General features: G+C 44.9%; 8 protein-coding genes and 1 pseudogene across 9 annotated transcripts; 4 read left to right on the forward strand and 5 right to left on the reverse strand.

Moving 5' to 3' along the window:
* Positions 1-3,920: 3,920 nt before the first annotated feature.
* On the forward strand, positions 3,921-11,643 carry LOC137895820 (macrosialin-like; the record flags this gene model as incomplete). Its single annotated transcript, XM_068741335.1, is given in 7 exon segments — positions 3,921-3,947; positions 3,950-4,326; positions 4,414-4,498; positions 4,832-4,942; positions 5,638-5,695; positions 6,007-6,177; positions 9,971-11,643. Coding segments are annotated over 7 exon segments (969 nt in total), but the record flags the coding sequence as incomplete, so codon positions are not given.
* A 678-nt stretch (positions 11,644-12,321) lies between these two features.
* LOC137895953 (membrane-spanning 4-domains subfamily A member 4A-like) lies at positions 12,322-22,577 on the forward strand. 2 transcript variants are annotated; one of them, XM_068741482.1, is made up of 7 exons: positions 12,322-12,395; positions 14,057-14,178; positions 14,256-14,366; positions 16,860-16,913; positions 17,831-17,989; positions 18,680-18,802; positions 21,582-22,577. In XM_068741482.1, the coding sequence occupies exons 1-7, from the start codon at positions 12,389-12,391 to the stop codon at positions 21,618-21,620; spliced, it is 615 nt and encodes a 204-aa protein (XP_068597583.1). In that variant the 5' UTR covers positions 12,322-12,388; the 3' UTR covers positions 21,621-22,577. The 2 variants fall into 2 exon arrangements, with proteins under 2 accessions (XP_068597583.1, XP_068597584.1); XM_068741483.1 differs by lacking the exon at positions 16,860-16,913.
* A 67-nt stretch (positions 22,578-22,644) lies between these two features.
* Positions 22,645-29,883, reverse strand: slx1b (SLX1 homolog B, structure-specific endonuclease subunit). Its single transcript, XM_068741468.1, has 5 exons — positions 29,461-29,883; positions 28,976-29,027; positions 26,883-27,203; positions 25,299-25,514; positions 22,645-22,810 (listed from the first exon to the last, which is right to left on the reverse strand). Exons 1-5 carry the CDS (start codon positions 29,631-29,633, stop codon positions 22,781-22,783), a joined length of 792 nt encoding a protein of 263 aa, XP_068597569.1. The 5' UTR covers positions 29,634-29,883; the 3' UTR covers positions 22,645-22,780.
* Positions 29,884-30,532: 649 nt separating this feature from the next.
* Positions 30,533-33,670, forward strand: zgc:112271 (uncharacterized protein LOC553698 homolog). The gene is made up of 3 exons (XM_068741445.1): positions 30,533-30,760; positions 31,303-31,400; positions 33,446-33,670. Exons 1-3 carry the CDS (start codon positions 30,698-30,700, stop codon positions 33,543-33,545), a joined length of 261 nt encoding a protein of 86 aa, XP_068597546.1. The 5' UTR covers positions 30,533-30,697; the 3' UTR covers positions 33,546-33,670.
* A 6,275-nt stretch (positions 33,671-39,945) lies between these two features.
* Positions 39,946-41,344, reverse strand: LOC137895999 (zinc finger protein ZFP2-like). The gene is made up of 2 exons (XM_068741527.1): positions 40,897-41,344; positions 39,946-40,812 (listed from the first exon to the last, which is right to left on the reverse strand). The coding sequence occupies exons 1-2, from the start codon at positions 41,342-41,344 to the stop codon at positions 40,247-40,249; spliced, it is 1,014 nt and encodes a 337-aa protein (XP_068597628.1). The 3' UTR covers positions 39,946-40,246.
* A 5,396-nt stretch (positions 41,345-46,740) lies between these two features.
* LOC137896000 (fidgetin-like protein 1) lies at positions 46,741-62,601 on the forward strand. Its single transcript, XM_068741528.1, has 4 exons — positions 46,741-48,562; positions 60,790-60,996; positions 61,723-61,970; positions 62,212-62,601. Exons 1-4 carry the CDS (start codon positions 46,741-46,743, stop codon positions 62,599-62,601), a joined length of 2,667 nt encoding a protein of 888 aa, XP_068597629.1.
* Positions 62,602-64,199: 1,598 nt separating this feature from the next.
* On the reverse strand, positions 64,200-87,615 carry LOC137896001 (zinc finger protein 135-like). Its single transcript, XM_068741529.1, has 5 exons — positions 87,593-87,615; positions 87,415-87,517; positions 86,978-87,042; positions 79,859-80,383; positions 64,200-65,171 (listed from the first exon to the last, which is right to left on the reverse strand). The coding sequence occupies exons 1-5, from the start codon at positions 87,613-87,615 to the stop codon at positions 64,325-64,327; spliced, it is 1,563 nt and encodes a 520-aa protein (XP_068597630.1). The 3' UTR covers positions 64,200-64,324.
* On the reverse strand, positions 74,289-78,016 carry LOC137895607 (tubulin--tyrosine ligase-like; annotated as a pseudogene).
* A 1,383-nt stretch (positions 87,616-88,998) lies between the features above and the next one.
* On the reverse strand, positions 88,999-93,393 carry LOC137895914 (tubulin--tyrosine ligase-like). The gene is made up of 5 exons (XM_068741440.1): positions 93,225-93,393; positions 90,019-90,097; positions 89,662-89,894; positions 89,306-89,441; positions 88,999-89,185 (listed from the first exon to the last, which is right to left on the reverse strand). The coding sequence occupies exons 1-5, from the start codon at positions 93,391-93,393 to the stop codon at positions 88,999-89,001; spliced, it is 804 nt and encodes a 267-aa protein (XP_068597541.1).
* Positions 93,394-117,243: the final 23,850 nt, after the last annotated feature.

Below are 117,243 nucleotides of genomic sequence, written 5' to 3' on the forward strand. Positions count from 1 at the left end.
TTTGAGTTTGAGTTTGAGTTTATTTAAAACAGGGACAATCCATATTGCTGAACGTTTACACGTAAATATGTAAGATTATAGCCAATGGCTAATTTCCATCTTTAGTCCCTTTGACATCAACAACATAAAAATCACTAAAACAACAGTCATAACAAGTAGAACAATTCTACTAAAATAGTACAAAATAATAATGAGGATGATGACATTATCAGAAAGTCTGCGGATGGTACCCCAACAATTAGCCAACGGTAAACCAATATATTAGTTTAGGCATGGGTGTGGCTACAGAGTTGCTCTTCCAATAGCCATGCTTTAATCTGTTCGGTAAAAGAGGTCAGAGTCGGGAGTTTACGTATCGTGGTAGGTGTGGAATTCCAAGTGTGAGAAGCACAAACAGAAAAAGTGGCTTGACCAAAGGCACTTTTGCCCATGTTTGGCAAGAGATTTACAGATTGTTGTTTTTTGAACACAGGGTTTCTTGAGCATAACCCACACCTGGACTCACCCACCGCCATACCCGGTGGTACCCGGACAAGCCGGTGGTGGAGATCCCGCCAGCAGTGTAGTCAGCCCAGCCAGCGGTGGTTGTGTTCCATATAGGTCGATTGCGCTGCCTGATTACGCTAGTTTTACTGCTGCTAGTATACATCTGTGTATCAAGATTCAGGATTCAAGATTCAAGATACTTTATTGTCATTATGCGAACATAATAGAATTGTGAGAAGGCCCACAGCTTAAGGCACACATCATAACATACTCAAATCAATAACTAAATTCTCTCTATTTAAAGGAACAATATATATACACAGAGAGAGTGATAATCACAGGCAATGGTGCAAAATAGCAACAGCAGCAACAGGGCCGGCATAAAGTGTCCCAGATCGCTACGAGGGAACGACTGCTTTCACAGCTCGGGGGAAGAAGCTGTTCCTGAGCCTCGTAGTGCTGCTTCTTATTGTCCTGAACCGCTTCCCTGAAGGAAGCGGGACAAACAGTCTGTGGCCCGGGTGGGTGGGGTCTGTGGCGATGCGTCTGGCCCTCCTCTGGACTCTGGAGGTGTAAACAGAGTCCAAATCAGGCAGACGGTGACCCACAATCCCCTGAGCTGTCCTCACCACCCGGGATAGGTCCTTCCTGTCCTGCGCCGTGCAGCTGCCGTACCACACGGTCGCACTGAGACACAGGATGCTCTCTATCGTGGCCCGGTAAAAGTTTGCAAGCAACGCAGAGGAGAGTCCAGCCCGCTTCAGCTTCCTGAGGAAGAAGAGCCGTTGCTGGGCCTTCTTCACCAGGTGTCTGGTGTTGAGTGTCCAGGAGAGGTCAGAGGAGATGTGGATGCCCAGGAATTTAATGTTCTCTACACGCTCCACTGCTTCCCCTCGTATGCACAGGGGGGCGTGTTCAGTCTTCCTGGACCTCCTGTAGTCCACTATGACCTCCTTGGTCTTGCTGGTGTTCAGAACAAGGCTGTTCCTCGAGCACCACAGCATCAGGTTCTGGACCTCCTCTCTGTAGTGGGTCTCATCGTTGTTGGAGATGTGACCCACCACAGTGGTGTCGTCTGCAAACGTCACAACCATGTTTGTGGAGTGCATGACAGAGCAGTCGTAAATACAAAAACAAGCACGAAAAGCCGGGAGCCTCGGACCGCAACGTGTGTACGCGCCGCCATTCCGGAAACGGAATCCACTCCTGCTGCTGCTGTTTTGTGATGTGTCTGTACTTGTATGTTTTTTGTATTTAGTCATTACTGTTACATGTAGCACGACTTCACCGAGAAACATTCCTAGTCTGTGAACTTTCATTGACAATGGCAATAAACAACTTCTGATTCTGATTAAATAGGAAGCTGTCAATTTTTCTTAGAAAACTCTACACTCAGTATCCACATTTTGGCTAATGAGGGTGTGAAAGCGAGTACAAACGTAAGTAGATGTATCGTAGTAATCACTGAACATTAGCCGTGTCCGCATTGTTTTGTCTTTCTTTCTTGCTCCATGTATAAAACAGCGCACCCCAGCGCACGAGTTAGGAATTGAAGTTTATGTATTTTTAAATTTCTAGTTTATGTCTTATTGCATTTTTTCTCTTTCAGATTTAATCTGCGGGCCAGATTGAACCCCTTGGCGGGCTTGAACCGGCCCGCGGGCCGTACGTTTGACACCCCTGATCTAGAGAACGCCTATGACGGGGTGCCCAGAGAGGAACTGTGGGACTGCATGAGGACGTATGTCAGAGTAGTTCAGGACAGCAGTGCAGTGACTGGGGAGTTTAATGTACAGGTGACCCGGGTGACGTGACGTGACGTCATTCCATGTACTGTACAATCAAATGCATGGACGGGCTTGTGACTCCTGCCACTGTTCGGTGCTTTTATTTTGTAGACCATCCGTTCCGCTCCGCCATGCGCTTCCGGCAGCTTGATGACGGCGTTTCATTAAAAGCAGAAAGCGGCACCTCGCGCCGTCACACCGAGCTGGAATCATGAAGACGCTCGCGCTCACCTTCGCAGCTTTGTGCGCGTTCTCAGGTGAGCCGCTGCGTGATTTCCCGTAAAACCGCGTTACTTTACGCCGTTTCGCTGAAGTCTGCACCAATTCTTTCAGTGACTTTAGTCTGTACAAATGACGGGTTTTTTTTTTATACACAGCTGTTTGACTTCCTGGATTATTTAGGGAACATACATTTCCGCAATCTTTATCTTGTCTGGTGAAAGACAGCGTTGCGATCTGGAACCCGGACGTTGAAGAAAACGTGCTAAATATCACCGTATCAATAATACTACGTCGAGTATTCAGTGTATGTAGTAATATTAACAAGTGGATTTCTCTCAGATGGCAGCAATGAAAATGATTCATTATCTGCACGGATGTAAACGCATGTAGTTTTTTTTTTATGTTAATATTTATATTATTAATATGGTTGTTCAAAAACTGACACGTCAAGAAATGTTAGAATAAAGAATTTCCTGGTCCACACCTTCACCCAGATCAGCCTCCCGTATCCAGCTGCTCCACATTCCAGCAGTCAGCTGACCGAAACGTCCTGCATGCCATCATCCTGTACCGGCCGTAACATTTACATTTTAAAATAAGGACCTTAAACACGACGTCATTTCATTTCTCATTTGCGTTTTCTGGGGGGAATGTCCTAAACGGAGGATTCTCATTTTGGGTTCACTTAACGGTGCAACGATTGCAACGGTGACGAGAGGCCAGAGTTTTTATTTACTGATCACCTCCTGTAATCCATGACAACACCCTGGACAAGCCGCCAGTTCATCGCAGGGCCACGCGAACACCTATGGGCAATTCAGTGTAACCGATTTGCCCGAAATGCGTGGTTCTCTCCGGCTTCCTCCCACCACAAAACTATAAAATGGTAATCCAACAAATTGCAAGCTAAATTTAAAATTGGTCACCTCTGGCTGAAACCTAAAGTTCAATAAACCGACAGCTGGCCCGGCGGCCGTGATGTCAGCCGACCTCGCCCGGAACGGTCCTGCTGTCGGTCTGAACATTCCATTTCACAGTTCGGTCAAATGGTTTAACGCACATTTAACGGTGCACTAATCATGAACTCAATGAAAGCAAATAAGAACAATACATTCCACTAACTCACTTTCACGGAGAAGAACATGAAGTGGTTTGAAACAAAGACATTTGTTTTCATTGTCTACTCTTTCTGATTCTTTTGGGTTGAAGCGCTGTCATTGGCTGAAGATCAAAAGGAATCCAATGTATTCATGAGAATGGCACCTGGTAACTCCAACACCAACTCCAACACCACCACCACCAACTCCACCACCACCAACTCCACCAGCCCCACCACCCCCACCACCCCCACCACCAACACCACCAACACCACCACCAGCTCCGCCAGCCCCACCCCCACCCCCACCAGCTCCACCAGCCCCACCACCAACTCCACCACCCCCACCCCCACCACCAACTCCACCACCACCACCAACTCCACCACCACCAACTCCACCACCACCAACTCCAACACCACCAACACCACCACCAGCTCCACCAGCCCCACCACCAACTCCACCAACACCACCAACACCACCACCAGCTCCGCCAGCCCCACCCCCACCCCCACCAGCTCCACCAGCCCCACCACCAACTCCACCACCCCCACCCCCACCACCAACTCCACCACCACCACCAACTCCACCACCACCACCACCCCCACCACCCCCACCCCCACCCCCACCACCCCCACCACCACCACCCCCACCACCACCACCCCCACCACCCCCACCACCACCACCACCACCCCCACCCCCACCACCACCACCCCCACCCCCACCCCCACCACCACCACCCCCACCCCCACCACCATCACCACCACCAGCACAACTAATGGAACCACTGCTCTTCCCACAACAACTCCTCCAACTCCTTTAGTTGTGGGAAGCTACAACGTCACGAATGGCAAAGTGGTTTGTGTGGTGGCTCGCATGGGGCTGCAAATCCAACTGGGTCCCACTGAGGTACTTGTCTTTTGTCGGAATCAACGCGAGAGCAGATGGGCCAAAGGGCCGCGACATCTTTACGTCGTGTTACGCTAGCAGGTCTGGATTTGTTCCGCTATGCTTGTCTTCACCAAGACTTGTAGAGCGTTTTGGATTTCGGACTCAGCCTTCGGCAATGCCGTGTTCGGCGCCGTACTCTCAGGAATTGAGACGATATTTTTCTGCATAATTAGATTTCGGCAATGTGATGTGTTTAATAATCAGGGGAGGTTTGACATTGGCCTGTCCTTTGACGATTGTAGCATCACTTGTGAGACGGGTCACTCTCAACTTAGTCTCTTCTTCTTCCAGGTCTTCACTGTTAATCCACAAATGACCGAAGTAACTGGTTCTTGTCAAGACAACATCGCGTCCTTCAACCTCACCTTCAGTGAGGGCTGCATCGCCTTCTCATTCAACAAGGTAGGATACAAAGGTGACGAGAGCCATGGAGGTCTACCTTCCTCTCAACGGTATCGGATTTCTGACTTCCTCGACACTTGGTATTTTATTAAAGGAAATGAAATGCTGTGATCTTGATAAAGGCTTTAGTTTTTACACGAGTAACTAGCTGTTTACCGGTCATGGTAACCTAACAGAGAACCCTGAGTCAGAGGAGAACTTTTGAAAAGGGAAATTTTGTTGACAAACCAGTTCTTCGAGCATGTGACCGGGAGGAAGGCTTACCCGTCCCCTTTCATACGTCTGTTGAAGAAGCTGCCCAAATGATTTAGAACCTATTGTTCATTAGTTCAGACGTACCATCCAGGCACTGTAATCCCTGCAGAGTCGTATTTAGTTACCATGACCTTGGTGTCAAATCTGCAACAGCCACAGATTGTGGTTTCCTGTCTGATGTGGAACCGGTGAAATGTCGGTGCAGGTTCTCAGTCATCGAGGTAAATCACCAAGAGCAAAAAACAACGAATCAAGCGAAGACGTTTCAGCGCTTTTATTAAAGCGAGACTGAAATACTGAGTTTTCTTTGACTACGAGAATAAAATGAACATAAGACTAGAACTGCATTAACTTGTTGAAAGGGTAGAATATGGGACCTTTAATGTCACTGTTTTTTTATTCCCACAATAAAATGAGTACCTCTTATGTTCTGTCACCAGAGCACTGCAGATAACGAAGTCTTCGTTGATACCCTGGCCTTCAATCTCAATTACCCTAGTAAGTCAGGAACACTCATTTGATTTGCTGTCGTTTTAGTAAATTATATTTGAAGTCCTCTGATTGGGGTCTGCATTTGCGAGTGGCTCGTTATTGTGGAACGTTGAAAGACTTGAAATGCAAAGTACGGGAAGTGAGAGACCAACTTCCTTCTCGAGTGGGTCACCACCTGACAAGAATCTGGAACCGCAGCATGCGATGCCAACCGGCTTTTCCACCGGTGCAACCTGAACTGTCTGGCTCTTGTTCGGTTTCCCTCATGGGAGTGGCTGTTCCTTCCTGAAAGCGCACCATCTGTTTAACTCTTGCAGGTAACAACCGCAATGCTGCCAACACGTCGGTGCATCTCTTCAAGGCGAGGGTGGGCCACTCCTACTCCTGCAGCAATGAGTCCATCTACATGGGGAACGGGCTGTACCTCAATGCCACTGCAGTCAGGCTGCAGGCCTTCGACCTGACTGAAGCAATGGAGTTTGGCTCACGTAAGTGTCATCAAGAAGTCCAAGTATTTACTTTGATTCAGAACAAAATAAATCATTTTGGCTTGAGAGCCTTTTATAATGGAGTATCTATACGAAGTATATATAGTCAATAAAAGCATATGCAAATGTTCACCTCCTGATCAATGGCTAAATAGAATTAGTCAAAAGTAAAGAACTAAGCGGTTCCCAGATGTTTTTAAAATGACAAATCATTGAAGCCCAAACCACAAAAGACCTGATCTATAAATGCAAGAAAATCAATGAACTTCGAGCCATTTTTGCTGAGTCAACATCGTTTGACTCTCTAAGGCGTAAAGTAGACATTTCAAGGCGAGACTCTGAGACATCTGCAGGTGCAACTGTTCTAAACCGGGTCTGCCTGAATCGCCCCTGAGGTCATCACTTTTTCACGCACTTGCCCTAGTAATTATTATTCTTTGTACTGCATCCCTCCTCAGATATAGTGATATACCGGTACTGTATATGAGGATATATGAATTGATTATTAAACGGTAATCATGGCATCGTGATGTTTATAAATCAGAATGCTGCCAGACCTGATCATCGGATTAAAGCAGCTAGAGGCGTAGTCAGCAGAACAAGGAGACTAAACATGCGCTGCATTGATCTATTTAAACTGATCTCAGTAGATCAATAGTATGTTACCAATAAACCTGATATGATGGGGATGAATCATTTTGCTTTCAGTCAAAAGTTTCAGTGGAATAGGCCAGTGTCACATATCACATGCTACCTGTAGAACCACAGATCACACGCTACCTGTAGAACCACAGATCACACGCTACCTGTAGAACCACAGATCACACGCTACCTGTAGAACCGCAGATCACACGCTACCTGTAGAACCACAGATCACACGCTACATGTAGAACTGCAGATCACACGCTACATGTAGAACCACAGATCACATGTAGAACCACAGATCACACGCTACCTGTAGAACAACAGATCACACGCTACCTGTAGAACTGCAGATCACACGCTACATGTAGAACCACAGATCACATGTAGAACCACAGATCACATGTAGAACCGCAGATCACACGCTACATGTAGAACCACAGATCACACGCTACATGTAGAACCACAGATCACACGCTACCTGTAGAACCGCAGATCACACGCTACATGTAGAACCACAGATCACATGTAGAACCACATATCACACGCTACCTGTAGAACCGCAGATCACACGCTACCTGTAGAACCGCAGATCACATGTAGAACCAGAGATCACATGTAGAACCAGAGATCACACGCTACATGTAGAACCACAGATCGCATGTAGAACCGCAGATCACGTGCTACCTGTAGAACCACAGGTCACATGTAGAACCACAGATCACATGTAGAACCAGAGATCACACGCTACATGTAGAACCACAGATCACATGTAGAACCGCAGATCACATGCTACATTTAGAACCACAGATCACATGTAGAACCGCAGATCACACGCTACATGTAGAACCACAGATCACATGTAGAACCGCAGATCACACGCTACATGTAGAACCAGAGATTACACGCTACATGTAGAACCACAGATCACATGTAGAACCACAGATCACACGCTACATGTAGAACCAGAGATCACACGCTACATGTAGAACCACAGATCACATGTAGAACCAGAGATCACACGCTACACGTAGAACCACAGATCACATGTAGAACCGCAGATCACATGCTACATGTAGAACCAGAGATCACACGCTACACGGAGAACCACAGATCACATGTAGAACCGCAGATCACACGCTACATGTAGAACCAGAGATCACACGCTACATGTAGAACCACAGATCACACGTAGAACCAGAGATCACACGCTACATGTAGAACCACAGATCACATGTATAACCGCAGATCACACGCTACATGTAGAACCACAGATCACATGTAGAACCGCAGATCACACGCTACATGTAGAACCAGAGATCACACGCTACATGTAGAACCACAGATCACATGTAGAACCGCAGATCACACGCTACATGTAGAACCAGAGATCACACGCTACATGTAGAACCACAGATCACACGTAGAACCAGAGATCACACGCTACATGTAGAACCACAGATCACATGTAGAGCCGCAGATCACGCGCTACCTGTCGAACCACAGATCACACGCTACATTTAGAACCACAGATCACATGTAGAACCGCAGATCACACGCTACATGTAGAACCGCAGATCACACGCTACATGTAGAACCAGAGATCACACGCTACATGTAGAACCACAGATCACATGTAGAACCGCAGATCACACGCTACATGTAGAACCACAGATCACATGTAGAACCAGAGATCACACGCTACACGTAGAACCACAGATCACATGTAGAACCGCAGATCACACGCTACATGTAGAACCAGAGATCACACGCTACACGTAGAACCACAGATCACATGTAGAACCAGAGATCACACGCTACACGTAGAACCACAGATCACATGTAGAACCGCAGATCACACGCTACATGTAGAACCAGAGATCACACGCTACATGTAGAACCACAGATCACATGTAGAACCGCAGATCACACGCTACATGTAGAACCACAGATCACATGTATAACCGCAGATCACACGCTACACGTAGAACCACAGATCACATGTAGAACCGCAGATCACACGCTACATGTAGAACCAGAGATCACACGCTACATGTAGAACCACAGATCACACGTAGAACCAGAGATCACACGCTACATGTAGAACCACAGATCACACGTAGAACCAGAGATCACACGCTACATGTAGAACCACAGATCACATGTATAACCGCAGATCACACGCTACATGTAGAACCAGAGATCACACGCTACACGTAGAACCATAGATCACATGTAGAACCGCAGATCACACGCTACATGTAGAACCAGAGATCACACGCTACATGTAGAACCACAGATCACACGTAGAACCAGAGATCACACGCTACATGTAGAACCACAGATCACATGTATAACCGCAGATCACACGCTACATGTAGAACCACAGATCACATGTAGAACCGCAGATCACACGCTACATGTAGAACCAGAGATCACACGCTACATGTAGAACCACAGATCACACGTAGAACCAGAGATCACACGCTACATGTAGAACCACAGATCACATGTAGAACCGCAGATCACACGCTACATGTAGAACCAGAGATCACACGCTACATTTAGAACCACAGATCACATGTGGAACCAGAGATCACACGCTACATGTAGAACCGCAGATCACATGTCGAACCACAGATCACATGTAGAACCGCAGATCGCGCGCTACCTGTAGAACCACAGATCACATGTCGAACCACATATCACATGTAGAGCCGCAGATCACGCGCTACCTGTCGAACCACAGATCACACGCTACATTTAGAACCACAGATCACATGTAGAACCGCAGATCACACGCTACATGTAGAACCACAGATCACATGTCGAACCGCAGATCACATGTCGAACCACAGATCACGCGCTACCTGTAAGATCACGCGCTACCTGTCGAACGGGCCAGACAGGTTTAACTACAGTCGGTGAAACACAACATTTGGAGGTCTGTTGCTGCCTTTATTAAAATTAGTCAATATCTAAACATATAAAAAATTGTCAGATCTCATTTTACAGTTGTGTTTTTCAACATGTAATCCCAAATAGTTTTTTCAAAGTTCTGTATAGTGATGAAAGTGAAATGGAATTTTTATTTGGTGGTCCATGGCTTCTTTGGTGTTTGTTGTGTGACGTAACTTTGATGTTTTCCCAGCTGATTTCTGTGCAGCAGACCAGCATGACTACCGTGCTGCCATCGCGGTAGGAATAACGTTGCTGGTGCTCATCATCATCGTGGTGGTGGCCTACCTGCTGAGTCGCAGAAAGAGGGCCGCTGGCTACCAGCCTCTGTGAGGAACGCTGGCACCGGCCCACCTGGGGAGAAGGGACACTTCTATCAAAGCTAAACCTGCCATTTTCCCATCTTTGGTTTATTATTGTACGCTCTAATGAAGATTTGAACCAGGCATCCCCTCTCAGGTTGCACTGATTAATATTGATCAATACTGCACGTTATATCAAGTCAAAGTAGCCTCAAACCTAAATAAAAACCTCTTCATATTTTTTATAAACCCCTTTTTAAAATAAATGCACAATTTGGTCTGGTTAGTAATATTAACTTAAATGTTTAGATTAAAAATTAAACCTGCAAGTTTAAGTGCCATTATTTTTTTTATTTGTTTATGTATCTATTTTTGTTTTAATATTCCACATACATAATATAGACTTTATTCATGTGTGTTTTTAAAATCAAGGTGTAAACAATATTTTTCTAAATTTCACAATTTATTTGCAAATACTTTTTGAAAAATCATACGATAATTTTACCCAAAATTACAGGTGACTCCAGAACTATATTCTCATGTAAAGCGCTGTTATGGAGGACATTAATATTACTACGCAAATATAGAATTAACATCTTCATAGACAAACCTGACCACAAATTCTCATTAGAATTTATTTTTGTTTTGCTGAACCCTACATTCTACTTACTAACCAGTGAAAATATTGATTGGTTGTCGCTCATATGTAGACAGATTTTGATCATAGGTTGCCGACCCCTGATTTAGATTAAACCTAAGACACGCGTGTCATGCCTGGCGCGGGAGGGTATTTATGGTGACACGTGGCGATACAAAGAATATTGTATTTTATTGAATTTGTAAGGCAGTAACCAGAACACACCGCTAGGTGGTGCTGTAGGTCCTTCGTAGGACACCGTAGGTTACTGCTGTTCCCCGGAGGGCGGTGTCTAGCGCAGTTTTCTCATAGTGAAACAAGGAAAGCCATTCGCTGACGGAGAACACAGGAAGGAGGCTTTCCTGTCGACTGCAGTAAGTTGTGTGTCTCCTACACAACACTGATTTATAGATATGCACTATTACCTATAACGATCAACTAAGTACTTAGTTAAGTGAAACATGTTTAAATACGGCAAAAAAAGTATTTTGTGTGTTGGCACTCTGGGCTTGAGTATATTGTAAAGTGGGAAAGGTTGCCGACCCCTGAGCTAAATGATATACTTCACACAAGTTGTTGAAAAAGTGTGTTCTCTTGTTTTGGCATTATTGTTTTAATATGTGTGTGTTATTTGTGTGTTGCTTTAATTGATCAAATCTGATCTCTCATCCAGGGATAAAAAAAAAAAAGAAGTGATGTACTTTCCTACTTTGTCAAAAACAAACTTTCTTTGCACTTAATCATCAGAAAGGGAAAACTATAAGGGCATTTTTCAGGGATTATTCATATTGCCTTGCAATAATTGCACTGATTGCTGTCCCAACAGTACTTTTGTATTTTTCATTCTATGTATATATTTGTATGGTTATTTTCCACAATACTGCTGATATTGACCTGGAGATAAAGGGAACTTCCACCAAAGCTCAAGCTGCCATTTTCCCATCTTTGGTTAAACTGTTTTATTGTCGTCTCTGATCCGGAACGCATTTGTGTTGCGTCACACGTTTACCCGCCGTTTGCTTTTAGCTAGTTCCGACAGGCAGTAGAAAGATCTTCTCACCCAAGTCTTGACACAAAAACATGTCTGTTCTAAAATGATGAATTGATCCTTTAAAATTTAAAGGATCAATTCATCATAATGAATTGCTGAAAGCTTCTCAGATGAATAATAGAAGGCTGCACTGATATTGTTGGGTTAGGGTTAGGGTTTCTCATTTGCCTCCACCCCGTGCTTCATTGCTCCCATTCCCAGATACAGTAATATCTTGGCATACGAGTTTAATTTGTTCCTGGAACTCAAAATACTCGTATGTCAAATTAATTTTTTCAATATAGAATAACAAAATAAAAATGTGTGTCCGTTCCGTCCGTCTAAGAACACCAACGACCGGGTCGGAGCCTCAAAGGGTGGGAGGCAACAGGCAGATTGCTCGTCCGCTTGTTCGAGGACACAACGTGTCGTTCATTTCTTTCTGTGCCAAATCACAGCAGCCAATCGCGGCCCGAGTTTGAAGCAGCTGCTGTGTCGTCACGCCGGAGTCACGTTACAGGGCGGGGCGGGGCGCATCGCAGCGCCGCGTTCGTTCCGTCCCGGAGGTTCGGGGTTCGGACCTGCAGCCCGACCGGCGCATTCACGCGCAGGAGAGGAGCCGTTCGAGCGGCGACGCTGAACATGGCAGGTAAACGACGCGACGCACCGGAAGCTCCTCACGGAGGATCCGCGTGACGACATCCAGATGTTGAAACTGACTTCCGGTGTGACCGTTAGCTCGAGCAGATTGGTTTTTACGCGAGCACACACACACGCACGCGCACAGTGACGTGCGGTGAGGTCTGTGGCTGGTCAGATTCTACCAGCTTTCTTCACACAAACACACACAGATAGGAGCTGAGAGAGAGAGAGAGAGAGAGTTTAATCGCGTTAATCTAATGTTTAATCTCTACATTTACTGCTTCTGTATTTCCGTTTTATAACGTGCTTTTATTCGTTGGGCTCTTTGGTGGAGTAAATGGTCAGCGAGCCCCTGAAGTGGACGCTGATTGGCTGTCATCGCGTTTAGGCTCGTTCAGCCCGAGCTGATAGGCTCCCATTGTAGGTGGGCCATTTGCGTCACTGAGTCAGTTACCCAGAAGGTGCATAGAAATATACTTTTGAATACAAGTTTCACCTGCTACGGATTGATGCTGCTAAAATGGCTGATTGAAACAGGGAAATAATAAATGTTATTGAGGGAAAAGAGTGAAAGATCAGGAGTTCTGAAAGGGAAAACATTTATTTGTTTGTTCTCTGCATAAATAAATATAAATACAACAGAGAAAAATGTGTGTTCAGACAGTGCAGCATTAGAATAAAAATACATATATACAATACACTTGTGCAAAAGTAATAAATAAAAAAGTTGTATATCTTTGTTTATTAATTCTGTTTCTAATTTATATTTTCTAATTTAAATTATATAATAAAAAGGCAGACTTAAATAGTTTCTGTTAAGATTCACCTTTTCATTACAGTAACTGCAGCAGCAAAAGGCAGTCGGCCACTAAAGTGTATCTTCAGAATAAACAATGGCCTAACTGACTGACTGAATATATATTCTACTTTAGTCTCTTAATGATCTTTGCGAGACCAACAGAGCGTGCGGAGCAGCAGCCCCTCGGCTCCTTCCTCCTTCCGTCCCGACGTTTGAAGCGAACCTTTGAACTCCGGCATACGTCTTCCATCATTTATGAATTCTTGCTTTGACTGAAAGTCCAGTTTTAATACTTTTTTAGCTTTGATATAGCGTCTGCATCTTCCATTGTTGCGGTGCGACTTCCTAGTTTTGAACTCGCGTATTTCGTCGCTAGGACGAACATCGAGACGGGCTCACGCGCGCCTGTGTCCTGAGTCAGAGGTACCGGCAGCCTCACCTTGTGATGTTTCACTGCGGTTTCATGTCAAACCATTGAGACTAAATACGTTACAAACACGTTAAATACATGACTAAGACTGTTAAAAATAAGAGCATTTAATTAACGTGTCTACAAACATCATGTCTACAAAGCATCGCCGCACCTCGCATCTTCCGCTTGTATTTGAACAGGAAATATGCAGATTTAGTGATTTTAATTACTAAAAAGTGATTTGATTTTAGTAAATAAATTTACAGATCAGACAAATTGTTCAACAAATAATATTTAGTTGATCATCATTTGATTGTTTTACTTCTCATGATGGCAGGTGAGGCGCTGCCTCTCCTGACCGCACACACGCACGCACACACACACACACACACAATGTATTCATGTTACAGTGCTACACATGGAGCATATCGTCCCTCATGTGGTCTCCTTATTCCAGATGAAGCAGCCGAGGTGCAGGACACCATGAGCCCGGCTCAGAGCCCTCTGGTCGCGGTTACCTTCCAGAGAAACGTGCACAGGAAGGAGAAGTACCTGGAAGCGGAGCCCAAAGCTCTGGGGGTACTGTATGTTTCCACGTGGCTTTGAACGTGAACCGGTTTGTGACCTAGTGTGAATGATTCTCCCTGCTGTTCCAGATCACACAGATTGGTCTAAGCATGTTTCAGATCATTTGTGTCGCTGTGTTTCTGGCCAAAGACCTGACTCGTGTGCACACGGACATTCCGTTCTTCATCGCTTCTCTACTGGTAAGCAACATGCCTGACATTAATGACGCAAGGAGGACGTGAATGTGTTCCAACCATCCATCATCAAGTTTAGTTTCTGGAGCAAAAACCAGTCAGATGTATCTCACTGAACTCTGAGTGCAGATCCTCCAGCACAGAGATGTTTATACTGATGTGTTTTTATTTAAGTTGTAAACATTTTATTTTTTTACATTTTGAATATGGACATTGTTTTGAAGTTGTGACCCAACCAGGGCGTCTCCTGACTTTCACCTCCAGCCGCCCTGAGACACAGGATGCGTGGTTACAGAGAATAAATGAATGGAATCTTTCCTCAAATGCAGAATCAACACAATTTCACGTCTTTTCTATCTTACCAAATGCTGCAGTGTTGTGCCTGATAGGGATGATCGGAAATCGAGAGGGATTTCTCCCAGACGAGTTTCAGGAGGTGATTACAGACCGACCCAAACTACGGAGGGTTGACTGGATGGTTTGTTTCGCTGTTTTTGGGTTGATGAGAACCCAAAACCACCAGAATAGTGTAGAAACGTGGGAAAGTGAGTTTTTATAATATGGGACCTGTAAAGAAGGATCGGATTGGGTCTCTGTATCGGTTCAAAATCAATCAAATCAAATGACTCGGGCTCGAGGGCAAGAAAAACTTGATCGGGACGTCCCTAGTGACTGACTTCCATTGTTAATGAGCCTTTTGATAGGCGTCAGTAGTTTTTATTGATTGAGGCTGAGCAGAGTTTGTAGTCCTGAGCAAAGCAACGAGGGTTGGCCCAGAAGACAGACAGCAGGAATGCACGCATCTGGACTCTCTACCAGAGCTAGAACTGCAGAAGCCTGTTGGATGAGAGGAGAAACGATTGATTTACCGTGACCTGGATGACTGAGCACCGACACAGACAACGCGGTGATCCGTTGCCCGTGCCGGTCAGGTGACCTGAAAGGAGGGGCGAGTGTGTAGAAAGGTGATGAGTGTGGTTTGAGGAAGTGAAAGCTGCTTCGAGCTCTTTGGACGGCTTCCTCTTTGAAGCAACACTTGCTGTTTCGACATTGAAATGACAAAATGGCTGCTATAGAAGAAGTACGTCACTAAAGCGCAATAAGAACCCTTCAAATGCCAACGGTGCCGAACCCTAGAGGGCAGGAGGGTAGGCAATGGGGGCTGTCTTTGATGCGTACGCAGAGCAGGGCCATTACCGTGCTGTGATATTATGACAGGTTCAATGCATTCATATCATTGATCATCGCTTGATTTTGCCCCCTGCACCTTTTAGAGACGTCACTGGTGTGAGCGTGCGCCTGCAGAGCTGGGCGGAGGTCATGTGGTCTCTCAAAAGCCTCCCAGAATGCATTTTAATGTGTTGGTGTTTGCCCAGTCGAACCGCTGTCTGCTCGACTTTGATCCCGATTGCACAAGCAAATAAACGACTGTTCAGTCAAAAATAAATCATGTCTATTGATCAATACTTAGTGTAGTTTGGTTCCGCTTTTGCTCCGCCCTCCCCCCTCCGTTAGGGAGAACAGAGACTCCTGGCATCAAGAATGAATGTTATTCCGGTTCACTCGTCAATGAGACGGAGACAAAGGACAATATTTCAAAGGCTTTGTAACCCTGACCAACCGAAAGGGGGTTTGATTGAAGCAAATGTCTATTTGGAACCTGCTAATAACATCCAATAAACTCCCCCCCCCCCCTCTGGACTATGTCAGTCAGTCGACATCAATTTGTGTGTTTTGCTTTCTTAAGACACTCTTCACCTTGAACAGATTTTGGATTCTTCGTGGTAACTGGCCTTTTTGTTTTGCATTGTACATTATTTGTGTCGTTAAACTTGAGAATGTTTAATTGGATGAAAAGTTTATTTTTCCCATTGTTTATGCACATTGAAGAAAAAATACAGAAAACAAAAGTTTAGCTACATAATATATTATTTAAAACAAATCAGAAATCACATGCATCTAAATTGACCTACATTTTAAAGAAAGGACCTTCCTTGCATCCTCATATTAATGTAGTCCAGTCATCTCTTCCACAAAAGTCCGTTTGAAGCCAACACGGAAATATCACAGTCTAGATCAGGGGTCTAGACCAGGGGTGGGCAAACTTTTTGACTCGCGGGCCACAATGGGTTCTAAAATTAGCCAGAGGGGCGGGGCCAGGAACAGATGGACATGCAAAAGCCATTACATGAAAGGATTTGGCCTTTTACAGGTAGTATCACAGAGAAAAGGTCAAAGATTGGGGTTTAATTATAATAAAACTTAATTTAATGATACAATTTGGACAAGTTCGGCGGGCCGGATTAAATAGCCCAACGGGCCGCATATGGCCCCCGGGCCTTAGTTTGCCCATGCCTGGTCTAGACTCTCACACATATAATGATGGTGGCTGTGCATATTGAAACGGAGGCCCGTTCTTTCATTGTTCTTGGACAGTGGCGGTGGAAGAGCGTGCTCGGTTGGTGACTTCCTGTTTGATTGTGTGACTCGTGCTCTTAGGTGGTAATCGCCGGCAGCGTGGCGGTGGCAGCACAGAACCTGCATTTGCCGACGGTGAGTTGCTAACAGGATCGGCCATAATACCTTGTGATACAAGCCTGTTTCCAAAAGAGTTGGCACGTTGAAGGGTCACCCGAAACAGTGTGTGATGATTTGTAACCCGAACCCTCGAACCTCCGTGGGGGCAACGCTCCCGATGAAAGGTCTGCGTTGAATCGACTAGTTAACTAACTAGCATCTGACTTCGAGCTTATCGGTGGGATGTTTGTATTACTCTGATGGTTATTGACCGCTAGACCATAGCGTAAGTTCTATTAACATTTTCTTCCGTAGACTATTGTCATATAGTTCCAGATTATTGCTCTTATTTTGAAATGAAGTCACAGCCACAACGTGATACTACTGTACATTTCATCTGGAACAAACTGAGTAATTTCCACATAAGGCCACCAAAAACGTAATCAATGAAAGAGGGAGTGCAGCAACTCGTACTTCTTGACTCCCGTAGCACCTTGCTACATCTTTAACAAAAAAAAAGCCGTAAGAAAAGCCTTCACTGAAATACTTGTTATCCTTGAAAAATGGGACAGAAGCATCGCCCGCCAGCTTTTCCATTATTATCCATTTTGATGAAATGTTTTCTCAGTGACGCTCTGCCTGCATTAGGGGGGGGGGGGCGTGTCACAGAAAGGTCAATGTGGAGTGACCGGTTTACCTACATTGTGTTATTTGGTGAGTGGGGAGAACACGCAGACCGTCCCCGGCTGGGATGGAACCATGGCCCTTCTTACCGCTAGACAAACGGGTACATGGTTCCAGGTGAGCGGCCCTCGTGTTCACCTTTACCTTTACTGTACTTCAGGGTGACATTTTTTCATCTCGATCAGCCAGATAGATTTGGGGGTCAAACAAGTCACGCGTCAATTTAAAGATGAGCGCTGCGCTAAGGTTGTGTCTCCTGCGTCTCTCAGCTCAGAGCCTGCTTGGGGATGCAGATTGTGGCCAGCGGCGCCACCATCTTCAACTTTATCCTCGCAGTGGTTAAAATGGAGGACACCCCATCTGAATGCTGGCGTTATTACCATGACAACTTCACCGTAAACTATGGTGAAACCTGCCGGGACATTGAGGTGAGCTATGGTTTCACTGGAATGAACTACTATTGTACTTTATGCAGGCAAGGTCGGGTTACGTTCCTGTATTCAGAGCTGGGTTTGTTTTGCACCTCAGTGAGGCCAAAGTGATTTACGCTTCCCGCGTCTGGGTTGTGTTAGGAAAATTAGGTTTTGATTATCCCGTCACTAACTCACCTCCTCCTTCCCTTCTTCTAGTATTTTATTCAGGAAAAAGAAATACCCACCTGATTTCCACAACATGCTTTAAATGGTATAATCTATAGAAATTCAGGCACAAAACAATAAAGTAAAAAAAAGTATGAATGAAATGAAAATGAAAAACATTTTACTGGAGGAAACAACAGACGAAAAGAAAGAATTAGAGGTTTGTCCTACATAGAATGTTTCCAGTGGGTAAGCAACAAAACACAGCCAGTATAAAGGGGGGGGTTAGCCTATCAAAGCTAAACCTGAACGATGACTGGGGGGGCGGGGCACGGCCCAAGTGAGACCACACCCCAACCCCTGTAGGGTTGGTCGGTCTTGGTGGAGGTGCTTTTCTCGTGTCTATGCTACACTGCATGGATGCAAACACGAAACATTTTCAGTTGAGTGAGATGTGAGCAGCAGAGACGAAAGTGGAACAACGGTCGGAGCTTTTCTTTCATGCATCTTCTCCGCGCTTCACGCCCGTGGTCCTTGCAGAACACCCACGCCCACTTTCACGCGGAGAGCATGGTCACTCAGGTTGTCCTGCTGGCGATCTCTGCAACGCTGGCGATCTACTGCTGCAAGGTGGTCAACTGCTGCACGCCAGCTCCCAAAATGGTGAGTAAGCCCTCATCCTGGCCGGGGCACGTTCGTTGTAGACCGGGGTACCGACCCGCTCTGGGCTTCTTCTATTTGATTATGTAGATTGTTTATCCAAAAAGTGAAGTGGAACACTATGGCATGCTACAAATTTGCAAGTTCATAAAAAAAAAAACAGGCCGCACGGTGGCGTAGTGGCTAGCGCTGTCGCCTACCAGCAAGAAACGGAGCTTATACGTTCTCCGTGTTCTCTCGTTCTCCAAAACATGCGATGGAGGTGAAGTATTGACTAAACGACCTTCTTCAAGATGTTTGAGATGAAAGGCAGCTTCAAAATTTGGCCTTTAATGTGTCACCTGAGTCTGATTGAGAGGAGACAGGCGAGAACCTCGTTAAACAAGAAGAGGAACCGCATCTCGAGGGGATCCCGATGCCTCGACTCGCCGATGTGAAGTGGAACCGCATCTCGAGGGGATCCCGATGCCTCGACTCGCCGATGTGAAGAGGAACCGCATCACGAGGGGATCCCGATGCCTCGACTCGCCGATGTGAAGAGGAACCGCATCTCGAGGGGATCCCGATGCCTCGACTCGCCGATGTGAAGAGGAACCGCATCTCGAGGGGATCCCGATGCCTCGACTCGCCGATGTGAAGAGGAACCGCATCACGAGGGGATCCCGATGCCTCGACTCGCCGATGTGAAGAGGAACCGCATCTCGAGGGGATCCCGATGCCTCGACTCGCCGATGTGAAGAGGAACCGCATCACGAGGGGATCCCGATGCCTCGACTCGCCGATGTGAAGAGGAACCGCATCTCGAGGGGATCCCGATGCCTCGACTCGCCGATGTGAAGAGGAACCGCATCTCGAGGGGATCCCGATGCCTCGACTCGCCGATGTGAAGAGGAACCGCATCTCGAGGGGATCCCGATGCCTCGACTCGCCGATGTGAAGAGGAACCGCATCTCGAGGGGATCCCGATGCCTCGACTCGCCGATGTGAAGAGGAACCGCATCTCGAGGGGATCCCAATGCCTCGACTCGCCGATGTGAAGAGGAACCGCATCTCGAGGGGATCCCAATGCCTCGACTCGCCGATGTGAAGAGGAACCGCATCTCGAGGGGATCCCGATGCCTCGACTCGCCGATGTGAAGAGGAACCGCATCACGAGGGGATCCCGATGCCTCGACTCGCCGATGTGAAGAGGAACCGCATCTCGAGGGGATCCCAATGCCTGAGTTTCTCACGTCACGATTAACATTTTCACGGCAGTTCCTGCGTTTCTCAGAACAATCAGAAACTGAAAAACGTAGTGAAGAACCTGCAAAAACAAAACAACTGCTCAAACTCGTTAGTCCATTCCTCAAAGGCAAGTCTTCATGTCAGTGTCGTCAAAAGGAGACGCCTCGACACCATCGGTGATGAAGAAGAGTCAAACGGCTTCATCACGTTTTCATTATGACACTTTATTCTGTGTTCTCCAATAAAGGAGCGTAAGAACTTCTCCTTCTCCTCTAACTCACCTCCTACCTGTGGAGCGTAAGAACTTCTCCTTCTCCTCTAACTCACCTCCTACCTGTGGAGCGTAAGAACTTCTCCTTCTCCTCTAACTCACCTCCTACCTGTGGAGCGTAAGAACTTCTCCTTCTCCTCTAACTCACCTCCTACCTGTGGAGCGTAAGAACTTCTCCTTCTCCTCTAACTCACCTCCTACCTGTGGAGCGTAAGAACTTCTCCTCCTCCTCTAACTCACCTCCTACCTGTGGAGCGTAAGAACTTCTCCTCCTCCTCGAACTCACCTCCTACCTGTGGAGCGTAAGAACTTCTCCTTCTCCTCTAACTCACCTCCTACCTGTGGAGCGTAAGAACTTCTCCTCCTCCTCTAACTCACCTCCTACCTGTGGAGCGTAAGAACTTCTCCTCCTCCTCGAACTCACCTCCTACCTGTGGAGCGTAAGAACTTCTCCTCCTCTAACTCACCTCCTACCTGTGGAGCGTAAGAACTTCTCCTTCTCCTCTAACTCACCTCCTACCTGTGGAGCGTAAGAACTTCTCCTCCTCCTCTAACTCACCTCCTACCTGTGGAGCGTAAGAACTCCTCCTCCTCCTCTAACTCACCTCCTACCTGTGGAGCGTAAGAACTTCTCCTTCTCCTAACTCACCTCCTACCTGTGGAGCGTAAGAACTTCTCCTCCTCCTCTAACTCACCTCCTACCTGTGGAGCGTAAGAACTTCTCCTTCTCCTCTAACTCACCTCCTACCTGCGGAGCGTAAGAACTTCTCCTTCTCCTCTAACTCACCTCCTACCTGTGGAGCGTAAGAACTTCTCCTTCTCCTCTAACTCACCTCCTACCTGTGGAGCGTAAGAACTTCTCCTTCTCCTCTAACTCACCTCCTACCTGTGGAGCGTAAGAACTTCTCCTTCTCCTCTAACTCACCTCCTACCTGTGGAGCGTAAGAACTTCTCCTTCTCCTCTAACTCAATCTCCAGCTTCAAACTCATCAGTCTCTCCGACACTCGATTCTCCTCTAGAACATTCTGCACCAACTCCTTCAAGATAACTCCTCCTCCATTCCTCTTTCCTCTCCTCCGTTATAAACAACTTGAATCCTGCTCCTCTGCTTCTAGCCTTGCTTCCTTTCCTCCTGGTCTCCTGGACACACATCAACCTTCCTCCTCTTCATCAACTCTGGTACAAACTGTGATTTCAGTGCGACAGACCGCCTTGAAGACTGCACTAGAAAGTAGAACAACATCCATGGCTTCAGTTCCTTCTCTTTCTTGTCTCTATTTCAGCCGGTGATAACAGTACAAGTTCCACCCGTCCAGCAGTAAGGAGACACGGCGGCGGGGACGGCGGGGGGGGACGGCGGCGGGGGGGGGCAGGGGCAAAGGACAGCGCCATGCACACGCTGCACAAAGTTACAGCGGCGGGCGCTCATCAAAATGTTCAAACTGCTTCAGTGAAATCACCTTGAGTGGAGACGAGCCAATAAGAGAAGAGTATCGTCTCGTGTTCTGATCGCCTTCTCATCGTCAAGGAGAGTGTGTGTTCCAAACCAATACACACAGCTTCAAGCGCAGTACTTCAGTATTATACGCTCTTATATTCTCCTGTATAAATATATACATTTAAATTAGATACAGCATATTATGTATCCCGTACTTCTCAAACATTAACTGCTCTGTATTATGCCGATTAAAATACTGCAGTGAACACAACGTATAACGGAGCGATGTCAGCTCTCCAGTGTTTGTTAGCACTGATGCCACGTTGTCATAGCAACAACGCGGTCAGCAGCAGAAAGTAACGAGGCATCGAATCGCTTGTAAATTCATCTTTTATTTTTTGAAAGTAAGATTGTGTTGTGTGTGCGGTGTTTGCGTGTCTGTTTTAAGGGTACAGTCACTTTCAAATACAGTATATCACATTAATTACACACCTTTAATAATGGTGATGAATACAAATATCATCTGTACACGTTAAGATATACGTAAGTGTCTAATATGCACCTGATAGTTTGGAGGAAAGGAAAAAAGATTCTATAAGTAAAGTGTTCTCTTCAGTGTCCTGCTCTGCCTGAAGAGTGTTTTATTGTCCAATAAAACATGTCAAATAATGAGAAGGGGGACATTCTCTGACTGCAGGGGGCGCTCACTTTACAGCACGTCCTGACTCATTACTTCACTTTGATTAATACAGAAACAATACTTTTAACTAGTACTTTTATCACCACAAATGACCTGCATGGAATTAAAAAAGTTAATACAATAAAGGTTTTATTATTTGTATTTGTGCAGTTTGTGATATGTGGTGCCCCCCCCCCCCCCCCCCCACGCGCACACTATGCATTTAACACATTTGATAACAGACATGGCTAAAATGATACATATGATTAGTAAATAAAACCACAACACCTTTGAGACAGGATATTTAAACAGCTGCTGGACAGTCTTTTGCCTTTACTTCTGAAAGTCTTTCAGGTAGTACTCCTTCAGATCTGCAGTTCATCTGTCCACTGGCTCTGTGTAGGACAAGAGGACAACAGTGAAGCAAACGCTGAATTCATTTCTAAAGCACAATTCATCCAATATGAAAGACACGATTGCATTTGCAAAAGGCCTTTTTATGTCCATCGGTGTGTGTGTTATTTTTGTCCATCTCTTTGCACATTACACAAAAACTACTTGAAGTACTATGATAATGCTGGGAGGGAGGGTTGAGCATGCAGCAAGAAGGCGGGGTTACATTTTTAAATGGATCTGGAAAAAGGAGCATTAATTGACCTTTCCGTGAAGAAAGAGATAGACGTGGGAGATGAATGAGACAGATGAAACTGAGATGAAAGAGTTCAAAGGCCAATCCAGCATCTCCCTGACCATGTCAACGGCTGCAGGTAAGATGGGGTCCTCTGCAATGGTGTGGGGCTTCTTTAACTTCGCTATACGATGTGCCACCTGCACAAAGAACCGAGACACTTTTGTGATGTTCTCAGGGTTTGAAGTCGTCTTTTGAAGTATTCGACAGGTTTATCTTTTGAGGGCTTCACGCTTTCACATGCCAACACCTCGCTGTTTCTGAACTTACATTCATATTTTCTGGAACTGTTATTCAATAAATATTATTTATAAAGGATTTTTAAATTGCGCATGTGCAAAATCGTGTATCGATACAAATCTGGCTTTTTCCCTATCCCTAGCATGTACAAATAAACGTGAGTCTTCTTCTATGTGGTGTGAAATATGTCGTTGTCTGCCATCTACTGTTAAGGAGTGTGAATCGCTGACACTATGATGATTAACTTCTTGATAAATTCTTTGCCCAGGCAAAGGCCCGCAACCCACTGAAAGCAGGTCTGCAACCCACTTTTGGGTCGTGACCCACCAGTTAAGAATCACTGATCGAGAAAAATCCTAGGACAGGGTGTCCAGAGAGGAACTGTGGTACTGCATGAGAAAGTCTGGAAGGACAGAGAAGTACAGCCAAGTAGTTCAGGACATGTATGACAGGGGAGTTTAGTGTAGAGGTGGGATGCACCAGGGATCAGCTCTGAGCCCTTTTTTGGTTGCCATGGTGATGGATAGACCAACAGATGAGGTGAGACAGGAAGCTCCTCTGAATATGATGTTTGCAGATGACATTGTGATCTGCAGGTAGAGGAGAATCTAGAGAAGTGGAGGTCTGCTCTAGAAAAGAGAGGAATGAAGGTGAGCAGGAGTAAAACAGAGTACATGTGTGTACATGAGAAGGTCCCAGGGGGGACAGTGAAGCTACAAGGAATAGACGTAAAGAAGGGAGAGGACTTCAGGTACCTCGGGTCAACAGAGCAGAGTGATGGAGAGAATGTGGAAAGGAGGTGAAGAATCGTGTGCAGGAAGGCTGGAACGGGGGGAGGAAAGTATCAGGTGTGCTCTGTGATAGGACGAAGGGACAGGTCTACAAGACAGTGGTGAGGACAGCCATGATGGACGGCTCAGAGACAGTGGTGAGGACAGACATGATGGACGGCTCAGAGACAGTGGTGAGGACAGCCGTGATGGACGGCTTAGAGACAGTGTCTCTGAGGAAAAGACAGGAGGCGGAGCTAGAAGTGGAGGAGATTCAATTCAATTCTATTCAGTTTTATTTCTATAGCTCCAGATCACAGCATAAAGTCATCTCAAGGTACTTTACAGGATTAGCAGGGAAAGACCTGCAGGGAAACACAGAACCCAACTTGACCCACAAGAGCAACGGAGGCAAGGAAAAACTTCCCTTTAACGGGCAGAAGCCTTGGACAGAGCCTAGGCTCATGGTGGACGGCCATCTGTCTGGCCGGCTGGGTTGAGAGAGAGAGAGAGAGAGAGAGAGAGGTTCTCCTTGGGAGTGACCAGGTTGGACAGGATTAGAAATGAGACAATAAGAGGGACAGTGAAGGTTAGACGTTTTGGAGACAAGGTCAGAGAGACCAGACTTTGATGGTTTGGACATGTCCAGAGGAGAGACAGGGACTATATCGGTAGAAGGATGCTGAGGATGGAACTGCCAGGGAACAGGACTAGAGGACGACCCAGGAGAAGAGACATGGACGTAGTGAGGGAGGACATGAGAGTGGCTGGTGTTGGGGAGGACGATGCAAAGGACAGGACTAGAGGACGACCCAGGAGAAGAGACATGGACGTAGTGAGGGAGGACATGAGAGTGGCTGGTGTTGGGGAGGACGATGCAAAGGACAGGGCTAGAGGACGACCCAGGAGAAGAGACATGGACGTAGCGAGGGAGGACATGAGAGTGGCTGGTGTTGGGGAGGACGATGCAAAGGACAGGGTAAAGTGGAGAACGTTGATTTGCTGTGGCGACCCCTCAGGGGACAAGAAGAAAGTACACTAGTAGTAGTAGACTTGATATTTACATAGTCATAGTACACAATATTCTGTGGGTCTTGAAAAGTCGGTCAGAATGCTGGCGCTGAGGGTAGCGGTCCGCTGAACATGGCTGACATTGAATGAGTCAAAGCTTTATTTGTAACCTACATGCGATGCACACTGTGAGATCTCCTCCAGATCTCCGAAGCAGCCGTGTTTGTGGCGGATGAGATTCCCCCACAGCACAGACTGGTGGCAGGCGGGACATTCGCCTTCCAGTGGAAGGAGATGGGACGGTTCGGACTTTAGAAAGTGTTTGGCCAGACAGATCATATGACTCGTCATTTCACAGGACGGATGGAAACAGCTCAGCTTTTCTGACACCTGGGGAAAAGAAGATGCCATCAAAAAGGCACCGTTACCATCGACCGACCACCATTACTGATTGTTTGCGGTTTGATGATGCATTCATTCATTTTCGTGGCTGCTTTGTCCACCTTGTGGGTAACGGGCGTTGCTGAAGCCTATCCTAGAAGACGCGCACACCCCGGAAGCGTCGTCAGCTCATCGTGGGGCAACACGAAGGACAAACAACCACCACTTACAATGTGGTGTTCCCAATTCGGCTAACCCTAACCTCCGCAGACACGGGAGAACTTTCAAGCCCTGGACCTTCGTGCTGTGAGGCGACAGCAATCATTCATTTCTACTAAGAGTTAGTAGTAATTAGTTAACTTTTACGTTTGAGTTTGTACTATTCTAAATTTTGATGCCAATATTTTCACTTTTACTGCAAATGAATATCGGCTCCAAATATCGGTTATCGGCCTCCTTGACTACTAACAATCAGTATCAGCCATAAAAAAACCATATCAGTCAATCCCTAGTATTTACATAGTAGAGGTCCGTCCATCCATCCATCCATCCATCCATCCATCCATCGTCTTCCGCTTATCCGGGGCCGGGTCGCGGAGGCAGCAGCCGAAGCAGGGAACCCCAGACTTCCCTCTCCCCGGCCACTTCCTCTAGCTCTTCCGGGGGGATCCCGAGGCGTTCCCAGGCCAGCCGAGAGACATAGTCTCTCCAGCGTGTCCTGGGTCTTCCCCGTGGTCTCCTCCCGGTGGGACGTGCCCTGAACACCTCCCCAGGGAGGCGTCCGGGAGGCATCCTGAAAAGCTTCCCGAGCCTCCTCATCTGGCCCCTCTCAACGCGTAGGAGCAGCGGCTCTACTCCGAGCTCCTCCCGGATGACTGAGCTTCTCACCCTATCTCTAAGGGAGAGCCCGGCCACCCTACGGAGGAAGCTCATTTCAGCCGCTTGTCCCCGCGATCTCGTTCTTTCGGTCACTACCCAACCCTCTGCGCCGCCATTATCCCTCCTCCTCTCTCCGTACTTCCCACTTTGTCTAACTCAGTGGTTCTCAAATGGTGGGGCGCGACTCTCTAGGGGGGTGCGGTGCGATGTCAGGGGGGGGCGCCTGTGACCGCGGAGAACATGCTTTTTTTGCCGTACTAGATTAAAGTGTAATTGCACATCCACTCCAGTAGCTGGCAGTGGCGCCCTGATTGTCAGAGTGCGCTGAGGACATGGGCAAGACTGTCCCCTTGCCTGCCCCCGACGACGCTAATGGCGCCCAACGTTTGGATTATGAATGTCGTTGAGAGTCAATGGCATACAATGGGTTAATCACAGGGTGGAACCATTTCTTGAAATGATTAGGACAGAACCAAAACAAAGGTGAAGACGCTGTACCTGGACCAGCCCCTTACAGAGGGAACACCTGGATGCCTCCTCCTCCTCCTCCACCTGTCTCGCAGGCTGAATCACCTTCTTGGCTCTGACATTCCCAAACGCAAGGGGGATGTGCAGGGGGGGCTGCAGACTGGGCTCAAAGTCTATCCTGTAGTCCTGTTTGAGCCAGCGGGCCGTCAGCGGCAGCCTGTTCCACGGCGCCACCCGCAGCATGTTGGAGACGACACGCCAGTGGAACTGCAGGCTCGATTCTTTACCGGAACGCCGGGAGACGTGTGAGAGACGCCGCGAGGAGTGAGGATGTTGCCACGCCCACTCAAACTGAAAAAAGAAAGACACTTAGAATTATTAACCGTAAACATCTGGAAAATGCCCCCCCCCCCCTCCTTTGACGTACGCTCGGACGTACGAGCGCTTCGACGTACGAGCGCTTTAACGTACGAGCGTTCTGTGATACGAGCGCTTTAACGTACGAGCGCTTTAACGTACGAGCGCTTTGACGTACGAGCGCTTTAACGTACGAGCGCTTTAACGTACGAGCGCTTTAACGTACGAGCGCTTTAACGTACGAGCGCTTTAACGTACGAGCGCTTTAACATACGAGCGCTTTAACGTACGAGCGCTTTAACGTACGAGCGTTCTGTGATACGAGCGCTTTAACGCACGAGCGCTTTAACGTACGAGCGCTTTAACATACGAGCGCTTTAACGTACGAGCGCTTTAACGTATGAGCGTTCTGTGATACGAGCGCTTTAACGCACGAGCGCTTTAACGTACGAGCGTTCTGTGATACGAGCGCTTTAACGCACGAGCGCTTTAACGCACGAGCGCTTTAACGCACGAGCGCTTTAACATACGAGCGCTTTAACATACGAGCGCTTTAACGTACGAGCGCTTTAACGTACGAGCGTTCTGTGATACGAGCGCTTTAACGTACGAGCGCTTTAACGTACGAGCGCTTTAACGTACGAGCGCTTTAACGTACGAGCGCTTTAACGTACGAGCACTTTAACATACGAGCGCTTTAACGTACGAGCGCTTTGACGTACGAGCGCTTTAACGTACGAGCGCTTTAACGTACGAGCGCTTTAACGTACGAGCGCTTTAACGTACGAGCGCTTTAACGTACGAGCGCTTTAACGTACGAGCGCTTTAACGTACGAGCGCTTTAACGTACGAGCGTTCTGTGATACGAGCGCTTTAACGCACGAGCGCTTTAACGTACGAGCGCTTTAACGTACGAGCGCTTTAACGTATGAGCGTTCTGTGATACGAGCGCTTTAACGCACGAGCGCTTTAACGTACGAGCGCTTTAACGTACGAGCGTTCTGTGATACGAGCGCTTTAACGCACGAGCGCTTTAACGTACGAGCGTTCTGTGATACGAGCGCTTTAACGTACGAGCGTTCTGTGATACGAGCGCTTTAACGTACGAGCGCTTTAACGTACGAGCACTTTAACGTACGAGCGTTCTGTGATACGAGCGCTTTAACGTACGAGCGCTTTAACGTACGAGCGCTTTAACGTACGAGCGCTTTAACGTACGAGCACTTTAACATACGAGCGCTTTAACGTACGAGCACTTTAACATACGAGCGCTTTGATTCGTGTTCTGTTTTTGTATTTGTATTTCTTTTATTGTGTTCTGAAGCACTTCGTGGCTTTTGTCTGTGAAAGGTGCTATATAGATACAATTTACTTACTTTTAAATCTTTACGCACGTAACTTGAGAATTTTCAAAAGCAGTCTCAGAAATGAGTATGAAACTCCTTCATAAATCTGTTTTCATTCCATTTCAGCATTGCGTGATCTGTTCATACTGTCAAACGAACCTGCCTACAAACACGTACAGGGAACCTGAAGCAAGACGTCTGGCTTATATAATAGTACAAAGAATATCCACCACTATTAAGAGCGGCGTTTTGCGCTGGCTTCTGTCAGACTGATTATATATAACCTATTAACAGATTTCATGAAACAATTTCAAAAACGTTCTTAAGGAATGTCTGAAACCGGGTAGTTTTGTAGTATAATTTACCGATGTGGCTTTGTTTTAATGAAATCAAATGGGGAGGAAGGAAGTCGGTACTCACTCTGAGTGCAGTGATGTCCGAGGGGAAGCCATGTATGATGAGGATCATCTCCCTGAACAAACAGGAACGCCGTTAGTCGGCATGTGGCTGAACACTGTCCAGTTTAGGAGCTTTTTTATAAAGAAAACAGCCACAGCTCTGCTAATATTATCATGCTAGAAACCAGCATGAATCCATACCTCCATTACACTCATACACAATACACGGTCACTTCAAAAACGAGAAAATGAATACCTATAATCAAAATAAAATAAGAAAAACAATAGATCCCATAATAACGTTAACTGCTAGGTGTGACCTTGACGACCGTAACCGTGCTGAAGCTGAAGAAACAGATGAAACGTCTTCTGGCTCAGGCGCAGCTTCGGAGGCTCGAACAAAAAGTATTGATGACGTTGCACCTTCTGCCTATTTACTAGCATTTATCAATTATCATACATAATATTAAAACCGCACGGAGACAAGCGCAACTTTGCCTTTCTCACCACGGTCCTCGCCCGCTCGTCCTCTTCGCGCCCCCCCGGTGCCGCCCGGCGTTGTGCTGACCGATCCTGCGCTCCGGGTTTACGGTGAAGCCGACGTAGATCCGGCCTTTGAATTTAGGATTGGTGCAGAACAGCATGTACACCCCGAAGAAACTCTCTACCTCCACCACCATTGAGACGAGAATCAGCCCAACTCTGATTCCAGAGGGAATTTAACGTTTAAGCATCCCGCACAATAACTCCATGTTAGCACGATAACTCCATGTTAGCACAATAACTCCACGTTAGCACAATAACTCCATGTTAGCACGATAACTCCATGTTAGCACGATAACGCCAGGTTAGCACGATAACTCCATGTTAGCATGATAACGCCATGTTAGCACGATAACTCCATGTTAGCACAATAACTCCATGTTAGCATGATAACACCATGTTAGCACAATAACTCCATGTTAGCACAATAACTCCATGTTAGCATGATAACGCCATGTTAGCACAATAACTCCATGTTAGCACGATAACTCCATGTTAGCACAATAACTCCAGGTTAGCACAATAACTCCATGTTAGCACAATAACTCAATGTTAGCATGATAACTCCATGTTAGCACGATAACTCCATGTTAGCACGATAACTCCAGGTTAGCACGGACGCTGCTTCTATCGTGGGAAAAGCTCTGCAACGTTTTACATCAACTTTCATTCGGACTGTGGACATATTTACGTTCGCTGGGCGCGGACACGGTACCACTTAGGAGGCCACAAAGACGCCTGATGAGAACAGTTCAAAATGACGTGTCAGTGATTCGTTGTGAGTCAAATAAAAACGTGTTATGAACTACAAATGAACAATACCGCTAAAACATTCACTAAGGAAGGAAAAGCATTTATTGTCGTTTCTGTGAAACACAATATTTCGGACGTACTTCAAAGAGGACCTCTAATATGATGATTCGCTGTTCAAGAGTATGCCCCACCCCCCACCTACCACGTGTTTGTGTATAGCGCAAGTGATTGGTTGTAGTTGCCATTGCTGCAATGCCATTGGACATTTCTCGGGGCGAGCTACGACGCCATTAACTTTTGTTGAGTGACACTGATAAGGCCTTACAGCTGAGGGAGGCAGGTTCTTCCTTCAAACGTCCTGATTGAGCAACAGCAGCGTTTGTAACGTGAAGAAGTCTGCAGTCTGCGCCAAATGATTTAAGGGGCTTCCATCTTTGTTCATGAAGACATGGTTGTGACGGCGGATCACATCCGGGATACGCTGCTGACGGAGCTGGCGGCAGCGCACGTGGTAGGTTTCCTGCCCTGAATGAAGTGTTCAGTGTGATGATGATGAAGATATAGAATGTTACCGCAGTACAAGTACAGTCAACAGGAGAATGTATTACAGTACAAGTACAGTCAATAGTAGAATGTATTACAGTACAAGTACAGTCAACAGTAGCATGTATTACAGTACAAGTACAGTCAAACAGTAGCATGTATTACAGTACAAGTACAGTCAACAGGAGCATGTATTACAGTACAAGTACAGTCAGCAGTATGTATTACAGTACAAGTACAGTCAACAGGAGCATGTACTACAGTACAACTACAGTCAACAGGAGCATGTATTACAGTACAAGTACAGTCAACAGGAGAATGTATTACAGTACAAGTACAGTCAACAGTTTTGCAGTTGCGGTTCTGTCATACATAAATACTCAAATAATTGTTATGGATGGGACAAAACTGGAGAACCACAAACACTAGAATAAGTCCGATGGGTGAACTCATAATACGGAGCACAGCAAGGCAGTGTGTTAACGTTTGACCTTTGGCTGTCTCCTCTAGGAAGTGGAGGATACATCACCCGACAGATGTGCAGCCAGCTTTAAAGTCCTGGTGGTGTCATCCCTGTTTGAGGGAAAATCACTGTTGCAGAGACACAGGTATGACAATGTTGACATGTCCTGGCTGGAGGTACTCAAGTCTTCGTCTTTCACTTGTGGGGCAAGACAAAATCCCGACTGGTTTTCCCTTCTCTCATCAGTAGCTTCAAACGAACCTGTCTCATGACGGTCTGGAGTAAACTCAGCTCACGTTCTCTTTTAGATTGGTGAATTGTCCGTCACAATGATAGGAAGAGGCGACGTCGCTATGAGCGCTTGGCCGCACAAGCCATAAAAACATGGTTGCCTGTAGAGAGAGAACGAGAAAATTAGCTGTGCGAGTTTTCCTAAGTTTACTCAAAGAAAGAGTATTTCTACAGAAAGGTCAAATGTGCAGACGTTTGAGAAAACAGATCAGCAGTGTGTTCTTGAACAAAGAAAACAGAGTAGACGTCCTAGAGCCCTTAGTGTGGGACAGAACAAAACCAACAGTCCTCTAGTCAAGGCTTCATGCTAGTGGTCTTCATGAACATGAGTTTGGAGTTCTTATAGTATTCCTTATACTGATCGATTGCAGTAGTGAAACCTTGGAAGACAATGTGCTCACACAAATGATTACATTTGGTCTGGAAGTTCATTAATATCCTCGCCATACATAATAGTTTTAAGATTCTGCCAACCTCAGGAGAACACATCTGTTCCCAGATGTAGAGATTCATCAGATTTGTACCGCTGCTCCACTGGAGGGGCCAGTTGAAGTGGCTGGGACATCTATTTCAGATGTACCCCTGGATGGCTCCCTGGGGAGTTCTTTCAGGCATGTCCTGCTGGGAGGAGGCCTTGGGGAAGACCTAAGACATTCTGGAGAGACTTTGGACTGTTGATCCACGGGGCGAGCCTGGGAACACCTCAGGATACCCCTGGAAGTGCTAGAAGAGGTGTCTGTGAAAGAACCCCGGATCAGTGGCAGAAGATGGATGGATAATCATTATATATACATACATCTGTTGTACCAGTTTTCTTAAGGTAAAGAAAACATGTTTGATGCAGGGTGCTTTCACACTGCCGCTGTTTGCTCCCTTTTAAACGGACCAGAGTTCCTTTCCTCGGATAATCCGCTCCGTTTGGAGTAGTGTGAACGCGCATCTGGACTCTGGAGAGGATCAAAAAAGTTCCAGAGCTGCTGGTCAACAGGAGCCTCCACCTCCTCCTCCTTACAGACATGAGGCTGTGAATATGCGTTATAATACTTTAGTCTTTTGTTCAGAACCAGCTACTTATCACCAGTAACTGAGACAACTTCTCCCCGCAGCTCCACGGCGCTTTAACACAGTCAAGCACTGAGCGTAGAGTGGGCTGTTCCACTCCGCGAAACTGGACGGTCATTGGATACATGCTGGGGCATGATGATTGGATTATCTGTCTGAGGCAGTTATTTTGAGTGACAGTGAAATAAGCGAATCATCATAAAACACCCCGAGCGTTTCCCCTTCTGCTTTGTCCAATCGACAGTCACGTGATGCTGCTCCGAAAGCACCCTGCGGAGGAAACACTTTTCGACCGCTTGCGTCTGAGAGCTTGTCCAGATCTAGTAATGGCAGGTTTTCCAGTCAGAAAAATAGCGCTAGCACGAGAGGAAGTGTTCGTTAGTTTTCTGCGGTATGTGCTGAAGTTGCTGCAGCCGAGTTGTGATTCTCGCTGGAGCTGATCAATGTCGACATTCATTCAAAGTTATCGCATGCTTTTGCATATTGCTAGTGTTGCAAGTTGCCCTGCTGTCATCCTTTTTGTGAAGTAAAGCCAAACCTTGGAGTGTTTGTGCCACCTCGGCACCATGTCTCCTGCTGCGAAGTCGCTGCGCACGTTGCGTAGCTTACTTCTGGCAAAGTTCAAAGCCGGATGCCATTCACCCAGGCTTGGGACCTGCTCAAGGGAGACACTGGCTGTGCTAACGCTAGCTCCTGCCAGCTTTTCATGCATCCCCATATGCCATTATATGTTTGTAATTGCTGCAGACCATTTAAAAAGTGGGCCGTCATAGTTTGGACTCCCCTGCTCTAATGCAAACACATTTACAAGTCAGATTATCTGATATATTTTCACAGGATGGTGAATGCGTGCCTCGTAGATGAGCTGAAAGGGATCCACGCCTTCGAACAGAAGACTGTCACACCAGAGCAGTGGGAGAAGCAGAAATCACAATGACACGTGATGTCACACCCACAGCACCGTCTCAAGCAAATCCATGCACATATGAGCATGTCTCCGGTTGTTTTCAATGTTGGTGCAGATGCTGAGGGTTCTTGAGGGATTAAACGTCGTCTCTGCAATTTGTCTGTTAGTTAGTTTGTTTCTGTGGCTTTTGTTTTCTCCACTGTGTCGCTCGGTACAGATGAGCAAGTGTAAGGTGTCCTCTTTGCTGCTGTCTCAGGACACGTGCGTGTAAAATAATTAAATTCACATTGTACGCAGAGCAATATTACAGGTCCCGTATTATAAAAACTCACTTTTCCCATGTTTCTACACTATTCTGGTTATTTTGGGTCCTTATCAACCCAAAAACAGCAAAACAAACCGTCCAGTCGATCCTTTGTAGTTTGGGTCGGTCTGTAATCACCTCCTGAAACGCGTCTGGAAGAAATCCCTCCAGGCTTGACGTCAAGCTGGGAGAACGTGCACGTGGGTGCGTGCGTCCCTGTGTCTGCGCTCTTTTCATCGTCACGGTGAAGAGGAAGCTGAGCTGAAAGGCGAAGCTCTTCACCTACTGGTCGATCTCTGTTCCTACCCTCACCTGTGGTCACGAGCTTTGGGTAGAGACCAAAGAACGAGGTCGCTGGTACAAGCGGCTGAAATGAGCTTCCTCCGTGGGGGGGCTGGACTCTCCCTCAGAGACGGGGTGAGACGCTCGGTCATCCGGGAGGAGCGCGGAGTCGAGCCGCTGCTGAGATCAGCCAGGCGAGGCGGCTCGGGCATCTTTTTTGGATGTCCTCGCATGTTTGAAGGAATTGGACGTTGCTGTGATGAAACAATCTGCGGCTTGGACTGAAGCAGGAGACTGGAACCTTCATGTTGAGTCCTACTTGTGGAGAAAAAGACCACAGCAAAGATCAGACTCTGTTCCTGAAACCTGATGAAGATGCAGCATCAGAAGAGTCTGGAGTTCTCATGCCAGTTATTAGCTTGTTACGCAACTCAGAGCCGCAACAAAGGATGGGAGACAACAGGCCGGGTAAAGTGCACAAAATAAAATGTTCATTTACGTAATGTAAAAGGTAACTTATATGTGCAGGATATGAAATGGCATTGTGGACCAGCAGGAACCGGTGGCGGAAGATGGAACACGCCTGGACCGAATGCACAGGAGAAGAGCAAGCACGCTGTCTGGTCTATATAACCCGCCTGATGGGCGTAGGCAGGCTGAGCTTCAGATTCTCAGCAGAGGGCGAAGAAGGAGCTAAACGTTTGTTTTTTATCTAATTTTCGCTAGTTCGCGTCTGTTTTTAGTAACGTATCACGTAAAGCATAAAAATTCGCAGGCGAGTGTTACATTGCCGAAAATCCGATCATTTTTCAAAATAAAACACCTTTTAGACGCTGATAATCAATACAACGGAAATTGTATACATTAGTTACTCTTTCTGTGCGGCCCGGTAACAAGTGCCTCGAGGACCGGGGGGACCACTGTTCTAAATCATTTTGGAAAGGCATCAGCAGCTTTATCATTCATGAACTTTACAAGAACTTCTCCTTAAAATGGGAACATGTTGTATTTTGCTTTTTCAGAAGGCAAAGAAAATGATTTTTTTGTTTTTAATTATAAAGCTCTTAATTCAATCAATCAAATCTTTATTAGAGACACAATGGTCCAATCAAACGGCACACGTCATTTAGACCGGGGGTGGGCAAACTTTTTGACGTGCGGGCCACATTGGGTTTGAAATTTTGACAGAGGGGCCGGGCCAAGAGCTTTTGGATGAGTGTTTGGCCCAGATACACTAAAGCACTGCGTGTAGTGTGCAAACCTCATAGCACAGTACACACACAGATAAATGTACAACCCGATTTACTAACAGTGTGTACGAAGGACTGCGTCTTTCAAATGTGCACAATAGCCTTTATCCAGGTAGTACGTTTGTCTCAATCAATATGCAAGATGCAGCATTTACACATATTTTGGCACAACAGTGTGAGGAGAAATGTAAATAGATTAAAATAGCACAATAGTGTGAGGAGAAATGTAAATAGATTAAAATAGCAATGACACTGTGATCTGTCGAACCTGGTGATTGCATCTGTTTTTAATAAATTTCACTTGAACATGTAAATAAATCAACATTTATTGAAAAAAGATGATCACTTAAAACATTCAAAACATATCAAAACGCGAAATACTAAATCTCAATCATTTCTGCTGCACTCATTGTTGTTCCACTGCTGTGCATAAATGCGCACTTCATTAAAAGAACGGATTTATTGATCATGACGCTGGACGTCTGCTCACCCACGTAGGTCGAGCCAAACACCAGCTGAAGTGATGCATCATTTTTTTTTTAAATCAAAGAAGCGACGGCAGAACTCTCTGTGCAGGAGCCTCCCATTGATTGCTTGCTGGCGTAGTTTGCATGCTTCGTGGCAAAGTGCCAGCTGATATTATATTCTTTAAAACCCGCAACGGCTTCTTGGCATATCAGACGTGCAGCCATAGATCGGATTTCGGTGAAAAGAAATCTTGTTGTCCGCTCTTTATTAAACACTCGGCCCTCACCGTCTACTTTGCTTTTCTTTGGTCCGCTCATTTCTACAGACGGGGTCAGAGAGCAGGGAAAACGAAATGAAAGCAGAGTAATATGCTATGCGCCACCGATGTTCCGTGCGACATCTGCTGGTGAAACACGGGTATTACAGGGATAAAATGAAAGTTATGATTTTGAATTTTTAGGTAATTGGACAAGTTAGGCAGGCCGTATTGAAAAGCATAACGGGCCGTATACGGCCCGCGGGTCGTGGTTTGCCCATGTCTGATTTAGACAAATAAACTCAGTAGTACTATAATACAATCATGTACCAATGACACCAAATGCCTGAGTGGAACTTGACAGCACTCTGGCTGGGCTGAGTCAGCAGCCTGATAATGATTCCCTGAATCATTCAGACGACATATAAACCTGTAAGACGAGTGTCTCAGCTGAGCATGAAGGGCGTTAACCCGACACCACAGAACATCTCACTGGCACCGGACCATCTGGGCTTCCTGAGAAGTATCCGCATGCAGTCATTGTACGCAACCTTTAACTTCTGTAGGCTGGCCTGTTTGCACCTGACCCACAAGGGGGCAGTATAGAGCGGCGTACAATCAGCCCTGAAGAGGGTGACCTTAACCCAGTGGTTCTCAAAAGGTGGGGCGCGGTGCGATGTCAGGGGGGGCGCCTGTGACCACGGAGAAAATGTTTTTTTGCCTTACGAGATTCAAGTGCAATTGCACATCCACTCAAGTAGTTGGCAGTGGCGCCCTAATTGTCAGAGTGCGCGCAGGGAGTATTAGCAGAAGAAGAGCGGTTGTAAACAATGTATGGTGGGAGAAGAAGAAATACCTAACTTCCTCATTTTCTGTTGCAGACTAAAAAAAATGGTAATAAAGTTATTCTTTGTTGTAAGTTGATCCATATTTCTTTCTTCTTTCTTTTCCATATTTCTTTGTATGTTAATAAGGATACAAGAGTGTTTTTGTTTTTTTTTTTGGAGGGGGGGGGGGGGTGCGAAATGTTTTTTTCTTCCTAGGGGAGCCGTGACAGAAAATAATTGAGAAGCACTGCCTTAACCTCTTCAGAGCAGAAACTACATTTCCTCCTCAGCATGTTGGCCTGCGCATGCAGCACGTGCCGCTGTCTATACATATCATCATCATCATCACCATCATCAGCATAAAACGATCAATCAGGGTGTATCCAAGAATACATCCAGTATTACTGCTTTTGAGTTGCACAGAAAGATCGTTCTTATAAAGGTTAAAGAGTCCAGGTGAAAGAAGCCCACCTTGGCAGACACAGTTCCCCACCCCCAAAAGGAGGAGGGGCCACATGACCCCACCTGTCCTGTGATAGATTGTCTGGATACAATGATGCACGAGCTTCAGAACCTGAGGAGAGCGTCTGGCTGCACAACAGCGTTGTCCTCACTTACCAACCATATCCAATCCTGTCACAGTTTGAGGCGGGCCTGTGCTGTTGAATTACGAGTCTCATGTGTTTCTCAACCAATCCATCCATCCATCCATCTTCATCCGCTTATCCGGGGCCAGGTCGCGGGGGCAGCAGACTAAGCAGGGAAGCCCAGACTTCCCTCTCCCCGGCCACTTCCTCTAGCTCTTCCGGGGGGATCTCTAGGCGTTCCCAGGCCAGCCGAGAGACATAGTCTCTCCAGCGTGTCCTGGGTCTTTCCCGTGGTCTCCTCCCGGTGGGACGTTCCCTGAACACCTCACCAGGGAGGCGTCCAGGAGGCATCCTAAATAGGTGTCCGAGCCACCTCATCTGGCTCCTCAACGCGGAGGAGCAGCGGCTCTACTCCGAGCTCCTCCCGGATGACTGAGCTTCTCACCCTATCTCTAAGGGAGAGCCCAGCCACCCTACGGAGGAAGCTCATTTCAGCCGCTTGTACCCGCGATCTCGTTCTTTCGGTCACTACCCAAAGCTCGTGGCCATAGGTGAGGGTAGGAACGGAGATCGACCGGTAAATCGAGAGCTTTGCCTTTCGACTCAGCTCCCTTTTCACCATGACGGATCTGTGCAGGGTCCGCATCACTGCAGACGCTGCACAGATCCGTCTGTCGATCTCCCGCTCCATCCTTCCCTCACTCGTGAACAAGGTCTGCCAGGTCTGTCCGGCATCCTCCCCCACCATCGGAGTTGACTCACCACCAGGTGATGATCGGTTGACAGCTCCGCCCTTCTCTTCCCCCGAGTGTCCAAGACATGCAGCCGCAAGTCCGCTGAGACGACTACAAAGTCGATCATCGAACTGCGGCTTAGGGTGTCCTGGTGCCAAGTGCACATATGGACACCATGCTTGAACATGGTGTTTGTTATGGACAATCTGTGACGATCACAGAAGTCCAATAACAAAACACCACTCGGATTCCGATCAGGGGGGCCATTCCTCCCAATCACACCCCTCCAGGTCTACACTGTCATTGCCAACATGGGCGTTGAAGTCCCCCAACAGAACAAGGGAAACCCCAGAAGGAGCACTCTCCAGTACCCCCTCCAAGGACTCCAAAAGGGTGGATACTCTGAACTGCTGTTTGGACCATAGGCACAAACAACAGTCAGGATCCGTCCCCCCACCCGAAGGCGGAGGGAGGCTACCCTCTCGTTTATTGGAGTAAACTCCAACATACAGGCACTGAGCCAGGGGGCAATAAGTATTGCCACCCCTGCCCGGCGCCTCTCACCAGTGGCAACTCCAGAGTGGAAGAGAGTCCAACCCCTCTCAAGAAGAGTGGTTCCGGAGTCCTTGCTGTGTGTCGAGGTGAGGCCAACTTCTCAACCTCGCACACCAGCTCAGGCTCCTTCCCCGCCAGAGAGGTGACGTTCCACGTCCCTAGAGCTAGTTTCTGGAGCCGAGGGTCGGACCGCCAAGGTCCCCGCCTTCGGCTGCCGCCCAGCTCACACTGCACCCGACCCCTCTGGTCCCTCCTATGGGTGGTGAGCCCACAGGAAGAAGGTCCCACGTTGCTTCTTCGGGCTGTGCCCGACCAGGCTCCATGGGTGAAGACCCGGCCACCAGGTGCTCGCCATCGTGCCCCACCCCCAGGCCTGGCTCCAGGAGGGGGCCCCGGTGACCCGCGTCCGGGCGAGGGAAGCCCAGGACCAAATATTTTTCTTGTCATTGGGGTTTTTTGAGCCACCCTTTGTCTGGTCCCTCCCCTAGGACCTGTTTGCCATGGGTGACCCTACCAGGGGCATATAGCCCCCAACAACCAAGCTCCTAGGATCATTGGGACACGCAAACCCATCCACCACGATAAGGTGGCAGCTCAGGGAGGGGTGTCTCTCAACCCAATTAGAAAAGTATAATGATTTATTTTTGTACAGCATGTCCCGATTATTCCATATCATATATTTATGGGGAGCAAATTGTGCTTATATATTCGGGACCAAGCCAATAAAACTTATTTATGAAAGGAGAGTTTTTCCTTGAACTTTGTCTACATTGTAGTTGCAGCCTAATATAAAATTCTAACTACCAAACCTAGAAAAAATAATGTTGCAAATAAAGTTACACATGGAAATGGTTTTTTTTAAAGAAAATGTTTGGCCCAGTTCATTTTAAAAGTATTGTTAAGATTAGTGAAATCTAAAACATTCAATCCACGATTTTCAGTCATTTATCATTAAATTGTTTCTAATGTACCGGTAAAGTGTTCTGTTCTTCCATAGAAAATTAAAAAGCACACAATCAATATCCTTATAGGCTTAAATGTTCTTCGCTGCAAGTATATATTTCTATCCAAAATGGCGTCATCGTCATCTCGCTGTCCGTTATAGAAGTACAGATGCGTTCCCGTTCTATTGGAAGTCGGTAATACTGAATTTTCAACAGTGTTTATTACAAACTATTTACATCGTCAACAAATACAAACTTACATGCTCAAAAGATAAATTAGTGGACAAATAAAAGCAGCACAATGGATTCAGAGTAACACAGAATAAATTGGAAATTAATGAAAAAGCTCATATTTTTTTTAAAAGCATTGAAAGACAGAAGTGTCCCTAAAGGGATCTGTTCAATTTTTAGACATTTCAGCAGAATTTCAAAGTATTTTTCTCTTCCATATTAAAGAAAAATTGAAATTTGTAATAAACAAGTGTGGGCAGATCTTCTGGAAGTTAGACTTCTGCTGGTCTGATTTAAGGCTTCTCACCTGTGTGGGTTCTCATGTGGACTGTCAATGTACCACTTTGTGTAAAATGTTTCCCACATGTTTCACAATTATAAGGCTTCTCACCTGTGTGGGTTCTCATGTGGACTGTCAAGTCACAGCTCCGTCTGAATTTTTTCACACATGTTTCACAACTAAAAGGCTTCTCACCTGTGTGGGTTCTCATGTGGACTGTCAAGTCACCACTTTGTGTAAAATGTTTCCCACATGTTTCACAACTAAAAGGCTTCTCACCTGTGTGGGTTCTCATGTGGACTGTCAAGTCACCACTTTGTGTAAAATGTTTCCCACATGTTTCACAATTATAAGGCTTCTCACCTGTGTGGGTTCTCATGTGGACTGTCAAGTCACAGCTCCGTCTGACTTTTTTCACACATATTTCACAACTAAAAGGCTTCTCACCTGTGTGGGTTCTCATGTGGACTGTCAATGTACCACTTTGTGTAAAATGTTTCCCACATGTTTCACAATTAAAAGGCTTCTCACCTGTGTGGATTCTCATGTGGACTGTCAATTCACGACTAAATCTAAAACGTTTCCCACATGCTTTACAACTATAAGGCTCCTCACCTGTGTGCGTACTCATGTGGACTGCCAAGTAACTACTCTGTCTGAAATCTTTCCCACATGTTTCACAACTATAAGGCTTCTCACCTGTGTGTGTTCTCATGTGGCGTGTCAATGCACCACTTTCTCTAAAATCTTTCCCACATGTTTTACAATTATAAGGCTTCTCACCTGTGTGGATTCTCATGTGGACTGTCAATGCACCACTTCCTCTAAAATGTTTCCCACATGTATTACAACAATAAGGCTTCTCACCTGTGTGGATTCTCATGTGGTCTTTACAGGCTGACTTTTTTGTAAAAGCTTTGCTACATGTTGGGCAAACATGTGGTCTCTCTTTCCTGGTCTTTCTGCTGTGGGGTTGAAGTGTGGGATCACATTCTACATCCTCTTCACCCGTTTCCTTTCTCTTATCATGGCTTCCAGATGCATGACAGCTGTTAGAGAACAGCAGCTGGTCAATGTCTGCTGCTCCTACCACAGAGCTAATGACTGGCATAAGAACTCCAGACTCTTCTGATGCTGCATCTTCATCAGGTTTCAGGAACAGAGTCTGATCTTTGCTGTGGTCTTTTTCTCCACAAGTAGGACTCAACATGAAGGTTCCAGTCTCCTGCTTCAGTCCAAGCCGCTCTCTCTCCTGACTGGTGGGGATTTCTTCCTGCTCCTCTTTCACACACGGAGGCTCTGGCTCCTCTTTGTCCACACTGGAGTTCATCTCCTCCTTCCAGAGCTGCTGATCAGCAGGAACCTCCTCCTCCTCCTTACAGACATGTTGCTGTGGACAATCTGGAGGACAGATTGAAGGAATTGGACGCTGCTGTGATGAAACAAACATGCGAGGACAAACATACATACTTATTCTGTGTGATTTCATTCCGGGTCTCCAGGTGATATCTCGCAGTCTTCGCTGATGATCGATCTTCACTCAGTTTTGTTCACTCGTTTCTTTACAGGCAATCGTTGGTCGCTTTTTAAAAAGGCATCCTGTTCAGCTGAAATACCTGCAGACGAAACAAAGTGATTTCCTGTTATCTTCTGCTACAGCTGATTGTACCGTTAATTTAAAATCAATAGAAATGGAGAATCGCCTCCCTTTATTCCTCTAGAAACTACAATATAACCGGAAAATATACGAAATACTAATGACATCACATAAACCACTGACATCATCACAGTCTTTTAAACCTATTATATTAAGAAATCCGAAAGCCTAAAAGCAGAATTTGTTCCTTAAAGTGTTTATGACACGAAATTGACATTTTTAACATGATAGATAATAGAGAAATCCGACCCCAATGAAATATTTAAAAGTTACAAACACACATTGCACCGTCCTACCGAGAACAAAGAACCATTCTTGTGACTAGCATTTCGCGTCTGTGGTGCTCTCGCCGTTCCGGACCGGCTTCCTTCAGTCCCCTCAGTCGTTCCGTTCGGTTCGTATCTGTACGGTTCGATCCAACAACCACATTCTCCAGGATCACCAGAATCTTCTGTTGCATTTCCCACCTCACAAACTAGCTCGATACTAGAAACACGGGAAGAATCTTCCAACACTTGGAATATTCTGACCGGCTGCCAGTGACCGCCTCCATCATAGTACCGTATTTTCACGACCTTATGAAAATGCTGATTCGGCGCAGTCTCATTAACAGCTGCTTTTTCGGTATTTTAAACACATAAAGGGCGTGCTGGCTCAAAAGGCGCCGGCGTGACAGGTGCGCAAAATAGAACGGGAGCGAAACTGAGTTTGGTACTCACATTTTTAATCGTCATTAATCAAATCCATTAAAGTCCTCATCCTCTGTTTCTGAATTGAAGAGCTGCGCGAGACCTCCATCAAACATGCCGGGTTCCCGTTCTCCACCGTCGGAGTCACTTTCCGTGCCGTGCGGCGCCTCGGAAATGATGCCGGCTTTTGCTAAGGCTCGAACAACCGTGCCAGCAGACAGTTAGCCCAAGCATCCACAATCCATTCACAAATTGTGGCATAACTCGCCCGGCGCTGCCTTCCACTCTTCGTGAAACTGTGTTCTCCGTCCGTCATCCATCGCTCCCACGCCGCGCGCAGCCTGACTTTGAACGGCCTGTTCACGCCGACATTACCACAAAAAGCGCGAGCAGCGACTCTACTCCGCGCTCCTCCCGGATGACCGAGCGTCTCACCCCGTCTCTGAGGGAGAGTCCAGCCCCCCCACGGAGGAAGCTCATTTCAGCCGCTTGTACCAGCGACCTCGTTGTGAGGGCAGGAACGGAGATCGACCGGTAAATGGAGAGCTTCACCTTTCGGCTCAGCTTCCTGGTCACCATGACGATGAAAAGAGCGCAGGCACAGGGTCGCACGCACCCACGTGCACGTTCTCCCAGCTTGACGTCAAGCCGGGAGGGATTCCTTCCAGACGCGTTTCAGGAGGTGATTACAGACCGACCCAAACTACAAAGGATCGACTGGACGGTTTGTTTTGCTGTTTTTGGGTTGATGAGGACCCAAAATAACCAGAATAGAGTAGAAATATGGGAAAAGTGAGTTTTTATAATATGGGCCCTTTAAAGGCAAAGATGGGAAGTAAATAGTCCAGATAATTAGTTCATGCAGAGTTTGCCAGTTTTACATTAATACTTACATGTTAACTTTATATTTTTACTCTGTATATTTTCAGGATTTTTTTTGCATTTTGCCTTGATGGCTTAAGACACAAATACTTGTGTATTTGTCATCAAAAAACAGAAGTGACATTTACTTTAAACGTAATTTAAAACTAGAAAAGCACTGACAACACAGACCTACATTGTGATTTACAGCAACAATAAGGCACTGAGGGCAGTTGGTGCCTTGCTCAACCACCAGCCCAGCACTGGGCCGGGCCTTGAGCCGGTTCCCAACCCACCGAGCCACTAGGTGCGTTTACATGGACACATGTAATCAGATTAAAATCCCGATCTGAATAAAAATGCTTCATGTACACTCCCAAACCGGAATAGTCTGACCCAATCTAGCTCGATCCGGTCACAATTCTACCCTGATCAAGAGGGGTGGTTTACACCGAATTGTGATCCGATCAGGGCGCATGAAAACACTTATCCCGAAGTATCGGTACAAGCCGTCCTTACTGCGCATGTCTGTGACGTCAGCTACACGCGCTGCTGCGAGTCCCGTAAGGTAGTTTCAGCAGCGCGAGCGGGAGGTATAATTGGGCGGGGTCTGCGACAAACACGTTGCCGGGTGTCTTACGATGCTTTAACGTCGACACGATCAAAAATAAAAGTGCGGTCTGGAGGACACAGCGAAGCTCCATTTGGAAGAGCGATGATTTGTTTGCAACGGAAGTCGCTGCGGCTTCTTCTTCTACTATTTCCTGTGTTTTTGGTCAAATTGCACATGTCAAAGTAATGTACTCTGATCGAAAGTGTGATGCATGAACACGCAAATCCTAATCGGATCAATTTTTAGGGCCCATGAACACAGTGCATCCGATCACAATTTTACTCTGAACTCTGATCGGATTAAAGACGTTTGTCCATGTAAACGCACCTACTGTCGCCCCGGTCGAAGCCGCAGCTCCATGAAGATAATTCACTTTCACACCGGAGAAGCTCTCGGAGAACACCGACCTGCAGCGAGGAGCTCCGCCTCCCGATATCGCGATTTACAGCAACAAGAACGGCCCGACATTTATTTTACCTGCATTTAGAGATTCCTGAACCACAAAAACAAACCTTTAGCAAAGCACAGCTCTGGTTGCCATGACAACATCTCCAGCAGAGGAGAAAACCCGCTCAGGAGCAACAGAGCTAGCTTGACTACAGAGCTAATGCTTTGCTAGCATTGCTATGTGTGCTCGCCTGCGAGCTTCCAGCGCGTCTCCCCTCAGTCAATCGTGTCCATAAACATCGATCAATAATAAACCGAGATATCGAACACATTTTGAAGCCCCAATGACCGCAACATTACCGCTAGTGTAATGACTAGCATGCTAGCGGAGCTAACTAGCACTAAACTCTCTGAACATCAGGATCACACGGAAAACAAATAATTACACACCTGGATTTATACAGAAAAATGCACATTAGCGCATCTCGGGGGGGCCGCTCTCCTCCGCGCTCCTCACAGCGTGTTCAGACAGGAAGTGGGGGGAAGCAGGAACGGAAGAACGGCGGCAAATCCGAGGATGGAGAGACAGGAGGGACAAAAAGCTCCAAACCGGAAGTGCCCCGAGATGGACATTGAAAACAAAAATTATATTAAATTAGGTATTTAATGGCAACCAATGAAAGCAACCAAGTCAGTCCTCGAGCTTCTAGCCTCATGGTGTAGCTACTATGCAATGACAATAAAGGCTTTTATTCTAAGCCTGTTCTCTCTGCGATCTGGAGCAATAAAACGAGCAAGGCCTGTGCAAAACCTGCGTGAGCGTCTCCAGTGTTTTAACCCCTTGACTTAGCCTACCGTGGCGTTTGGATCTATTTAAACTCTTATACGCCACAATACACAGTCACAGTATATCAGGGAGAACGCGAGATCCAGCGCTGGTTGGACTGTACCAACTTAACAGTTCATAGGGGTAAATGCACCACAAAAACCATTTAACCATCAGTTCTGGCCTTTCTAAATCGACTGGATGCTACAGTATTCAAGGTTATTATTTTATTTTTTCATAAACACAAATATATTAGGAAGAGGGAGCGCAGCTCCACGCGTGGAAAATAGGAGCCTGATTCATCTCCGGTTCAGAAGGTGGCAGTAATGTCCTTCGTGAAGGTGGTGGCCAGCCGCCAATAAACCACGAAGAAGAAGAAGAAGAAGAAGAAGAAGAAGAAGAAGAAGAAGAAGAAGAAGAAGACGAAGAAGAAGAAGAAGAAGAAGAAGAAGAAGAAGAAGCGTTTGTTATTGTCGTTCAGCTTTATGAAGATATTAATAGTAAGTGACGTCCTTTAACTTCAGCTCTGTGCTGCAGTTGTTGTCTTTAGCTCCTAGCATGTATTCTCTGTGTACTATTGTGTACTATTGTATCTACTGTGTACTATTGTGAATGTGAGTCGATGTTGTGGAGGCTCCATGATGTTTGCTGCCGTCGTGAATCGAGTGAAAGCTGTCCCAGATGGAAAGAGTTAATCTGATTAATAGATTTGAATCTGTTTCACTAACATTCATTCATCGTCACGCCAGCGGCTGCAGCCCGAATGCATCGGCAGGGCCACACAGACAAAGGGGGGGGGGGGGGGGGGCACTCACACACTCACCCATTCACCCATTCACCCATTCACCCACTCACACACTCACACACTCACACAGCAGACATCGTGGAAACCCACGCGTGGAGAACATACAAACGGCGCACAGATGGGATTCGAACCCGGGACCTCCTCGCTGTGAGGCGACAGTTAAACAAATATATAATTTTACAGTTGGAGAGAACCAATAATTTTGTGCAGAGAAAGTCAAAGTATCAGATCAAATTCTTAACTTTAAAAAAACTGCGATGAAAACAAACGCGAGTTTTTCGTTGGTGTTTCTTGGTCTATTTTGTATTTTAGCTCTCGGCGTCTGGGCTGTGGGTATTTACGCCGGGGCATAGACAAAGCGTTCTATTCAAAATGAATTACGCGTTTTTCCATCTGAGCCTTCAAATGCTAATTAGTGGCGTCCAGTGTTTAAGAAGATCGATGCATTCTGTTGACGAAATATTTGCACCTCCGCCTCGAGTTGCTTTGATTTAGTTAATTTTCTTTTTTCTATTCCTTTGGTTTCAAATCATCCAATCCCTGTAACATGCTCATTACGACAAAGGTGAATGCTCCTCAGTTTATGGCTAATGTGTAACGAGTGCTAGCGGATATCGTGTATCTTTGATGACATGTGTCCCCTCTCCTTCACCAGGCAGGAGGCCAGGTATGAGTAGCACACACCTGGACGACTGGCAACGGAGGTCCTTTGATGTTTCTTCTGGTAACTGCACACCTGAGCAGATGGCCAATGTTAACCAGTCCCACCTCCTCTCCATTCAATATGCATGGGCAAACTGCCAGCTCTCGCAGGCCGGCATGACGGGCCTCTTCAGGACCTACTCTGAGCGCTACGCCGCAGTGCTGGACCTGGATGACCTCCGCACAGGCCTCAACAACCATGCAGAGAGTGCCTTGCACCTGGTGCGCAGTCAGAGGAACTACAGCCACAAATGGGAGGCATCCCTGACCATGGAGAATGTGCTGGATTTGCCCTGCATTCAGAAGATGATTCAGGAAGGAACGGGTGGAGGGCGCCCCCTGGTGGAACCAGGCGATAGCAACATATCCGTCGGGCCGACTCCCTGTGCCGGCGGCGGGTCAGCAGCTGTGTCGCTGAACTCTTTAGGACCACCACAAGTAAACGCTGAGGTGAACGCCAGATGCTCTCGACCTCAGTCTGCATTTCATCATCCTCACGCCGTCCTTTCACAGGGAAACGACGGCCAAGCAGGGGCCGTGCACAATTACCAGTCCTCCTCCTCCACCTCGAACCCATCAAAGCGGAAGAATGTCTTCAGCCCGGATGGTGGGAATGGTGGGAAGGGGCAGCGCCGAATTCAAGCAGGTGCTGACTCGCCAGCTGGAGCGCACTTCAGAACCGCTCGTGAGCAGTTTATTGTTGATAAACAGAGAAAACACCCCCAAAATACCCAGAAGCCTCAGGGCACTTGTGCGGGAGCAACCCTGAAGAGATCTCTCGGTGCCAACAGGCCTCGAGGTGCATTTTCAAAATTTGTGTCACCAATTCCACGACAGGGAGAGGAAGACGTCGAGACGAGTCGAGGCTCTGATCTGGTATGTCCGACCCCTGATGAGCGCCTTAAAAACATTGAGCCAAAGATAATTGACCTGATCATGAATGAGATAATGGACCACGGGACTCCCGTTGCCTGGGACGACATAGCTGGTCTGGAGTTTGCCAAAAGCACCATAAAGGAGATTGTGGTTTGGCCGATGCTGCGGCCTGACATATTTACTGGTCTCCGTGGGCCTCCCAAAGGCATCCTGCTCTTTGGACCGCCAGGGACTGGGAAAACTCTGATAGGAAAATGCATCGCCTGTCAGTCAGGGGCCACCTTCTTCAGCATCAGTGCTTCATCGCTCACATCCAAGTGGGTGGGTGAAGGGGAGAAAATGGTCCGGGCCCTCTTTGCCATCGCCCGCTGCCACCAGCCTGCTGTCATCTTCATCGACGAAATCGACTCGCTGCTGTCCCAGAGGACGGATGGGGAGCATGACTCGTCTCGTAGGATAAAGACGGAGTTCTTGGTCCAGCTGGATGGGGCGGCCACAGCCGCTGAGGATCGCATCCTGGTGGTGGGTGCGACCAACAGGCCCCAAGAAATTGATGAGGCTGCCCGGAGGCGCCTGGCCAAGAGGCTGTATATTCCCCTCCCCGAGGCGGCTGCCAGATCGCACATCGTGACGAGTCTCATGGCCCAAGTGAAAAACCGACTGAGCGACCAAGAGCTGGGCAGTGTGGTAGCAGCCACTGAGGGGTTCTCGGGGGCTGACATGACCCAGCTGTGTAAAGAGGCAGCGCTGGGACCGATCCGTAGTATCCAGCTCGGTGACATCTCCAATATTACTGCTGATCAGGTGCGACCAATCCTGTACAAGGACTTTCAGGAGGCCCTGAAGACTGTGCGCCCGAGTGTGTCGTCAAAAGACTTGGAGCTCTATGAAGAATGGAATAAGACTTTTGGATGTGGATCTTAAACCGTGCCCCGCCTTCCACATTACGTTGGGCCTCTCAGTTTGACCTGGGGTGAGATTAAGATTCCAGGGTCTCGAGAAATCTACAGATGTGAGGTATTTATTGTACACTATGCACATCGTTTGATGTCAGAACTTACAGCAGAACAGATCCCATTTCACCCGACTACACCCGTCCCACCAGCAGGAGGAGGAATCTGGTTTGGTTGGCTCCGATGCACAGACCAGATTGTCCTTTACAGATTCCTTCTTGCACCTTCCAAACCGCTCGTGGACACATTTAGGCCGCCAGGAGAGCTGCGTTCTCGTTATCCTTATTTACAGTCATCTTCGGGGTGGCAGACTTCCTTCAGGCAGAGGTCGCTTTGCAATTTGTTAATTACAAAATCATACTTTGCACATATAACTGAAGTCTGGCTCTTAAATATGCAATTTATTACTAACACTTTGAAATAAGTGTTGAAATATTTAGCGAAATGTTTGTAATGGCCACTGTTCTGTTTCGTTCTTCATTTTGCTTTGTGATTTGATGTTGGAACTGGACACGAGGTTGTGTTCATGAACTGTATTCCAGATGGCACCATGATGTCTTTGATTTCAATAAATATGTTTTTAGAACGTTTTTTTTTGAAAGTGTATTTTGTGTATTTAGTATTAACTCACAAATATCTTTCCAACTATGTCACAATCGAGAAGTTTATGTCTTTTCCTCATAACATAAACATTTGCTTGTGTTTAGCAGTTCCGTTTAGCCAGGTTCAAGCTCATCTAGCCGACCCCTGCAATAAATGGATGACTTGTTCAGGGCGTACCCCTCCTCCCGCCCGATGTCTGCCAGGATACGGGCCGGCATCAACATGTGACCCGGATTTGGCTCGGCGGCAAAAGACAAGAGTGAGTGTTTTCTTCAAGAAAAGGAAAATAAATGAAAGCTCATCTAGCCAGAGTAACTTGATATTGGACCTGATTGCATTGATTTGTAAAAAGTCTGAGAGATTGAACTTAAATCGGATCGATCCACGGTAGAACGAGAAATCTTCTGGCGTTTCTTAATTTTCTGGCTGCACTTTTGATATTTCAATAGATGCATATTTTCTGTGAGCGTGTGACTTGCACCAATCCCCTTTTGAAATGCAAGTAAATCCCATTTGGACATAATGACTGTTCCTCTTCAAAGAGTAGCCGAGTCCGAGTCATTTGATTTTGAACCGATACCGAGTCTCGATCCGATACTTCTATAATCTTATAAATTAAGACGAGTGAAGAAACGGATCCAGGATGTCCCTTATTTTATATTCTATTCATCTTATTTCAACATTTAACTCTGAAACAGAGCACTTCTGTGGTGCAGCTTGAACATTCAAGTAATAAATAAAATACTTTTTTCACTTTGGACTTGGATAGTGCAACAGAACATATTAAATATGATTATTTAAAATAAAATGAGCAGCAGCTCAATAGCAATGTTTTTCTCATCCACTTCTCAATACTTCCTCATCGCAGACACACTCGCGCGACTCGCTTCAAGCTGCTTCCGTGTTTTGACCCGATTGGCGACATTCAACCAATAGTGTCACAGGAAGTGACGTCATTCCGCACGCTGCGTTTCTGTTGGAGGAGAGATGGCTCGCTCTGGGCCGCTATCCAAGCATCTGAGTCCTGATCGGGAGAAACCGGCCGGTTCCGATCACGTGATCGGATCGAGACGTCACCAAAGAAGGTTAACATTTAGGATTTATTTATAGTTTTTCATTGAGTGCTTCACACGTACACTGACAATTAAGAGTATAGACAATCATGCATAGAATTTAAACATATCCAAGAAGTCATGTAAGTTTCATGAAACTATCCTTTAAAATCTGGATGACCACGACAAGCTCTCATCTATTTTTCATCTTTTTGTCAAGTTGCTGATAAATATTTTAGTTGTAAGGTTGGCCACGCTGCTGAAACGTTGAGCCAGCGTTGAACGTAGTCACATGACCCCCCCCACCTCTGGATAGAGGGACTCCTCACAGCTGGACCTGGACAGATGCACAGAATTCTTTTTGGTGGAGGCCAGATCCACAGAGTACGGGCTGAGGACGGCGCCGTATGGTGTAAGACCGGAGCTCGGCAGCACTGGTCAGATTTGGTACAAGTACACAGATGTGTCTATCTGTCTGTCCTATATGTATACAGTAATACCTCGACATACGAGTGCTTTGACGAGTGTTACGAGACCCGAGCAAACCCGGGACCAAAATGTTTGCTTTGAGACACGAGCATAAATTTGAGATACGAGCAGCTTCCAGATGGTGGCGCTATCGTTCAGTTCAGGCGTTCTCCAGCTTCGGTTCTCGTCTCCTGATCGTCTCCCGTGTTGCGTTTCCATTGTTGACCTGATTCTGGCTGTTTCTGTGAGTTTTACAAGTGATGGGTCCAAAGAAAGCGAGTGATGATGATGATGATGATGATGATGATGATGGTGATGAAGATTATGATGGTGATGATGATGATGATGATGGTGATGGTGATGATGATGATGATGATGATGATGATGATGATGATGATGATATGTACAGACAGCGGTGCGTGCTGCATGCGCAGGCCAACATGCTGAGGAGGAAATGTAGTTTCTGCTCTGAAGAGGTTAAGGTCACCCTCTTCGGAGCTGATTGTACTCCGCTCTATACTGCAGTGTTTTAATGCCGCTGAGCACAAGAATACGTGACGCACTAATTGTATTATTAAAAATAAAACAATCATAAAATATATAATATAATATCACTGATGTTATATTATATATTATATGATTTTTATATTATTTTTAATAATACAAATACATGATTTTTATATGATTTTTATATGATGAGAGGTGAGGCTGTGCCTCACTTGCCTCCCCTGACCGCACGTCACTGTCTTTCACCGTATTTGTCAAAAAAACTTACTGGGCATTGTCCATACTTTCTTGCAATAAATATAATTTACAAAAGAATTCCAGTATGAAACGACGTGTGGAACAGATTATACCTTCTTTTTGAAATAAAGAGCGTATATTCCTATTGCTATTTTTAGAATGAGTAAAACAGATTTTTCCTACTACTGTTACTACAGAATTGGGGAGAGGAACAAAATTGTCTATTACAATTAAAAAGTTGAATTATAATTCTCATCCGTTTCTCAACCCAATTAGAAAAGTATGATTATTTTTGTAAAGTATGTCCCGATTATTCCATATCATATATTTATGGGGAGCAAATTGTGCTTATATATTCTGGACCAAGTCAATAAATCGTGTTTATGAAAGGAGAGTTTTTCCTTGGAGTTTGTCTACATTGTAGTTGCAGCCTAATATAAAATCCAAACTACCAAACCGAGAAAAAATATTGTTGGGAATAAAGTTCCACATGGAGATGTTTTTTTTTTAAATGTTTGGCCCAGTTCATTTTAAAAGTATTGTTAAGATTAGTGAAATCTAAAACATTCAATCCACGATTTTCAGTCATTTATCATGAAATTGTTTCTAATGTACCGGTAATGTGTTCTGTTCTTCCGTCGCAAATTAAAAAGCACACAATCAATATCCTTATAGGCTTAAATGTTCTTCGCTCCAAGTATATATTTCTATCCAAAATGGCGCCATCGTCATCTCGCTGTCCGTTATAGAAGTACAGATGTGTTCCCGTTTTATTGGAAGTCGGTAATACTAAATTTTCAACAGTGTTTATTACAAACTATTTACATTTTCAACAAATACAAACTTACATGCTCAAAAGATAAATTAGGGAACAAATAAAAGCAGCACAATGGATTCAGAGTAACAGAATAAATTGGAAATGAATGAAAAACCAATATTTTCTTTAAAAGCATTGAAAGAGAGAAAAGTGTCCCCAAAGGAAGCGGTTCAATTTTTAGATCCTTCAGCAGAATTTCAAAGCATTTTTCGCTTCCATATTAAAGAAAGAAATTGATTAAAAAAAAGAATTCTTATTGTGAAATTCGTAACAAAAAAAAACAAGTGTGGGCTGATCTTCTGTAATGTTTCCCACATTGCTCTAATTTAAGGCTTCTCACCTGTGTGGGTCCTCATGTGGACTGTCAATTTACCACTTTGTCTAAAATGTTTCCCACATGTTTTACAATTATAAGGCTTCTCACCTGTGTGGGTTCTCATGTGGCGTGTCAATTCACCACTTTGTCTGAAATGTTTCCCACATGTTTTACAATTATAAGGCTTCTCACCTGTGTGGGTTCTCATGTGGACTGTCAATGCATCACTCCGTCTGAAATGTTTCCCACATGCTTCACAACTATAAGGCTTCTCACCTGTGTGGGTTCTCATGTGTTCTATACAGGCTGACTTTCTTGTGAAAGCTTTGCTACATGTTGTGCAAACATATGGTCTCCCTTTCCTGGTCTTTCTGCTGTGGGGTTGAAGTGTGGGATCACATTCAACATCCTCTTCACCTGTTTCCTTTCTCTTATCATGGCTTCCAGATGCATGACAGCTGTTAGAGAACAGCAGCTGGTCAATGTCTGCTGCTCCTACCACAGAGCTAATAACTGGCATGAGAACTCCAGACTCTTCTGATGCTGCATCTTCATCAGCTTTCAGGAACAGAGTCTGATCTTTGCTGTGGTCTTTTTCTCCACAAGTAGGACTCAACATGAAGGTTCCAGTCTCCTGCTTCAGTCCAAGCCGCTCTCTCTCCTGACTGGTGGGGATTTCTTCCTGCTCCTCTTTCACACGTGGAGGCTCTGGCTCCTCTTTGTCCACACTGGAGTTCATCTCCTCCTTCCAGAGCTGCTGATCAGCAGGAACCTCCTCCTCCTCCTCCTTACAGACATGTTGCTGTGGACAATCTGGAGGACAGATTGAAGGAATTGGACGCTGCTGTGATGAAACAAACATGCGAGGACAAACATACATACTTATTCTGTGTGATTTCATTCCGGGTCTCCAGTTGATATCTCGCAGTCTTCGCTGATGATCGGTCTTCACTCAGTTTTGTTCACTCGTTTCTTTACAGGCAATCGTTGGTCGCTTTTTAAAAAGGCATCCTGTTCAGCTGAAATACCTGCAGACGAAACAAAGTGATTTCCTGTTATCTTCTGCTACAGCTGATTGTACCGTTAATTTAAAATCAATAGAAATGGAGAATCGCCTCCCTTTATTCCTCTAGAAACTACAACTATCAGAATATAGGATTCTATATTCTAATCCTATATTCTAATCCTATCAGAATATAGGATTCTGAACAATTAAAACTCAACATTATTATTTTCTGGCACTTTACTCGTGAAATTGAATTATACTACCATTTATCTCGATGCTTTTATTTTGTGGGACACCGGAAATTAATATATACACGTGTCAAGGGTGTTCTGTAACCGCGATGCCCTCTTGTGGACATAGCAGGTAACTACAAATACATTGATGTGAAGTTAGATGCAACTTCCGGTTACGGCTTTCGAAATATATATTTTTCTTTTTATCGACGGGACGTCCTCGCTACATGCGGATTAAAACTTCTGTAAACAATATATGCAATATATTGTATGCAATATAACCGGAAAATACGAAACACATAAACCGCTGAAATCATCACTGTCTTTTAAACCTATTATATTGATGATTACTTTAGTAATCATCTGTTGTATAAATATAACAAAGAAATCTCAGAGCCTAAAAGTAGAATTTGTTCCTGAAAGGCCGAGATAGGAAGTAAATGGTCCAGATAATTAGTTCATGCAGAGTTTCCCCGTTTTACTTTAATATTTACATGTTGACTTTATATTTGTAGGAAATTGTTTTTGCATTTTGCCTCAATGGTTCATGACACAAAAACTTGTGTCGACTAAATCTCCTAATGAGAGCAGAATGAACAGAAACCATGAACTGATTTGTGTTGTACTCAAATAACGAGGCGAAGCACACGTTTAACCACTTTATATCAAACCACTGGAGCAAAACGGAACAGCGGAACTCGAGGGGATCACCGATCAATGGAACATTCGACATGCGCAGTCGACCTTACAGCTAACTACGGCAGGTCTGGAGGGTCAATCAATCAAATCAAATCTTTATCTGCAGACACAATGGTCCAATTAAAAAGCACACATAACAATTACAACATTTACAACGTTTACATAGTAAACACAGTAATCCTATAATAACATCAGGTACCAATGACACCAAATACCTGAGTTAAACTTCACAGCACTTAGGCTTGGCTGAGTCAGTGTTCTGATGATGTCATTCCCTGAATCATTCAGACGACATATACACCTGTATAACAGGTGCCTCAGCTGAGCATGAAGGGTGTTAACCCGACACCACAGAACATCTCACTGGCGCTGGACCATCTTGGCTTCCTGAGAAGTATCCGCATGCAGTCATTGGATGCAACCTTTAACTTCTGCATGCTGGCCTGTTTGTACTTGATCCACAAGGGGGCAGTATAGAGCGGCGTACAAAAGGCCCTGAAGAGGGTGACTTTGACCGCTTCAGAGCAAAAACTAAATTTCTTCTTTAGCATGTTAGCCTGCGCATACAGCATCCGCCGCTGTCTATACATGTCATCATCATCTCCCAGCTGGTCATTGATGATGTCATCATCATCTCCCAGCTGGTCGTTGATGATGTGTCCCAGATATTTAGTTCTGCTGCAGACAGACAGCACTTGCCCTGACAGATAAAATCTTGGGAAGTCCAAACCCTTATCCTCTCTGGTTCTGCAAACCATGACGGCACTCTTCTTGGCATTATATTCTACATCAAACCTGATACCATAGCCAGTGCATATGTCCAGGAGCTGCTGGAAGCCAGCACTGCTCGGTGACAATATGGCCAGGTCATCAGCATACATGAAGTGATTGATCGAGGTGTCACCAAGAATACATCCAGTATTACTGCTGTTGAGTTGCACAGAAAGATCGTTCTTATAAAGGTTAAAGAGTCCAGGTGAAAGAAGCCCACCTTGGCGGACACCGTTCCCCACAGTAAAAGGAGGAGGGGCCACATGACCCCACCTGACCTGCATGGTCTGATTTGCATACCAATAAGCCAGGATTCTAAGGAGACAGTTTGGCACACCTCTCTCCCTCAACTTCAGGAACAGCTTCCGATGGTTCACATGGTCAAATGCCTGAGAGGCATCGATGAAGCCCACCAAGTAGTAATCATCTGTTGTATAAATATAACAAAGAAATCTCAGAGCCTAAAAGTAGAATTTGTTCCTGAAAGGCCGAGATAGGAAGTAAATGGTCCAGATAATTAGTTCATGCAGAGTTTCCCCGTTTTACTTTAATATTTACATGTTGACTTTATATTTGCAGGAAATTGTTTTTGCATTTTGCCTCAATGGTTCATGACACAAAAACTTGTGTCGACTAAATCTCCTAATGAGAGCAGAATGAACAGAAACCATGAACTGATTTGTGTTGTACTCAAATAACGAGGCGAAGCACACGTTTAACCACTTTATATCAAACCACTGGAGCAAAACGGAACAGCGGAACTCGAGGGGATCACCGATCAATGGAACATTCGACATGCGCAGTCGACCTTACAGCTAACTACGGCAGGTCTGGAGGGTCAGTTAGAATGTACATTGCGGTAACATTAATACTAATAATTTAAAGATAATCTGCCATAGCGCATCAACATATATCACACACTTAAATACTACATGAACTAAATGTTACGGCGGCAGTCTTTCTGCCTCTGCGTTGTGTTGCTGTAATGCATCTCAACATAAACCGCACGTTAGCATTAGCATTTTAAGATAAGCGGAGCCTTAGCTTCCCGTCTAGCGATTAGCTATTTATGCTAGCGGAAATTATTAGCATGAAGCTCGCCAAACATTCAAACCGCAAAGAAAATAAATGACTAGCATGCTAGCGGAGCTAACTAGCATTAAAGTCTCTGAACATCAGGATCACACGGAGAACTCCCAACCAGCACCCTCCAGCCATCCTGCTCACTCAGAATAATTTATTTAAAGCATTGAAAGAGAGAAAAGTGTCCCCAAAGGGAGCCGTTCAATGTTTAGGCCCTTTAGCAGAATTTAAAAGCATTTTTGTCATCCATATTAAAGAAAAAAGTACATTCTTAAAAAAAATTCAGGAACACATTTATGCAAAAATAATCTTCAACAAACGTTATCTTAAATTAGCGGCGAAATTCGGCGCTTCACTTGCATATTGAATAACTAATTATCGATCGTTACCGGATCGTTCCGACCTACAGTGGTACCTCGACTTACGAATGTCCCTACATCCGAAATTTTCAGGTTACCGTAATTGCTGAACTATTATGCGCACCTGTGAAAAAGCCGCACCCACTGAATTAAAAAAAATATATATTTTGTACTAAAATAAGCCGCACATATTCGTAAGCCGCAAGTGCATTGAGACAAATGATATTTAACGGAACACGGCTCGTAACGATATCCGCAGCAGGTCTCCAAGGTGAACAGCCTCTGGCATGTTAGAATAAGGGAAGTCGGCAAATCAGATCCGTAACTTCGGGATAAGGATTGGCTCTAAGGGCTGGGTCGGTCGGGCTGGGGTGCGAAGCGGGGCTGGGCTCGAGCCGCGGCTGGGGGAGCAGTCGCCCCGTCGCCCTCCCCTCTCCGCCCGTCGGAGGCTGCGCGGCGCGCGCGCCCGCCTGGCGGGGTTTCCCCGTCCCCTTGCCCCCGTGCCCCTCATCCTCCGTCCGCGCGAGCGCGGTGCGGCGCCTTCGCCGGCGTCCGTCCGCGCGAGCGTGGTGCGGCAGGGGTGGGGACGCCCGGGAGGTCGAGGGGGTGGGTTCCTTCCCCGCTACGCGGCGCGTCCGACGCCGCGTAGCGGATGGCGGACAGGCGGCGGGGACCGGGTACGGCGGTCCAGCGGCGGCGACTCTGGACGAGCGCCGGGCCCTTCTCGCAGATCTCCCCAGCTACGCGCAAGCGGGGCTTTCCCTCCGGGCGGGCGGGCGTTAATTTTGTAACGAAAATAAATAGTCTTTAACGAAACACGGCTCGTAAAGAAAGTGGGAAAATATACGTAAATTTGCCGCGTCGTTGCATAAACCGCAAGGTTCAAAATATTGGAAAAAAGTAGCGGCTTGTACACCGAGAATTACGGTACTAAGTTTCTGAATGGGAAAATATTGCCTCTTGTTACGGAAGCATTTCAGGATACGAGGTGAACTCTGGGAGCGGCGAATAGCGCTATTCGCCGCTCCCAGAGTTCACCGAACGTAAACAAACTTGTAGCTGCTCTGCCATCTGCCTGGCAACCCGTTGCGTATGCGTGTATCTCAGCACGCTATTCGTGTCCCCCTCGTGTCACCCGGAAAAAGTGTTGACAAGTCGGGCTATTGCTCATTATGATGACGTCTGCCTCGCACATTTCCGACGGATTGTCAAAAGCCGGCAAAAGCAGACGTCATCGGATCAGTTTTTCAAGAAACGCGAGGCAGAAAACACCGCAAAGGACCAGTAAACAAAGAGGACAAAAAGTAACAGCTAACAGGTAGATTAATATTTTAAAAAAATATCATAATGTAGCGTCCGTCGGACGCTGGAATAAGCACACGACGGGTAACTCTCTGTGTGTGTGGGTGCCGCGAGGAGGAGGAGAACGGGAGAGCTGCGTAGCTCCCGCAGCTCTCCCGTTCCCCTCCTCCTCCCCGCGGCACCCACACACACACACCACCCCTCCTCCCTGGATGCCTTTGCGGACTCTCTGCAGCGTAGGAATAATGAACACTCCTAAAACATGAACCGTTACAATACTTTTGCGGGGCTTGGAACGGATTAGTGCATTTACATTCAAAATGCGTCTCGACTTACGAAGTTTTCACGTTACGAGGTTAGTCCCGGAACGGATTAAATTCGTAAGCTGAGGTACCACTGTACCTTCATCAGAAACGCAGACAGGCATCAACGCAGAACGAACTGGTCCGTTGTGAAGAACGGAAGAACGGAACGTTACTTTCCCCAAGGACCCCTTAGCTGCCCAAGGTGCCTGATGTAAAAACACTAAATTCAGCAGTGGACAGTTCCGGTACAAAACACGCCGTCAGAATAAGGAATTTACCACAATAACCTTCTCGTAATTTCAGAGAAATCGGTAAATTTGACTGATAATGTCAGACATTCCAAAACGCTTTGGAATGTTTGCAGTCATAAAATAAATGTGTGAATTGCAAATGGAGCAAACATTTTCAGCAAAGCTGTTCTGCCCTTTGTAAGTTCAGCAACGTAGTATAACAGCGGTTCTTACCCTTGTTGGAGGTACCGAACCCACCAGTTCCATATGCGCATTCACCGAACCCTTCTTTAGTGAAATAAATATATGTTTTTATTCACATTCAAGAGATAGCTATATGATTTTTTAATGGTGCACAAAATGAACCGTGCATGAACATCACCTTCTTCAAAGAACAAAACCAACACAGTGCATGAACTCACTAGAAACTACAAACCGGCCAATCAGAGTGATTCTGCTGCTGCCTTTGAGAGTTCAGATGCGTGGCTTCACCTTGGTGCCGCTCTCATGTCATGTTCACAGCAAAGTCTGTTCCTTTTCTTTGTTTTTATGTCCAGCATCCTCAAAGGATTGCTCACAAAGATATGTTGTAACAAATGGTATTAAACATTCCAGTGTTTCTTAGCAATAACAATTCCCCATCTCCATGTAGCTTCAAAAAGTCTTCCTTCGTTTTTGCCGGTGTGAGACTAGAGCTGCTCAACTTGGCATTGAAGTCATGCAGATTCTCCCCCTGGAAAGCTTATTGTATTTAGTGTTTTTGTTTGTTCTGTATTGACTTGTCATGCAACATCCTCCTGGGACCCAGCCCGCCAGTTAGCATGTCCTCTGTAATGGACAAATGTCCACTACAGAGGACATGCTAACTGGCTGAGAGCTCACATTTGTGAAGTCACATTTTGGATCAGACTCATGCAAGGCAGCAAATCACTCTGACATACCGAGGACATTGTGCTAGAATGTTCACTGCTGCTTTCATCTGTAGTAAATGTACAGAAACATGATGCACTTGTGTGTTTGGGGGGACAGAAAACAGCAGAGATGCAGTACAGGATTGTGAAAGTGACTCATGATTTAGTGAGATACGTAAATTGCAGATGCTTGGTTGATTTGCTTATTGATTGTAAATAAAACCGTCATCAAACACTTTTCAAATTCTAAAGTGGAGGAACAAATATATGTAAAGCATTTAAGAGAAGAGACGTCTCCTTTATTTCCCTTTGAAATATTGTCCACGATGTTTATATTAATCCACGTGACTCATCAGTCTGACATTCTTTGTCACTTGTCGTGCCAGCTGTTGAATTGAAGGTCAAATCAGACACAATCGCTACAAGGAAGTGTGATGCTGCTTTCAAAATAAAAGCATAATAAAACCAAAGGAATGAATTCGCCCACTCTGTTTCATTTTATATAAATACAATATTAGTCGTGTTTCTCTGTATTGTGTAGACATTTATTTATTTTAATGTATATTGTACATGTATTTTAATCTATGTCAACCTGGAAATTGTCACGGCTGTGCCGCTCTCCACGCCCACTTCCCCGCCTCCACATCTCCGCTCTGCCATCAGCTGATTCCTGACTCCTGTGCTCCCTTCACCAGCTGCAACGCATCACCCATCAGCCCAGAGAACAGAACCCTGCCAGATTGTAGTGTCATGTTTGTAGTCTTTCCAGCACCCTTCCTCCACTTCCTCCATTAATGAATCAATGGAGGAAGTGGAGGAAGCAAGAAGAAGACCTGCAGCAACTCGTCTCCTGAGATCTGCGACTCTGTGCGCGCCGATCTCACCGATACTGTCTAAACCCAAGTGAAGCAAACTAACTAGCAAACTAGCAAACTAGCTTATCATCATCATCCCGGGTGGATTAACCAAAGAACTCCAACCGTTCAACGTTAAACTGCGAGCTGCGTGGGAGCGCTGGATGACAGAAGGAGAACACACATTCAGCCCCCCCCCCCCTCCCCCGAAGGACAATTCTCCGGACTTGTCTGGTTCCTGCTTTTCATTGAAAAGTGCTGCTCACTCATCGATCTCGTTTCTTTGTTGCACTGCACTTGTTCTGTGACGACACTGACAATAAAAGCTTTCCATTCCATTCCATCTCCGACAGAGCAAGACGCATTGGATGGGCAGAGGGCGCTGGTAAGCCACACCAAATCTGGGAATAAACCGTCTTGCCCCGGTCTTCCAGCCTGGCTTCGGTCCGCAGGAGGCGAGTACGAGCTGAACGCTCTAATCGACTCTGGTGCAGACGAAAACGTTCTCGACATCTCGGTGGCGGCAGACCTTGGGATTGACCGCGAGCCCCTGGCCAATCCCATCCACGCCTTGGCGCTCCATGGACATCTCCTCCACCGGGTCACCCACCAGACGACGCCTCTCACGGTGACTCTGTCGGGTAACCATGTTGAGACGCTAGCCTTTTTTCTTGTTCATGCACCTCACCAACCCCTTATCATTGGATATCCGTGGCTTCACCGCCACAACCCCCAGATTGATTGGCACTCCGGATCTATTTGTGAATGGAGCCCTTAATGTCTCGCCTCCTGTTTAAAGTCCGCCCCCTCTGCCACTGCGGCTCCTCACAGAAACCCCAAAGAAACAAACATTATTGGTGTTCCAGAGATATACCTGGACTGCAGAGAAGTTTTTAGTAACGCTCGGGCCACCTCCCTCCCACCCCACAGGCCATATGATTGTGCTATTGACCTCAACCAGGTAGCTCTGCCCCCAGGGGGAGGCTTTACTCATTGTCTTATCCTGAAACGAAGCCCATGGAAGATTACATCCATGATTTGTTGGCCCCAGGAATTATAAGGCCGTCATCCTCCCCTGCCGGTTCGGGTTTCTTTTTCATGGAGAAAAAAGGACAAACCACTTCGGCCCTGCATAGATTACAGAGGACTTAACGACATCACCGTTAAAAGTAGAAACCCCCTGCTGCTCATTCCTTCTGCATTTGAGAGACTCCAAGGTGCCACCATATTCACCAAACATGACCTAAGAAACGCCGACCATCTCATTCACATAAGGGAGGGTGCTGAATGGAAGACCGCATTCAATACACCCAGCGACCACTACGAGCATCTGGCTATGCCTTTTGGGTTCTCTAATGCCCCTGCAGTGTTCCAAGCCTTGGTGAATGACGTGTTCCGGGACATGCTCAACCACTATGTTTATGTTTACCTCGATGATATCCTGATTTTCTCCAAGTCTGAGCAGGAACACATCACTCATGTCAGCAGAGTCCTCCGGAGGCTACTGGAAATCCGGCTATTCGTCAAAGCAGAGAAGTATGAATTCCACGTCCGTGAAGTGGCCTTCCTGGGTTTCGTGGTAGACCCTGAGGGGATCAGGATGGATCCAGATAAGGTCCGAGCGGTGACTGAGTGGCCAGCACCCTCTTCACGGAAGTAACTCCAATGTTTCCTGGTTTGCTAACGTCTATCGTCGGTTCATATGAAATTACAGCTTGCTGGCCGCTCCCCTCACCACCCCCACCTCACTGAAGAGCCGTCTCCAGTGGACTCCTACCGCCGAACAGGCTTTCAGTAAGTTGAAGCATTGTTTTACATCCGCACCTGTTCTGATCTGTCCTGACCCCTCTCTTCAGTTTATTGTTGAGGAGGATGCCTCGGACTCCGGGTTGGGGGCTGTCCTGTCCCAACGCTTCCCCACAGACAACAAGGTCCACCCTTGTGCGTTCTTCTCACGAGAACCCCTTCCAGCAGAGAGAAACTACGACATTGGTAACCGGGAGTTGCTGGCAGTGAAACTGGCCCTGGAGGAGTGGTGGCATTGGCTGGAGGGAACCGAGAAGCCTTTTCTCGTCTGGACAGACCATAATAACCTGGAGTACATCCGTTCTGCTCAGAGACTGAACTCTCCACAACCCAGGTGGGCACTGTTCTGTACTCGTTTCTGCATGTCATATCGCCCAGGGTCAAAGAACACTAAGCCCGACGCCCTGTCCAGACGAGACCTCCCGGACCATCCCGGGTGAGGACAAAGGACAGTAGCCTTAATTTGTTTGTAGTGGCCTTTTGTTGTGAGCAAATGTGTTTCATCCATTTGGGGGCGACTGGAAAAAAGGCCCCTCAGTTCTCGTATTCAGCTCAATGTTGACTCAAGCTGTTTGTTGTAGTTCCTCGCGTGACCACACGAGGGCTCAGGGACGAACGAGCAGCATTACTTTTCCTGTTAATCCTACCTGCTGATTGTGTGTTATTCCCAAAACGTGTGCGTTTATGACAAAAGACCACACACACAAACACACAAACACACACGAACAGACACCGACACACACACCCATTCTGCACCCAAACTCAACTCATGTTAATCTGTCCACCCTCTGCCTCTCCTAATATTCAATACAAACATTATACTTCAAGCTCTGTCTCCTCATTGTCTCCACCCCATCGGACCGCTCATCCTGGCCCAAGTAGTGCTCTAGCCGGCACTCCAGCGTAGTGGCAGCTTTACACCCACACCAGAACCTAAACAGTCCTTCCTTTAATTCCTACACATCAGTAGCACTGGATGTATTCTTGGTGACATCCTGGTGAATCATTTCATGTATGCCGGACCTTGAATGCAATTTGAAGCTTCTGGACACAGAACATGCTTTTGAGGGTTTGTCTGAACTGCATGGTGGCTTTGAGGAAAATGGTCTGGCCATATTATCAATGACCAGTTGGGTGATGATGATGATGGTGATGATGATGATGATGATGATATGTACAGACAGCGGCGCATGCTTGAGTAGGTGTTTAAATAATCTGAATATGACATGAATTGTCTGTTACAATTAAAAAGTTGAATTATAAGTCTCATCTGTTTCTCAACCCAATTAGAAAAGTATAATTATTTTTGAACAGTATGTCCCAGTTATTCCATATCATATATTTATGGGGAGAAAATTGTGCTTATATATTCGGGACCAATCCAATAGAACTTGTTTATGAAAGGAGGAGAGTTTTTCCTTGAAGTTTGTCTACATTGTAGTTGCAGCCTAATATAAAATTCAAACTACCAAAACTAGAAAAAATAAATTTGCGAATAAAGTTCCACATGGAGATGGGTTTTTAAAGAAAATGTTTGGCCCAGTTCATTTTAAAAGTATTAAGAGTAGAGAAATCTAAAACATTCAATCCACAATTTTCAGTCATTTATCATTAAATTGTTTCTAATGTACCGGTAATGTGTTCTGTTCTTCCATAGTAAATTAAAAAGCACACAATCAATACCCTTATAGGCTTAAACGTCCTTCACTCCAAGTATATATTTCTGTCCAAAATGGCGCCATCGTCATCTCGCTGTCCATTATAGAAGTACAGATGTGTTCCCGTTCTATTGGAAGTCGGTAATACTGAATTTTCAACAGTGTTTATTACAAACTATTTACATTGTCAACAAATACAAACTTACATGCTCAAAAGATAAATTAGTGGACAAATAAAAGCAGCACAATGGATTCAGAGTAACACAGAATAAATTGGAAAACTATTTATTTTTTAAAAGCATCAAAAGACAGAAATGTCCCCAAAGGGAGCAGTTTAATTTTTAGATCCTTCAGCAGAATTTCAAAGCATTTTTCACATCCATATTAAAGATAAAAACAGATGGATAAAAAAAAAGGAATTCTTATTGCGAAATTTGTAAAAAAATAATAATAATAAAAAAAAGTACGGGCAGATCTTCTGTAATGATTCCCACATTGGTCTAATTTAAGGCTTCTCACCTGTGTGGGTTCTCATGTGGACTGTCAATCCACCACTTTGTCTAAAACGTTCCCCACATGTTTTACAATTATAAGGCTTCTCACCTGTGTGGGTTCTCATGTGGACTGTCAATCCACCACTTTGTCTAAAACGTTCCCCACATGTTTTACAATTATAAGGCTTCTCACCTGTGTGGGTTCTCATGTGGACTGTCAATTCACCACTTTGTCTGAAATGTTTCCCACATGTTTTACAATTATAAGGCTTCTCACCTGTGTGGGTTCTCATGTGGACTGTCAATTCACCACTTTGTCTGAAATGTTTCCCACATGTTTTACAATTATAAGGCTTCTCACCTGTGTGGGTTCTCATGTGGACTGTCAATTTACCACTTTGTCTAAAATGTTTCCCACATGTTTTACAATTATAAGGCTTCTCACCTGTGTGGATTCTCATGTGGCGTGTCAATTTACCGCTTTCTCCAAAATGTTTCCCACATGTTTCACAACTATAATGCTTCTCACCTGTGTGGGTTCTCATGTGTCCTGTCAAGTGAGTGCTCTGTCTGAAATGCTTCCCACATGCTTCACAACTATAAGGCTTCTCACCTGTGTGGATTCTCCTGTGGACTGTCAATGCACCACTTCCTCTAAAATGTTTCCCACATGCTTCACAACTATAAGGCTTCTCACCTGTGTGGGTTCTCATGTGGACTGTCAATTCACCACTTTGTCTAAAATCCTTCCCACATGTATTACAATTACAAGGCTTCTCACCTGTGTGGGCTCTCATGTGTTCTATACAGACTGACTTTCTTGTAAAAGCTTTGCTACATGTTGTGCAAACATATGGTCTCCCTTTCCTGGTCGTTCTGCTGTGGGGTTGAAGTGTGGGATCACATTCTACATCCTCTTCACCTGATTCCTTTCTCTTATCATGGCTTCCAGATGCATGACAGCTGTTAGAGAACAGCAGCTGGTCAATGTCTGCTGCTCCTACCACAGAGCTAATAACTGGCATGAGAACTCCAGACTCTTCTGATGCTGCATCTTCATCAGCTTTCAGGAACAGAGTCTGATCTTTGCTGTGGTCTTTTTCTCCACAAGTAGGACTCAACATGAAGGTTCCAGTCTCCTGCTTCAGTCCAAGCCGCTCTCTCTCCTGACTGGTGGGGATTTCTTCCTGCTCCTCTTTCACACGTGGAGGCTCTGGCTCCTCTTTGTCCACACTGGAGTTCATCTCCTCCTTCCAGAGCTGCTGATCAGCAGGAACCTCCTCCTCCTCCTTACAGACATGTTGCTGTGGACAATCTGGAGGACAGATTGAAGGAATTGGACGCTGCTGTGATGAAACAAACATGCGAGGACAAACATACATACTTATTCTGTGTGATTTCATTCCGGGTCTCCAGGTGATATCTCGCAGTCTTCGCTGATGGTCGATCTTCACTCAGTTTTGTTCACTCGTTTCTTTACAGGCAATCGTTGGTCGCTTTTTAAAAAGGCATCCTGTTCAGCTGAAATACCTGCAGACGAAACAAAGTGATTTCCTGTTATCTTCTGCTACAGCTGATTGTACCGTTAATTTAAAATCAATAGAAATGGAGAATCGCCTCCCTTTATTCCTCTAGAAACTACAAATTTCAGAATATAGGATTCTATATTCTAATCCTATATTCTAATCCTATCAGAATATAGGATTCTGAACAATTAAAACTCAACATTATTATTTTCTGGCACTTTACTTGTGAAATTGAATTATACTACCATTTATCTCAATGCTTTTATTTTGTGGGACACCGGAAATTAATATATACATGTGTCAAGGGTGTTCTGTAACCGCGATGCCCTCTTGTGGACATAGCAGGTAACTACAAACACATTGATGTGAAGTTATACGAAACTTCCGGTTACGGCTTTTGAAATATATATTTTTCTTTTTATCGACGGGACGTCCTCCCTACATGCGGATTAAAAATTATGTAAACAATATATGCAATATAACCGGAAAATACGAAACACATAAACCGCTGACATCATCACTGTCTTTTAAACCTATTATATTTATGATTACTTTAGTAATCATCTGTTGTATAAATATAACAAAGAAATCTCAGAGCCTAAAAGTAGAATTTGTTCCTGAAAGGCCGAGATAGGAAGTAAATGGTCCAGATAATTAGTTCATGCAGAGTTTCCCCGTTTTACCTTAATATTTACATGTTAATAGTAGTAGTAGTAGAAGTAATAATTTTTCTTTCAGTCAGTATCTTAAATGAGAACAAAGAATTAAAATTCAAAGAAAAAAACAACAACATAATAATGACTGAAAAGGTATTGGCTGAAGTGAAACACTTATTAATGCCAAACCCTTATTACAGCTCGGTTTTGAATGAAAGCACCCAACTTACATATAAACATACAAAATAAACAATATATATATATATATAATTCCTATATCAATTTTTAACAAAATAAATTTATTTTAGTTATATGCCCATTTCTTTAGGTGAGTATGGTCCATTCAATCAGTGTAAACAACAACAACAAAAAGCAAAAATGCAAAAAACAAAAACAGAACAAAACGGAAAACAGACACAGTTTAGGTGTTTACTGCTGCATAACCAGTAATTACATTGGATTTGAACCTTCTTTTAAATGATTGTACTGTCGTCGAGTTCTTTAATGTGTCATCCAGGCTATTCCATAAGTTTACTCCTGTAACTGAGATGGATCTGCATTTCGTGTTTGTTCTAGCTTCTCTTTTTTGATATATGTGAGTTCCTCTCAAATCATAACTGGTCTCTCTGTGTTTGAACCTTTTTTGGATACAGTCTGGAAGATTGTTATTGTGAACCCTAAACATAACCACAGCTGTGTTGAGATCGACTAAGTCCTTTAATTTTAATATATTTAGCTGGATAAACAGTGGGTGTGTTGGGGCATAATAATCTGCATAATTAATTATTCTGACTGCCTTTTTTTGCAAATTAAATATCGGTTGGATTATTGTTTTGTAATTATTCCCCCATAGTTCCACACAGTAATTGAGGTATGGAATAATGAGGGTATTGTACAATAAACAGAGTGCTTTATTGTAGTTGACTTTATATTTGTAGGAAATTGTTTTTGCCTCAATGGTTCATGACACAAAAACTTGTGTCGACTAAATCTCCTAATGAGAGCAGAATGAACAGAAACCATGAACTGATTTGTGTTGTACTCAAATAACGAGGCGAAGCACACGTTTAACCACTTTATATCAAACCACTGGAGCAAAACGGAACAGCGGAACTCGAGGGGATCACCGATCAATGGAACATTCGACATGCGCAGTCGACCTTACAGCTAACTACGGCAGGTCTGGAGGGTCAGTTAGAATGTACATTGCGGTAACATTAATACTAATAATTTAAAGATAATCTGGCACAGCGCATCAACATATATCACACACTTAAATACTACATGAACTAAATGTTACGGCGGCAGTCTTTCTGCCTCTGCGTTGTGTTGCTGTAATGCATCTCAACATAAACCGCACGTTAGCATTAGCATTTTAAGATAAGCGGAGCCTTAGCTTCCCGTCTAGCGATTAACTATTTATGCTAGCGGAAATTATTAGCATGAAACTCGCCAAACATTCAATCCACAAAGAAAATAAATGACTAGCATGCTAGCGGAGCTAACTAGCATTAAAGTCTGTGAACATCAGGATCACACGGAGAACTCCCAACCAGCACCCTCCAGCCATCCTGCTCACTCAGAATAATTTATTTAAAGCATTGAAAGAGAGAAAAGTGTCCCCAAAGGGAGCCGTTCAATGTTTAGGCCCTTTAGCAGAATTTAAAAGCATTTTTGTCATCCATATTAAAGAAAAAAGTACATTCTTAAAAACAATTCAGGAACACATTTATGCTAAAATAATCTTCAACAAACGTTATCTTAAATTAGCGGCGAAATTCGGCGCTTCATTTGCATATTGAATAACTAATTATCGATCGTTACCGGATCGTTCCGACCTACCTTCATCAGAAACGCAGACAGGCATCAACGCAGAACGAACTGGTCCGTTGTGAAGAACGGAAGAACGGAACGTTACTTTCCCCAAGGACCCCTTAGCTGCCCAAGGTGCCTGATGTAAAAACACTAAATTCAGCAGTGGACAGTTCCGGTACAAAACACGCCGTCAGAATAAGGAATTTACCACAATAACCTTTTGGTAATTTCAGAGAAATCGGTAAATTTGACTGATAATGTCAGACATTCCAAAACGCTTTGGAATGTTTGCAGTCATAAAATAAATGTGTGAATTGCAAATGGAGCAAACATTTTCAGCAAAGCTGTTCTGCCCTTTGTAAGTTCAGCAACGTAGTATAACAGCGGTTCTTACCCTTGTTGGAGGTACCGAACCCACCAGTTCCATATGCGCATTCACCGAACCCTTCTTTAGTGAAATAAATATATGTTTTTATTCACATTCAAGAGATAGCTATATGATTTTTTAATGGTGCACAAAATGAACCGTGCATGAACATCACCTTCTTCAAAGAACAAAACCAACACAGTGCATGAACTCACTAGAAACTACAAACCGGCCAATCAGAGTGATTCTGCTGCTGCCTTTGAGAGTTCAGATGCGTGGCTTCACCTTGGTGCCGCTCTCATGTCATGTTCACAGCAAAGTCTGTTCCTTTTCTTTGTTTTTATGTCCAGCATCCTCAAAGGATTGCTCACAAAGATATGTTGTAACAAATGGTATTAAACATTCCAGTGTTTCTTAGCAATAACAATTCCCCATCTCCATGTAGCTTCAAAAAGTCTTCCTTTGTTTTTGCCGGTGTGAGACTAGAGCTGCTCAACTTGGCATTGAAGTCATGCAGATTCTCCCCCTGGAAAGCTTATTGTATTTAGTGTTTTTGTTTGTTCTGTATTGACTTGTCATGCAACATCCTCCTGGGACCCAGCCCGCCAGTTAGCATGTCCTCTGTAATGGACAAATGTCCACTACAGAGGACATGCTAACTGGCTGAGAGCTCACATTTGTGAAGTCACATTTTGGATCAGACTCATGCAAGGCAGCAAATCACTCTGACATACCGAGGACATTGTGCTAGAATGTTCACTGCTGCTTTCATCTGTAGTAAATGTACAGAAACATGATGCACTTGTGTGTTTGGGGGGACAGAAAACAGCAGAGATGCAGTACAGGATTGTGAAAGTGACTCATGATTTAGTGAGATACGTAAATTGCAGATGCTTGGTTGATTTGCTTATTGATTGTAAATAAAACCGTCATCAAACACTGTTCAAATTCTAAAGTGGAGGAACAAATATATGTAAAGCATTTAAGAGAAGAGACGTCTCCTTTATTTCCCTTTTAAATATTGTCCACGATGTTTATATTAATCCACGTGACTCATCAGTCTGACATTCTTTGTCACTTGCCGTGCCAGCTGTTGAATTGAAGGTCAAATCAGACACAATAGCTACAAGGAAGTGTGATGCTTCTTTCAAAATAAAAGCATAATAAAACCAAAGGAATGAATTCGCCCACTCTGTTTCATTTTATATAAATACAATATTTCTCGTGTTTCTCTGTATTGTGAAGACATTTATTTATTTTAATGTACATTGTACATGTATTTTAATCGATGTAAACCTGAAAATATAGGCATTGATATATGTTTTTTCTTCATGATGTAACTTAATTTAGAATACAATAGAATAGAAAGCCTTTGTTGTCTTGGCATAGTGGCTATGCGAAGAGATTAGGAGCACTGCTCCGTCCGGTGCGTAGTACAACATAAAGTTCAATAATAACAAAATGCAAGTAGGTTTAAGCAGAATAAAACGACACAAATTTAAAGTGATCAACAGTGCATGCAGTGAGATTGTCCAGTACTTTGCATAAAGAAATAGAGTACATTAGTTATTGCACATTTAGATATTGCACATAGTGAGTGTTTGTCCTGTTTAGTCCCGTTTGTTGTTCAGAGCGCTGATGGCTCTCGGGAAAAAGCTGTCTCTGAGTCTGTTGGTTCTGCTCTTGTGCAACCTGTAGCGCCGTCCGGAGGGCAACAGGTTGAACAAGGTGTGTCCGGGGTGGGAGGAGTCTCTGACAATGTTTGTAGCTCTGCTGAGGTAGCGAGAGCCGGCGATACAGTCCAGGGGGGGCAGAGAGCAGCCGGTGATCTTCTGGGCTGTGTTGATCACTCTCTGCAGGGTTTTCCTCTCCGCTGCTGTGCACCCGGCGTACCACACCGTGATGCAGTACGCCAGGATGCTCTCCAGGGGGCTCTGTAGAAGGCCACCAGCAGCTTCTCCTCCAGGTGGTTCCTCCTGAGCACCCTCAGGAAGTGGAGTCGCTGCTGGGCCTTCTTCACCACCGCCGTGGTGTTAGCAGACCAGGACAGGTCGTCGGTGATGTGGACGCCCAGGAACCTGAATGAGGGGACCCTCTCCACGCAGCCCCCCATGATGGTCGGTGGAGCCGGGTCAGCGGAGCCAGGTCTGGCCCCATGATGGTCAGGGGAGCCGGGTCTGGGCTGCGCTTCCGGAAGTCCATGATGAGTTCCTTAGTTTTCGTGGCGTTCAGTGAAAGGTTATTCACCGAGTACCACGTCACCAGTTTACCAACCTCATCTCTGTACGCCGACTCGTCTCCGCCCGAGATGAGCCCGACCACGGTGGTGTCATCAGCAAACTTGATGATGGCGTTGGAGGGATGGGTTGGCGTGCAGTCGTAGGTGTACAGCGAGTACAGGAGCGGACTCAGTACACATCCTTGAGGGGAGCCGGTGTTGAGTGTGACGGTGGGGGAGAGGTGGGAGCCGAGTCTGACCCTCTGTGTGCGGTCAGACAGGAAGTCCTTAATCCAGGTGCAGATGGAGGTGGAGAGTCCAAGGTGGGAGAGTTTAACCGTTAAAATGTCCGGTATTATTGTGTTGAACGCCGAACTGTAATCCACAAAAAGCATCCTCACGTAGTGCCCCCGGTGGTCCAGGTGACTCAGTGCAGTGTGAAGCGCTGCGGCGATGGCATCATCAGTGGAGCGGTTTGCTCTGTAGGCGAATTGGTGGGGGTCCAGAGTGGGGGGGGGGGGGGGGGGGGAGTGCGTCTTTGATGTGGTTGACAATCAGCCTCTCGAAGCACTTCATGATCACAGGTGTGAGCAACAGGCCTGTGATCATTCAGGCTGTCGATGGCCGACTTCAAAGGGAATTCTCTCTGTCAGACGGAGGGAAAGGAGGCCCCTTCAAGTAACTCTGGTGCGGTGAAGGCTCGCAGGTCCTGCTGGGTCACATCCTCGTCAGCGAAGGAGATGTTTCCAGAGGGCATGAGCAGGAGGGACCAGGAGGAGATGATGAAGACCGTGGCTCTGTGATCTGGAGGAGGAGCCAGAGATACGGTCAGCCATCGTTTCTCACGCACACACACACACACACACACACACATAATGTGTTTTCCTCTCCACACAAGCATGAACGTTTCTCCGAGCGCTTCCAGCCTGAAGGCAGCAGCAGCAGAACACGTCCCACCGCTGTCATGTTTCCTGCTAACGGGAAACTGAAGACGACTGAAGTAAACAACAAACACATGTTGCTTTCTCAGCTTGCAAGAAAACAACTGTTGAAGCACGGACGCCAAAAAGAATGGCTGCAAAGCAGAATTCCCTTTTTCCATCGCTGTGGCCGGGGGGGGGGACATTTTAAAAATAACATACAAAGGAATGTTTGAGCAGCGCTACAACATTCTTCTCTTTTACGGATCCTCCAGGAGCAGAGAGGGACAGAGGAACTGGATTTCAGGCACCAAATATCTGCTTGCAAATGCTGGAATTTACAAAGTAAATGTACGTTTCCTATTTAAAAGTCACGCTCCCGTTTGGAGGTGACCAGGCGTGTCCCGGACGGGCCTTCAGCTTCGGATGAGCAGTAGTCTCGCCAACCTGATGATGTAAGCAGAATCCACAGAAGGGCGTCAAGACACTGGCTTTAATTTGATTCTTAATATCATGAGGAGGAATTCACACATTGCTTGTTCAAACAAATCATTCCTGTACAAACAGCCGCAACCACAGGAGCTGCACGCCGGACGGAGACGCCGGCGGCTCGGCGTCGGACGGCGGCCGCCTCTTTGCTCAGTAAATTGTACGTTGATCCCTCAGAGTGTGAGGAAAGTCCTGACATTCAGTTTCACAGAGAAACAAAATACAGTTGGAAAAATGTCAGACTGAAATGTTTGTTCTGCTTCAGCAAAATGAAATATGGATGAATTCATTTTCAGAGCTGAGCAGAATATCTATCAAATCTGGATTCAAGCGGATGCTGTTCTGAATTCAGCCCAGTGGTGAATTCTTTACACGGCTCAGTGACTGTAACAGCTGCTTCAAAATCTGTTCTTCTAATTCTAACTGCGAGGGCTAAAAACTGCGCACACGAGGCTGCAATTGTCTCAATACAGCGACACAACTCCACATTCCCCGATGAAGGAGGATGTCTTCATCAAAATCACAGCACAATCCCATCAAATGAGTTCATCCAGAAGAGTCCGGCCTGCATGTTAGCCTTCACGGCTTCATCTCAGAAACCTTTACGTGCGCAGTCGTCTTTTGGTAAACGCGACCTTTAAGGCGTATTTTGAGGCGCACCGATGCAAGAGATTTCTTACAGCACGTTCAGATTGTTTGCAATGAAACCAGTCAAGCTGGTTCAGACAGAAATGCACACGACTAAATCTTGTTTCATAAAATAAAGAACGATGATAATGAAAGAGAGCGAAGACAACACACATCTCATCTCACACCATTCCCCGTCTTTCCACAATTAAGCCTCTATGAGTCACCTGATATTTAATGGAGGAGCAAAGGAACTTGGCAGCCTCATCTCTCTCTGGCTTCAAGGACAAGCAGACACAGAAACACATGATTATCACATCAGACGCAAAACCCCACAACAAACTGACATGACTGCACTGACTCAATGTTATTTCACTGACAGCAACTGATTTCAAAGCCCATGTGTGACTGAATCGCTAATATAAAGGGGACAAAACAGTCAGAAGTAGGACAACTTTGTCATCACCCATGTGGGAGATGTTTGTCTGCAAGACTTTGATTAGATTTGGTGAACAGGTGGTTCTTAGAACATGGAAGAGATGCTGAGATTCAGCGGTAAATGTGGGTGTGGATGCAGATTCAATCAGATCTGTGATGCATCACATGCACAATTGTTAAAGGAGGTCATATTTATAGTGACATTATTTCATGTGTCAGAGAGCTAAAGTGAGCAGAGCCCCAACAGAAAATGCCACCTGTGTTTCATAGGATCTGAACCTTCCGCTCCCTCACTTAAAAACCTGCGCTGTCGGCACATTTAGTGCTGGCCGTTCAAAAACAAGACGGGAACGACACGAAAAATGTGCAAGAAGAGGAAATGTGAAATGTATTCCGCATGCATTCGAATCCATTCTAAGAAACGTCTCCCAACATTCCATACCTTTGTGCAAGAGTTCCTGGAGGCTCTCGGCGCTCTGGCTGAGCACTGCCCACACCTCCTCCTCCTGGAGCGGGCCTCCTCGGACCTCCAAGGCTTCTGCCAGAGACACATGCATCCTCCCTGTGCAGAAACAGAAAGGAGAAACACAGGCGAGGAAACGCATTGAGCATCTGTACGTCACAGATCACTGCCAGAGCAAGCAGGACTTCTAAATTCCATTTCATTCCTGTTCTGGTGAGATAAACATGATTGCAGGTCACCAAGACGAGATTTGTGATCAACAAGCAGCGTCGTGTATCTAAGTGGTTCCGTAATCCATAAAGGACGAGGACGGCTCTTTCATGGGCTTTGCATCTGACACAATGTTCTTTCCATGGATGCCACATTGGAGAGGAGGGTTAATGCGTAAACATGTTGCAAGCCTGCATTTTATGAGATCAATTGGTGCTGTGACCCGTAGCAGCCCAACCTGGAGTCTCAGCAGGGCCACACTTTCAAGTTCTCGTCCAACATGAACTCAAACCCAAACAGCTGGAAGCTCTGGTAGGACAGGTGCTTGGTGCTGATCGCCGGCTCGATGCACGTCAGACAGCTCCTGGGAAACCAGACCACAAAATCACTTCCAGATATCCGACTGTCAACGACAAGCAGACAAATAAATGGCGTGTACAAACACTCATTGGTCAGGAACATTGTGGTACTTGGTTGCTGAGGCCCGAAAAGATTAGTGAAAAAATCTAGAAACACGCAGGAGATCTGAACTGCCACCTTATCATGGTGTGGGGGGGGGGGGTCTGAGTGCCCGAAAGACCCCAGGGGGCGACGCTGTCGGGAGCTTTATGCTCCTGGGAGGGTCTCCCATGGCAAACAGGTCCTGGGTGACGGTTTCCAGCAGCAAGTCAAACGCTGGACTCCGGCAGGGCTGCCCTTTTTCACCGGTCCTGTTCAGAATCTTTATGGACAGGATTTCTAGCCGCAGCCGACCCTTCATTTTCCAGAGCCCCTCACTTTTGGACTCGTCTCTCAAATCTCACTTATGGGGCAGTGGCTGAAATCTCTGTCCAGGAAACAGGATGCCGCTCGTCATGTTATCCGTACATTAGTGACACTTTGGTTCAGATAATTATCACAGACAAATCCAACAGTCTTTCACTCCACAGCAGGTTGGCAGCAGAATTCGTTTCCGCTGGAAATCAGCTTAGAATCGATGCCTGGTTGGCTCAGAACCTGAACGAGTTCTAGTTCTAGACATTCCTGTTGCTGCTTCCATGATCAACTAATCCGACCTCGTTTACAGGAGAGAACAAAAGAAGAGGCAACAATAACGCAAACTACATGTAGACAATACAGCGTTCCTGTCTTAATACTTTTACCCTGTAATGCATGAGAATAGTGGGTAAAACGACCCAATGACATATTTATGTACACTCGCATTAATCAGATAGTCCTATGAAAGCTATTTTACAACTTAAGTAGAAGTGAGGATGAACTTTGAATTATGTTACGCTAATGCTAAAAATATCCATCCATCTTCTTCCGCTTTGCTGGTCACGGGAGTTGCTGGAGCCGATCCCAACTTGCTGTGGGATAGAGCAGGGGCGGGCAAACAGTTTCACTCGCGGGCCACAATGGGTTCTGACATTTGACAGAGGAACAGATGGAGGGAGTGTTTGTGAGGACGAATGTAAATGACATGTAAAAGACGTTACATGAAAGGATTTGAGCCTTTTACAGGCAGCATTACAGGGAAAAGGTCAAATGAATGAGGTTTAATTAGAATAAAATGGAATATGATGATAGAATTTGGACAAGTTAAAGAGCCCAACGGGCCTTAGTTTGCTCATTCCTGGGCTAGAGAGGCTGGGCACACCCAGGATGCGTCGCCACACAGAGACAGACAACCGTTCACGCACACACACACTCACTACGGACAATTTGGAGTAATCAATTCACTTAAAGTGCATGTTTTTGGAGGAGGGAGGAAACCAGGGAGAAAACTCACGCCGACAAAGGGAGAAAATACAAACGCTGCACAGACAGGCACCTTCTTGCTGTGAGGCGACAGCGCTAACCACTACGCCACCATGGCGCCCCTGATAAAAGTACATTTATCAATAAATAATGATTCCTGCCATAATTATCAGAAATAATGTAAGAAGAGTCATTCGGAATGGGCAGTTGAACAACTTAGTGGGCCCATTAGCTTACCAAACTCAAGCATATAAATAAATCACTTTCTGTGAAATGAGACCCCCGAAATAAACACTAAGATAAACACGACGGACTTACTTTATTATCTGTTTGATCTGAGGTAAGATGGTGGCTTCCAGCGTGACATTGCGAGTGTTCAGCAGGTACAGGTGCCTCTTCGTAGCGCCCGTAGTTCTGGGACTGCTCCTTCTGGATACAGTGGTTGGTCAGATGGCTGGTCGTGTCCTGCAGGTCTGAGCTGTTGTAAGGCTCGGAGGAAGTCCGCAGCACACCCTCCCGGTATAAGTAGATGTTGTACTGATGGTCCACTAGCACCCAGATCCTGTAAGCACCATCAAATACATAGATTTGTTACATATACCCTACATATATATATATATATATAATACAAGCCTCACTTAAACACGCTCCAAGTGTTGAGCAAAACGTTTCAAACTTGCCTGATGTCAAACTTCCGATGTCCCGGCTCCAGCAGCAGGGGCTTCTCCAGGTACTTCTGGATCACGTGAACCTGTCCCTGATTATCAATGTGCTCCACCAGCTGAGCAGCATCATGGGAGATAAACATTCCTGCACCTATTACAGTGACACCAAATCTATTAGTGTGCTCAATTTGCCATCGACAACTTTTTTTCAATTCAATCCTGCAAACAAAAAAAAAACAGGAGGTTCACCCTGAAAAAGTTGTCTTTTCAAAATAAAATGACTTCATGTCAGCAATTACTCGTAATGTAGGGAACGACTCAGAAGAACTTGCACCTTGGACTTAAAGTCCAATATGGGTAATAGATTTCACCTTTAGCTCCAGCAGAAGACTTTGCAATCCACACGACGCCATCCCCACTTTCTTTCTTAGAGTGGTAGGAAGACAAGAAAACTTCTCGCTCATCTGTCTTGGCATTGCTCTTGAGGTGGTTAATGCCATTCTTTGCTGGGGCAACAGGGGTGTTGAGGTTAGTGGGATAGATGATGTAGGATTCTGGGAACCAGTTACTGGAGTCAGACAGCTCTGGGCTGGTTTTGATCAGCCTGATGGTAAAGGAAGGAGATATGCAACACCCATTTAAACAATTCATCTGTGGAAGGACATCAGTAAATGATGCACAGACAAGAAAATGTGCAGATTTTCTCTTAAAAACTAATAAATATTCACTTGACCAGCGACGCCTTTCTGCAGAGCTTGTCTGCTCCTCTGTAGTAATTCACCAGCTGCACCAGTCCCGGCTCGTGACCTGTAAAGTACTAAAGTTACCGAAATACTTCACGTTACCGGCTGGAAACAAGTTTATTCAACATCACTGTAGTCAGGTTTCCTGGAGGAATATACTGTTAATTTGTTTACAAGAAAAAATAAATCACACAGGTACAATTTAAATATCTCAAACAACTGACAGTTCAAAATCCTGCCCTCACCTTTTAGGGATTTACTGCAGGCTCAAAAGTCTCCAACCTTTTCATGACAACAGAACTTGGTAGATCGCCCAAATTGCTCCTACGACTTGTTGCAAAAGCGAAGCTTCGCCAAACAGTTTTTGGCAGCATTCCATTCCTCAGAGTAAAGCCCCCACGTTTCTAGTGCTCCTTGGTTTACATGCTGCAGCTGCCATCTTCAAATCCCACCAGATTTTCAATTGGATTCAAGTCGGGTCAATAGACGGGCTATTAGAAGTCATTTTATGTTCAATGTGTAAAAAAAGCACTTTTAAATCAATGACTGAGAAAGTTTAGTCAGTAAATATAATACACATGGATTAAATCATTTCATTTCCCTCAACAATAGTGGGCTATGCTAAAGCACTCAATCAGGAGGATGAGCAGCGCTTACCGAGGCGTCCGTAGGGCAGTCTGTTCCGCTCACCGAGCCTCAGGTTAAACCGGGGATTGTCTCTTTTCAGCTTCTTCCATTGCCCGGTGGAGAGCAGGAGTTTGGAAACTTCTGCATAAACGGTGCTGTTGTTGTCCCGGGTCACGAAGGTGTATATCGGGGAACTCATGCTGCGTTGACTTCGATGGGACGTTCAGCCACTCCAGCTAACAAGCTACGTGGGAAGCAGAGCATATCCAGACCATCCGAATTTGAACTGCTCGGCTGAGACACTCGTCTTACAGGTTTATATGTTGTCTGAATGATTCAGGGAATCATTATCAGGCTGCTGACTCAGCCCAGCCAGAGTGCTGTCAAGTTCCACGCAGGCATTTGGTGTCACTAGTACATGATTGTATTATAGTTCTACTGTGTTTATTTGTCTAAATGATGTGTGCTGCTTTGATTGGACCATTGTGTCTCTAATAAAGATTTGATTGATTGAATTCAGAAGTTTATAATTAAAAACAAATAAAATAATTTTCTTTGCCTTCTGAAAAAGCAAAATACAACATGTTCCCATTTTAAGGAGAAGTTCTTGTAAAGTTCATGAATGATAAAGCTGCTGAGGTCTTTCCAGAATGATGTAGAATATGTGCAGATCCAGAAGAGGTGCTGAACGCTCTCAGGATGGTTTTCACAGAAAGAACAATTCACACGAATGTTTCTTCTGAATCTTTTCATGTCGTGGTTGGCAGGGTAATATTTACGAATAATTTAAAATACATTTCTTTCACCGTATTTGTCACAGAAACTTATTGGGAATTCTCCATACTTTCTTCTGGTTGACATCATTTCCAAAAGAATTCCAGTTTGAAACGACGTGTGGAACAGATTATACCTTCTTTTTGAAATAAAGAGCGCATATTCCTATTGCTATTTTTAGAATGAGTAAAACAGATTTTTCCTACCACTGTTACTACAGAATTGGGGAGAGGAACAGGCAGTACATTAAAATCAACACGTCTGACTAAAATTGTTACACCCCGGTATAGCATCAAATACTATTGCATATTCTTTAGGTGTGGATGGAAATGTATATTCAGATTTAAAAAGTCTGAATATGACATAAGTTGTTCATGACAATTAAAAAGTTGAATATTGAGTCGAATCTGTTTCTCAACCCAATTAGAAAAGTATAATGATTTACTTTTGTACAGCATGTCCCGATTATTCCATATCATACATTTATGGGGAGCAAATTGTGCTTATATATTTGGGACCAAGCCAATAAAACTTGTTTATGAAAGAAGGAGAGTTTTTCCTTGAAGTTTGTCTACATTTTAGTTGCAGCCTAATATAAAATTCAAACTACCAAAACTAGAAAAAATAAATTTGTGAATAAAGTTCCACATGGAGATGGTTTTTTAAAGAAAATGTTTGGCCCAGTTCATTTTAAAAGTATTGTTAAGAGTAGTGAAATCTCAAACATTCAATCCACAATTTTCAGTCATTTATCATTAAATTGTTTCTAATGTACCGGTAATGTGTTCTGTTCTTCCATAGAAAATTAAAAAGCACACAATCAATATCCTTATAGGCTTAAACGTCCTTCGCTGCAAGTATATGTTTTGATCTAAAATGGCGCCATCGTCATCTCGCTGTCCGTTATAGAAGTACAGATGCGTTCCCGTTCTATTGGAAGTCGGTAATACTGAATTTTCAACAGTGTTTATTACAAACTATTTACATTTTCAACAAATACAAACTTACATGCTCAAAAGATAAATTAGTGGACAAATAAAAGCAGCACAATGGATCCAGAGTAACACAGAATAAACTGGAAAACGATTTATTTTTTAAAACCATTGAAAGACAGAAGTGTCCCAAAAGGGATCTGTTCAATTTTTAGACATTTCAGCAGAATTTCAAAGTATTTTTCTCTTTCATATTAAAGAAAAATTGAAATTTGTAATAAACAAGTGTGGGCAGATCTTCTGGAAGTTAGACTTCTGTTGGTCTAATTTAAGGCTTCTCACCTGTGTGGGTTCTCATGTGGCGTGTCAATGCGCCACTATGTCTAAAATGTTTCCCACATGTTTTACAACTGTAAGGCTTCTCACCTGTGTGGATTCTTATGTGGACTGTCAAGTCACCACTTTCTCTAAAACGTTTCCCACATGTTTTACAACTATAAGGCTTCTCACCTGTGTGGATTCTCATGTGGACTGTCAATTTACCACTTTCTCTAAAACGTTTCCCACATGTTTTACAATTATAAGGCTTCTCACCTGTGTGGGCTCTCATGTGGCGTGTCAATGCGCCACTATGTCTAAAATGTTTCCCACATGTTTTACAACTGTAAGGCTTCTCACCTGTGTGGATTCTCATGTGGACTGTCAATTTACCACTTTCTCTAAAATGTTTCCCACATGTTTTACAACTATAAGGCTTCTCACCTGTGTGGGTTCTCATGTGTTCTATACAGACTGACTTTCTTGTAAAAGCTTTGCTACATGTTGTGCAAACATATGGTCTCCCTTTCCTCGTCTTTCTGCTGTGGGGTTGAAGTGTGGGATCACATTCAGCATCCTCTTCACCTGTTTCCTTTCTCTTATCATGGCTTCCAGATGCATGACAGCTGTTAGAGAACAGCAGCTGGTCAATGTCTGCTGCTCCTACCACAGAGCTAGTAACTGGCATGAGAACTCCAGACTCTTCTGATGCTGCATCTTCATCAGCTTTCAGGAACAGAGTCTGATCTTTGCTGTGGTCTTTTTCTCCACAAGTAGGACTCAACATGAAGGTTCCAGTCTCCTGCTTCAGTCCAAGCCGCTCTCTCTCCTGACTGGTGGGGATTTCTTCCTGCTCCTCTTTCACACGTGGAGGCTCTGGCTCCTCTTTGTCCACACTGGAGTTCATCTCCTCCTTCCAGAGCTGCTGATCAGCAGGAACCTCCTCCTCCTCCTCCTTACAGACATGTTGCTGTGGACAATCTGGAGGACAGATTGAAGGAATTGGACGCTGCTGTGATGAAACAAACATGCGAGGACAAACATACATACTTATTCTGTGTGATTTCATTCCGGGTCTCCAGGTGATATCTCGCAGTCTTCGCTGATGATCGATCTTCACTCAGTTTTGTTCACTCGTTTCTTTACAGGCAATCGTTGGTCGCTTTTTAAAAAGGCATCCTGTTCAGCTGAAATACCTGCAGACGAAACAAAGTGATTTCCTGTTATCTTCTGCTACAGCTGATTGTACCGTTAATTTAAAATCAATAGAAACGGAGAATCGCCTCCCTTTATTCCTCTAGAAACTACAAATTTCAGAATATAGGATTCTGAACAATTAAAACTCAACATTATTATTTTCTGGCACTTTACTCGTGAAATTGAATTATACTACCATTTATCTCGATGCTTTTATTTTGTGGGACACCGGAAATTAATATATACATGTGTCAAGGGTGTTCTGTAACCGCGATGCCCTCTTGTGGACATAGCAGGTAACTACAAATACATTGACGTGAAGTTAGACGAAACTTCCGGTTACGGCTTTTGAAATATATATTTTTCTTTTTATCGACGGGACGTCCTCGCTACATGCGGATTAAAAAGTCTGTAAACAATATATGCAATATATTGTATGCAATATAACCGGAAAATACGAAACACATAAACCGCTGACATCATCACTGTCTTTTAAACCTATTATATTGATGATTACTTTAGTAATCATCTGTTGTATAAATATAACAAAGAAATCTCAGAGCCTAAAAGTAGAATTTGTTCCTGAAAGGCCGAGATAGGAAGTAAATGGTCCAGATAATTAGTTCATGCAGAGTTTCCCCGTTTTACCTTAATATTTACATGTTAATAGTAGTAGTAGTAGAAGTAATAATTTTTCTTTCAGTCAGTATCTTAAATAAGAACAAAGAATTAAAATTCAAAGAAAAAAACAACAACATAATAATGACTGAAAAGGTATTGGCTGAAGTGAAACACTTATTAATGCCAAACCCTTATTACAGCTCGGTTTTGAATGAAAGCACCCAACTTACATATAAACATACAAAATAAACAATATATATATATATATAATTCCTATATCAATTTTTAACAAAATAAATTCATTTTAGTTATATGCCCATTTCTTTAGGTGAGTATGGTCCATTCAATCAGTGTAAACAACAACAACAAAAAGCAAAAATGCAAAAAACAAAAACAGAACAAAACGGAAAACAGACACAGTTTAGGTGTTTAGTGCTGCATAACCAGTAATTACATTGGATTTGAACCTTCTTTTAAATGATTGTACTGTCGTCGAGTTCTTTAATGTGTCATCCAGGCTATTCCATAAGTTTACTCCTGTAACTGAGATGGATCTGCATTTCGTGTTTGTTCTAGCTTCTCTTTTTTGATATATGTGAGTTCCTCTCAAATCATAACTGGTCTCTCTGTGTTTGAACCTTTTTTGGATACAGTCTGGAAGATTGTTATTGTGAACCCTAAACATAACCACAGCTGTGTTGAGATCGACTAAGTCCTTTAATTTTAATATATTTAGCTGGATAAACAGTGGGTGTGTTGGGGCATAATAATCTGCATAATTAATTATTCTGACTGCCTTTTTTTGCAAATTAAATATCGGTTGGATTATTGTTTTGTAATTATTCCCCCATAGTTCCACACAGTAATTGAGGTATGGAAGAATGAGGGTATTGTACAATAAACAGAGTGCTTTATTGTAGTTGACTTTATATTTGTAGGAAATTGTTTTTGCCTCAATGGTTCATGACACAAAAACTTGTGTCGACTAAATCTCCTAATGAGAGCAGAATGAACAGAAACCATGAACTGATTTGTGTTGTACTCAAATAACGAGGCGAAGCACACGTTTAACCACTTTATATCAAACCACTGGAGCAAAACGGAACAGCGGAACTCGAGGGGATCACCGATCAATGGAACATTCGACATGCGCAGTCGACCTTACAGCTAACTACGGCAGGTCTGGAGGGTCAGTTAGAATGTACATTGCGGTAACATTAATACTAATAATTTAAAGATAATCTGCCACAGCGCATCAACATATATCACACACTTAAATACTACATTAACTAAATGTTACGGCGGCAGTCTTTCTGCCTCTGCGTTGTGTTGCTGTAATGCATCTCAACATAAACCGCACGTTAGCATTAGCATTTGAAGATAAGCGGAGCCTTAGCTTCCCGTCTAGCGATTAACTATTTATGCTAGCGGAAATTATTAGCATGAAACTCGCCAAACATTCAATCCACAAAGAAAATAAATGACTAGCATGCTAGCGGAGCTAACTAGCATTAAAGTCTGTGAACATCAGGATCACACGGAGAACTCCCAACCAGCACCCTCCAGCCATCCTGCTCACTCAGAATAATTTATTTAAAGCATTGAAAGAGAGAAAAGTGTCCCCAAAGGGAGCCGTTCAATGTTTAGGCCCTTTAGCAGAATTTAAAAGCATTTTTGTCATCCATATTAAAGAAAAAAGTACATTCTTAAAAACAATTCAGGAACACATTTATGCTAAAATAATCTTCAACAAACGTTATCTTAAATTAGCGGCGAAATTCGGCGCTTCATTTGCATATTGAATAACTAATTATCGATCGTTACCAGATCGTTCCGACCTACCTTCATCAGAAACGCAGACAGGCATCAACGCAGAACGAACTGGTCCGTTGTGAAGAACGGAAGAACGGAACGTTACTTTCCCCAAGGACCCCTTAGCTGCCCAAGGTGCCTGATGTAAAAACACTAAATTCAGCAGTGGACAGTTCCGGTACAAAACACGCCGTCAGAATAAGGAATTTACCACAATAACCTTTTGGTAATTTCAGAGAAATCGGTAAATTTGACTGATAATGTCAGACATTCCAAAACGCTTTGGAATGTTTGCAGTCATAAAATAAATGTGTGAATTGCAAATGGAGCAAACATTTTCAGCAAAGCTGTTCTGCCCTTTGTAAGTTCAGCAACGTAGTATAACAGCGGTTCTTACCCTTGTTGGAGGTACCGAACCCACCAGTTCCATATGCGCATTCACCGAACCCTTCTTTAGTGAAATAAATATATGTTTTTATTCACATTCAAGAGATAGCTATATGATTTTTTAATGGTGCACAAAATGAACCGTGCATGAACATCACCTTCTTCAAAGAACAAAACCAACACAGTGCATGAACTCACTAGAAACTACAAACCGGCCAATCAGAGTGATTCTGCTGCTGCCTTTGAGAGTTCAGATGCGTGGCTTCACCTTGGTGCCGCTCTCATGTCATGTTCACAGCAAAGTCTGTTCCTTTTCTTTGTTTTTATGTCCAGCATCCTCAAAGGATTGCTCACAAAGATATGTTGTAACAAATGGTATTAAACATTCCAGTGTTTCTTAGCAATAACAATTCCCCATCTCCATGTAGCTTCAAAAAGTCTTCCTTCGTTTTTGCCGGTGTGAGACTAGAGCTGCTCAACTTGGCATTGAAGTCATGCAGATTCTCCCCCTGGAAAGCTTATTGTATTCAGTGTTTTTGTTTGTTCTGTATTGACTTGTCATGCAACATCCTCCTGGGACCCAGCCCGCCAGTTAGCATGTCCTCTGTAATGGACAAATGTCCACTACAGAGGACATGCTAACTGGCTGAGAGCTCACATTTGTGAAGTCACATTTTGGATCAGACTCATGCAAGGCAGCAAATCACTCTGACATACCGAGGACATTGTGCTAGAATGTTCACTGCTGCTTTCATCTGTAGTAAATGTACAGAAACATGATGCACTTGTGTGTTTGGGGGGACAGAAAACAGCAGAGATGCAGTACAGGATTGTGAAAGTGACTCATGATTTAGTGAGATACGTAAATTGCAGATGCTTGGTTGATTTGCTTATTGATTGTAAATAAAACCGTCATCAAACACTTTTCAAATTCTAAAGTGGAGGAACAAATATATGTAAAGCATTTAAGAGAAGAGACGTCTCCTTTATTTCCCTTTGAAATATTGTCCACGATGTTTATATTAATCCACGTGACTCATCAGTCTGACATTCTTTGTCAGTTGTCGTGCCAGCTGTTGAATTGAAGGTCAAATCAGACACAATATCTACAAGGAAGTGTGATGCTGCTTTCAAAATAAAAGCATAATAAAACCAAAGGAATGAATTTGCCCACTCTGTTTCATTCTACATAAATACAATATTTGTCGTGTTTCTCTGTATTGTGTAGACATTTATTTATTTTAATGTACATTGTACATGTATTTTAATCTATGTAAACCTGAAAATATAGGCATTGATAAATGTTTTTTCTTCATGATGTAACTTAATTTAGAATAGAATAGAATAGAAAGCCTTTGTTGTCTTGGCATAGTGGCTATGCGAAGAGATTAGGAGCGCTGCTCCGTCCGGTGCGTAGTACAACATAAAGTTCAATAATAACAAAATGCAAGTAGGTTTAAGCAGAATAAAACGACACAAATTTAAAGTGATCAACAGTGCATGCAGTGAGATTGTCCAGTACTTTGCATAAAGAAATAGAGTACATTAGTTATTGCACATTTAGATATTGCACATAGTGAGTGTTTGTCCTGTTTAGTCCCGTTTGTCGTTCAGAGCGCTGATGGCTCTCGGGAAAAATCTCTCTGGTGTGTCCGGGGTGGGAGGAGTCTCTGACAATGTTTGTAGCTCTGCTGAGGTAGCGAGAGCCGGCGATACAGTCCAGGGGGGGCAGAGAGCAGCCGGTGATCTTCTGGGCTGTGTTGATCACTCTCTGCAGGGTTTTCCTCTCCGCTGCTGTGCACCCGGCGTACCACACCGTGATGCAGTACCCAGGATGCTCTCCAGGGGGCTCTGTAGAAAGCCACCAGCAGCTTCTCCTCCAGGTTGTTCCTCCTGAGCACCCTCAGGAAGTGGACTTGCTGCTGGGCCTTCTTCACCACCGCCGTGGTGTTAGCAGACCAGGACAGGTCGTCGGTGATGTGGACGCCCAGGAATCTGAATGAGGGGACCCTCTCCACGCAGCCCCCCATGATGGTCGGTGGAGCCGGGTCAGCGGAGCCGGGTCTGGCCCCATGATGGTCAGGGGAGCCGGGTCTGGGCTGCGCTTCCGGAAGTCCGGCCTGCATGTTAGCCTTCACGGTTTCATCTCAGAAACCTTTACGTGCGCAGTCGTCTTTTGGTAAACGCGACCTTTAAGGCGTATTTTGAGGCGCACCGATGCAAGAGATTTCTTACAGCACGTTCAGATTGTTTGCAATGAAACCAGTCAAGCTGGTTCAGACAGAAATGCACACGACTAAATCTTGTTTCATAAAATAAAGAACGATGATAATGAAAGAGAGCGAAGACAACACACATCTCATCTCACACCATTCCCCGTCTTTCCACAATTAAGCCTCTATGAGTCACCTGATATTTAATGGAGGAGCAAAGGAACTTGGCAGCCTCATCTCTCTCTGGCTTCAAGGACAAGCAGACACAGAAACACATGATTATTACATCAGATGCAAAACCCCACAACAAACTGACATGACTGCACTGACTCAATGTTATTTCACTGACAGCAACTGATTTCAAAGCCCATGTGTGACTGAATCGCTAATATAAAGGGGACAAAACAGTCAGAAGTAGGACAACTTTGTCATCACCCATGTGGGAGATGTTTGTCTGCAAGACTTTGATTAGATTTGGTGAACAGGTGGTTCTTAGAACATGGAAGAGATGCTGAGATTCAGCGGTAAATGTGGGTGTGGATGCAGATTCAATCAGATCTGTGTTGCATCGCATGCACAATTGTTAAAGGAGGTCATATTTATAGTGACATTATTTCATGTGTCAGAGAGCTAAAGTGAGCAGAACCCACAACAGAAAATGCCACCTGTGTTTCATAGGATCTGAACCTTCCGCTCCCTCAGTTAAAAACCTGCGCTGTCGGCACATTTAGTGCTGGCCGTTCAAAAACAAGACGGGAACGACACGAAAAATGTGCAAGAAGAGGAAATGTGAAATGTATTCCGCATGCATTCGAATCCATGCATAAGAAACGTCTCCCAACATTCCATACCTTTGTGCAAGAGTTCCTGGAGGCTCTCGGCGCTCTGGCTGAGCACTGCCCACACCTCCTCCTCCTGGAGCGGGCCTCCTCGGACCTCCAAGGCTTCTGCCAGAGACACATGCATCCTCCCTGTGCAGAAACAGAAAGGAGAAACGCAGGCGAGGAAACGCATTGAGCATCTGTACGTCACAGATCACTGCCAGAGCAAGCAGGACTTCTAAATTCCATTTCATTCCTGTTCTGGTGAGATAAACATGATTGCAGGTCACCAAGACGAGATTTGTGATCAACAAGCAGCGTCGTGTATCTAAGTGGTTCCGTAATCCATAAAGGACGAGGACGGCTCTTTCATGGGCTTTGCATCTGACACAATGTTCTTTCCATGGATGCCACATTGGAGAGGAGGGTTAATGCGTAAACATGTTGCAAGCCTGCATTTTATGAGATCAATTGGTGCTGTGACCCGTAGCAGCCCAACCTGGAGTCTCAGCAGGGCCACACTTTCAAGTTCTCGTCCAACATGAACCCAAACCCAAACAGCTGGAAGCTCTGGTAGGACAGGTGCTTGGTGCTGATCGCCGGCTCGATGCACGTCAGACAGCTCCTGGGAAACCAGACCACAAAATCACTTCCAGATATCCGACTGTCAACGACAAGCAGACAAATAAATGGCGTGTACAAACACTCATTGGTCAGGAACATTGTGGTACTTGGTTGCTGAGGCTCGAAAAGATTAGTGAAAAAATCTAGAAACACGCAGGAGATCTGAACTGCCACCTTATCATGGTGGGGGGGGGGGGGGGTCTGAGTGCCCGAAAGACCCCAGGGGGGCGACGCTGTCGGGAGCTTTAGTTCAGATAATTATCACAGACAAATCCAACAGTCTTTCACTCCACAGCAGGTTGGCAGCAGAATTCGTTTCCGCTGGAAATCAGCTTAGAATCGATGCCTGGTTGGCTCAGAACCTGAACGTGTTCTAGTTCTAGACATTCCTGTTGCTGCTTCCATGATCAACTAATCCGACCTCGTTTACAGGAGAGAACAAAAGAAGAGGCAACAATAACGCAAACTACATGTAGACAATACAGCGTTCCTGTCTTAATACTTTTACCCTGTAATGCATGAGAATAGTGGGTAAAACGACCCAATGACATATTTATGTACACTCGCATTAATCAGATAGTCCTATGAAAGCTATTTTACAACTTAAGTAGAAGTGAGGATGAACTTTGAATTATGTTACGCTAATGCTAAAAATATCCATCCATCTTCTTCCGCTTTGCTGGTCACGGGAGTTGCTGGAGCCGATCCCAACTTGCTGTGGGATAGAGCAGGGGCGGGCAAACAGTTTCACTCGCGGGCCACAATGGGTTCTGACATTTGACAGAGGAACAGATGGAGGGAGTGTTTGTGAGGACGAATGTAAATGACATGTAAAAGACGTTACATGAAAGGATTTGAGCCTTTTACAGGCAGCATTACAGGGAAAAGGTCAAATGAATGAGGTTTAATTAGAATAAAATGTAATATGATGATAGAATTTGGACAAGTTAAAGAGCCCAACGGGCCTTAGTTTGCTCATTCCTGGGCTAGAGAGGCTGGGCACACCCAGGATGCGTCGCCACACAGAGACAGACAACCGTTCACGCACACACACACTCACTACGGACAATTTGGAGTAATCAATTCACTTATAGTGCATGTTTTTGGAGGAGGGAGGAAACCAGGGAGAAAACTCACGCCGACACGGGGAGAAAATACAAACGCTGCACAGACAGGCACCTTCTTGCTGTGAGGCGACAGCGCTAACCACTACGCCACCATGGCGCCCCTGATAAAAGTACATTTATCAATAAATAATGATTCCTGCCATAATTATCAGAAATAATGTAAGAAGAGTCATTCGGAATGGGCAGTTGAACAACTTAGTGGGCCCATTAGCTTACCAAACTCAAGCATATAAATAAATCACTTTCTGTGAAATGAGACCCCCGAAATAAACACTAAGATAAACACGACGGACTTACTTTATTATCTGTTTGATCTGAGGTAAGATGGTGGCTTCCAGCGTGACATTGCGAGTGTTCAGCAGGTACAGGTGCCCTCTTCGTAGCGCCCGTAGTTCTGGGACTGCTCCTTCTGGATACAGTGGTTGGTCAGATGGCTGGTCGTGTCCTGCAGGTCTGAGCTGTTGTAAGGCTCGGAGGAAGTCCGCAGCACACCCTCCCGGTATAAGTAGATGTTGTACTGATGGTCCACTAGCACCCAGATCCTGTAAGCACCATCAAATACATAGATTTGTTACATATACCCTACATATATATATATATATATATAATACAAGCCTCACTTAAACACGCTCCAAGTGTTGAGCAAAACGTTTCAAACTTGCCTGATGTCAAACTTCCGATGTCCCGGCTCCAGCAGCAGGGGCTTCTCCAGGTACTTCTGGATCACGTGAACCTGTCCCTGATTATCAATGTGCTCCACCAGCTGAGCAGCATCATGGGAGATAAACATTCCTGCACCTATTACAGTGACACCAAATCTATTAGTGTGCTCAATTTGCCATCGACAACTTTTTTCAATTCAATCCTGCAAACCCCCCAAAAAACAGGAGGTTCACCGTGAAAAAGTTGTCTTTTCAAAATAAAATGACTTCATGTCAGCAATTACACGTAATGTAGGGAACGACTCAGAAGAACTTGCACCTTGGACTTAAAGTCCAATATGGGTAATAGATTTCACCTTTAGCTCCAGCAGAAGACTTTGCAATCCACACGACGCCGTCCCCACTTTCTTTCTTAGAGCGGTAGGAAGACAAGAAAACTTCTCGCTCATCTGTCTTGGGATTGCTCTTGAGGTGGTTAATGCCATTCTTTGCTGGGGCAACAGGGGTGTTGAGGTTAGTGGGATAGATGATGTAGGATTCTGGGAACCAGTTACTGGAGTCAGACAGCTCTGGGCTGGTTTTGATCAGCCTGATGGTAAAGGAAGGAGATATGCAACACCCATTTAAACAATTCATCTGTGGAAGGACATCAGTAAATGATGCACAGACAAGAAAATGTGCAGATTTTCTCTTAAAAACTAATAAATATTCACTTGACCAGCGACGCCTTTCTGCAGAGCTTGTCTGCTCCTCTGTAGTAATTCACCAGCTGCACCAGTCCCGGCTCGAGACCTGTAAAGCATTAAAGTTACCGAAATACTTCACGTTACCGGCTGGAAACAAGTTTATTCAACATCACTGTAGTCAGGTTTCCTGGAGGAATATACTGTCAATTTGTTTACAAGAAAAAATAAATCACACAGGTACAATTTAAATATCTCAAACAACTGACAGTTCAAAATCCTGCCCTCACCTTTTAGGGATTTACTGCAGGCTCAAAAGTCTCCAACCTTTTCATGACAACAGAACTTGGTAGATCGCCCAAATTGCTCCTACGACTTGTTGCAAAAGCGAAGCTTCGCCAAACAGTTTTTGGCAGCATTCCATTCCTCAGAGTAAAGCCCCCACGTTTCTAGTGCTCCTTGGTTTACATGCTGCAGCTGCCATCTTCAAATCCCAACAGAGATTTTCAATTGGATTCAAGTCGGGCCAATAGACGGGCTATTAGAAGTCATTTTATGTTCAATGTGTAAAAAAAAGCACTTTTAAATAAATGACTGAGAAAGTTTAGTCAGTAAATATAATATACATGGATTAAATCATTTCATTTCCCTCAACAATAGTGGGCTATGCTAAAGCACTGATGGAGAAGGAACAACGTGGACAGCTGCACATTCACATCAAATGTCACCTCAGAGTCAACACCACATGTGTCAAACTCAAGGCCCGGGGGCCACACGTGGCCCTCCACGTCATTCTCTGTGGCCCGCGAGAGCTGTATGACGACATTTGTTTTTGTAAAAGGCTGCATCTGTCACGTTCTGAGCAGCTCGGAATTGTTGGTTGTTCTGATGCTCCTCAAAAGAGTTTTGAACAAAGTTAATGTCACAACTTGTGTTGGATGATATTTCTTTATTTATTATTTAATATTATTTACTTGAATAAGTTTGATCGATTGAGTAATGTGGTTTTCTTAACCTGATAAATTTGTTATAATAACAGCAATAATCGATCCATATATTTTTTTACAACTATACAATTGCATATGCAATGATTGTAACTTTGATAAAAATAGTTATTTAAGAGCATGCTAAGGAGTTACATTTATTTTACATCAAATTAAATTACATTTACCGTATTTTTCGGATTATAAGTCGCAGTTTTTTTCATAGTTTGGTCGGGGGTGCGACTTATAAATCGGAGCGACTTATATATGCTTTTTTTTACAAAATCTGTGAGCGCAGAGACAGTAGCCTACACATTTCTATAACAGGTGTTACAGGGAACTCTGTGACCCGTCAGAATCTGTCGTCCCTGCGGTCGCGGTTTCTGGAGGGTCAGATTTTTCTGTAACACCTGTTATCTATGAACACAAATGAGAAGGGCTGAATAAAAATGGCACCGAAAAGAAAGTCATATTCTGCAGCTTACAAGCTGCAGATAGTGAAATATGCAGCCGAAAACGGCAATCGAGCAGCAGAAAGAAAGTTTGGAGTGAGCGAAAAACTTGTAAGGGACTGGCGAAAAGCGGAGGTTACGCTTACTGAAATGAAGAAAACAAAAAAAGCTAATCGCGGGCGAAAAGCTAGGTGGCCGCAGTTGGAGGAACGAGTTCACGCATGGGTGCTTGAACAACGTGCTGCTGGGAGAGGTTTGTCAACGGTGCAGTTGCGTCTCCACGCCCAGGTGGTTGCCAAGGAGATGAATATAAACGGCTTTGCGGGAGGACCTTCTTGGTGTTACCGCTTCATGCAACGCAAACGCCTCTCTATCAGAGCAAGGACAACACTGTCCCAAAAACTGCCAGCGGACTTCCAAGCCAAGGTTGACAGTTTCCGCGCGTTCATTGAAAAGCATGTAAATGATCACAACGTGACACCGGATCATATTATTAACATGGACGAGGTCCCCCTCACTTTTGACATCCCCATGGGCCGAAGTGTTGCAGAGAAAGGGCAAAAAAGTGTGAATATAGTTACAACTGGTCATGAGAAATCACACTTCACAGTGGTGCTGGCATGTTGTGGAGACGGATCAAAACTGCCACCGATGGTCATTTTCAAACGAAAAACCATGCCAAAAATCCAATCCTCCTCAGTTGCAGTCGCCGTGAACGAGAAAGGGTGGATTGATCAAGAAATGATGAACTTGTGGCTTACAAAGTGCTACAATAAGCGACCGGATGGCTTCTTTAGAGCACGCAAAGCTCTGCTTGTAATGGATAGCATGAGAGCGCACATCACACCACAGTTAAAAAACAAATTAAAAGTTTTCAACTCCATACCTGCCATCATCCCTGGAGGCTTAACCAAAATACTCCAGCCACTTGATATCTCCGTGAATAGGAGCTTTAAGACAGTTTTGCGTAACCTGTGGGAGCAGTGGATGATGGATGGAGAGCACAGCTTCACGGCAACCGGGAGAATGCGCCATGCAACTTTCCTGGAAGTCATTGAATGGATCGACAAAGCATGGGCTTCAGTGACAACCGAAACCATCCTGTCGGGATTCAGAAAGGCTGGAATAATTGGAACTGCAACTGACGATGAGTCTGATGTAAGCGACGTAGAAGAGGAAGCGGCGTCTTGTCTACCTGCTGAGTTGGGGGAGTTATTTAAAAGTGACACCGAGGATGAAGATTTCCTTGGATTTCGTGATTCGGAGTAAAACCTGATACTTTGGTAAACTTGTTAGCATGTTCTTTGTGCTCGAGTTATCTGAATAACTCTTGTAAAAGACTGTTCTGGGTTACCGTAAAAAGGAGGCGTGTCCATCGGAGTTGCGTAGAGCGAGAGCTGCGGTGTTATGTTGGAAAAAAAAGAAGTGAAGCGGAGCCTGATGTTCTCTATTTTATTTTAATTTAATTAATTTATTTTAAATTGCTTTTCAAGATGACATGTATGTTGTTTGGTGTTGGATTTTATCAAATAAATTTTCCCCAAAAATGCGACTTATCCTCCAGTGCGACCTATATATGTTTTTTTCTTCTTAATTATGCATTTTTTGGCTGGTGCGACCTACAATCCGGAGCGACGTATAATCCAAAAAATACGGTAGTTACATTTTCACTGTGTTCCGGTTACAACTGGCCCTTCGAGGGCGACCATAATGCTGACGTGGCCCTCGGAGAAAATGACTTTGACCCCCCTGATCTCCACCAACATGAGATTTTCCCATCAGGAGGATGAGCAGCGCTTACCGAGGCGTCCGTAGGGCAGTCTGTTCCGCTCACCGAGCATCAGGTTAAACCGGGGATTGTCTCTTTTCAGCTTCTTCCACTGCCCGGTGGAGAACAGGAGTTTGGAAACTTCTGCATAAACGGTGCTGTTGTCGTCCCGGGTCATGAAGGTGTATATCGGGGAACTCATGCTGCGTTGACTTCGATGGGACGTTCAGCCACTCCAGCTAACAAGCTACGTGGGAAGCAGAGCAGATCATATCCAGACCGTCCGAGTTCGAGCTGCTTCTTAAACTCCCATTCACTGTTCTGAAGCTGTTTCTGTTTACATGACGCAGTAATTTCATGCGAAATGTTCTCTCAGGGTTCGCTGCGCAACAATGTCTCCAGCCGGCGCCTTGCGATTTAGTCTCCGAGCTTCGTCGCCGACCGTCGACGTCACAATAAACCTCCGCAGTTGTGGTTAGTGTAGTTCAAGCGATTTCTCGACTCACAGGTAATCATCATATTTGTCTCATTGTTATGCATTAAAATGACTGTAAAATAACTTAAAATGACTTTTACAAAAATATTATTAATAAAATAATATAAAATACTATTAATTTCAACAGGGGTTGTACATAGTGTCAGTGTCGGAGGGAATGTTAATAGTGATTATACTTCGTTTCCCAGAATGCAATACGATAAAAAAACTTCCTTCATTTTTTTAAATAAAGTTTTATTTCAAAACAAATAACAAATTGCAATCGTTAATTGCTTTCAACAATTATATAAAAATTGCCAGGGGGCAATATGCAAAAATATGACAAGCATTCAAATATTTTGTAGGTGATACAGATATTTAAAGTTTCTGAAGCTTTTTGTTTAATGAACCACTATTTACTTTTATACACAGTATGCCGAAATAATCATTATATGAACAATCTTTCTGTGCAACTCAACAGCTGTAATACTGGATTATTTTATTTTATTCCCTTCAGCAAAATTTCAAAGCATTTTTCACTTCCATATTAAAGAAAAAAAACATTCTTATTGTGAAATTTGTAAAATAAACAAGTGTGGGCAGATCTGTAATGATTCCCACGTTGGTGTAATTTAAGGCTTCTCGTCTGTGTGGGTTCTCACGTGGACTGCCAAGTGACCGCTATGTCTATATTCTTTCCCACACGTTTTACAATTATAAGGCTTCTCACCTGTGTGGGTTCTCATGTGGACTGTCAAGTCACAGCTCCGTCTGAATTTTTTCGCACATGTTTCACAATTATAAGGCTTCTCACCTGTGTGGGTTCTCATGTGGACTGTCAATTGACCACTTACTCTGAAATGTTTCCCACATGTTTTACAACTATAAGGCTTCTCACCTGTGTGGGTTCTCATGTGGACTGTCAAGTCACCACGATGTCTAAAATGTTTCCCACATGTTTTACAATTATAAGGCTTCTCACCTGTGTGGGTTCTCATGTGGACTGTCAAATCACCACTTTCTCTAAAATGTTTCCCACATGTTTTACAATTATAAGGCTTCTCACCTGTGTGGGTTCTCCTGTGTCCTGTCAAGTGAGTACTCTGTCTGAAATGTTTCCCACATGTCTCACAATTATAAGGCTTCTCACCTGTGTGGATTCTCATGTGGCGTGTCAATTCACCACTTCCTCTAAAATGTTTCCCACATGCTTCACAACTAAAAGGCTTCTCACCTGTGTGGGTTCTCATGTGTTCTATACAGGCTGACTTTCTTGTGAAAGCTTTGCTACATGTTGTGCAAACATATGGTCTCCCTTTCCTGGTGTTTCTGCTGTGGGATTGAAGTGTGGGATCACATTCAACATCCTCTTCACCCATTTCCTTTCTCTTATCTTGGCTTCCAGATGCATGACAGCTGTTAGAGAACAGCAGCTGGTCAATGTCTGCTGCTCCTACCACAGAGCTAATAACTGGCATGAGAACTCCAGACTCTTCTGATGCTGCATCTTCATCAGGTTTCAGGAACAGAGTCTGATCTTTGCTGTGGTCTTTTTCTCCACAAGTAGGACTCAACATGAAGGTTCCAGTCTCCTGCTTCAGTCCAAGCCGCTCTCTCTCCTGACTGGTGGGGATTTCTTCCCGCTCCTCTTTCACACGTGGAGGCTCTGGCTCCTCTTTGTCCACACTGGAGTTCATCTCCTCCTTCCAGAGCTGCTGATCAGCAGGAACCTCCTCCTCCTCCTCCTTACAGACATGTTGCTGTGGACAATCTGGAGGACAGATTGAAGGAATTGGACGCTGCTGTGATGAAACAAACATGCGAGGACAAACATACATACTCATTCTGTGTGATTTCATTCCGGGTCTCCAGGCAATATCTCAGTCTTCGCTGATGATCGATCTTCACTCAGTTTTGTTCACTCGTTTCTTTACAGGCAATCATTGGTCGCTTTTTAAAAAGGCATCCTGTTCAGCTGAAATACCTGCAGACGAAACAAAGTGATTTCCTGTTATCTTCTGCTACAGCTGATTGTACCGTTAATTTTAATCAATGGAAATGGAGAATTGCCTCCCTTTATTCCTCTAGAAACTACAAATATCAGAAAATAGGATTCTATATTCTAATCCTATATTCTAATCCTATCAGAATATAGGATTCTGAACAATTAAAACTCTACATTATTATTTTCTGGCACTTTACTCGTGAAATTGAATTATACTACCATTTATCTCGATGCTTTTATTTTGTGGGACACCGGAAATTAATATATACATGTGTCAAGGGTGTTCTGTAACCGCGATGCCCTCTTGTGGACATAGCAGGTAACTACAAATACATTGATGTGAAGTTAGACGCAACTTCCGGTTACGGCTTTCGAAATATATATTTTTCTTTTTATCAACGGGACGTCCTCGCTACATGCGGATTAAAACTTCTGTAAATAATATATGCAATATATTGTATGCAATATAACCGGAAAATACGAAACACATAAACCGCTGACATCATCACTGTCTTTTAAACCTATTATGTTGATGATTACTTTAGTAATAATCTGTTGTATAAATATAACAAAGAAATCTCAGAGCCTAAAAGTAGAATTTGTTCCTGAAAGGCCAAAATAGGAAGTAAATGGTCCAGATAATTAGTTCATGCAGAGTTTCCCCGTTTTACTTTAATATTTACATCTTGACTTTATATTTGTAGGAAATTGTTTTTGCATTTTGCCTCAATGGTTCATGACACAAAAACTTGTGTCGACTAAATCTCCTAATGAGAGCAGAATGAACAGAAACCATGAACTGATTTGTGTTGTACTCAAATAACGAGGCGAAGCACACGTTTAACCACTTTATATCAAACCACTGGAGCAAAACGGAACAGCGGAACTCGAGGGGATCACCGATCAATGGAACATTCGACATGCGCAGTCGACCTTACAGCTAACTACGGCAGGTCTGGAGGGTCAGTTAGAATGTACATTGCGGTAACATTAATACTAATAATTTAAAGATAATCTGCCATAGCGCATCAACATATATCACACACTTAAATACTACATTAACTAAATGTTACGGCGGCAGTCTTTCTGCCTCTGCGTTGTGTTGCTGTAATGCATCTCAACATAAACCGCACGTTAGCATTAGCATTTGAAGATAAGCGGAGCCTTAGCTTCCCGTCTAGCGATTAGCTATTTATGCTAGCGGAAATTATTAGCATGAAACTCGCCAAACATTCAAACCACAAAGAAAATAAACGACTAGCATGCTAGCGGAGCTAACTAGCATTAAAGTCTGTGAACATCAGGATCACACGGAGAACTCCCAACCAGCACCCTCCAGCCATCCTGCTCACTCAGAATAATTTATTTAAAGCATTGAAAGAGAGAAAAGTGTCCCCAAAGGGAGCCGTTCAATGTTTAGGCCCTTTAGCAGAATTTAAAAGCATTTTTGTCATCCATATTAAAGAAAAAAGTACATTCTTAAAAACAATTCAGGAACACATTTATGCTAAAATAATCTTCAATAAACGTGATCTTAAATTAGCGGCGAAATTCGGCGCTTCATTTGCATATTGAATAACTAATTATCGATCGTTACCGGATCGTTCCGACCTACCTTCATCAGAAACGCAGACAGGCATCAACGCAGAACGAACTGGTCCGTTGTGAAGAACGGAAGAACGGAACGTTACTTTCCCCAAGGACCCCTTAGCTGCCCAAGGTGCCTGATGTAAAAACACTAAATTCAGCAGTGGACAGTTCCGGTACAAAACACGCCGTCAGAATAAGGAATTTACCACAATAACCTTTTGGTAATTTCAGAGAAATCGGTAAATTTGACTGATAATGTCAGACATTCCAAAACGCTTTGGAATGTTTGCAGTCATAAAATAAATGTGTGAATTGCAAATGGAGCAAACATTTTCAGCAAAGCTGTTCTGCCCTTTGTAAGTTCAGCAACGTAGTATAACAGCGGTTCTTACCCTTGTTGGAGGTACCGAACCCACCAGTTCCATATGCGCATTCACCGAACCCTTCTTTAGTGAAAGAAATATATGTTTTTATTCACATTCAAGAGATAGCTATAAGATTTTTTAATGGTGCACAAAATGAACCGTGCATGAACATCACCTTCTTCAAAGAACAAAACCAACACAGTGCATGAACTCACTAGAAACTACAAACCGGCCAATCAGAGTGATTCTGCTGCTGCCTTTGAGAGTTCAGATGCGTGGCTTCACCTTGGTGCCGCTCTCATGTCATGTTCACAGCAAAGTCTGTTCCTTTTCTTTGTTTTTATGTCCAGCATCCTCAAAGGATTGCTCACAAAGATATGTTGTAACAAATGGTATTAAACATTCCAGTGTTTCTTAGCAATAACAATTCCCCATCTCCATGTAGCTTCAAAAAGTCTTCCTTCGTTTTTGCCGGTGTGAGACTAGAGCTGCTCAACTTGGCATTGAAGTCATGCAGATTCTCCCCCTGGAAAGCTTATTGTATTTAGTGTTTTTGTTTGTTCTGTATTGACTTGTCATGCAACATCCTCCTGGGACCCAGCCCGCCAGTTAGCATGTCCTCTGTAATGGACAAATGTCCACTACAGAGGACATGCTAACTGGCTGAGAGCTCACATTTGTGAAGTCACATTTTGGATCAGACTCATGCAAGGCAGCAAATCACTCTGACATACCGAGGACATTGTGCTAGAATGTTCACTGCTGCTTTCATCTGTAGTAAATGTACAGAAACATGATGCACTTGTGTGTTTGGGGGGACAGAAAACAGCAGAGATGCAGTACAGGATTGTGAAAGTGACTCATGATTTAGTGAGATACGTAAATTGCAGATGCTTGGTTGATTTGCTTATTGATTGTAAATAAAACCGTCATCAAACACTTTTCAAATTCTAAAGTGGAGGAACAAATATATGTAAAGCATTTAAGAGAAGAGACGTCTCCTTTATTTCCCTTTTAAATATTGTCCACGATGTTTATATGAATCCACGTGACTCATCAGTCTGACATTCTTTGTCACTTGTCGTGCCAGCTGTTGAATTGAAGGTCAAATCAGACACAATAGCTACAAGGAAGTGTGATGCTGCTTTCAAAATAAAAGCATAATAAAACCAAAGGAATGAATTCGCCCACTCTGTTTCATTCTATGTAAATACAATATTTGTCGTGTTTCTCTGTATTGTGTAGACATTTATTTATTTTAATGTACATTGTACATGTATTTTAATCTATGTCAACCTGGAAATTGTCACGGCTGTGCCGCTCTCCACGCCCACTTCCCCGCCTCCACATCTCCGCTCTGCCATCAGCTGATTCCTGACTCCTGTGCTCCCTTCACCAGCTGCAACGCATCACCCATCAGCCCAGAGAACAGAACCCTGCCAGATTGTAGTGTCATGTTTGTACTCTTTCCAGCAACCTTCCAGCACCTGCCTCCCCGTGTACCGACCTTGCCTGACCCCGGAACCCCATCTGCTCGCCTCCCGCCTCCGACCTGTCTGCCTGACCTGCCTGACCACCCGGTGTTTGACCTTTGCCTGCCCCTAACCTGCTCTGTCTGCTACTCTGGACTGACCCCCTGGTAACGACCAATAAATCTGTTTTTGGACTCCCGCTCAAACCGCCTTGCATTTGGGTTCCTACCTGCCTTAGGCCTGACAGAAATGTAGGCATTGATATGTTTTTTCTTCGTGATGTCACTTAATTTACATAAAACCCAATCAAATAAAATCTATAAAAGACACTTTATTGATCCAGAAAGAAACTGGCAGTCTTGGAATAAATTGCAAACATTATATTTCAATCTATTGTGTCCAAACTGAATAATTAGCTGTCTTAATTTGATATTTCAAACGGTTATTTGTCACGTGAAACCGAACGTAAGTAACTCTCCTTTTGCCCAGCAGGGGGCTGAGAAGGGTCGAGCTGGATGTTTGCTGAAGCTGTTGGGATTGATACCAACACTTCCGGTCTTTGCATTAAATGAACCCAAATTTATTTGATGCAAAGACTGGAAGTCTTGTTAAGAAGATAAATATATGTTTATGCTAATATCTGCTGTTTGCAATATATCAATGTCAAATAATGATTTAAATGGTGACGACTTTGGGGACGTTGGACTGTTGGACAACTGAAATCCTGGACACGTCCTCACTGGAAGTAAAGCCTTCGTGTCAATTCAGGATGTTATCTCCTCTGCCATAGTTAAACAAAATATGCTGTTAATCATCGTTTTCTTTTGGGTGGGGGCTCAACCTTTATTTAAAGTTATTGAAAATACTTCTGACAGAGTGATAAACTAGTTACTAAGAGCGTAACGTAAGCTACGACGTAGGCAGGAAGAAACCCAGACGTGATGACGTTATTATTAAATACAATGTTCCAGTGGCGGGCGGTCAGGGCCTGCAAGGCCTTCTCTGCTTGCCTAACATAACCAGAAATCAAGAATACATGATCATATTTATGATAAAATCAATTTAATTTTATGTATATATATATATATTCTTCACATTCATGTCATATTATATTCCAGTGATGTATTTTTAGGTGAGAGTTTTTATCCAATCAGAGTTCAGCTAGCTTGTGTTGCCAGGCGGATTTCATAGTACCAGTGGCAAGTACTATCCGTCCGAGACCTTCAGAATCAGCGCTGCTTGCCGTCTGTGTTGTGTAAGTGAACGGGCTCGTAGAGTTGAGTTGATAGACAGTTGCGATAGCCAATCAGATCACGAGTTAGTGAAACAGGTCCTTCCTGCTTGCCTCACGTTACAAGTCAATAACGCATCCTGTGATCGGCTCTTAGAGTTGATAGACAGTTGCGATAGCCAATCAGATCACGAGTTGGTGAAAGTAAGGCCTTCCTGCCTGTGATTGGATACTCCGTGTGAGAGGGCAGCGCTATGCATATTGCGTCATCAACTCATGCACATCGGTACGGCGCGACCGTCCGAACCACAACTATTCCTGCGTTTTTAACCCACAATGGCCGAAGGAGGTGAAAGTGTGGATTTGGTTGTGGATATTCTTGAAAGGCCATTTTCAAGACGGACTTTTACAGAGAAGCTAGCTCTCGTGAGCCGACGTCATCCAAGCTAGCTAGCTAGCTAACCTGTCCCAGGTGGGGAAAGCATTTGTACGCCACTTCCAGGCTTCAAACTTTTGGCTTACAGCTTCCGAGAGTCGCAGCAAATTGTTCTGCTGGGAATGCCTTTTGTTTGCAAGGGATCGATTTAATGTTTGGAGCAACACTGGATTTAGGAACTTTAAGAAAGGAGAATGGATTTTGTTTTCAAATATCTGTTTTGGGGGACAGCTGTTTTGGTGAGTACCAACATTTTATTTATTTAACATGATGATGAAATAAAATCACAGATATACTGTAAATGCAATGTGTGTAAATAATGTGGCCGCCGGTGCAGCTGTGTGATTGTAGTGGAAGTACACAACAAGACAAATGTGGCCGTTTTGTTGCGGTCTTTCTTATATTAAACTGCAATTTTGCAATTTAAAGCTTGCCTATATTCATGGTGGACTTTAAAATGTTTTGGACAAATAATGTTAAATTCCCTTTTATTTATAACTTTGATAGTACCACGTATAGTGATAAGTTTTAATTGCTGATGCAGTTTATTGATTTTTAAATGCTCTGGAAAAAATATCCCGTGTTGTACACGATTGAGGTGATGCAACACCCGGTAGTGCGTAAGTGTGTGTTTGTACATTATTTCTTATGCAGTGGTGTCATAAATGATGGTATTATGAGGGGTATTTATTCAAGTCGGACTAAGTAGGACTTCACTGAAGGCCTAGGTGTAAAATGCACCGCCCGCCACTGCATATATAGAATAAAAAAGTGAGTTGAAAAGTAATAATTCAATTCAATTCAGTTTTATTTCTATAGCGCCAGATCACAACATAAAGTCATCTCAAGGCACTTTACAGGATTAGCAGGGAAAGACCTGCAGGGAAACACAGAACCCAACTTGACCCACAAGAGCAACGGAGGCAAGGAAAAACTTCCCTTTAACGGGCAGAAACCTTGGACAGAACCTAGGCTCATGGTGGACGGCCATCTGTCTGGCCGGCTGGGTTGAGAGAGAGAGAGAATGGCAGCTCGGAGACGAGTCAAGGAGATGGATAGGGAAGTGATAGCGAGACAGAGCAGGAGCAGACAAAGTAAAACGAAAATAAATTAAACGAAAATAAATTGAGAAAGTGATAAGGAAATAAAAAAATAAAAATTGACAGTTGGCATCGGGGGGGGGGGGACAGACAGGTGCATGGAGGAAGAGGAAGAGGAAGAGGATCTCAGGGTGCGGGAAGGAGAGGGAACACTAAGGAGGTTGGACAGATATGGGGGGGGGGGGGGGGGTTGTGGATGGTCTTGAGAGTTAACAGAAGGCGAAGACGATTGATGTTTCCAAGATGGAAATAGGCAGGAAGTGGGCTGCTCTCTCTCTCTCGCTCTCTCTCTTCATCTTCTTCTTCACTGGTCTTCTCTCTCTCTATGGTGGAAATAAACAAATAGTATCAAGTACTTTTAATGATACTCTCTATATTATAAACAAATAGCATAAAATATTCAAACATTTTTGAAAATAAAAGCTAGCACAGTGTTTTAACGATACACTATTTATCATAAACAAGCAGAATACCATCTTTTAATGATACACTATTCATTATTAACAGCAATAATATATCTATGATCATTCTATGAAGTGATAAAGTCAAATATGGAAACATACGTAACATTAGCACCGAGCTAATTGTTTTTTATTCCTATTTGTGTTGAGTAAATACCTTCGGTTGTATATATGTGTTGTATTCATGAATGTATCAGAAAGACATAAAACCAAGTCTGACACAGAATTTTGTTTTATATTCTGAATTCCATTTTTCCAGATATTAAAACATCACAACCGACCTGAAGAAGTCGGTGCTTGTCAACCTTCATCCAGCAGTGGAACGGCCGATGGGAACCTGCGGGATGAGAAACCACAAAGACTCCAGGGAAGAAGTCGTGTTAGGGAGAAGAACTAGTGAAATATTCATGTGTGGAGAGGAAGAGGAAGAGGAAGAGGAAGAGGAGTCCAGTGCAACATGGGAAGTCCCCTCGCTAACAACTAGCCTAGCCTTATTAATAAGCTTTATCAAAACCCAACCAGCTATCCAACCAACCAAACAACCAACAACCAACCAAATGACCAATGACAAGCAGCCAACCAACGAATCAACCAGTAATTTAAGCAAAGTAACAACCAGCCAGACAGAAACAGATAACCAAACTACCAAAACACTGCTACCCAACTAGCTAGCCAGTGTATTAGCCAAATGACCAGCAACCAGTCGAACAACTCAACAGCCAACCAAAAATACCAACAAACCAGCCACACAACCAAACAACCAGCCAGTCATCCAATGAACAAGCAGCAAACCAACCAACCCACCAGCCAGCTAACTAACCAAATTACCAACCAGTCAAACAACTCAAACACCAACCAAAACGTCACCAACCAAAAATACCAACAAACCAGCCACCCAACCATACAACCAGTCATCAAAACCAGGCCTTCAGCACACCAGCAGCGACTCCACTTCCTGAGGGTGCTCAGGAGGAACCATGCACCTGGAGGAGAAGCTGCTGGTGGCCTTCTACAGAGCCCCCTGGAGAGCATCCTGGGTACTGCATCACGGTGTGGTACGCCGGGTGCACAGCAGCGGAGAGGAAAACTCTGCAGAGAGTGATCAACACAGCCCAGAAGATCACCGGCTGCTCTCTGCCCCCCCTGGACTGTATCGCCGGCTCTCGCTACCTCAGCAGAGCTACAAACATTGTCAGAGACTCCTCCCACCCTGGACACAACTTGTTCAACCTGTTGCCCTCCGGACGGCGCTACAGGTTGCACAAGAGCAGGACCAACAGACTCAGGGACAGTTTTTTCCCGAGAGCCATCAGCGCTCTGAACACCAATCAGGATTAAACACACACCTACTCACTATGTGCAATAACAAATGTATGCTATTAACATATGCTAAATACTGGTCAATCTCTCCGCATGCACTGTTCACTTTAAACTTTAAATTATCCTGCAAGTACTTGAATGTTCCGTTATTATTTGCATTTTATGTTGTTATTAGACACCAGACGGAGCTGCACGCCTAATCTCATTGTGTAGCTACTATGCCATGACAATAAAGGCTTTCTATTCTACCAACCAAAAATCCAGCCACCCACCCAATGAACAATCAGCAAACCAAACAACCAGCCAGCTAACTAACCAAATGACCAACAACCAGTCAAGCAACTCAACAGCCAACCAAAATGTCACCAACCAAAAATACCAACAAACCAGCCACACAACCAAACTACCAGCCTTGAAAACCAGGCCTTCAGCAGACCAACCAAAATGTCACCAACCAAAAATACCAACAAACCAGCCACACAACCAAACAACCAGTCATCAATACCAGGCCTTCAGCAGACCAACCAAAAAGCCACCCAGCCATCCAATGAACAAGCAGCAAACCAACCAGCCAGCCAGCTAACTAACTAATCAAATGACCAACAACCAGTCAAGCAACTCAACAGCCAACCAAAATGTCACCAACCAAAAATACCAACAAACCAGCCACACAACCAAACTACCAGCCTTGAAAACCAGGCCTTCAGCAGACCAACCAAAATGTCACCAACCAAAAATACCAACAAACCAGCCACACAACCAAACAACCAGTCATCAATACCAGGCCTTCAGCAGACCAACCAAAAAGCCACCCAGCCATCCAATGAACAAGCAGCAAACCAACCAGCCAGCCAGCTAACTAACTAATCAAATGACCAACAACCAGTCAAGCAACTCAACAGCCAACCAAAATGTCACCAACCAAAAATACCAACAAACCAGCCACACAACCAAACTACCAGCCTTGAAAACCAGGCCTTCAGCAGACCAACCAAAAAGCCACCCAGTCATCCAATGAACAAGCAGCAAACCAACCAGCCAGCCAGCTAACTAACCAAAAATACCAAGAAACCAGCCACACAACCAAACAACCAGTCATCAAAACCACCAGTTAATCAATCAAGCCAAAAATCCATCCAACCAAAGAAGCAGAGGAGGAGAAGCTAAAGAAAGGAAGACAGGGAGATTCAGGGAGAGAGACAGGAGGTGTGTGGGGAAGGAGATCTTAATGCTGGAGAAAAATCACAAATCAGAATAAATGAAATAAAATCTATTTTATGTCTTTGGAGGAGGTTAAACTTTAGGAGCTCTCCTTCCTCCCCCAACACCACGCTGCCTGTTCCTCTCCTTGAGGATGGCCCGTATGTTTCTGATCCACTTTGGTACCGGGACAGTTGTCCCAGCACGTCTGGTGGAGGACAGAGGAGGTGCAGGCCGCTTGAGGGAAACGGAGGAGGGAGCGTTTGAGGAGGAGGTGGAGCGAGCTAAAGGAAGAGTAGCTTGAGGAAGGGGCAGAGGGAAGGGCAGGGGGGGAGATGTGAGGACTAGGAGGAGACTCAGTAGGAGAGCAGCGGGGGGACCTGATGGGTTCCTCCGGTGCCGGGACCCTCCTCATTTTCGTGGCGTTCAGTGAAAGGTTATTCACCGAGCACCACGCCACCAGTTTACCAACCTCATCTCTGTACGCCGACTCGTCTCCGCCCGAGATGAGCCCGACCACGGTGGTGTCATCAGCGAACTTGATGATGGCGTTGGAGGGATGGGTTGGCGTGCAGTCGTAGGTGTACAGCGAGTACAGGAGCGGACTCAGTACACATCCTTGAGGGGAGCCGGTGTTGAGTGTGACGGTGGGGGAGAGGTGGGAGCCGAGTCTGACCCTCTGTGTGCGGTCAGACAGGAAGTCCTTAATCCAGGTGCAGATGGAGGTGGAGAGTCCAAGGTGGGAGAGTTTAACCGTTAAAATGTCCGGTATTATTGTGTTGAACGCCGAACTGTAATCCACAAAAAGCATCCTCACGTAGTGCCCCCGGTGGTCCAGGTGACTCAGTGCAGTGTGAAGCGCTGCGGCGATGGCATCATCAGTGGAGCGGTTTGCTCTGTCGGCGAATTGGTGGGGGTCTAGAGTGGGGGGGGGGGGGGGGGGGGGGGAGTGCGTCTTTGATGTGGTTGACAATCAGCCTCTCGAAGCACTTCATGATCACAGGCGTGAGCAACAGGCCTGTGATCATTCAGGCTGTCGATGGCCGACTTCAAAGGGAATTCTCTCTGTCAGACGGAGGGAAAGGAGGCCCCTTCAAGTAACTCTGGTGCGGTGAAGGCTCGCAGGTCCTGCTGGGTCACATCCTCGTCAGCGAAGGAGATGTTTCCAGAGGGCATGAGCAGGAGGGACCAGGAGGAGATGATGAAGACCGTGGCTCTGTGATCTGGAGGAGGAGCCAGAGATACGGTCAGCCATCGTTTCACACGCACACACGCACACACACACACACATAATGTGTTTTCCTCTCCACACAAGCATGAACGTTTCTCCGAGCGCTTCCAGCCTGAAGGCAGCAGCAGCAGAACACGTCCCACCGCTGTCATGTTTCCTGCTAACGGGAAACTGAAGACGACTGAAGTAAACAACAAACACATGTTGCTTTCTCAGCTCGCAAGAAAACAACTGTTGAAGCACGGACGCCAAAAGGAATGGCTGCAAAGCAGAATTCCCTTTTTCCATCGCTGTGGCCGGGGGGGGGAACATTTTAAAAATAACATACAAAGGAATGTTTGAGCAGCGCTACAACATTCTTCTCTTTTACGGATCCTCCAGGAGCAGAGAGGGACAGAGGAACTGGATTTCAGGCACCAAATATCTGCTTGCAAATGCTGGAATTTACAAAGTAAATGTACGTTTCCTATTTAAAAGTCACGCCCCCGTTTGGAGGTGACCAGGCGTGTCCCGGACGGGCCTTCAGCTTCGGATGAGCAGTAGTCTCGCCAACCTGATGATGTAAGCAGAATCCACAGAAGGGCGTCAAGACACTGGCTTTAATTTGATTCTTAATATCATGAGGAGGAATTCACACGTTGCTTGTTCAAACAAATCATTCCTGTACAAACAGCCGCAACCACAGGAGCTGCACGCCGGACGGAGACGCTGGCGGCTCGGCGTCGGACGGCGGCCGCCTCTTTGCTCAGTAAATTGTACGTTGATCCCTCAGAGTGTGAGGAAAGTCCTGACATTCAGTTTCACAGAGAAACAAAATACAGTTGGAAAAATGTCAGACTGAAATGTTTGTTCTGCTTCAGCAAAATGATATATGGATGAATTCATTTTCAGAGCTGAGCAGAATATCTATAGAATATCTATCAAATCTGGATTCAAGCGGATGCTGTTCTGAATTCAGCCCAGTGGTGAATTCTTTACACGGCTCGGTGACTGTAACAGCTTCTTCAAAATCTGTTCTTCTCATTCTAACTGCGAGGGCCAAAAACTGAGCACACGAGGCTGCAATTGTCTCAATACAGCGACACAACTCCACATTCCCCGTTGAAGGAGGATGTCTTCATCAAGATCACAGCACAATCCCATCAAATCAGTTCATCCAGAAGAGTCCGGCCTGCATGTTAGCCTTCACGGCTTCATCTCAGAAACCTTTACGTGCGCAGTCGTCTTTTGGTAAACGCGACCTTTAAGGCGTATTTTGAGGCGCACCGATGCAAGAGATTTCTTACAGCACGTTCAGATTGTTTGCAATGAAACCAGTCAAGCTGGTTCAGACAGAAATGCACACGACTAAATCTTGTTTCATAAAATAAAGAACGATGATAATGAAAGAGAGCAAAGACAACACACATCTCATCTCACACCATTCCCCGTCTTTCCACAATTAAGCCTCTATGAGTCACCTGATATTTAATGGAGGAGCAAAGGAACTTGGCAGCCTCATCTCTCTCTGGCTTCAAGGACAAGCAGACACAGAAACACATGATTATCACATCAGACGCAAAACCCCACAACAAACTGACATGACTGCACTGACTCAATGTTATTTCACTGACAGCAACTGATTTCAAAGCCCATGTGTGACTGAATCGCTAATATAAAGGGGACAAAACAGTCAGAAGTAGGACAACTTTGTCATCACCCATGTGGGAGATGTTTGTCTGCAAGACTTTGATTAGATTTGGTGAACAGGTGGTTCTTAGAACATGGAAGAGATGCTGAGATTCAGCGGTAAATGTGGGTGTGGATGCAGATTCAATCAGATCTGTGATGCATCGCATGCACAATTGTTAAAGGAGGTCATATTTATAGTGACATTATTTCATGTGTCAGAGAGCTAAAGTGAGCAGAGCCCCAACAGAAAATGCCACCTGTGTTTCATAGGATCTGAACCTTCCGCTCCCTCACTTAAAAACCTGCGCTGTCGGCACATTTAGTGCTGGCCGTTCAAAAACAAGACGGGAACGACACGAAAAATGTGCAAGAAGAGGAAATGTGAAATGTATTCCGCATGCATTCGAATCCATTCTAAAAACGTCTCCCAACATTCCATACCTTTGTGCAAGAGTTCCTGGAGGCTCTCGGCGCTCTGGCTGAGCACTGCCCACACCTCCTCCTCCTGGAGCGGGCCTCCTCGGACCTCCAAGGCTTCTGCCAGAGACACATGCATCCTCCCTGTGCAGAAACAGAAAGGAGAAACACAGGCGAGGAAACGCATTGAGCATCTGTACGTCACAGATCACTGCCAGAGCAAGCAGGACTTCTAAATTCCATTTCATTCCTGTTCTGGTGAGATAAACATGATTGCAGGTCACCAAGACGAGATTTGTGATCAACAAGCAGCGTCGTGTATCTAAGTGGTTCCGTAATCCATAAAGGACGAGGACGGCTCTTTCATGGGCTTTGCATCTGACACAATGTTCTTTCCATGGATGCCACATTGGAGAGGAGGGTTAATGCGTAAACATGTTGCAAGCCTGCATTTTATGAGATCAATTGGTGCTGTGACCCGTAGCAGCCCAACCTGGAGTCTCAGCAGGGCCACACTTTCAAGTTCTCGTCCAACATGAACTCAAACCCAAACAGCTGGAAGCTCTGGTAGGACAGGTGCTTGGTGCTGATCGCCGGCTCGATGCACGTCAGACAGCTCCTGGGAAACCAGACCACAAAATCACTTCCAGATATCCGACTGTCAACGACAAGCAGACAAATAAATGGCGTGTACAAACACTCATTGGTCAGGAACATTGTGGTACTTGGTTGCTGAGGCTCGAAAAGATTTGTGAAAAAATCTAGAAACACGCAGGAGATCTGAACTGCCACCTTATCATGGTGGGGGGGGGGGTCCGAGTGCCCGAAAGACCCCAGGGGGCGACGCTGTCGGGAGCTTTAGTTCAGATAATTATCACAGACAAATCCAACAGTCTTTCACTCCACAGCAGGTTGGCAGCAGAATTCGTTTCCGCTGGAAATCAGCTTAGAATCGATGCCTGGTTGGCTCAGAACCTGAACGTGTTCTAGTTCTAGACATTCCTGTTGCTGCTTCCATGATCAACTAATCCGACCTCGTTTACAGGAGAGAACAAAAGAAGAGGCAACAATAACGCAATCTACATGTAGACAATACAGCGTTCCTGTCTTAATACTTTTACCCCGTAATGCATGAGAATAGTGGGTAAAACGACCCAATGACATATTTATGTACACTCGCATTAATCAGATAGTCCTATGAAAGCTATTTTACAACTTAAGTAGAAGTGAGGATGAACTTTGAATTATGTTACGCTAATGCTAAAAATATCCATCCATCTTCTTCCGCTTTGCTGGTCACGGGAGTTGCTGGAGCCGATCCCAACTTGCTGTGGGATAGAGCAGGGGCGGGCAAACAGTTTCACTCGCGGGCCACAATGGGTTCTGACATTTGACAGAGGAACAGATGGAGGGAGTGTTTGTGAGGACGAATGTAAATGACATGTAAAAGACGTTACATGAAAGGATTTGAGCCTTTTACAGGCAGCATTACAGGGAAAAGGTCAAATGAATGAGGTTTAATTAGAATAAAATGGAATATGATGATAGAATTTGGACAAGTTAAAGAGCCCAACGGGCCTTAGTTTGCTCATTCCTGGGCTAGAGAGGCTGGGCACACCCAGGATGCGTCGCCACACAGAGACAGACAACCGTTCACGCACACACACACTCACTACGGACAATTTGGAGTAATCAATTCACTTAAAGTGCATGTTTTTGGAGGAGGGAGGAAACCAGGGAGAAAACTCACGCCGACACGGGGAGAACATGCAAACTCCTCACAGAATTGCCACAAGCCGGAGACGAACCTGCGACCATCTCGCTGTGAGGTAACAGTGCTTACCACTGCGCCACCGCATGCTGCAGCTGCCATCTTCAAATCCCACCAGATTTTCAATTGGATTCAAGTCAGGCCAATAGACGGGCTATTAGAAGTCATTTTATGTTCAATGTGTAAAACAAAGCACTTTTAAATAAATGACTGAGAAAGTTTAGTCAGTAAATATAATATACATGGATTAAATCATTTCATTTCCCTCAACAATAATGGGCTATGCTAAAGCACTCAATCAGGAGGATGAGCAGCGCTTACCGAGGCGTCCGTAGGTCAGTCTGTTCCGCTCACCGAGCATCAGGTTAAACCGGGGATTGTCTCTATTCAGCTTCTTCCATTGCCCGGTGGAGAACAGGAGTTTGGAAACTTCTGCATAAACGGTGCTGTTGTTGTCCCGGGTCACGAAGGTGTATATCGGGGAACTCATGCTGCGTTGACTTCGATGGGACGTTTAGCCACTTCAGCTAACAAGCTACGTGGGAAGCAGAGCAGATCATATCCAGACCATCCGAATTTGAACTGCTCGGCTGAGACACTCGTCTTACAGGTTTATATGTCGTCTGAATGATTCAGGGAATCATTATCAGGCTGCTGACTCAGCCCAGCCAGAGTGCTGTCAAGTTCCACGCAGGCATTTGGTGTCACTAGTACATGATTTTATTATAGTTCTACCGAGTTTATTTGTCTAAATGATGTGTGCTGCTTTGATTGGACCATTGCGTCTCTAATAAAGATTTGATGGATTGAATTCAGAGGTTTATAATTAAAAACAAATAAAATAATTTTCTTTGCCTTCTGAAAAAGCAAAATACAACATGTTCCCATTTTAAGTAGAAGTTCTTGTAAAGTTCATGAATGATAAAGCTGCTGAGGTCTTTCCAGAATGATGTAGAATATGTGCAGATCCAGAAGAGGTGCTGAACGCTTCAGGATGGTTTTCACAGAAAGAACAATTCACACGAATGTCTCTTCTGAATCTTTTCATGTCGTGGTTGGCAGGGTAATATTTACAAATAATTTAAAATACATTTCTTTCACCGTATTTGTCGCAGAAACTTATTGGGAATTCTCCATACTTTCTTCCGGTTATCATTTACAAAAGAATTCCAGTATGAAACGACGTGTGGAACAGATTATACCTTCTTTTTGAAATAAAGAGCGTATATTCCTATTGCTATTTTTAGAATGAGTAAAACAGATTTTTCCTACCAGTTACTACAGAATTGGGGAGAGGAACAGGCAGTACATTAAAATCAACACTTCTGACTAAAATTGTTACACCCCGGTAAAGCATCAAATACTATTGCATATTCTTTAGGTGTGGCTGGAAATGTATATTCAGATTTAAAAAATCTGAATATGACATAAGTTGTCCATTCCAATTAAAAAGTTGAATATTGAGTCGAGTCTGTTTCTCAACCCAATTAGAAAAGTATAATGATTCATTTTTGTACAGTATGTCCCAATTATTCCATATCATATATTTATGGGGAGAAAATTGTGCTTATATATTCGGGACCAAGCCAATAAAACTTGTTTATGAAAGAAGGAGAGTTTTTCCTTGAAGTTTGTCTACATTTTAGTTGCAGCCTAATATAAAATTCAAACTACCAAAACTAGAAAAAATAAATTTGTGAATAAAGTTCCACATGGAGATGGGTTTTTTCAAGAAAATGTTTGGTCCAGTTCATTTTAAAAGTATTGTTAAGAGTAGTGAAATCTCAAACATTCAATCCACGATTTTCAGTCATTTATCATTAAATTGTTTCTAATGTACCGGTAATGTGTTCTGTTCTTCCATAGTAAATTAAAAAGCACACAATTAATATCCTTACAGGCTTAAATGTTCTTCACTCCAAGTATATATTTCTATCCAAAATGGCGCCATCGTCATCTCGCTGTCCGTTACAGAAGTACAGATGCGTTCCCGTTCTATTGGAAGTCGGTAATACTGAATTTTCAACAGTGTTTATTACAAACTATTTACATTTTCAACAAATACAAACTTACATGCTCAAAAGATAAATTAGTGGACAAATAAAAGCAGCACAATGGATTCAGAGTAACACAGAATAAATTGGAAATTAATGAAAAAACTCATTTTTTTTTTAAAGTATTGAAAGACAGAAGTGTCCCCAAAGGGATCTGTTCAATTTTTAGATCCTTCAGCAGAATTTCAAAGCATTTTTTGCTTCCATATTAAAGATAAAAATAAATGGGTAGAAAGAAAAGGAATTCTTATTGCGAAATTTGTAAGAAAAAAAAAAAAAAAGTACGGGCAGATCTTCTGTAATGATTCCCACATTGGTCTAATTTAAGGCTTCTCACCTGTGTGGGTTCTCACGTGGACTGTCAATTCACCACTTTGTCTAAAATGTTTCCCACATGTTTTACAATTATAAGGCTTCTCACCTGTGTGGGTTCTCATGTGGACTGTCAATTTACCACTTTGTCTAAAATGTTTCCCACATGTTTTACAATTATAAGGCTTCTCACCTGTGTGGGTTCTCATGTGGACTGTCAATTTACCACTCCGACTGAGATGTTTCCCACATGTTTTACAATGATAAGGCTTCTCACCTGTGTGGGTTCTCATGTGGCGTGTCAAATCACCACTTTGTCTGAAATGTTTCCCACATGTTTTACAATCGTAAGGCTTCTCACCTGTGTGGGTTCTCATGTGGACTGTCAATTCACCACTTTCTCTAAAATGTTTCCCACATGTTTCACAACTATAAGGCTTCTCACCTGTGTGGATTCTCATGTGGAGAGTCAAGTAACCACTCTGACTGAAATGTTTCCCACATGCATCACAATTATAAGGCTTCTCACCTGTGTGGGTTCTCATGTGTTCTATACAGGCTCTATTTCTTGTGAAAGCTTTGCTACATGTTGTGCAAACATATGGTCTCCCTTTCCTGGTCTTTCCGCTGTGGGGTTGAAGTGTGGGATCACATTCAACATCCTCTTCACCTGTTTCCTTTCTCTTATCATGGCTTCCAGATGCATGACAGCTGTTAGAGAACAGCAGCTGGTCAATGTCTGCTGCTCCTACCACAGAGCTAATAACTGGCATGAGAACTCCAGACTCTTCTGATGCTGCATCTTCATCAGCTTTCAGGAACAGAGTCTGATCTTTGCTGTGGTCTTTTTCTCCACAAGTAGGACTCAACATGAAGGTTCCAGTCTCCTGCTTCAGTCCAAGCCGCTCTCTCTCCTGACTGGTGGGGATTTCTTCCTGCTCCTCTTTCACACGTGGAGGCTCTGGCTCCTCTTTGTCCACACTGGAGTTCATCTCCTCCTTCCAGAGCTGCTGATCAGCAGGAACCTCCTCCTCCTCCTCTTTACAGACATGTTGCTGTGGACAATCTGGAGGACAGATTGAAGGAATTGGACGCTGCTGTGATGAAACAAACATGCGAGGACAAACATACATACTTATTCTGTGTGATTTCATTCCGGGTCTCCAGGTGATATCTCGCAGTCTTCGCTGATGATCGATCTTCACTCAGTTTTGTTCACTCGTTTCTTTACAGGCAATCGTTGGTCGCTTTTTAAAAAGGCATCCTGTTCAGCTGAAATACCTGCAGACGAAACAAAGTGATTTCCTGTTATCTTCCGTTTCCGGAATGGCGGCGCATACACACGCTGCGGCCCGAGGCTCCCGGCTTTTCGTGCTTGTTTTTGTATTTTTGTTTATATTTGCGCCTATTCTGAGGATCCAGGCCCTCATCCAGTATGGAAGCGCTGAACTGTGGGAATTGGGGAAAAACCAGGTTGGATTACCGTCTATTTTGGATTTTATCCCTCCCGAGCTCCAGCGAACATCGGAGCCCCCCACTATCCCACCGCTGTGGCCGAGGAGGCGAAGAAGATACCGTAAACAAAAGCGGGGTAAGCGGGGCGGCGTGCGGGCTAGGCTACGTGCTAACCCACACAGGCCGGCGCTACCCAGCATCTTCCTCGCCAACGCCAGGTCGCTCGTCAACAACATGGACGAGATACGACTGAGGATCGTCTCAAAGCGGACCGATAGCTGCGTGGCGATCTTCACCGAGACCTGGCTGGACGCCAACATCCCCGACGCAGCGGTGGAGCTAGCGGGCCGCTCGCTGCTCCGCGCCGACCGGACTGCAGCTTCAGGCAAGGCCAAAGGCGGAGGTTTGGCGCTGTACGTTCACAACTCATGGTGTTCTGCTACGAACGTGATCGGAACATTTTGCTCCCCCGACCTGGAATATCTTGCAGTGAAATGCAGACCGTTTAAACTGGCTAGAGAACTCAGCTCCACTGTGATCGTAGCGGCCTACATACCACCGCGTGCTAATGCTAAGCTAGCGCTGGAGGAGCTGTACTGCCTGGTTAGCAGCCAGATGGACGCTAATCCAGAGGCTGCTGTGATTGTAGCTGGGGACTTTAACCACGTGGAACTAAAAGCTGTGCTCCCCAAATTCCACAGATTCATCACCTTCCCCACCAGAGAACACAACATTCTGGATCAGGTCTACTGCAACATCCCGGGGGCCTACAAGGCCGTAGCAGCCCCCCACCTGGGTATGTCTGACCACATCTCAGTGAACCTGATCCCTGCATATAAACCACTGATCTGCAGGACTAAACCCACCACCAGGACCGTGCAGGTCTGGACTGAGGAGGCTTCCTCAGTCCTGCAGGACTGTTTTGAGCACACAGACTGGGAGGTATTCAAAGAGGATGCAGATTTTGAGGAGTACACGTCATCTGTGCTTTCCTATGTTCACTTCTGCACTGATGCTGTCCTTCCCACAAAGACGATCACGGTTTTTCCTAACCAGAAACCATGGGTGGACAGCACGGTGCGGCTTCTGCTGAGGGCCCGGGATGCAGCCTACAGAGCAGGAGACCGGCTGGCCTATAGCAGGGCACGGAGTGAGCTAAAAAGAGGCATCAAGCAGGCAAAGCACAGATACAAGCAGCGCATTGAGGAGCACTTTGAGAACAATAACCCACGTGACATGTGGAAAGGCATCAGGGCTGTGACGGACTACAAACGCAGGGACCAGCACGCCAGCCACGACTCCACCCTGCCTGACACCCTGAACAGATTCTTCTCACGCTTCGACTCTCCGAGCAGCAGAAGGTCTGTGGATCTGCCCCAGCCTGAGGTGCAGCATCAGCCGCTCGTCCTGCAGCTGCACCAGGTCTCCTCAGCCCTGAGGAGGATCAACACCAACAAGGCTGCGGGACCAGATGGCGTGTCCGGCCGGACACTGAAGACGTGTGCTGACCAACTGGCAGGGGTTTTCCTGGACATCTTCAACCTGTCCCTGCAGCTGTCCACCGTCCCTGCCTGCCTTAAGTCCTCCATCATTGTGCCTGTACCCAAGAAATCATCCATCTCCTGCCTCAACGATTACCGCCCCGTTGCTCTGACTCCCGTCGCGATGAAGTGCTTCGAGAGGATCCTCCTTAAACACATCAAGGACGCCATCCCTGCTGGCTTGGACAGCCTGCAGTTCGCCTACAGGGGGAACCGCTCCACGGAGGACGCCGTCTCGTTGACACTTCACTCGGCCCTGACTCACCTGGAGCAGCCTAACACCTACGTCAGGATGCTGTTTGTGGACTTCAGTTCAGCTTTTAACACCGTTCCACCGGACATGCTGGCCCTGAAGCTCCACAGCCTGGGACTGTCTCCACCGCTGTGCTCCTGGGTCAGGGACTTCCTCAGCAACCGGCCCCAGGTGGTGAGGATAGGAGACACCACATCCTCCCCTCTGATCCTGAACACTGGGACCCCCCAGGGTTGCGTTCTCAGCCCTGCTCTCTTCACCCTCTTCACCCACGACTGCTCTGCCATCCACTCCACAAACATGGTTGTGAAGTTTGCGGACGACACCACCGTGGTGGGTCACATCTCCAACAACGATGAGACCCACTACAGAGAGGAGGTCCAGAACCTGATGCTGTGGTGCTCGAGTAACAGCCTTGTTCTGAACACCAACAAGACCAAGGAGGTCATAGTGGACTACAGGAGGTCCAGGAAGACTGAACACGCCCCCCTGTGCATACGAGGGGAAGCAGTGGAGCGTGTGGAGAACATTAAATTCCTGGGCATCCACATCTCCTCTGACCTCTCCCGGACACTCAACACCAGACACCTGGTGAAGAAGGCCCAGCAACGGCTCTTCTTCCTCAGGAAGCTGAAGCGGGCTGGACTCTCCTCTGTGCTCCTTGCAAACTTCTACCGGGCCACGATAGAGAGCATCCTGTGTCTCAGTGCGACCGTGTGGTACGGCAGCTGCACGGCGCAGGACAGGAAGGACCTATCACAGGTGGTGAGGACAGCTCAGGGGATTGTGGGTCACCGTCTGCCTGATTTGGACTCTGTTTACATCTCCAGAGTCCAGAGGAGGGCCAGACGCATCTCCACAGACCCCACCCACCCGGGCCACAGACTGTTTGTCCCGCTTCCATCAGGGAAGCGGTTCAGGACAATGAGAAGCAGCACTACGAGGCTCAGGAACAGCTTCTTCCCCCGAGCTGTGAAAGCAGTCGTTCCCTCGTAGCGATCTGGGACGCTTTATGCCGGCCCTGTTGCTGCTGTTGCTATTTTGCACTACTGCCTGTGATTCTCAGTCTCTCTGTGTGTATATATATTGTTTCTTAAGAATTTAAAAACGAGAGAATTTAGTTTGTTATGATGTGTGCCTTAAGCCGTGGGCCTTCTCACGATTTTATTATGCTCGCATAATGACAATAAAGTATCTTGAATCTTGAATCTACAGCTGATTGTACCGTTAATTTAAAATCAATAGAAACGGAGAATCGCCTCCCTTTATTCCTCTAGAAACTACAAATATCAGTTCAAGAACAGGAATACCAATGCAAAAATAAATGTCATGGGAAAACAGAAATATACATAAATGTATGCAATATAACCGGAAAATACGAAACACAAACCGCTGACATCATCACTGTCTCTTAAACCTATTATATTAGATTATTACTTTAGTAATCATCTGTTGTATAAATATAACAAAGAAATCTCAGAGCCTAAAAGTAGAATTTGTTCCTGAAAGGCCGAGATAGGAAGTAAATGGTCCAGATAATTAGTTCATGCAGAGTTTCCCCATTTTACTCTAATATTTACATGTTGACTTTATATTTGTAGGAAATTGTTTTTGCATTTTGCCTCAATGGTTCATGACACAAAAATTTGTGCATTTGTCATCAAAAAACAGAAAGTAAATTTCCTTTCAACT

The sequence above is a fragment of the Brachionichthys hirsutus genome, chromosome 7 (assembly GCF_040956055.1).
Source record: "Brachionichthys hirsutus isolate HB-005 chromosome 7, CSIRO-AGI_Bhir_v1, whole genome shotgun sequence".
In the NCBI taxonomy this organism is placed as follows: Eukaryota; Metazoa; Chordata; class Actinopteri; order Lophiiformes; family Brachionichthyidae; genus Brachionichthys; species Brachionichthys hirsutus.

What these genes read in the sequence shown, in the direction of transcription:
- LOC137895953 (XM_068741482.1), top strand. An exon ending in CGGAGCCCAAAGCTCTGGGG is followed by an intron (nt 14,179 to 14,255) that starts GTACTGTATGTT and finishes CTGCTGTTCCAG; the next exon opens with ATCACACAGATTGGTCTAAG. An exon ending in GCACGCCAGCTCCCAAAATG is followed by an intron (nt 18,803 to 21,581) that starts GTGAGTAAGCCC and finishes TCTCTATTTCAG; the next exon opens with CCGGTGATAACAGTACAAGT.
- slx1b (XM_068741468.1), bottom strand. Translation starts at nt 29,633, where the DNA reads ATGGTGGTGGAGGTAGAGAGTTTCTTCGGGGTGTACATGCTGTTCTGC. An exon ending in CGGACATCACTGCACTCAGA is followed by an intron (nt 27,204 to 28,975) that starts GTGAGTACCGAC and finishes TTCTTTTTTCAG; the next exon opens with TTTGAGTGGGCGTGGCAACA. An exon ending in TCTCACAGTGTGCATCGCAT is followed by an intron (nt 22,811 to 25,298) that starts GTAGGTTACAAA and finishes TGTCCTACACAG; the next exon opens with AGCCAGTGGACAGATGAACT.
- zgc:112271 (XM_068741445.1), top strand. Translation starts at nt 30,698, where the DNA reads ATGGTTGTGACGGCGGATCACATCCGGGATACGCTGCTGACGGAGCTG. An exon ending in AGCTGGCGGCAGCGCACGTG is followed by an intron (nt 30,761 to 31,302) that starts GTAGGTTTCCTG and finishes TGTCTCCTCTAG; the next exon opens with GAAGTGGAGGATACATCACC. An exon ending in TCACTGTTGCAGAGACACAG is followed by an intron (nt 31,401 to 33,445) that starts GTATGACAATGT and finishes ATATTTTCACAG; the next exon opens with GATGGTGAATGCGTGCCTCG.
- LOC137895999 (XM_068741527.1), bottom strand. Translation starts at nt 41,344, where the DNA reads ATGCCAGTCATTAGCTCTGTGGTAGGAGCAGCAGACATTGACCAGCTG. An exon ending in TTGTGAAACATGTGGGAAAG is followed by an intron (nt 40,813 to 40,896) that starts ATTTCAGACAGA and finishes CATGTGGGAAAC; the next exon opens with GTTTTAGATTTAGTCGTGAA.
- LOC137896000 (XM_068741528.1), top strand. Translation starts at nt 46,741, where the DNA reads ATGAGTAGCACACACCTGGACGACTGGCAACGGAGGTCCTTTGATGTT. An exon ending in ATGGAATAAGACTTTTGGAT is followed by an intron (nt 48,563 to 60,789) that starts GTGGATCTTAAA and finishes CCGGTCTTCCAG; the next exon opens with CCTGGCTTCGGTCCGCAGGA. An exon ending in TCAGGATGGATCCAGATAAG is followed by an intron (nt 61,971 to 62,211) that starts GTCCGAGCGGTG and finishes CCCTCTCTTCAG; the next exon opens with TTTATTGTTGAGGAGGATGC.
- LOC137896001 (XM_068741529.1), bottom strand. Translation starts at nt 87,615, where the DNA reads ATGTTCCTGACCAATGAGTGTTT. An exon ending in TTCCTGACCAATGAGTGTTT is followed by an intron (nt 87,518 to 87,592) that starts GTACACGCCATT and finishes CTGGTTTCCCAG; the next exon opens with GAGCTGTCTGACGTGCATCG. An exon ending in GCCCGCTCCAGGAGGAGGAG is followed by an intron (nt 80,384 to 86,977) that starts GTGTGGGCAGTG and finishes TCAACCCCACAG; the next exon opens with CAGAAAGACGAGGAAAGGGA.
- LOC137895914 (XM_068741440.1), bottom strand. Translation starts at nt 93,393, where the DNA reads ATGAGTTCCCCGATATACACCTTCATGACCCGGGACGACAACAGCACC. An exon ending in AGAAAGGCGTCGCTGGTCAA is followed by an intron (nt 89,895 to 90,018) that starts GTGAATATTTAT and finishes CTTTACCATCAG; the next exon opens with GCTGATCAAAACCAGCCCAG. An exon ending in GTCTTCTGCTGGAGCTAAAG is followed by an intron (nt 89,442 to 89,661) that starts GTGAAATCTATT and finishes TCACTGTAATAG; the next exon opens with GTGCAGGAATGTTTATCTCC.